The 144,179-nt window shown below is 41.3% G+C and overlaps 1 protein-coding gene across 1 annotated transcript; it reads right to left on the bottom strand.

Moving 5' to 3' along the window:
- Window positions 1-34,622: 34,622 nt before the first annotated feature.
- LOC126232565 (broad-complex core protein isoforms 1/2/3/4/5-like) lies at window positions 34,623-123,490 on the bottom strand. The gene is made up of 6 exons (XM_049942804.1): window positions 123,367-123,490; window positions 101,273-101,477; window positions 69,893-70,108; window positions 47,410-47,586; window positions 39,419-39,506; window positions 34,623-35,049 (listed from the first exon to the last, which is right to left on the bottom strand). The coding sequence occupies exons 2-6, from the start codon at window positions 101,444-101,446 to the stop codon at window positions 34,700-34,702; spliced, it is 1,005 nt and encodes a 334-aa protein (XP_049798761.1). The 5' UTR covers window positions 101,447-101,477; window positions 123,367-123,490; the 3' UTR covers window positions 34,623-34,699.
- Window positions 123,491-144,179: the final 20,689 nt, after the last annotated feature.

Below are 144,179 nucleotides of genomic sequence, written 5' to 3'. Positions count from 1 at the left end.
AAGATATTGTAGACACAATTAAAAATAAATGCCTAACATGGTATGGACATCTTAGAAGAGTGCCAGAGGAAAGAAGGCCCTCAAAAATATGGCACTGTAGAACTCTATGGTACAGAAAATGAGGAAGACTTTGGCTACATTGGAGTGATGGAGTGAGGTGTGTGATGCAGGAGAGGGCCACGCTGGGAGAGAACTTGAAGGACACAAGGAGATGGAAACTTGGATGTGAGAGAGATGACATGGTGTAGAAACTCAGAGAAAGAAGATTAGACTGTTCATAAGTAAGAAATTGTGGCCAGAGTCCACATCTGCCCCTGAAAATGTCTTACAGTTTAAAATCTGGTTCTGAAACCTCCATCTTACCATTACATAATCAGTGTGAAGCCTTCCAATGTCTCCAGGTCCTTCCATGTATACTACCTGCTTTCAAGATTCTTAAACCAAGTTTCAGCAATGATTAAATAATGTTTTATCAAACTTCTACCAGGCGGCTACCTCTTTCTTACCCCAGTTCAATCCTTCTACTATTTTTCCCACTCTGCTCTTCCTATTGCTGAATTCCCATCACCTATCACAATTACAGTTTCCTCTCCCTTAAATGTGTGGATAATTCTTTTTGTCTCATCATACATTTTTTCAATCTCATCACCACCTGTGGAGCTAACTGCATATAAACATGTACTACTATGATGGGGGTTGGCTTTGCGTCTATCTTGGTTATGATAATGCATTTACTGTGCTGCTCATACTAACTTACCCACATTCCTATTTTCTTATTCATTATTATACCTAATCCTGTATTACCTCCATTTGATTTTGTATTTGTAAACCTGTACAAGCATGACTGGAAGTTCTGTTCATCCTGCCACTGAACTTCACTATTTCCCACTATAATCTATCCATTTCCCTTTTTAAATTTTCTAACCTACCAACCCAATAAAGGGATCTAACATTCTGCACTTCAGTCCATAGAATGTCTGTTTTGTTTTCCTGTCGACAACGTCCTCCTGAGTAGTCCCTGATCCGAGATCCAAACAGGGCACCATCTAGATTATCTTACCCAACAAGATGCCATCATACAGTAGAGCTGTATGTCCTCGGAAAAAGTAAAACCTGTAGTTTCCCCTTGCTTTCAGCCATTCGCAATATCAGCAATGCAAGCCCATGGTGGCTGATGTTACAAGGCCAGATCAGTCAATCAGGCAAACTGTTGCCCCTGCAACTACTGAAAATGCTGCTGCCCTGCTTCAGGAACCATACCGTCTGGTCTCTCCACAGCTAGCCCTCCACTGCGGTTGCATCTACATCCACAGCGACAACTATGCTCTGCAAACCGCTATGAGGTGTATGGCAAATGGTACGTCCCACTGTAACAGTTATTAGGGTTTCTTCCTAGACTATCGTGTGGAGCACAAGAAGAATGATTGTTTGAATGCCTCTGTGCATGCAGTAATGATTCTAATCTTATCCTCACAATCCCTATGTGACTGATACGAAGGTGGTTGTAATATATTCCTAAAATAATCACTTAAAGCGAGTTCTTGAAACTTTGTTAACAGACTTTCTCAGGACAGTTTATGTCTATCTTCAAGAATCTTCCAATTCAGTTCCTTCAGTACCTCTGTGACACTCTCCCACAGATTAAACAAATCTGTGACCATTTGTGCTGCCCTAAGAAGTATACACTCAAATTCCCTCTTAATCCTATTTGCTGCAGGTCCCACACAGCTGAGTAATATTCTAGAACTGGTTGAACACGTGATTTGCAACCAATTTCCTTTGTAGAGTGATTGCACTTCCCCAGTATTCTGCCAATAAATCATGAACCATGGACCTAGCCGTTGGTGGGGAGGCTTGCGTGCCTCAGCAATACAGATGGCCGTACCGTAGGTGCAACCACAACAGAGGGGTATCTGTTGAGAGGCCAGACAAACATGTGGTTCCTGAATAGGGGCAGCAGCCTTTTCAGTAGTTGCAGGGGCAACAGTCTGGATGATTGACTGATCTGGCCTTGGAACACTAACCTTGCTGTGCTGGTACTGCGAACGGCTGAAAGCAAGGGGAAACGACAGCCGTAATTTTTCCCGAGGACATGCAGCTTTACTGTATGGTTAAATGATGATGGCGTCCTCTTGGGTAAAATATTCTGGAGGTAAAATAGTCCCCCATTCGATCTCTGGGTGGGGACTACTCAAGAGGATGTCATTATCAGGAGAAACAAAACTGGCGTTCTACGGATTGGAGCGTGGAATGTCACATCCCTTAATCGGGCAGGTAGGTTAGAAAATTTAAAAAGGGAAATGGATAGGTTAAAGTTATATATAGTGGGAATTAGTGAAGTAGCAACAAGACTTTTGGTCAGGTGAATACAGGGTTATAAATACAAAATCAAATAGGGGTAATGCAGGAGTAGGTTTAATAATGAATAAAAAAATAGGAGTACGGGTAAGATACTACAAACAGCATAGTGAACGCATTATTGTGGCCAAGATAGACACGAAGCCCACGCCTACTACAGTAGTACAAGTTTATATGCCAACTAGCTCTGCAGATGACGAAGAAATTGACGAAATGTATGAGGAGATAAAAGAAATTATTCAGGTAATGAAGGGAGACGAAAATTTAATAGTCATGGGTAACTGGAATTCAAGAGTAGGAAAAGGGAGAGAAGGAAACATAGTAGGTGAATATGGATTGGGGGTAAGAAATGAAAGAATTTTGCACAGAGCATAACTTAATCATAGCTAACACTTTGTTCAAGAACCATGAAAGAAGGTTGTATACGAGGAAGAAGCCTGGAAATACTAGAAGGTATTACATAGATTACATAATGGTAAGGCAGAGATTTAGGAACCAGGTTTTAAACTGTAAGACATTTCCAGGGGCAGATGTGGACTCTGACCACAATCTATTGGTTATGAACTGTAGATTAAAACTGAAGAAACAGCAAAAAGGTGGGAATTTAAGGAGATGGGACCTGGATAAACTGACTAAACCAGAAGTTGTACAGAGTTTCAGGGAGAGCATAAGGGAACAATTGACAGGAATGGGGGAAAGAAATGCAGTAGAAGAAGAATTGGTAGCTCTGTGGGATGAAGTAGTGAGGGCAGCACAGGATCAAGTAGGTAAAAAGATGAGGGCTAATAGAAATCCTTGGGTAACAGAAGAAATACTGAATTTAATGGATGAAAGGAGAAAATATAAAAATGCAGTAAATGAAGCAGGCAAAAAGGAATACAAACGTCTCAAATATGAGATCGGCAGGAAGTGCAACATGGCTAAGAAGGGATGGCTAGAGGACAAATGTAAGGATGTAGAGGCTTATCTCACTAGGGGTAAGACAGATACTGCCTACAGGAAAAGTAAAGAGACCTTTGGAGAAAAGAGAACCACTTGTATGAATATCAAGAGCTCAGATGGAAACCCAGTTCTAAGCAAAGAAGGGAGAGCAGAAAGGTGGAAGGAGTATATAGAAGGTCTATACAAGGGCGATGTACTGGAGGACAATATTATGGAAGTGGAAGAGGATATAGATGAAGATAAAATGGGAGATACGAAACTGTGTGAAGAGTTTGACAGAGTACTGAAAGACCTGAGTCAAAACAAAGCCCTGGGATTAGACAACATTCCATTAGAACTACTGACGGCCTTGGAAGAGCCAGTCCTAACAAAATTCTACCATCTCATGAGCAAGATGTATAAGACAGGCGAAATACCCTCAGACTTCAAGAAGAATATAATAATTCCAATCCCAAAGAAAGCAGGTGTTAACAGATGTGAAAATTACTGAACTATCAGTTTAATAAGTCACAGTTGCAAAATACTAACGCGAATTCTTAACAGATGAATGGAAAAACTGGTAGAAGCCTACCTCGGGGAAGATCAGTTTGGATTCTGTAGAAATTTTGGAACACGTGAGGCAATACTGACCTTACAACTTATTTTAGAAGATAGATTAAGGAAAGGCAAACCTACGTTTCTAGCATTTGTAGACTTAGAGAAAGCCTTTGACAATGTTGACTGGAATACTCTCTTTCAAATTCTAAAGGTGGCAGGGGCAAAATACAGGAAGCGAAAGGCTATTTACAATTTGTACAGAAACCAGATGGCAGTTATAAGAGTCAAGGGGCATGAAAGGGAAGCAGTAGTTGGGAAGGGAGTGAGACCAGGTTGTAGCCTCTCCTCGATGTTATTCAATCTGTATATTGATCAAGCAGTAAAGGAAACAAAAGAAAAATTCAGCGTAGGTATTAAAATCCATGGAGAAGAAATAAAAACTTTGAGGTTCGATGATGACATTGTAATTCTGTCAGAGACAGCAAAGGACTTGGAAGAGCAGTTGAACGGAATGGACAGTGTCTTGAAAGGAGGATATAAGATGAACATCAACAAAAGCAAAACGAGGATAATGGAATGTAGACAAATTAAGTCGGGTGATGCGGAGGGAATTAGATTAGGAAATGAGACACTTAAAGTAGTAAAGGAGTTTTGCTATTTGGGGAGCAAAATAACTGATGATGATCGAAGTAGAGAGGATATAAAATGTAGACTGGCAATGGCAAGGAAAGTGTGTTTGAAGAAGAGAAATTTGTTAACATCGAGTATAGATGTAAGTGTCAGGAAGTCGTTTCTGAAAGTATTTGCATGGAGTGTAGCCATGTATGGAAGTGAAACATGGACGATAAATAGTTTGGACAAGAAGAGAATAGAAGCTTTCGAAATGGGGTGCTACAGAAGAATGTTGAAGATTAGATGGGTAGATCACATAACTACTGAGGAGGTATTGAATAGAATTGGGGAGAAGACGAGTTTGTGGTACAACTTGACATGAAGAAGGGACCGGTTGGTAGGACCTGTTCTAAGGCATGAAGGGATCACAAATTTAGCATTGGAGGGCAGTGTGGAGGGTAAAAATCGTAGAGGGAGACCAAGAGATGAATACACTAAGCAGATTCAGAAAGATGTAGGTTGCGGTAGGTACTGGGAGATGAAGCTTGCACAGGATAGAGTAGCACGGAGAGCTGCATCAAACCAGTCTCAGGACTGAAGACCACAACAACAACAACAACAACAAATCAAAGTATACCACCTGCTTTACCCATGACTGAACTTACGTGATCATTATGTTATGTTATGCCAATGTGTATTGTTGAGGCACGCAAAGCCACATTGCCTTATCAATGTCTATGTTAATGAGCAGAATTTAAGAGTGGGAGTAAAGGTAACAATCCCACCAAATAGTAAAGGTAAGGTCGATGACAGGCATACAATCGACTGGGGGAGGGGGCAGGTTAAATAACACACACACACACACATTTGTATACATGGATGTAAAAATAAGTGGAGATGGCACTACAGACATACGCTGTACACTATTTTCAAGCTGGAGCTGCCATATTAGCTGTCCCAAAATTTTAACACACTATTGTTTACATGGAGATTGCTTGCAATTGTTTTTTATTAATTTCTGTCATGTGCATGCTAAAGTTATTTCAAATAGGAAACATTACAGAGCATATGCTAATAACATTGTGTGAAAAAGGCATTTTAAGATTATTTTTGGTCTTAAATCTATATTTGATCCAATAACATGACACATTTGCCCTCATAAATGTAACTTTCTTTTTGTTTATACACATCAAATAACCAAGAAGAGAAGCACCTGATGTGAAGAGGATAATTTTGTAATCCATTTAAAGCATCTTTTACTCTATAGCTGATGAAGCTATAACTACGAAAACATTGCTTGTTTGCTTACCGTTAGTGATTCTTATTGATTGCATTTTCAGCTTTCAAGTCATGTGCACATGTTCAATCTTCACATTTGCAAAAAACTTACCTATGTTAACTTTGTCAGTCCATAAATGTGTGCAATGAGGACAGAAATAAGCGGGGCATACTATCTTGACCGGTGAATGTCAACAAAGTGAAAGATTCTTGAAATCTCAAAGGAATAGAATTTCATGGAGGTTTCATTAAACTGTCACTGCTTCTGTATCATTGTAGTTTGTACATCATCTCACTTTGAAATCTTACGTACAAATGTTATTCAGTATGTGACAAATAATAGCAAGAACAATAAATTAATTTTTGAAAGCATGTTCCATTTATTGCAATACAATGAGTGTCACCATTAGGCAGTTCAGATGATATAAAAGAGCATTTAAACTAATACCTCCTATATGTTAGTGCAAAAGACTGCATTGTAAATAAAGGAATTGTCCGACAGAACAGACACCACTCAAATGTATATGTATATAATAGGATGTTCTTTCACACTAAATTATTGTTATCTTTTTAACTGTAGCCTGTTTGCTACATTTCCCTGAATTTTTCTTGCCCAGACCTCTCTGTGCCTTTTTTCAGGAATAATCTGCATGATTTTATTTTTGAATTTCATTTTGAGATTTTCAAAGTGTATATAAACCTATACCAAGCTTTGTAATAAACCAATAATAATACTAGGATACCACGCAGCTACTGCTTTCATTTATTCATCCATTCTTCATGCAGGAAATAAAATTTGTTACATCTGCTTGTCAGATACAGCATTGAACATAAATGTGCATAGTAATAAATGTTATGTATATATGATGGGTACACGGGAATAACAATCAAGGTCCATGAAAATTTAAAACTTAATTCATACTCCCATCTTGTAGAGGAACTGAAGTATATAATGTGGTGTTAGTTTGTTCTTTGCAAAAACAACCAAGGTGCTTAAAATCTGTTTTAAAATTTTGATGTGCTTGAGAAAAACTATCATGGGCCTCTCAGTTCTGAGGAAGAATAATCAAGAACCATTTTCTACTTAGAGCTTTTTATTCTTCTCATTTTATGTTTTGTTTGAACTGTTACATTGTTTACTGATAAAGCAAAGACTGATGTAAAACAGCACCACATTACTCATCCAAAGCAGGCTGGAAAAAAAAAAAAAGAAAAAGATTTTCTTGGTAAGTTTAGCAGAAACACATTTGTTACTCTTACCGAGATTGTACATGAAGTTATTTCTTAAGTGAAATGAAAGCATCAGAAATTTGGAAAATGAAGATGAACTTTCCAGTCCTGTGCAGCATACAAGTACATGGAAAAGAAAAGTTTTGAGGCATATTTTTGATTCTCCAAAAAGATTATGGACAATGAGTCACATTACAGGTGACAACTGTAAGTGCTTATGACAGATATTTTCAGAATGTCCCATTTATAGAAAAGAATAGATTAATGAAGGCATTTGATCTAATGGCTTCATATGATACACAACTCAGGTGACTGGACTTAGTAATGTAAATCCTGTTATGCGAAGAAGACCAAACAAATGACCAGATGAAGCTTCATGTCTGTAAGGTGCATATTAACAGAGATGAACAAATATAGAATGTTCAGGTATGTCGACCAGCATTATTGCCATTGCATGGCGTCAACAGCAGGCATCTTATGACTCTTAAAAAGGCATCGGCTACTACAGGAAAAAGCACATTTGGAGATCAAAGGAGAACATAACATCAGACTATACAAACTTAAGGAGAAAATACATCTAAAGTGAATCAACATATACAGTCACTGAGAGGTTGAAAAATCACACTATAGCATTCAACTAATGAAGCGTATTACTGCAGGCAGCTATCGTCTTATTCATTCAATACTCTGTGATTCCTGTCCTGGACAGAATAAGAAAACCTGAAGGTAATGTTTTGGGGTAACTAAGATGGCAGATATAGGCTTAAAGTTTTTGATGCAATGAGAACTCCCCATATTTTTACCTCCATGCATGTACAGCTACAGTGTGCTGACTGCTGTCATTACTTTCATCTTTCCTGGATTTACTCTCAATCCTTATTCTGTGTTCAGTACATTGCTCATTCCATTAAGTACTTCCATTAATTCTTCCTTGACCTCATTCAGGATAGCAATACCATCAGTGAGTCTCACCATTGTTATTCCTTCACCTTGAATTTTAATCCCACTCCTAAACCTACATTTTATTTCCATCATAGCTTCTTCAATGCGGAGACTCAATAGTAGGGGAGAAAGGCTGTATCCCTGTCTTACATTCTTTTTAATGCGAAAACTACATTCTTAGTCTTCCATTCTTATTGTTACCTCTTGGTTCTTGTCCATATTATGTATTACCAATCTCTCTTTCTAACTTACACCTATTTTTCTGAGAATTCTGAACATCTTGCACAGTTTTTAACAGCTGAATGCTTTTTCTAGGTCGACAAATCCTATGAAAATTTCTTGATTTTTCATAAGTCTTGTTTCCATTATCAAACGCAAGATCAGAACTGTCTGTCTGAGAATTTCGAACATCTTACACCATTTTCCATTGCTGAATGCTTTTTCTGGGCTGACAAATCCAAAATTTCTTGATTTTTCTAAGTCTTACTTATATTATAAGTTCAATGCCTGAATTGCCTCTTTCCTTTTTCTAAAGCTAGAATGACAGTTCTGCAAGAGAACCACAAATTTGTTTTCATTTCTTCTGTATATTACTCTTGTCAGCAACTTAGATGCAAGGGCTGTTATGCTGACTGTGCAGTAATTACTACACTTAACTGCACTTCCTATCTTCTGAATTGTGCGAATGATATTTTTCTGAAAATCTGATTGTATGTTTCTATTTTCGCAGATACTACACACGAAACTCAATAGTTGTACAGTTGCCATTTCCCCCAATTACTTTAGAAATTCTGGAGGAATGTTGTCTATTTCTTCTGTCTTATTTGATTGCAAGTCTTTCAACACTCTTTTAAAATCCAACTGTAATACTGAATCCCCCTTTTGTCTTCCAAATCGACTTCCCTTTCTTCTACCATGGCAGCAGACAGTTCCTCCCCCTCATAGAGGCATTTGTACCTTTCCACGTGTCCAACCTCTCCTGTATGTTTAACTGGACAATTCCTCGTCTGCTCTTAATGTTGAGACCACTGCTTGTAATTTCACTGAATGCTGTTTTGACTTTTCTATATGCTGAATCTGGTGTTCTGATGACCATTCCTTCATATTTTCTTGCAATCATTTCACCTTAGCTTTCTGTTTATTTCATTCATAAATGACTTACATTGCTGTGTTACTGTCTTTTTCTGAGATTCTGTGTACTTATTTCTTTCATCAATTGATTGAAGTATTTCTTGTTTTATCCAGGTTTTCTTCACAGTTACCTTCTTTGTACCTGTTTTTGTCTATCTAACTTTAGAGATCACCATTCCTCTTCAACTGAATTTCCTATGCTGTATTTGTTATTGCTGTATTTACTGTCTTAGAGAACTTAAATGCCCATCATCATACCATACTACTTCAATATCCCACTTCTTTCTGTGTTGATTCTTCCAGACAATTCTTCAAAGCTTTTGCCTGCTTTTCACCATTACTAAATTGTGGTCTGTGGCTATATCTGCTCATAGGTTCACCTTCAATATAGTACCCGATTTCGGAATCTCTGTCTCACTATGATATACGAGGGCATTTCAATAGATAATGCAGCACTTTTTCTCTGAAAGCAAGTTAGTTTTATTCAGTATCTCAATACAACATATTATTCTTCTCTTTTGGCTACAAAACCCTCTTTTTCAACATAATCTCTGTTCAATGCAACAGCCTTACACCATCTTGCTGGGAGGGCCTGTATGTCCGCATGGTACCACCCTAATGGTCTTGCTCCATCAATAACCTCCCCATCATCCATGTACTGCTTTATGTGGATCACACTCTTCATTGGACCAAACAGATGGAAGTCGAAAGGTGCTAGATCTGAGCTATATGGAAGATGAAGAACAGTCCAATGAGGTTTTGTAAGCTCCTCTCAGATGTTTACTCTTGTGTGGGGCTTCGCGTTGTCGTGGAGGTGGAGAAGTTCATTTGTATTTTGTGGCAATGAACACACTAAGCCGTCTCTTCAAGTTCCTGGTGGTAGCACAATACGCTTCAGAGTTGATCATTGCACCATGAGGGAGAACATCACTCAGAATAGCCCCCTACGAATCCAAAAAGACCATCACTATGCCTTTACTGGCTGAGCATGCGGCTATTAACTTCGGAGGAGAGGTGGAGTGCCATTTTGTTTCGGGTTTGAAGTGATGAACCCCTGGTGCATCGCCTGTGATTGTCATGATTAGCCTCATACCATGCAAGCAATTCCACACAGTTGATCCTTTGTTACTCTGTATGGCCTTATTTTAGGCAGTGAGAAACTTATGTGGGCACACGTCTTTGAGTACTGCAACTGGTGGACAAGTGTGGTTGCACTACTGATGGAAATATCCAATTGGGCAGTGAGGTGTTTGATTGTAATTCATAGACCACCTTGAATGAGAATGTCCGCATGTTCCAACATTGCTGGAGTCACAGCTTTGTGCGGCCAACCGGCAAGCAGAAGATGGAACAGGTCTGCGCAATCTTGTTGCAATGATGATGTACAACTTGGCTAACTGTGCTTTTGTTCATGGCCAGGTCGTCATAAAAATTCAGCAAGTGCCTCTGAATATCTGCAGTGCACTGATTTTCCACCAAAAGAAACTCAATGCCAGCTCTCTGCTTGGAATGCACCTCCATTACAGACGCCATCCTGAAGGCTGCATATAATGTCGCCACCTATTGGAGCTTCATGAAACTATGAGGACTGGAGTGGAAATATTCCACAATGTCCCACAACAAATTCCGCATTTTTTCAACTGAAACTGGCTGAGTAAAAAAGAAGTGTTGCTTGAATTATTGAATGTCTTTTGTAATTCGGCTAGTATCTTCCTGTGCCTCCAGACTTTTTCCAAGTATACCATCTCTTGTTGTGATTTTTGAACAATGTATTCATTATTACCAGCTGAAGTTTACTGCAAAACTCTAATAATCTTACTCCTCTCTCATTTCTACTACTGAGCCTATATTCTCCCATAACATCTGTTACAATTCCTCCCCTGAAACATTTCCCATGATTATTAGATTACCACCAGCCCTTACTTGTGTTAACTGTTTAGTGCCTGTATCCTCTCTACCTCTTCATCTTCTGTTTGTGGTGTCAGCATGTATATCTGAATTGTTGTCTTGGCATTGGTTTGCTGTTCATTCTGATTAGAATAATCCTGTCACTGAATTGTTCAAAGTAACATACTCTCTGACCCACCTTTCTATTCATAACAAATCCTACTCCTGTTATACCATTTTCTATAGCTGTTATCCTTACTTCCTTTTCATTTCCCTTCACTGACCCAATCCCCCACCCCTCTACTATGTATTTAGACTAAGCCTTTTCATTTCTGTTTCCTACCACGTTCAGACTTTTGACATTCCATGCTCTGACTCATGAATGTTACCCTTTCATCGATTATTCAATGTTTTTCTTGTGGTAATTTTCCACATGGAAGTTGCTTCCTGGAGATTTGAATGGAATCTAATCTGGAATCTTTTGCCAATGGAGAGATAATGATGACACTTTTTCACTTACAGGCCATATGTCCTGTAGATACACATTGTCTTTAGTTCAGTGGTTTCCACTGTCCTCTGTATCCACATGCTGTTGATCATTGCTGATAATTCTGCCTTTCAGGGGTAGTTTCCCACCCCAAGGACAACAGGGTGCCCTGAACTTTTTTTTTTTTGCTTCTTTGCCCTCTGTGACAGGCCATCGAAACAGCAAGGATGACTCATCGTGCTACAACTCTTTGGCTACTATTGCTGATGATTTTTATTAAAAATGTAAGCAATGGCTGGGACTGAACCCAAGACTCAGGCTGTTTTAAATACTAGTCAAAGATGCTACCCCTAAACCAAGGCATCCCAAACAATGCATTGAACAATAAAGAATGGATGTTAGCTGATGTCATAACACCCTTTTACAGCGTAAAGCTCATGAAAATAGACATTTGAAATAATAACTGGACTGAACAATAATAATTTGCCTACAGCAAATATTTTGATTCATGTTAAAAAAATTAACTGAGTGCATTTAATTAAACCCAGCTTATAGTTCATACTAAAAGAACTTGTGATTAACTTGTTGATTTTTCCATTTCAAATAAACTTCAAATTTGATACTTCATCTAGTGAACTACAGGCCTTCATTATTGATTTCCATCCTATCCTGTCCTCTCTTGACCAATGGGATGATTTTTTACTCACAGTCACTTCATACAAATGTTTGAGAAGTACTGAACTTAACCCAGGATATTGAAATACAATCTGATGATAAGGAACTGTTTGCCACAACCTATCCTCTCTTTACTAATCAAATTGTGGCAGTGAGAAGTTCTTACATTACCAGGATATGGAGAGACTCTCACTAGGTTATTAGACTGGCATAAATCACTAACATTTGACTATGTAGGTGGGTTGTAATTAGGTTATAAATTGCTACATAAACAGTAGATACCTGTGTATCAATAAATTTCTTCTGTGTAACTTGCAATACACTTACAAGACATTATTTTCTTTAAACTACTACATAAATATCTTAGGGCTATTGATGTAACTATAAACGTAATTCCTATTTTAAATCAGGTGCATATATGAAAGGGCAACGGCCTTGCCCCAGTGGATACACCGATACTGTCCCACCTAACAGTGTAAACTAGAGGAAGAGATCAAACCAGAATACACAATGTGCCTGTGTCATCACAAGTGCATCACATACAGAAACATGAACTCAAAATCAATGCATTGATGCTTAATATAAACTGTTATGCCTGTCCTGCAATGTCTACCCCCCCAAAAAAACATGACAAATGGCCATGTAAAAGGGTTTAAGGAACAACAGTAAGAGAAAAACGAAAAAGGAAAAAATATAAAAACAAAAACCTATAAAATGACAGTAATATTAACCAACACTAGGAATAAAATAGGTTAATAGAATAAAATGTCGTTTTTTTAATGTATCATTGTTAATAATTTAAATAAATATATATGGTTACAAAAAAAAAAAAAAAAAAACTTTCCCGTGAGATCACCGAAGTTACGCACTCTCGGGCATGGTCGGCACTTGGATGGGTGACCATCCAGGTCGCCATGTGCTGTTGCTATTTTTCGGGGTGCACTCAGCCTCGTGATGCTAATTGAGGAGCTACTCGACCGAATAGTAGTGGCTTCGCTCACAAATACCATCATAACGACCGGGAGAGCAGTGTGCTGACCGCACGCCCCTCCTATCCGCATCCTCCTCTGAGGGTGACACGGTGGTCGGATGGTCCCGATGGGCCACTTGTGTCCTGTAGATGGAGTTTTTTTTTTTTTTTTTTTACATATATGAAAAGTGTATCATCAGAATAACAATGTTAAACAAGTAAGATAGATTCAAGTCAGATTTGGAGCTACGTGGTACTTTAAAAGCTGCCCCAAATTTAGTGCAAACACTCAGTGCATATGTACGGCACATCTGTAATCACAGTAGCCATTTTATTTTCAATACTCATGACAGTATGTAGTGCAAGTTAGTCATTCACTTACCCTATCTGCATACACTGAATCTTAAGAATGGTGTTGGATAAGTTTTTCTGGTATAAGACGTGTGGCTGGCTTTTATTCCATATTGTTGTGGCAAGTATGAGAACATAGTCCTAACATTCAATATAATGTTTTTGGGCTTCTAGCTCTATCAGTGATTAAATTGCCACTATCTTTTGATCAGGTACTACTCAAGTAAGACATCACTGGTGCCAACAGTTTCGCCATATTTCAGTGTATGTTGAATCCACATTCGCTGTGACCACTTCAACCAAGAGAACACTATATCTCCTGTGGTGCTAAGTTATAGAGCACCATATCTATCACAGATGTTGTCCATAATTTTTTATGCTATCCCAAAACCCATTAGTTCAAGCTGAGACAGTTGTCATCACATAGCAGATTTTTCAAGGTAGTGCACCTCCTGCACTCTTTTCTGCATTATTTCACAGTATTCAATGTTTTTCCAACACTGCAGGCAGCCTGAACCTCTCATCTTTAACTACCAGGCAGTTAGTGGAGTTTTGACAGATTCATTTAATTTTCTCTCTCTTCAGTAGGTGGTTTATCTTATCCAACACAAAATGGTGCACACACTTTTTCTGCTCATCATCAGTATCTTGCCCTGCTTCTTGTTGGTACTGCATTTTATGATGTTACTGGTAGCAGTTTGTGTGTGTAATGGAATGCCAGCTGCCCAGTCATTGTCACTTGACAAGCCTGCCAGCTTGAGAAAATTTTATTGAATGTTGTCACTATAAGAGTTTGTGTTCTTATATTACATACTTCTGTGGGGAGGATATGTGCCATAGCATACATTCCGTACATGAGAAAACTGCATATCAAGAAGTGGTATGCTGTTATGATGTGGAAAGAATTTCACAGTTTGCTATAATATCCCATTACATCAATACTGCTGCCCCCAGAAAGACTTTTTGTCAAACCAGCTTCACTTATTCGATGTAAATGGATGAGTTCTTATGGCACACCATCTGCAGAAGTAAGGACATTCATGGCCTTGAACTGGGATCAGGTAGGCATGGCCACAATTTCCCAGCAAACATAATTACAGAAACAAATTGTGGGAATGGGGAGTTTAGATAACTTCCACAACAGGAACACGGTGCTTACCATCTTTCAAACACACTGTCATCAACTTCTTCTTCCTCTTCTTCTTCTTCGGCACTACAGCCCTTGGCCTCCTCAACAATCTTCCTCCATATCTCTCTGTTCTCACCTGTTTTCTTCCATCCACGGATCCCCATCTTGGCAAGGTCAGCCAACACATTGTCCATCCATCTAGCTCTTGGTCTGCTCTTCCTTCTGGTGGAATACAGCCTGGCATTCATGATTCGTTTGGGCGTCCTGTCTTCCGTCATCCTCTCCACATGTCTTAACCAACGTATTCTTTGCGATTTGATAAATTTCACTATATCTTTCCCTTGTATAAGCTCCTGTAATTCATCATTGTTTCTCAATCTCCATCCTTCTGCCTCTCTCCAGGCCCATGGATTTTTCGTAAGATTTTCCTTTCAAATGCCCTTAGGCTGTTACTGTCTGCTTCTGTCAGTGACCATGTTTCTGATTCATATGTGGTAACAGGTCGCACAAGGGAATAGCATACTCTCTATTTAGTTGTTCTTGTAATTAGATAGTTCTTGAATATCTTTAGGTTTGCATAATAGGCTTTGTTCTCTGCTTGTATCCTTTCTTTCATACATTTTCTCATGCTATTATTATTGGTTAGTAGGACACCTACATAATGGAACCATCTAACAGCTTTGAACATTTATCAGAGATCTTCAGGTCCTGTGGTGTTCTTCTAGCTTCAGAATTGGACATAACCATATATTTTGTCTTGCTGTCATTTACAGTAAGTCCAATTCTTTTTCCTTTTGCTTCCATTTGTACATATATTTCTTTAAGCGATGTTACATCCCTTGCCACGATCGCAATATCATCTACATATGTGCATATCTGGCTGGACTTCATCATTATTGCTCCTCTTTTATCTACTTTTTGTATGATACTATTCAGTGCTAAGTTAAACAGGACTGCAGAGAGGCCATCACCTTGTTGCACTTCATCCTTAAAGTCGAACTACCTGGTCATTCTGTTATTAACTTTTACTTTTGCTTTTGTATCCTTCATTCTTAGCTCGATTAACCTTCTCAGTTTGTCACAGGTGCCCAATTCTTTCAGCTCTTAATACAATGCTGGTCTATTAATACTATCAAAAGCTTGTTTAAAGTCAATGAACAGGAAGTGGAGATCTATATCATATTCATAAAAATTTTCCATTACTTGTCTAACAACAAACAACTGGTCAGATATACCTTTGTTTGGTTGGAATCCACATTGGTATTCTCCGAGTATCTTTTTAGCGCACTTCTTTATTCTTTCGTTCAGCACTCCAGAGAAAATCTTATATACTGTATTCAGTGGGGTTCTGCCTCTATAGTTTTCACAACTAAGCTTTTCTCCTTTCTTATATATTTGGCATATTATTCCAGTATGCCACTCCTCCAGCAGGCTTTCATTTACCCATATTTTCTTTATTAGTTTAAATATTTCATGTCTTAGAGGTTGCCCCCTTGATTTTATTAGTTCTGACACAATCCTATCTTTACTGGGTACACGGTTTAGTTTATTTGTCACTGTTTCCACTTCCAGCATTATTGGGTTTTATGCTCATACCTTTCAATTTCTCTTGCCACTGTGCTCTCTTCCTGTTCCTGTGTACCTCTTGGGGCCTGATCTGAGTTTTTGTTGAGCATATCTTCAAAGTATTCTGCTCACCTCTGCAACATTTCTTGTTCACCTCTTATTATCTCATCGTTTTTGTTTTTGCATGCATTTTGTTTGGGTTGAAAATTTTTTCTCATTTTTCCTATGGCATGATAGATTTTCTTTGCTTCATTCTGTTTCTTTAATTCTTCTACCTCTTTAAACTTTGATTGCAGCCATTCCTTTTTCTTTTTCTTGCATATTCTTTGGGCATTGGATCTTAATTCTTTGTACACCTCCTTGTTTCTATCTGTAACATTCTCAGTCTTGCTGCATTTTTAAGTTCTATTACTACCCTGCATTCGTCATCAAACCACACATTTCGTGCATTTCTTCTCTTCCAGACTACGTCTTCTGCTGCCTCTTTCAGCGCTTTCTGGATCTTAGTCCATCTCTCTTGGATTCCCATAATTTCTTTGCTGAGTGTCAGTGTATCTAACTTTTGCTTGGTATGCTTTCACAACTTCTGGGTCATTCAGTTTTTCTATGTCCCAGTTTGTATTTTTCTCCATTCCAGGTTTAGGTGTTACAGATAGTTTCCCTCTCACTACAGCTTTTACAGCATAGTGGTCTGGGTCACAGTTAGGGCCCCTACAGCTCCTCACATCGATAATTTATGTGGCATGTCATGCCTTTACTAATACATAGTCTATCTGATTGACTATTCCACTTACATTTGATTTCGATGTTCCGAGATGTATCCTTTAATGTGGGGAACATGTGCTCCTGATGATTAGATTATTTCTAGCAGCAAACTGACATAACATTTCTCCATTCTCGTTACTTTCTTCATGTAATGTGTATCTCACAGATACTCTTCCATATTCGCTTCGCCCAACCTGTGGATTAAAATCTCCCATAATTAAAAACAGATCATACTTTTGTACTTTACTGCATGCCTTTTCTAGATCTTCATAAAACTTTTCCTTGGTTTTTCTTCTGCTTCCTCTGTTGGTGTTTATACTGTTATAATCATTATATTTCTGTATTTCCCTTTCACTCTCAGTCTGCTAAGCCTTTCATTTATGGATTCAAATTCCAAAACACTTTTACCAACCTCCTTTGTTACTATGAATCCTGTTCCAGCTTGTCCTCTTCTTGTGTCTTGTCCACTATACAGCAGAGAATACTGGGACATATCAATCTCTCCTTGTCTTTTCCATCTTATTTCTTGTAGCTCTACAATGTTGTACTTGAACTTCATGATTCATCAGCTATTTCTTTCGTTTTTCCAGCTTTCAACATTGTTCATACATTCCATGTTACTATTGCCAAATCTTTTGCCCTTTTTCTTTGCCGAGGTCATGTTTTTTGTGTCTCGTCCATCATCCAAGGCTCTTGTTGAGGTTCCGTGATATGTCATTTTTACAGGTCGGGGCTATCGGTTCCAAGCCCAACTGCCATCTTCAAGGACCTGGATTTCTTTAGGGATTACTCCCCTAGGGAGGTTGGCTTACCTACAATTACAGAGCCCTGCTCTATGTTGCGGGACACACTTTGTCTGGCTCCTCAGTTGAAACCAGTCCGGCTTGGGTGACCCTGCCAGTAGCTACGCTACTGCCGGCGAGGCTCTCAATTTCACTGAGGCATGCAAACCCTCCCGCCTAGCACTGAAGGTGTCCCCTGGGAGGGCTATCATCCACTTGACTTCAATATAAATATGGGTGCCATGTCGGCACTTATGACTTGACAGTGCACAATCACCACTGGATATCACTGTATGTGAAATGATAAGTGGCAATGAACAAAGCAAAATGCAAAGTGAGATGGCAAATGAAATATGTCTCGAAATGAGCTGTCCCAATGACAACTATGATATGAGAAAGGTCCATGCACTACTGGACAAGGACACCCACTGGAAGAAAGTGTGGGCTTCTACCTCCATCAATGATTAAACTGTCTACCAACAGATTATAATCTACCTGACATCCACAAGTACTCGACACCCTTCCGTCTTATTGTGGCTACTATCAGTTTGCTCAGGCGCAAACTGGCACAGTACTTGGCCCCTCTTCTCACACTTCATGTCTGTGTTCGTCATATTAAGAATTCAGAAAAATTAAGCGTCTTCAGCTGAATGAGAGTAAGATGTCAACTCTGATGTGGTGCTGTTTACCTCATATTATAATTCTTGTTTGTTATGATACACTGACAACATGTTTGTCATGTGACCCTGTGACCATAATTAACTTTAAAACTTCCTGGAACATCTCAACAACCACCTCTATTTGGCTATGGAGGTAGAAACGATGACAAATCCCTCATGAGCAGAGCCACTAATGCAAGATGTTCAGAAAGAATGGCTACAACCGTCACCAAATAAATAAACTGATATCAAATAGAAAATACAATAACAATGAAGAGGAGGATAAGAAGACAGATGAGAGGCATTTCTTTCATTCTGTGTCTGTGTCAGGTATGACTGGCTTCTGATAAGAGACAACATGGGAACAGTCTTCTGGACTGCCCTTAAAATGCGGACACTTCTGAAACCAGAACAAGAGCGGTTGGGCTAAGAATACTTGAAGTTCACAAAATACTCTGTGTGTGTAGATAATCTTACACCAGCCAAATAGGGCACATTATGGAACAACACAGAGGAGCACCAGCAGCACTTCGGAAAATGTTCACTGGAAGAAGTTTGGTAACTGTTTTGTTACTGGCTGGTAAATACACAGGTGCCAAAAGTCATGGGATACCTCCTAATATTGTGTTGAAGCTCCTTTTACTTGGCATAGTGCAGCAACTGGACTTGGCATGGACTCAACAAGTCATTGTAAGTCCCCTGCAGAAGTATTGGCCATGGTGCTTCTACAAGTGTCCATAATTGCAAAACTGTGGCCAGAGCATGATTTTATGCACAAATTACCTCTCAATTATGTTCCATTAATGTTTGATGGGATTCATGTTGGGTGAACTGGGAGGCCACACCATTCACTTGAACTGTTCAAAATGTTCTTCAAACCAATTGTGAACGATTGTGGCTCAGTGACATGGTACATAGTCATCCATAAAAATTCCATCATTGTCTGGGAACATGACATCCTTGAATGGCTGCAAATGGTCTACAAGTAGCTGAACATCCAGCGGGCCCAGTCCATTTGATGTAAACACAGCCCACACCATTATGGGGCCACCATCAGCTTGCATAGTGCCTTGTTGACAACTTTGGTATATGGCTTTGTGGGCTCTGTGCCATGCTAGAACCCTACCATCAGCTTCTACTGGCTGAAATCAAGTCTCATCTGACCAGACCACAGTTTTCCAGTTGTCTAGGGTCCATCCAATACTGCCACGGGCCCAGGAGAGGTGCTGCAGGTGATTTTGTGCTGTTGGCAATGGCATTTGTGTTAGTCATCTGAAGCCAAATTTTGCCACACTGTCCTGAAGGATACATTCACTGTACATCCCATAGTGATTTCTGCAATTATTTTATGCAACATTGCTTGTCTGTTAACACTGACAACGCAAATGCCGCTGCTTTGTCCGTAGTGAGAAGTATTGCCTGAAATGTGGTATTTTTGGTACACTCTTGACCCCGTGGACCTCGGAATATTGAAGTCCCTAATGACTTCTGAAATGGAATATCCCATGCATCTAACTCCAACTGCCATTGCACATTCAAAGTCTGTTAATTACCATCGTGTGGAGATAATCACATCGGAAACCTTTTCATGCAAATCACGAGTAAAAATGGCAGCTCTGTCAGTGCATTGCCTTTTATTTCTTGTGTATGTGATACTACCACACATCTGTAGTTGGACATATCACTATTGCAATAACTTTTGTCACCTGAGTGTAAGTGCATAGCCCAGAAATCTGACGAGTGCAATGAGCACAGCTTTAGTTACATACGTAATGGAGCAACAGACCTGTTCAAACTGTTTGGCACCAGTCTGCTGTGTTTGTGGGTATTTTACTGTTAAAATTTATTTTTACATCTTGCTATTAATTAATACAAACACCTTGTAATACATCCAGTGCAATTGAAACATTTTGACTGAATTTCCTGTGTGACAGGCTCTACTGGGTCACCAGCTGGACAAACACAAGAAATATTTTGTCATGAATGTTCTTGATAATATGTTTTACCTGACATTGACTCTTGATAATTTTTACAGCTCTTTTTACAAATGTCAAATCATCTATCATCACTGACTTGACATGAAGTGTGACAGCACAGCACCTTTTTACAATTGCTTGTAACTAATTAAATAGTCTTCTTTATTACAAGTGACCATGTGTTACGGTAGACTAACAGTGTGCAATGGGAAACTTCAGGAAGTGTAGAAGACATGAAGTATTTTTGTTTTTGAAACAACTAGCAACAAGAAAAATAAGACTGCATACAGAAACACAATATTTTTATATTTTCTTGTATTTCTTTAGGATATACAAATGTCGTATACTAGCAGTTCAGTTCCTTAAAAACACAGTGTTTCTGGATCTGATACACGAAGTCAGTCCAAACACAAAAATAAATACAACACAACTACAAAAAGAAAATATTTTACTAATCATATCTACAGTTTAGAAACTTGAGTCTCACTTCTATCAACACTGACATTATGTAGCAGCATTGAATTATTATTCTTAGGTATAAAATTTAACATTACAAATGAATGATACAACTATACATAAATCATCTTCCTTACATTTCAAATATTTCAAGCTGAGGCTTTTACTTTAGCTACATGTATTTTCATGTACTTATAGTATGTGATGGGTCAGTTTGCTGATAGAATAAAAAAAACTGAGGCAGGAATCCTGTTTCATTTCCTTATTAAAGTGAGGAAGAGGACTAAGTTGTTATCAACTTAAATTGTTTAAACTGTAATTGTAGTTATGGAATATTTGTGACACAAGGATACATCCACAACTACATCACAAGAAATAAATGACATTCTTCCTTCCTACTGTAGGTTTTGATCAAGGCATGACGACTCAACTTCTTTAACATTTAACCATTTTTAACTCATAAGCTCAAGTTGACAGCTGGATCAGTATTATTAATGTAATACATTTATACTATTTAATCACTTAAATACTGGTAGCTTTTGTACTACTCCTTAAGGAAATAATAAAATAGTGCCACGAGCAATGTTGTGTAACATTCAGGATCACCACCTTTAGAAGGTGAAAATTAGAAATTTTATTCTCTCTTTTTTCGGCTTGGTATAAAATACATATTGTCTGTGAGTTCATCTACTCTGTAATCGAAAATACATAATTTGCTTCACTGGAAATAACTATAAAAAGCACACAAATGTAAAAACAAACATGCGAATTCTTTGAAATCTTCATTTTGTACACACAAACATTTACTTCAAAATGCAACCACACAGTCATTCCAGAATGTATCAGGTACTTTGTTGGTTTATGTCAATAAACTGTCAGCAGTATTAATTTTTTGGTGTACACATCATACAACACTCTATGCAAATACTGAGCAGTATTTTAACATATGCGACACTGGGAAACACTCTTTCACTCACTCTTCCATTATTACTTAAGACTATCACACAAACTTAGTATCAAATACAAACATAGTATAAAAGTAAGTGCACATCAAACACTATGAATGAGAAAACAACTTATTCAAAGTCAAACTATAGTATGTAAAATAAAAAGTAATGTAAAAGGAAAATGTTTAGGTGTATGCATACTACAGAATCATAAGAATAAGGAAATGTGATGTACAACTTTAAGCAGGCTACTAGAGAGAACATAAATGTAACGCCAATGCACCACGAAGAATTTAACTAAAGCGGACTAGGAAAATTAAGTTCAGAGCTCATCTACAGCTTCAGCAAACATTTGTAATTTCACGGTGAACCCACACTTTTGTTGCATTATATATGGAGGCTTTTGTTCTTGTTCATTCATGTAAGGTGGTCATGTTTATCAATAACTTAAAAGGGATTTGACAAGAAAAAAGTGTTTTAAATTTTTCCAATATGTTGGACCATGACAAGAACTCCACTGTATGTAACTGCTGGTGTGAGTTTACACTCATTAACTACAGAAGTCAAGTAAAAAAAGCAAACGTTTCAACAAATGAGTCTCAATTCATCAAGACATTGGGGAAAAATCACAAATAAATAATGAACCAGGAGGAGGAGGAGGAGGAGGAGGAGGAAAAACTGCAATGTTGGATTGCCATTACGCACAGTAATCTGGAAATTTATGCACAATCAAAAGGAATTTTCTGATAATATGAAAATAAATCAGACTGTAATTACACTACAAATTAGCACATCATAAAAGATCAACAGGAAAATATACTGATTCCACTGAAGTTCAGCTGAGATGATGCTGAATTTCAGGGACATTACAAAGTTTTCACATAACTGCTTTTATTATTATTATTATTATTATTGCAGATGGGAAGCAAGGGGGTCTTCTTCCTTGACAACAATAAACTGTATAATCTTGCACTCTGAAATTTGGTAACAAAATATGTCCACTGGCAAATATTATTCACCTTTTAACACTTTCACTGAAGAAGAGCTATTACCCAATTTCAGCACAACTGGCTGTCCAGCATCTGATTTTTCACTAAAGATGGGATGGTGACTTTCCATTGTACTTTGAGTAATGCTGACAATACACTATATTTAATTCTTCACAAGAAAGGAAAACATTCCTGTTAATTTATGACAAGAATTTGCTCACTTGCAAGACATTAATGAATTTCACAGTAGCGCATATGAAGTCGTGTGGACCTATTTGTTTTTTCACATAAACTTCAAACAACAAAAAGTCCCACAGACACAACAAAACATGTGCCAGAAGGCGAGATTCTGTAACTATTACTCTATAGTTTACTGTTCATAAAAATAATTCCTTATTGATGGAAATGTGTTCTGATATTAGACATAGAAGAGTTATTTCACAATATTTCATTCATTTTTTTACAAATTATACATACATACTTTTCACTGGAAAAATATGTTTAGCAACAGTAAAAATGAACTCAGGAGTATCAAGGAGTACACGTGTAAGAGTTGTCATTCCACTTTTTGTAATAATTTGAATAGTTAATGTTTTTATATTGATTCCTGAGAATAAAGGAATTACACAGTTTTAAAACTCAACTGCAAGGTTTTTTGTGTCACACATTCATCTACAAAACTACTGTACACTTTTTCTCTGTACACAGAATACTCAAGACCCCATATTAACAATACTTTTAGTTACTTCTTTTGTAGGAGCAATGTTTATGAACATAGAGCCACATCTTGGTACTGTGAGCACAGAAACTATCATTTAATGCATATTATACTAACAAAGATACCTCACTGTTGAAACCCTATCTTCAAACATTCTGTCTCTAGAGACTCTCACTTGGTAGAAAATGATAATTTGAGTATTAGATATGAATCAGTCTTTGTAACTGCACTGCAAGAGAATGATTGCATGACATGATTGTATACTGCAGCATGGTGTACTTTTGTGTCTGTGAATTTTAATAACAGCTCTGGCATATCACTTTCCTCACACTGAAAAATGCAAGAGTGCATCTGATAGGAGTATAATCTTCTGCTACACTTCACATAGTGGAATCAACTTATATTTTTAAATATTCAAGCTCCCACACTTGAAGAAACACTCAACTTTGAATTTCATACAGTATATCAACTATGAATGATTATTCTGTTCTGATAACACCTGGATAGTGCAGTAATTCATTTCTACAATGCACATGTTTCCTAGCAACAAAATACCAAAATTTATGGTTTATTAATTCTTCACTTTTAATATGGATTTCTGAATATGTGCACTGTATTCTTATAACATTGGCTACCACTGCATCAATAGTGAATATTTATTACTGATGGAACTGCTTTAACAACTGTTGGAAACTACAGTATTATTTTGTTCAAAATACTGACCCCTTGAAAAAAATTGACACCCTAGTGTCTAAGAATTTATTTTTGTGTAACATTCCAATAGAAAAAATGCGAAATATTTGAAAATTTTACCAGTGTATCATCTACAGACACTTAACCCGGTAAGAACCCAGTTTCTCCAGCCATTCATTATCACATAATATCCTTAATATTCTTGCTATTTTTGGCACAATGAGAATCCCTATCTAATATATCTGTAGAATATCGCTTATCCAAAGACATCGACCTGTTTATGCATGAATGAACACTAAATAGCAAACTAAGTATGCAGTGTAAAATTCCACAATCTCAAAGGAGCTATGCACACTATTTCTTCAAATCCATTCATTGCTCCTCACTTTATGGACATTGTATTATCTTTTTGCTGTATGGCATTATAATAATGGCATGTTTTCTGAATGAGTGATTGACACTTTTACCCATTGTTGTTTGTCCCAATTACCACTGATGTCTCGAAGGACTAGACAACTGCGTATAAGATACATCAATGGACGTGTTACACTGCCATATTCTTTACAAAAGACATAAAATTAAATGGAACAGTTTTAGAAACTTAAATGTCAAAGCAATAACATTCAGTATCATTAACAGCTGCCACTAAGAAAAAGGGGGCAACTTAAAACACAACCTGCAATCACATATGCTTGACAAATCCTATTCCACACAATAATTTCTGTATGAGTGATAATATATGGTGTGTGTGTGGTCACAATTATTATTCCTGGAACAAGCAAATAAATAAAACAGTAAAAGTCTCTCTTTTAGTGGTTCATTATACAAAAAACCTGAATTGTAACTTATGGTGATTGCTGTTTACTTCTCTGAGCATTAACAACTTTTCTGATGGTAATTCAGAAGTGGCCGTCTCATGTTTGTATAATCTTTTTCTGTGCACATTAACTTTCCAGTAAACAGCCTCAGAAATTCTGACAATGCTAACTTCCTGAATCTAGGTTTTTTACATTATTAATAACGACATGCAACCACAGGTGTACTGACTAGCACATAACTTTTTCTTAACTGGACACCACACTTGATATTCTGAATTTACAACTTTTAATAGTGAAGGGTCAAAATGTACTCTTTGCTCCATTACCCTTTCTTAGTATTTGATGTCATGTCCAAAATATTAATTAATCCAAAATCAGGACTCTTCCAAATATATCAAGCTTTTGAAGTCCAGAAACTGGGATTGAATAACTTCTGTTCATTTAATTATTCATTTTTCAGTATGAGACACAATTTTCTAAAGCAATAAAATCAATGGCTGTCAACTTGCATCACCAACATCAAATCACATTAAAACACACACTTTGCTTGCTGGATGTGCCTTATCAAACAAAACAGTTTATGAGTACTAACTTAGAAATCCTGCGCAAAGAGCAGAAAAGCTGTGCATGTGTCATTTCTGTCAGGACTAGTACTATTTAACATCTTTTTTAATGGGACAATCTCTGCAACTGAATAAAAAGATATTTAAGACTGCCATGTGTGTTTTATTTCTTTCATTTCTGGTAAAATAGCAGAAAAAACACTATCACAGTCATATCGGTGACTGGTGAAGTGCAAAGTTTGGAAAACTGCATCTAAGCACTTTAACAACAGCTCGACTGTGTAAACCAACAAAAATATTTCCACCAAAGCCTACACGGAAGAAACAATTACAGTAAGACAGGAGTAGAATAAAGAACATTAATGAACGACAGCAACATTAATGAACAGTAAAAAAATAAAATGTAAGAAGTGGCAATGGCAGAAATGCCAAAGTAAAAATTGTTTGAAGTTATTTTATCGCATTTCTAGTGCCAAGTATTTTACTCAGCCTCTGAGAATGTCGACATACAGAAGGAAAAAAATCACAAACTATGTTAGTGTGATTTGAAGCAGATAATAAAAATAATGTTAAAATGTTATTTATAACATGAGCCAAACTTTATTGGAAATGATTTGATGCATTTAGTGCATAAATAATTGTCATATTCTCTGTTTAAAATATCTGTAAGGCTTATGTGAGGAGCCTTTCACAGTGTATGTAACTACAGCTGGAAATATCAAGCCAACTAAAGACACTAGAACTGGTCACTGCCACCAGTAATGGTCACGGATTGGGTAGAAGGATACATCTCTATGTTTTGTGGATACGAATTATTCAGTATACATTTGAGTAGGCAACCAATAAAATTTAGCACTGCTGTTAGTATCCACTGACTTGAGGCATTATGTAATATCACAAAGTTGGGATAAGTAACATTGTTCTCATTAATTTTAATATTTTTACACACATGTCCAAACCAGCACATAAAGTTATGAGAAAGCCAAATGACTGTAACAAGTGACTGTAAATCAAATGTTTCATGAAACAACAGAACCATTCAACTGCCCATTTTCAATCTTTTTGTTCAATTATATTTCTAATCATTTTATTGTCTGCAATCTACATTTGACAACCACTTTCAGTAACTTGTTAAAGGTTCATGTTCCCAGCTATGTTAATTCTATTTTCCTAATAAGAAGTGAATGTTTCATTGAAAAATATTAAACACAAGATACAAATTCTAATAAATATTTGATCAGTAGCTATGATATGAACTGTTTCAATATATTTTATCCAAATAATCTTTTTATAGGTATTGACAAGAATGATAACAATATGAATTGAGCAGGAGAACTCTGGAAAATATGAAAAAACAGAGCTGTTAATTTTCAGACTTTTCAAACTAAAACAGGAAATTATAACTTTTAAGTAACGTAACCGGACAGATAAAAAAATCTGCTCACCAAGTGGCATCAGGAGAAAACACATGTAAAAGTTAAGAAAATGTGCAAGCTTTCAGAGCCACTGGCTCCTTCTGGCACAAAGGTTGAAGGGGAAGGAAGAGGGATGAAGGAAAAGGATTGGTGAGGTTTAGGAAATGGCTAGAGTTGCGTAAATGTCATCTAGAACCCTGTGTCAAGGAGGCTAACCAGACGGGATGAGAAGGAAAGACAGACTGTGGGGGCTGCACCAGTTGAGACCTGAAAACTTGAGATCTTAAAGGTGGAAGACAGGGTAATAAGCAAGACAGAGATTACTGACAAAACATTGGGCAAGATGTAACAAGTGTGGAAAGCTAAGTGCATTATATGTGGGAGAGGTAGGGGATGGGAAAAACAGACAAGCCAGAAAATAATACATACAGAAAACTGAAGGGGATTTTCTTCATTCTCTTTTAGTTTTCTATATGTTTTGTTTACTGACCTGTATGTTTTTCCTGCTTCCATATGTATAATACACTTAGCTCTCAACTCTTGTTAATGCTTGCCTGATGTTTTTTCAGTAATCTCTGTATTGCTTATTACCCTGTCTTCCACCTTTAAGATTTCAAGTTTTCAAATCTCATCTGGTGCAGTCCCCAACAATTAGTCTATCCTACGGACCTGCCTGTAAGTCTCCCTTGACCCATGGCTCTGGGTGACTTTCCCATAATTCTCCCCATTTCCTAAACCTCACCAGCCTTGTTTCTACATCCCTCTTCCTTTCTCTTCAACTCTTCTGCCAGAAGGAGCCAGTGGCTCCGAAAGCTTGCACATTTCCTGAAATTTTATTTGTGTTTCCTTGTGCTACCACTTGGTGAGTAGATTTTTTTTATCAATCTAATTGTATTATATTTTAAGAAACTGATTATTTTTGTTGATAAATTATAGCTTGTGTTATTTTTGGAACTGTTTAAGTTCAAGCTTTTTAAGATTCAAACAGAAGCATTAGATCCACTGTCAGCCATCTCCAGAAACCATGCAGCCCAATCAGCAATGTTAAATTTGCAACATTAGAGAAGCTCATGTGGGCTTTTAAAGCTAAGTTCTAGTAACACTCAGAGAACATTTCTACGGGAACTGTTAGGAGTAATGTGCTATAATGACAGCTGAGGTGGCTTTAGAAATTTTGTACAGTGTTATTTAAACCAAGCTCCATACTTATGTAAACCTATTGGGAAGCCCACCAGACTGATGTGTTCTGTCACTTCCTAAATGGAGTCAGAGTATGATGGATTGGAAGAACTGGTAAGAAGAACAACAATTACCTAATTAAATGTAATGTCTAAATAAATAACAGGGTAATGTCTAAATAAATAACAAGAAAACTGTTACATCAAAGTGACAAAAATAGGTTAATGTTTAAAGAATTACTAATAGTTTGAATAGTGATGATGATGGTACATGTGCATTCTTAAAGCAAAGAAGAAAGGACTATGAGAAATAAAGTATCAACATTACTAGTTAAAGTAGCAAACTTTAAAGGGGATTAGGTTTTTTTAGTCAATACTGACAGAGAGGCAAGCATAACATCATGGATTGCTGGGAACAAATTAAATCCTGGTGGAATTTTATGCCACTATGCCACACCGTGTTAACAATCCTGACACAGTAACAAGGATGGCGGGAACAGATGGCCAAATGGTCAAAATGCCAGTTATCTTGCATTGGAGATAACCACTGTGAAGTTTGTTTGCGAAACATTAGTTCAAAGACTGCTTTGATTCAGGGGCATATTTATTTCAAAATGTATACATTAATGAGAATAAAACAAATTTTAGTAGTTTAGTTGTTCTTGTTCCAAAACATAGATTCAGTGCTGTGTAGTCAGTACTGCAACTGTATCTGCAGAGGCTGAATTGATAAGAAAAATTGCTGTGTGTGACAGCAAATTCATAAAAAAGATTAAAGAAGCATAAACATTTTGCAACACAGCAGATCAACTTGACAATGAAGTGAATGCTTTGTTCCTGCTCAAAGATTTAGCAGCAAGAATAAATTGGAAAGTGATTTAACAAGTGATTTAATATAACATGAATCTAATTTTTAGAATATTGCGGTGATAACTGAGAAAGAAACCTGTGATGTTCATCAAATTCTCCATGGACAAGATTCAAATCAATGAAAGTGAAGATGTGTGTAAAATATCTATAAATGACATACTGATAAATGACATAATTAAGATGGTAGACAGAGAAGACGAGAAAAGCTGACACTAGGATCATCACTTGAAACAACAGATTTCTTGCAAAAGGGAGTTACTGAGGATAAAGGTATAAATGAATTTTACATTAATCTAGAAACCAGGAATATAGAGAAAGATTCTTCACAAGTAATACATTGTGACTGGATCCAAACTCTTGATGGTTTAGGCCAACTGTCACACAAGGTAGTGGTTCATACCATTAAATTTTTTCATGAGATGGCTGATCAAGATGATCAGTACACTCAAGACTTCTGAAGCCTGTTCTGTTGTTGCAAACAGAATATGAAAGTGCACTCAAAAAAGTTCTTGAAAAAATGAATTTCTAATTTGTGGCATACAAAAGGACTAAAATGGTATATTCACGAACATAAAGATAGTAGTACAACAGTTAAGTGGGCTAGTGGGTATATTTAACCATTAGGTTAGAAGAAAGCAGGTGCCTACATTTGGGGGTAAGGGGTGGGGAGGGGGTTGGGGGGGGGGGTGAGGGGGAAGAAAAGAAGAAAAAGGAGACTAATATATACTACATACGAAATAAGTGCAACCCTGATTGAGATTCACATAGCGGTTGTAAAGATAATTTTGTGAAATAATGATACGATGAAAAACCAGAGAAGAAGAAGTAGTGCAGTAGTCACTAATATACGGAATTTTATTACTATAAGAAGAAGAGAGAAGGAGTGAAACCAAACATAATTAATTAAAACATGAGAATTATTTGTGATGACTGGCACTACAGAGTCAATGAGGTACTCTAAGCTACTGTGTAATTGTCACTTTTAAATTGCAGAAAGCGCAGAATGAAGGAAATAATACAGTGCCTAAGGACTGCGAGTAATGGAAGAAAATGCGCTTTCAAGGAAAGCAGCACTAAGTAATATTTGGTAAAGTAGAGTTGATGTACAAGGCATGTGCCACTGAAATTTACAGTCCGATTTGATGGATTAGAATGGTTTAGGGTTGATCCTCCACTCTTATATATGTTTCTGTTACTGTCACAGTCTGTTTAAAATCTAGATAAACAGACAGCTGAGTACGGGTTTTCAGGCTGGCAACAAATGTGTCAAAAATTCACGCAAGATTTGAATTCTGCGCTGCTTTGCCAATGGCTGAGGGGCATAATGGGTAGGGTTATTAAACATTGTGCTGTACCAAAAGAGCAATGTGTTTTCAGTGTTGAGCAATATTTTAAAAATAATGAAGGTCTGGCAGCTATGATTCAAAATTTTCATACAAAGTATGATCACAATAGTGATTGAACTTCATCAACCGTGAAGATATTAATTAAAAAACTTAGGGAGTCTGGATCAATTAGTGACCTTAAACACTCTGGCAATCCTTCAAACAGATGTTCATGAAAGTGTGGCTGTGAGTCCAGGATGATCAATCAGGCACCTTGGTTAAGACTTGGACATTTTGAGAAACTCTACAGCATGTTATCTTGAAAGATTTGCATCTAGTGTAGTGTAACATGGGTTATCTGTGAGAATGACCTTTGTTCCACTGAGGATGCTCATGCTGGTGAAAGATTATAAACATTTTATGCAGTGGAAAAAATCCACTGTGCATACCCCGATCTGTGCAGATGGTGTGTATGCAATGACATAACACAGCAGAGGAAAGGCACAGCATGGTGAGTGCAGTCGCACTTGCTGGACATGGATGTTTAGGCCTTGATTAGCCCCAGGGTGTCATGAACACCTCAGAGAAAAAGGACACACTACAATGTAAACACCCAAGACGAATCAAGACTGTAAATCTCAGACCTTTAAGTGAGTTTGACGCAATCAGATGTATTGATCGATGTGTGATTTACCAATATTTGGATCTTTCTTTGTAACTGATGTAATTAGTTGATACAATTCAGAAGATTATTGTTGAAGACATGTTCATCACATAGTGGGAGTAGTGAGACACACTTACAGTATCATCCTGCCTGGATACGAAGTCAAGAACAATAAGCTCATGCATGGCCATGGTATGGACTGTCTGGATACCAAGAACAAAAACGCAAAGGTGACCGACCATATTGGAAGAACAATCAAAGGTAACGTAGACCAAATCACACTGATAGATCTGCCACGTGGTGTCACTTACTCATGGTGTCACAGGCTAGTTACCACGCCCCCCCCCCCCCTCCCCCCCGCCCCACACACACATACTGGAGGTATTACGCACTACATGGTTACAAAGTTCAACTGGCTCATGAACTGAAGCCTACTGACCACGCACAGCAAACAGAATTTACTGAACTGATTACTTTACAAAAATAGGTGGATGCTGATTTTCTGAACAATATCATCTTCAGCGATGAGGCTCATTTTCATCTTAATGGTTTTCTTAATCAACAAAATTGTCATATTGGGGTTCAGAAAATCCACGAGTAACTGTTGAGTAACAAGTGCATCCACAATGTGTCACTGTTTGGTGTGGATTTTGGGCTTGCGGCCTCATCAGACCCTACTTCTCTGAAAATGCAGCCGGTTGTGCAACAGCATGAAGCTTGTTACTATGGCAAGATAATTCAGTTTTTTATGCCTAAACTGCAAGATGGATGTGGATGATGCGTCATTTCAACAAGACAGAGCCACATGCCATACAGCCTGAGAAACAATTCATTTATTCCACGAGTCATTTCCTGATCATATAATTTCCCCGTTTTGGTGATCAGAATTGGCTGCCCAGATCAAGTGATTTAACACCTTTTGATTTTTTTCTCTGGAGTGTTTTGAAGTCTGAAGTTTTATGCCAACAAGCCCATGAGTTCTATGACTTGAAGGAGGAAATCGAGAGCTGTATCAACTAAATTCAACCACATTTATTCTGAAAGGCCATGGAAAATTTCACCAAAAATGTACGTGCCAGCAGTGCCTTGGAGACTGTTTACCTAATATGCTACCCAATTCATAACCCTATAATGTATATTTTACTAATCAATAAAAAATTACTATTTTTAATAATAAATCTGTGTTCTCTATCAAAATACTTCTTGCATGAAGTCTGTGACACCCATTGGATACCAACTAACCATGATATGAAACATATGTGCTCTGCAAAGTAGCTCAACTTAAAACCAGCATTGACAAGAGCTGGACAAATGACACAGAATAAACACTGAAAGAAGTGGATGGCAAGCTTTTATTGAAATAATTGCCTTAACTGTACTGTTTCTTATGAGGAAGTGATAAACCTTCAAGGTATAGCAATAAAGAATACAGTGATAAATTATACAAAGTAAACAATCAGAATTCATTAAAGGAAATGTCTCAATTTAGAGCATGTACTTCAAATTACATTACAAATTGGCATTAAATAATAATATAATTATTATATCCTGTAGGTCTGTACTAGAAAATGTAGTTTAGTAGTAGTGGTGGTGGTGGCAGTGATAGTGGTGAATAAGCAATTTTTCAGTGACTCCTGATTGCAGAAGTCAGTCCCACTGAAGTATCACATTTGTAATTAGATTTGTGAATACTAAAAATTTCAGTCAATCAGTTAAGGATTTTTTTTTCTCTAGTTTTATCTGCTTTCACAAAATAGGGTGAAAAGTATCCTACACATGATTTCTTGCTAGATTGTCAATTAGATATTCAGGATATGCATGGACAGGAATACGAAGAGGGACATTCCAAGACCATATTTAATATGATATTTGGTATCAACACCAATACCTAAAATTGTCCTGATACCCTGATGTTGGGGCAAAAGTATAAATACTGACAGAATCACAAGGTATAGGTTTCTCACGCACTTTTAAGTGTTTCTTGAACAGAAAAGGATTTAATTAGAATAGAAGACAAAATATGGAAATTAAGCTGTATTTTTTTGAATCAGCTTGAGTATACAACCAATATTTGAACCACTTTTCCAAAGCAGTGTGTACACATTTGATATTACTGGTATATGATGCAGAAATGTGATAAATTTATTATACACAACATGTGGTATAAGCCTACTATTGCATTACACAGATACGGCACACATTTCAATCATCAAACTAATAGTGAAAGATTCTCTCCAAAATCTTATGGTACTTCTGATTTTGATATTCTAATATTTTTTACAATAGTATGAAATTATCAAATACTTGGTATTGATACCAATAGGCACTGAAACAAAAGTTGCATTATATCAGGTACTATTAAAATGGCTCAAAGCAAATCATTATTAATGATAACATGCCATGAAGATATTCTTTCTGTGCTTCATACATGAGTCATGCAAAGGGAAACACTTCATTGGAGTTTACAGAGTATGGATTTGGAGTAAATGCAGATGTAACATCAGTGTGTTCCTAAGTATGAATGGCTTATAGACAAAAATTGGAAACACAAATCCCACTTCTTTTTCCATACATACCATTCATTTAAATCTAAGTGAATGGTGTGGTCAATGGTATATTTAAAAGAGTCAACTACTTCATATTATAAAAGACTTCTGAAGTTTTTCAGAATCTTCAAAAATATGTTACCAATTGACTTTAAATCTTTTAAGTACCAGTGATTATAAACAATGTGATCTCTGAGATTGAGTGAAGTTGTGAATAGTTTAAATGACATAATAGACAAAAATTTTGGACAACAAAAACAAAACAAAGAGCTCAATGTTAATTGTAACAAACAGTATCTTTTAAGATCATTTGCTCTATCATTATATGGAATGATATCCTTTAGACACTGATGATTTAAGTAAAAAGGATGTAATGTCACAAGTAATAAGTAAATGAATGTCTAAGTTCTGAGTGTGTGTGTTTGTTAAAATTCTGACTGCAGTCAGTTCTGAACAGGCATTTTATAAATATAGCAGTGATACTGATAGCTTTGAATTCTTCAATGAGCTGATGACAGAGATGAGTAACTGAAAATGGACTAGACCTATTGAAATAAATTTCCTTACATGCTTACTGAACTGAGATTCCTCCAGATGGTTTTGTGCTGTTAAGCACTAAATGAGAACTAGAGAACAGTCAAGAAAGGACATTCCTCATTATTTAACTGGCTTGATTTCTGGTCCAACCTGGGTTCATTAACAATGTATTTGCATAAATAAAATAAAGTTAAATTTCCTTTAACGTCACTGATGACTGTAGTTGCTATTCCTATCAATAGCATTTCTAACCATTGAGTAATACCTCAGAAACTAGCACACATTCTGTTTTGTCTGCGTGCTTCACACACACACACACACACACACACACACACACTTTACAGTAGTTAATAGTGAAATCACTGATTTTAAGCAATTATGTTACACATAAGTATACCCACAGTTCCATCAATAATGTGGCTCTTGTCCAAACTATAATTTTTTTTATAAAATGTAAAAGATTATGGCAGTTTTCATTTACCTTAATTACTATTAACTTTAATCTGGTAACTGCTAAAACATGCACAAAATTATTTAAGCAGTATAACCATTTCTAAAACTAGTATGGGTACCATAAGAATATCTTTCTCTGTTGCTCTCATGGAAGTCTCATAATTTTAGGCTGCAATGTCTGGAATACAGTCAATGTGCTCTACTTCCTCGATATGTGAGTGACACAAATGGCCTATGAGCAACATCCCTTCTATGACATACCATTCTGACCTCCCAGTTCGCGTACCATCCACATGTTTTTGGACAGTTTCTTTTTCTCTCTTTGCTGAACGACTTCTGGGTGTGTGTCTCTTCGTCTTCTGTTTTGAAACCAATAGTCAACATTCTGTCGACAAGGAACTGCTTCACTGGGGTTCATAGAAGCTAGAAAGTTTGCATATTCTATCATAGTTTGACCACTGGGATAGCGTTCTGCATTATACCACTCTTCAAGTTTCCGTAATTGATCAGGATTCCACATAACACGGTGACGAAATGGACGACCAGTGAGACTAAAGGAAGCACTTGGAGTCTGAAGTAATGGTGAACTCTGACTGTTGCCTGAAAAGTTAAAATTTGCATACAGATAAACTGTTACAAAAAATGCACTGACTCCATTAGAAATTAAAGCATTTTGAAAATAATAATAATACTTTATTCATCATCGAATGATTAATTACATACGTACAAAACAGCAAAGGCTGAGCACATGCCCACCCACCCACACACACACACACACACACACACACACACACACACACACACACACACAATATTTCTGCACTACACTGTGGTGGCCATACACACAATGCTGGGATTGCAGTTTGGCTAGTATGTTGGGGTGAGAGGTTGTGTCAGGTGGATAGAAGTGGGAAGTAGGTGGAGAGAGAGAGAGAGAGAGATTTACTGGACTGATAAGATTCCACATAAAAGGTCTGCTACTATTAATATATTGTTTTGAAAACACCTCTTGTTCTGCCTGTCGCTATGATACTCAACTAATTCCTAGAAAGGGTTTTGTTGAAGCAATAGTTTAAACTGAAACTTAAATCTTCACTGTCGGAAATCAACTATACCTGGCATGCAATGACTGATTTTAGTACCGCACACTGTGGACTCTCTTCATGCAGCGCTGTTCTGCAGCTGCTGCTGTATTTTTTTCTTTATTTCTAGTATTGTACTGATGCAAATCAGAACAGACATTAGGGTATAGTCTTAGCAAGCAATATATCTTTTAGAATATACATGTTCATTATGGTCAGCATTCCAGTTTTTGGAAATACGTCACAGTATGATTTCTTATATTTAGCTTCACATCAGTTTGTGGATCCAACTATTTCTCCCACTCTTCCTTTACCTAGGGACTAGTCCACACAGCTCTCCACCTTACACAGACACAATCCCACATAATTATATTTACTATTCCAGAAACACCTTTTCATGATTTTCAGTTTTTATTAATACTACAGTCAACAGTGCCATCAGTTAAAGAGTTTAAAAAAATACTGGAATTGTAAAACCGGTCAACCATTAGACCATGTAGACATGTTAAAAGTAGACAACATAAATGAAATGGAGTGACAACTACTTTTATGAGATAAGTATTAAACTTAAATAAAGAATTAGTGAATAACAAAGACCCCACTAAAAACCAACACTTGATGAAAAAAAAAGCCATTACACATACTCTGCACAATGAAATAAGTTTAACATAAAAGTTCTACGACTACAGACAGAGACAGTTCTAATGGAGTGACAAGTTTAGTTTCACTTATGCTACCCACCAATATTTTATTATATGCATTTCCTGGTATCTATTAAACAATGAAATTCAATAAAAACTTAATGTATTAGTATCAGGTCATGCAAAAAGTGATTCACTTAGACATGTGAATGCAGTGTGTCTCACTTCTGCTGCAAATTTAATTTTTATTTACTTGTGTAGTCTATGTGTAGTGTAACCATGGACACACTATCAATTGTTAGTTTATTGCACTGTTGCCAAGATATACAACTATTAAAAATTGTTTCCTTCTGCAACTGAGCTACATTTCATTTGATCACTGCAAAACGTACTAGTCATTTAGTGGTCAAACTTAATTGGCTGGAGCTGAATTAAGTTATTACTTTCTACGAAAAACTGAAAGAACAGCATCATAAAAGCCCTAACTTACAACACCACAGAAGTTCATGCCTTTTGCCAACATAGGTATTTTTAGTAAAATTTCTTGCAAACACCACCAATAAAAATCGTTCTGACACCAAGATTCTTTCTGATTGTGCTCATTAACAGTTCAATTTTCTTGCAGACTTATTACTTGCTAGTCTTCAGCATTAGTTTTCTTGACAGTTTTTGTTTATGTCTGTTCTGATTATTTTTCTTTATATTTTGACTATTCTGTTTTTTTTTTTTCAGTATTAATTTTTTTCAGAATGGTTTCACTGGCACATGTAGTTTTTGGCTGTGTAACAGTTTTAATTTTGTGGCTATTTCAGATTCTGTTGTTATTTTATGTACTCTTGGTAATATGCTTTGTCAGTTTGATTATTCTATTGTGCCATGTAGGTATTTTGTTGAGGTCACATTCAAATTTTTCAAAGATTTTGACTTCCTCTTCTACTGTGATTTTGTTTACTAGTGGTAGGTTGACAGTTAACATAATTCCTGTTTTCGTAAGAACATTCTGAGGCCTATTTTCTATAGTGAACAAACATCTTCTCAGGTTTCCTGAATTGTTGGACAGGAGAGCAAGGTCATCAGTGAATTTTGGGAAGTTTATAAATATATGTTAACTTTGGTTGTTTCAATTTTGATGATCTTTGGGATAACATTGTAGAAGTCTCTCACAATCCAGTCCAGTGTGCAGTTTAACACCAGTGGTGCAAACAGTGTCTGTCAAAAGCTGTTTTTAGGACAAATGACTAACAATTCTACTCTGAATTTTATTTTAGCTTTCTTGTTGTTCAGGTGTGTTCCATCAGTTTAACTAATTATTTTGGTCAAGTGCAAAATTTCTGAAGATTTTTCAATACTGAAGGTCTATGAATAGCCATATGACTTTTCAAAATCTACAAAGGTTAGTACAAATGACCTGTATTGTTTCCTATAATATTCCATGACTAATTTTAAAATGAAAATTTACAAGGTTTATTACAAGCAACTTGTTTTGTGTCCTATAATATTTCCAGGCTAATTTTAAAATTACAGCTGGCCGCGGTGGCCGAGCGGTTCTAGGCTCTTCAGTCCGGAACCACGCGGCTGCTACGGTCGCAGGTTCGAATCCTGCTTCGGGCATGGATGTGTGTGATGTTCTTAGGTTAGTTAGGTTTACTTAGTTCTAAGTCTAGGGGGACTGATGATCTCAGATGTTAAGTCCCATAATGCTTAGAGCCATTTGATTTTGATTTGATTTTAAAATTACACTTTGCTTTGCATAGTTTTTCTACAGTCTGAAGCTTCCCTGTCTCCCAGTACATTTATTAACTTATGAAATTTGATATAAATAATTCAGCCGAGTATAAGAGTAACAAAGATATTCACAAGTACAACACTAGAAGGAAAAATGATCTACATAACTCTTTAATGAAGGTAGCTTTGGGACAGAAAGGGACAAAATATGCAGGAGTGTTTTCAAATGAAGATTAAAGATGTTGCTCCATAACAGCTCTTTCTATGCCACAGAGGAATTATTGAATAGAAATAATAAGTCAATTACACAGAAAAACCTGCAAATGACCAATGACCAGCAGTAGTCTTATACACATTTTTTCATGATATATACAGCGACTATGATCTATTGAACACCGAACTAAATAAAAAAATTTTGTTCTACGTGTTGTGTAATCCTACCATACAGAATTCTGAGGAAAAGTTTGTAAATATGACCCAAGAACAAATAACCACGAAATAATTACAATAGTTATGATAAAAATTCTTTTACTGTTGGCATACTATACATAGTGCTGATTTATTTGATAATTAAAAAACTTATGTCTCATGCCACGAATTCACATTGGACACCTGCCTTTTGTGGACAGTGACCTCCAAATTCCATTATCCATGCGTGCCACATGGTTGATAGAAATGAAGAGAATGCACTGGCAAGTTGTACTTTGGAAACAAAGGCCACTGACGGTTCTCAATGGGAACGTGCGAGTACCTCTCTTAGGGTTCCTTTCTTCTAATGTTAAAAAGACAACATAAGAGGAGGGAAAGGATCAAACAGAAAGGTGTAGATAGAAGGTGGAGGAAGAAATCATTTACAACCTAAATATCAGAGATGAATAGGATACAAAAGAGGAATTTGAAGAAAAATAAAATTCTGTTAGTGGAAGGTTAAAGATAATTCTCCATAAATATCATTAAATAACTGGATCATCCACATTGAAGACCTGATCTCTAGGTAATTATGTAAAAAGAGAGTATTTCCCCCATTTGTTTTTGAAGAAGACTAATCCTCCTATAATTTAGCGGGAAGTTACATGGTCTTATCTACTGTGCGCACACAATTTTGCCAGCCAGAACACAGCCAGCCCATTCCTTCCATTACTGCTATCAAAGTTTCTTTAAATTGTTGTTGACTGGACACTACTTGACTTAATGAGGAGACATGTTGCTACTAAGAACAATCTGACTGGAGCATATGTAAGATTTGCAAATACATAATGCTGAACCATATGAACCAAAGTCACTAGAAAACACACTCACAAAAAGCCAATACAAAATTTCAACAACCATATTTCAGTGAGGAATATTTTGCAACGCTTGTGAAATGATTGTAGAGTAATCATGAAGTACAGATTAATTAAAAATATATCACAGTATGTAAGAAGACATTTATTACATGACCATTACATGTTCGGCTGTCAACCATTATTTACCACACATTTTACAGTGATGTGGAAAGCACTAGTGCAGATTATATCATACCTTGATTGTACAGGAAACAACCAGGAGAGTTCAACTTGCTCTGAGGTAAAGATGTTATGAGCTCGCCAATTCCTTTTAGAGAATTCATCTAAAAATGTGAGAGGAAGATAAAAATTATTGTCAAGTTAGACATAATACACAGGAACAAACACATGTTAAAACATTGTAAGTAATACACTATGTGATCAAAAGTATCCAGACACCGCCCAAAAACATATGTTTTTCATATTACATGCATTGCGCTGCCACCTACTCCATATCAGCGACCTCAATAATCATTAGACATCTTGAGAGAGCAGAATAGAGTGCTCCATGGAACTCACGACTTTGAACATGGTCAGGTGATTGGGTGTCACTTGTGTCTTACGTCTGTACACGAGATTTACACACTCCTAAACATTCCTAGGCCCACTGTACAACACAAAAGTGTACAGGCCGACCTCGTCTGTTGACTGACAGAGACTGCTGACAGTTGAAGACGGTCGTAAAGTGTAATAGGCAGACATCTATCCAGAACATCACACATAAATTTCAAACTGCTTCATGATCCACTGCAAGTACTATGACAAAGAAAACTCAGATTTCATGGTCGAGCAGCTGCTCATAAGCCACACATCATGCCGGTAAATGCCAAATGACGCCTCGATTGTTGTAAGGAGTGTAAACATTGGATGACTGAACAGGTGTTGGTTGGTTGGTTTAAAAGGGGAGGGAACAAACTGTGAGGTCATCGGTTCCTTATTCCCAGTAGAACAATTATCCAATTATCCAAGGGAAAGAAGAAAAGACGTACGGCACAATAATAGGAGAAAGGAAGAACCAGAAGAATGACAGAAGGACAACACACACTACCATGTACAAAACAGAACAAGAAAACCACAGAGAGATGCAAGAAATAGGAAGAAGAGATTAAAAACAAGAAAGCAGATGACCATGGCTGGCTGACCATGAGAATAAAAAAGGAGCACCCAGCCACTCTGCAACACACTAAAATCTCCACCCTAAAAGCCTTAGGGTGGAGGACTCAGAGGAACAAAGGACATGTGCTAAAACTTAGATCAAATGATAGAACCCACCCTCACAAATAAAACGTAAAACTAAAGCTGCTGTTGAGGCATTGTCACCCAACACCGAAGCTAGGGTGCTGGGAAAGTTAAAAGTCCGCTGCAGAGTGGCCAAAAGTGGGCAGTCCAGCAAGCGGTGGACAACAGTCATTTGGGAGCCACAGCGACACTGAGGTGGGTCCTCGCGACGGAGGAGGTAACCATGTGTGAGCCACGTACGGCCAATGCGGAGCCGACAAAGGACAACTGATTCCCTGCGAGAAGCCCACAGGGAAGACTTTCACACATTCGCAGTCTCCTTAATGACATGCAGTTATGCCACTCTGTCTCCCAAAGCCAAAAAACCTTGCGGCGTAAGGCAGAACGCACGTCAGTTTCAGAGATGCTCATCTCCAGGAGCAGTTTCCGCATAGCCTGTTTGGCCAGCCTGTCAGCAAATTCGTTGCCTGGGATTCCGATGTGTCCTGGGGTTCACACACAAACACCACTGAATGACTGAACCGTTCCAGGGCAGAGACAGACTCCTGCATGATCACTACCAAAGGATGGTGAGAGTAGCACTGGTCGATAGGTTGTAAGTTGCTCAGGGAGTCAGAACAGAGGGGAAACGACTCACCAAAACAGGAATGGATGTACTGTAGTGCACAAGATATTGCCACAAGCTCTGCAGTGAATACACTGCAGCCAGCGGGCAAGGAATGCAGGTCAATATGGCCTCTGCGGACATAGGCGAAGACAACATTACCATCAGCCATCGAGTCTTCAGAGTAAACAACTTCATAGATCTGGAACACATCAAGAATCAAGAGGAAGTGACAGCGGAGAGCAGCAGGGTTATTGGAGTCCTTAGGGCCATGCAAAAGGTCCAGACGAAGCTTCAGCCGAGGTGTACACCATGGAGGTGTATGTGAATGGATCTCAAGTAGAGGTGTTAAAGGGAAGGACTCCAGTTCGGAGAGAAGGGACTCCATGCGAACTGCAATCGAGAGCCCTGACCTGAGCCGCCAATGCGGGAGATGAACTGCTGCGGGTGGGAAAAGGAGATGGTAATTCAGAAGCTCAGGAGAACTATGAATGTGTGCAACATAACTGGTGAGTAATAGTGCATGTCGGATCCGCAATGGAGGAACTCCAGCCACCACCACGACACTGGTCACCGGACTCGTTCTAAAAGCTCCCGTCGCTATGTAAACACCACAGTGGTGCACTGGGTCGAGTAAACGCAACTCTGAGGGCACTGCCAAACTGTAAACCAGACTCCCATAGTCAAGGAGAGATTGAACAAGGGTTCTGTACAGCTGCAGCAGTGTAGAGCGATCTGCACACCATTTGGTGTTGCTCAGGCAGCGGAGAGCATTCATGTGCTACCACCACTCCCGCCTAAGCTAATGAAGGTGAGGTATCCAAGTCAATCGGGCATCAAAAACCAGCCCTGAGAATCGATATGTCTCCACTACAGTGAGTGGATTGACATTAAAATAAAGTTCAGGTTACGGATGAATGGTACAACGCTGACAGAAATGCAAGACACACGACCTTGCAGCTGAAAACTGGAAGCCGTGGGCTAGGGCCCATGACTACACCTTGTGAATGGATCCCTGTAGGCACCTCTCAGCAACTCCAGTACTGGAGGAACAATTTGAAATGCAGAAGTCATCTGCATTCAAATAAGGGGAGACTGACGGCTCTACAGCTGCTGTTACACCATTAATGGCCACTAAAAATAGAGACACTCAATACAGAGCCCTGCGGGACTCTATTCTCCTGGATATGGGGGGAACTACGGGAGGCACCAACTTGGACATGGAAAGTATGGAGCGACAGTAAGTTTTGGATAAAAATCAGGAGTGGGCCCAGGAGACCCCACTCATACAATGTGGCAAGGATATGATGTACCAGGTCATGTTGTATGCTTTATGTAAGTCCAAAAAGACCGCAACCAGATGTTGGCGCCTGGGAAAGGCTGTTCGGATGGCAGACTTGGGGGACACAAGATTATCAGTGGCAGAGCGAACCTGGTAGAAGCCGCCCTGACATAGAGCCAGTAGGCCACCTAACTCCAGTACCCAATCCAACCGCCGACACACCATATGTTTCAGCAGTTTACAGAGAATGCCGGTAAGGCTGATTGGCCAATAGTTATCCACATCAAGCGGATTTTTACCAAGTTTTAGCACCGGAATGGTGGTGCTCTCCGGCCACTGCGATGGAAAGATGCCGTCGCACCAGATCTGGTTGAAAATGATGAGGAGATATCGCTTGTAGTCAGATGACAGGTGTTTAATCATCTGACTGTGGATCCGATCCGGCCCAGGAGCTGTGTCAGGGCAATGTAAATGGGGCGTTACACGGTTCACTGTGACGTGTAGTGAACGAGAGGACTTTCCTTTCCATCCGCTGTTTGAGGGTGCGAAAGGCTGGGGGGTAGTTCTCCGACACAGAGGCAAGAGCATAGTGCTCAGCAAACGTGTTTGCATCGTTAGAGAATGTGCCACTGATGTTAATGCCAGGGGCACCTGTTGGGGTCTTGTACCCAAAAAGACGTCTGATCTTCCTCCAGACGTGGGAAGGTGACATATGACACTCAATGGTCGCCACATACCTCTCCCAACACTCCTGTTTCCATCGTTTTATAAGCAGGTGAATGCGAACACAGAGACGCTTACAGGCTATTAGGTGCTCTAGAGAAGGGTGCCGCTTATGTCACTGTAGAGCTCGCCGATGCTCTTTCATTGCCTCAGCGACTTCCGGCGACCGCCAAGGGACTATCTTTCTCCGGGGGCACCCTAGAGAAAGAGGGATTGCGTTTTCCAGCGCAGAAAGTATCATTGTAGTGACCTGCTCAATCACAACATAGATGGCACCAAGTGAGGGACATTCAATAGTGACAGCATAGTTGAAGGCTGTCCAGTCTGCCTTGTTTCAAGGCCATCTGGGTAGGCGTCCATGGACATGACGTCGGGGCAGTGACAGGAAGATGGGGAAGTGGTCACCACCACACAGACCGTCATGTGCTCTCCAGTGGATAGACTGGAGAAGTCCTGGGCTGCAAATTGATAAATCAATGGCCAAGTGACTACCATGAGCTATACTGAAATGTGTGGCGACCCCAGCATTTAAGAGGCAGAGGTTGAGTTGGGACAGTAAATTTTCAACATCTCTGCCATGGCCAGTAAGCATCATGCTACCCCACAAAGGGTTATGGGCGTTAAACTCTCCCAAAAGTAGGAAAGGTTGAGGGAGTTGATCAATCAGTGCAGCCAATATGTTCAGGGGTACCACACCATCTGAAGGAAGATATAAGTTGCAGACAGTTATTTCCTGTGTCATTCTTATCCTGGCAGCCACAGCTTCAAGAGGAGTTTGAAAGGCCACAGGTTCATTACATACTGAGTTCAGGACATAAACGCAAACTTCACCTGACACTCTTTTATATTCACTAAGGTTCTTGTAATATCCCCTATAGCCATGAAGGGCAGAGGTCCGCATTGCCGGGAACCATGTTTCCTGGAGGGCAAAGCAGATGTGAAGCCTAACAGTTGCCATAGCTCAGCCAGGCGGTGGAAAAAACTGCTGCAATTCCACTGGAGAATGATGTGATCATGACACTGGGAATGCATGAAACAATGAGGCAGTCTACACCTCAGGGTCACCTGCTGCCACTGACTTATTTCCTGAACAGGCTATATCCATTGCGTCTGAGGGTCTGGCAAGATCTAGGTCCTCAGTGGATGCCAGAATCTTCACCTCATCCTCAGACGCAGAGCTTGTAGGCAGTGATGGTGTGGGTGCCACCGCAATTCCCTTGGTCTTGGGGGGTCCTCTTTCTAGATTTCTCTCGCTGATCCTTGGGTTTCTCTGGCTGGGAGGGCTTCACTGATTCAGTTTCCAAGTCTGAGGATGATCGTGAAACCCTACAAACAGCTTCTTTTGGGCACTTCAGCCACTGATGGGTGTCATCTTTCCCACTAGCATAAAGCTGGGAGGAGAGTGACCCAAGGGACTCCTTCCTAGGGAGAGGAACCGAAGAAAAATTATGCTTCTCCGGCTGAGAATTGGGGACAGGTGTCCCAGATGGTTGGGGGGACAGTGCTCATGAGGTAGGTGGTGTGAGAGCAACTGGGAGGGACGTGCCCTCACTATCAAGGGGGCAGGTGTAGTCTTCCGGCTCTGAGAGCACTGGTGGCAACTGATATTCCTTGGACCCCGATGGGTGCGTCGGATGAAATGTACTCCTCATTGCTCTAAGTCAGCGTGTAGCTCATCATCAGACTGCAAAAGAAAGTCCCTGTGGAATATAATACCCTGGACCATCTTTAAGCTCTTATGAGGTGTGTGATGGTAACGGAAACAACCCCCAGCTTGTCACAAGTGAATAATGCCCGTGACTGCATTGTGGACAAGCCCTCCACCTCCCCAAACTTGTCCTCTAAATTCTCTACAAAAAACTGAGGCTTCATTGATACAAAGGAGTCCCCATCAGCTCTCAGGCGAATAAAGTTCGCTGCCATCCTTAGCCTGGCATTCCTCCCATGGTGTGGCCAGAGGAAGGGATCGATTTGGGATCATACTTCCTTGCATTGCACTGAGACTTGGAATGCTTAGAGACTGCTGGTGGTTGATCACCAGCAAGTGATGACGTAACAATTTTCATCGCGCGTCATCCCCCCTGACGCCACCCAATCCGACCAGGGGCCTTCCCCACAGGCACCACCCAGCTGCAGCAAAGGCCACCTGGCATGATGGCCATTGCCGGGAGTCCTGATGACCTGGGTGACAGGCATCTAGTCCTTGGCATATGCGGGGAGTTGAAGGCACAGGCATCAGCAGAGCGATCCATGTGTAGTCAGGGAGCTACAACCAACAGCATACATGACGGCCCCACCACAACGGTCTGGCTACAGTGTTGGATATGAGGTGCATAGAATTCCCTGCTCATCGTCAGTGCAGAAAACGACACTGCATAGTGGGTGGAGGAAAAAACACCCAGGAAGGTGTCCTCGCTCAAGAGATGGAGGATGAGCGGGACTGCAATGCCACGACGAGAAAGTGGGCTAAAGATCTCAATGCACGATGGACACGATGAACCATGTAAAGCGCCCTTTCCCAATTGGCTTGCTTTTTGGGAAAAATTTGAAAAATGGAGGTCAAACCTTACAGGGGACCATCACATAAAGGCCGAAAGGTGTGAGACTCCTTCTAGTCACCTCTTACGACAGGCAGGAATACCTCGGGCCTATTCTAGCCCCCAGGTCTGCAGGGGGCGATTGAACAGTGGAAAAACATTGTGTTGAGTGACGAATCATGGTACACAATGTGGCGATCCGATGGAAGGGTGTGGGTATGGCGAATGCCCGGTGAACGTCATCTGCCAGCTTGTGTTCTGCCAACAGTAAAATTCAGAAGCAGTGGTGTTATGGTGTGGTTGTGTTTTTCATGGAGAGGGCTTGCATCCCTTGTTGTTCTGCATGACACTATCACAGCACAGGCCTACATGGATGTTTTAAGCACCTTCTTGCTTCCCAATGTTGAAGAGTAATTTGGGGATAGTGACTGCATTTTTCAACACGATCGAGCACCTGTTCATAATGCACAGCCTGTAGCGGAGTGGTTACATGACAATAACATCCCTGTAGTGGACTGGCCTGCACAGAGTCCTGACCGGAATCCTAGAGAACATCTTTGGGATGTTTTGAAATGCCGACTTCATGCCAGGCCTCAACAACCGACATTGATACCTCTTCTCAGTGCAGCACTCCATGAGGAATAGGCTGCTATTCCCCAAGAAACCTTCCAGCACCTGACTGAACGTATGCTTGCAAGATTGGAAGCTGTCATCAAGGCTAAGGGTTGGGCCAACACCATATTGAATTCCAGCATTACCGATGGAGGGTGCCACGAACTTTTAAGTCATTTTCAGCCAGGTGTCCGGAACTTTTGATCACACAGTGTATCTTGTAAAAATGTCATTTCCACGATGAAATCTGAGAGGAAGCTGAATGTAATACAGATAGTAATGTCCTGATACAACAATTGTGAAGGTCACCTCTTTTAAGTTTACAAAGCACCACAAGCTGGCATTATTAAGACATGACAATAACAGTCTTTTACAATTTGTCATTTGTTAGTGTTAAAATAATGGATGCTTAGAATCTGACCAAGTAGTTTGTTTGCAGTGAGCATTTAAAAAAACAGTGGGGTGAAAAAATGGAAACTTCACTTTAAAGTTTTCACTGGAGCCTTATAACAGTTCACATAAAGGCCTAAGTCAACACCAATGCCTTTATTCATTTCGTTCAACCTGTGGTAACAAACCAACACCCTTAAAAATAAAATAAAAAAGGCAATTTACAATTGGTTTGCAGGATTTCACCATTGTTCTGTTTCCATCAGCAAAGAATTTTGTGAAGTTCAAGCTTCGTCAAGTGAGTTGACTAACTCACCTCCTGCATGAGTGTAACTATCTCATTAATTTTTAAGTAATTTAGTTAATTTGGAGAATGACTAAAGCACAAGGCCAACAGAAAAATGGAAAAGACTGCTTAGAGAATTTACTGAAATTTGTTTTCTAATGTAAGATTTTTAAGAGCATGCAAATAAAAAGTGTTAACATAAATTGAAATCAGTGTTTTAATTTCCTTCTTCTAAAATCTACAGAAATACTCCCTTCTGAAAATATGTGGTTAATAATGCAGTCTGCACGTACTGCTGTAGCAAAATATATTTTCTACAAATAAAAATTATTTCCTACACTAATAATTTAGATTTTATTGAAAGTTGTATTTTACCTAGTTTTACAATTAACTGTAAAATTGCATGTTAGTTTACACTTGACAGTACACATTAAAAGGGCTAAAACACTGTCTTTGAAAACTGTTATTTCTAAATATGTTAGCATTCTAAAAGATCTTAACATTTAATACTTACAATGTTACTTATTTCTTGCTGTTTTTGTGATTCTGGCTGTGGCTGGGGACTTGCACGCTCTGTTTTTATTTTCTTGGGAGCAGAAGCACCTTCTTTTTGTGTTTCTGTATTAGATTCAGAATCTGCATTCTCATTGGTACTTGTATCCTCTGGTGATATTGGTGCATCATCTGTATCCTTGTAAATAATGAGGAAAACAAATTTTATTAGAACTTTTCAGAAATTAATCTTCTAGACACTGACTCTCAATGTTATTTTAAACATGCGTATACAATCCACTATCAGCAATGAATCTGATTACGTTTTTTAATGGCAAAAGCTACATATGAATGAAAATTATCAAATGAAAATAATGGAAACATCTGCTGTTACGAATCGTACATACATGATGACTGCTCAGGATATAAGTGGACAATAGAATGAACAATAGATAATTTTCATTTGGGAAGAGAGAGAGAGAGAGGAGAAATAATGTTTGGATAGGGATTAATGGACTAAAAATCAAAGTCAAATCCCTCTTTCAAGAGGTAGTTCATCTGGAGTTCGTGACAGCCGCCTGAAATTTTATCAGATCACGAAAGTAGGTAAGAGTGATAAAACCTAGGTATTAGAAGCAATATTGACGCCAGACTGAGAAATAGCTTATGAAGAAGTGTTAGTATATGGATCAGGCTAGTAAGTGGGTCAGAGCAGATGAGGGATTTTACAGGGCTCATTTGTAGCAGAAGAAACCCCACCCGCTAACCTGATAAAGGGTTAAGACAGTTACGGGGTAAAGGATGCCTTCTAGCTAAGAGATTCACAACAGTGAAAGTGAGAAAGCTAAAAATGTAATGGGCATCAGCTGGACCAACAGTAATAAAACATTTTGAGAGAAAATAGGTGAACAGGTGGGTGGGGCTCTGCATCCGACAGGGACCGTATTTCCACACCCATCCCACCTTGGATCTGTTTTAGTCAATGGAGCTATCCCTAAAATGGAAAATAGACTGTGGCAGAAAAAGGGGCTATCCACATCTAAATGCAATTAAAACAAAGAAAAGGGGATGACTGGGACAGTTGGAATTGAAGGTAGGGATAAGATCTCCCAGACCAGGCATGTGGTAAGACACATCCCAATCCAAACGCCAAACCACCCAAGTCATGCCCCAAAAGTAGCTGAAAATCTTATACATGAAAATAAAATATACTTCCACTGAGAATCAGTTCAACCATGTATGAGTCATCTGCTGATACTAGAGACAAAGAATCCTGTAGACCATGTTCAGCATGGAGAGCCAGGAGGAGACAGCATTATGCCAGGATGTGAGCTGCATTGTAAAGTTCTGCAACCAAAACATGAGAGCTGCTTGTTGCATAAGATAAAACTGTGGGCTAAACTGGTATGATCGATGTGGAAGTGACACAGGATGGTGGATTCCTTCCGGGAGTAACTGTAGGAAAAGACCACGTGCCAGTATCCCCTTGATAATGCACAGATTATCAGAGAGGGTAGTCGCCCACCATACTTTGTTCCATCTCTGAATGAGGAAAGGTCTTATTTGCATCCATTTGGGACCTCATAGCAAATTTTGAGTGAGTAATCGTTTCTCTAGCCAGATTCATCAGTTCTAACACCTGGAATACCCATACAACTTGTGACCCAGAAAAGACAACAGAGCAGGCTGTATAAATAACGTCAGAGAGAAAGGCCATGAACAGCAGATATCACAGGGTGGCAACAGTAACACTGATCAGTAGCATGGAGACTGCTTACATAGGTCACTACAAATTTAAAATGGTTCAAATGGCTCTGAGCACTATGGGACTTAACATCAGAGGTCATCAGTCCCTTAGAACTACTTAAACCTAACTAACCTAAGGACATCACACACATCCATATCTGAGGCAGGATTCGAACCTGTGACCGTAGCAGTCACACGGTTCCGGAGTGGAGCGCCTAGAACCGCTCAGCCACCGTGGCCAGCTTACAAATTAAAACATGGTCGAGGGGCATCTATCTTATTAGCAAAACTCTTAATTTTGTAAAACAATAAATGTTCCCAGAAACAAATATTGATTCTGACTGGCGGAGATGTAGAAGCATATCCAATCATATCCGTGGCTCTAGAGCTGCCAGTGAAAATGATGGTAGCCACCTGATACTCCCAACAAACAGATGTCCAAGGTTAAGAGGCAACAAAATTCAGGATCTTGATGAATGACACACACACACACACAGCTGGTGTATGCTTGTGTGTGTGTGTGTGTGTGTGTGTGTGTGTGTGTGTGTGTGTGTTTCATCAACTTGATGAAGGCTACAGAACACTGTGGATTCGAAATGTTACAACCATGAAATAGATTGGTCCTACTTCGTGGTTTGATTATAAGAAAGGTGGGGTTTTTACTGGAAAACATGTGGAGCACATTTTGATGAGATTCAGGGGAGATCCTGCCTGGCAAAGGGAGTCAAGGCACATTTCAAGTAATTCTGTCTGAAGGTGAACAGCAGGGAGTCGACGTCCCAGGTATGCAAAAAGAATTGACAAGTTTGATTATTAGCAAATTGGTGGATAGTGACTACATAAGTGAGGAAGAGTTGGTGTCATTGAAACTGAGCAGAGAAAATCTCCCACTTCAGGACTAGAGTGGAGCAAGAGTTCAGTCTTACTCCATGATGACAGACTGGGTTCAAGAATTTCAGAGCTGAAGATGCCACTAAGCACCTGGCAACCACACAGTCCCTTAGGATAAGACTACGGTGCAATGAATATGGAGGAAAGCAGTGTGATCTGCACCCCAAGAGGTGTGGGCAAGAAAGCAGAAACATTAAGCTTTCACATGCTGCTAGTCTTTAGTTCACAAAGACGGGGCATCTATGTCAGCTTTTTATAAAAGAGAACTTCCAAAAACTGGGACTGCGACAATGTCCAAGTGCTGGGTACCCAAGTGGAGTTCTGGGTCAGAACAGAATACAGTACAATGACAGGAATGCATGGCTCGTGTTTCTCGCAGGACAGAAATGGTTGGTTGGTTGGTTGGCTGGATGATAAAAGGGACCAAACTACTAGGTCATCAGCCCCTTTTTCTCGAACAGACAGGTGTATATGACTGTAGATCACAGAGCCTACTGCGCAAAACTCAGGGGAAGAAAACCCCAAGGTCTACCAACGATCAATGAAGCAGAGATAAGGGACAAAAACAAGAAAGGAAGACAGAGGAAGAAAGGCAGGCAAGGTGCCCCATCTAGGGAGCAGCCAGAAGCCCATGAAAGCAGAATGCAATGAGTGGACATACATCCCCAGCCCTGACCAATTACCAGATGTACCCCACTCAGAAATTGCCTACGAAAGACTAGCAACACGGGCAGTGCAAGAAAAGCACACAGAGACAAAAGATGAACAAGTTTAACATTGCATGCGAGAGGGGGGAAGAAGAGCAGGTCGGGTGAGGATGGGCTGGACCATCAAGCCCAGACAGTCACAGCCTGGTCTGAGCAGTGGAGGCAACACAACGTTCTGCCAACCCCTCAATGGGCCGATAAGGTTAAGTGGCCCCCATTAAAGAGTGTGGCAAAAGCCCCCTTAACGAATAAAATGCAAAACTAAGTCAGTTGCTGATGCATCGTCTCTTAACACCAGGGATAGCGAGTCAGGGAGATTAAAGTGTCTGCCACAGGGCGGCTAGGTTGGGACAGCCCAGCAAAATGTCAAACTGGAACCACAACAACAGTGGGGTGGTTCCTCGCAATGGAGAAGATGACCATGAGTCAACCAGGTACAGCCGATGCTGAACTGGCAAAGGACAATGCAGTCATTGCCAGAGGCCTGCATGGACGACCTCCACAGACTAGTAGCCTCTTTTATCACCTGTACTTTGCTTGACAGTAAGCCATTCCATTGTCCAGATTCCTGAAACTTGATGTTGCAATACCAACTGGAGGTCTGTATCCGGAATACCAATGTGAAGAGATGGTTTACTGGTAGCCAGTTTGGGCAGGCTATCAGCGAGTTCATTCCCCAGCACCCCGACATGGCCTGAGGTCCAGATGATCACAGAGCATCCACACTGTTCAAGGGGAAAGAGGAAATCCTGGATAGCAATGACCAAGGGATGGTGAGGATAACTGGTCAAGACCTTGCAAACTGCTTAAGGAGTCATTGCAGATGAGGAAGGATCCACCGGCGCAGGAACGGATATGCTCAAGAGCATGAGAGGTGGCTACGAACTCCGCAGTGTATACATTACAGCCATCTGACAAGGAATGCAGTTCAGTACGTCCCATGTGAGTGTAAGCAAAGTGCATATGACAAGCAACCATTGAACCATCAGTATAGACTACTTCTGAACCCTGGGGTCTGTGGCTGAGGGATGCACCACAGAGGTGTATGTGTGTGGATCTAGAGGAGAGGTGGAAACAACTGGAGGTCAGAGAGGACGAACTGGGTGCGGATTGCGATCATAATCCCTAATCCAGGCCACTGTTGTGGGAGATGGATTTCCTTGTTTGGAAAGATAAGATGGTAGTTTGGGTGTTTAGGGGAGTTGCGAATGTGAATAGCATAACTGACAAGCTGTTGTTGGCACCTGATGTGCAATGGAAAGACCCCAGCGTCAACAAGTAAGCTGTTCACAGGGCTAATTCGAAAGGCTCCCATTGCAAGTCGAGCCCCAAAGTGGTGTATCGGATCCAGTATCTGCAATGCTAAGGGTAATTCTGAACCATATGCCAGACTCCCATAATCATGACAGGACTGTATCAGCAATTTTTGTAAAGCTGCAGAAGGGTAGTATGATCTACACCCCCGCTGGTGTTACTCAGGCAGCAAAGTGTATTAAGGTGCAGCCAGCACTTTCACTTAAGCTGGTGAAGATGAGGAATCCACATCAACAGAGAATCGAAGACCAGTCATAAAAAACGATAAGGGTAAGTCTCCACCACATTGAGTTGTTGGATGTTGAGGTAAAGTTCTGGTTGTGGGTGAATGGTATGATGTTGAAGGAAGTGCGTCATGCAAGTCGTGGTGGCTGAAAACTGAAAGCCATTGGTGAGGACCCATGCCTTCACCTTTCACATGGTGCCTTGCAGTCAATGTTCAGTGACATGCACACTAGAGGGTCAACAGTAGAGGCAAAAGTCATCAGCCTACAAGGAGGGTGATACCGAGGATCCCACAGCTACTGCCAGACCAATGATGGCTACTCAGAGAGGGATACTCAGCAGAGCCCTGTGGAACTTCATACCCTTGAACTCAACCTGCAATATACAGTATGACAGGAAGTTGTGGATAAAAATCAGGAGCAGAGCCCGGAGACCCCACTTGTGTAAGGTAGCAAGGATGTGATGTCGCCACATGCTGTTGTAAGCCTTTTGCAGGTCGAAGAAGACGGCTACAAGGTGGTGCCGTTGGCCAAAAGCTGTTTGGATGGCAGACTCCAGGTAAATAAAATCATCAGTAATGGCTAGGACATGATGCTGGCAGTCCACTGGTAGTGGCTTGATCATTTGATTGTGGATGCAGTCCAGCCCTGGGGCTGCATCAGGGCAACGGCTAGGACACCGACGAATTTCCAAATGCTGAATGGAGCACTGTATGGCTGCAGGTGGTGTGTAGTAAAAGATAACTGCTTTCGCTCCACCCATTGTTTCTCTGCAGGGTGCTTGCCCAGTTTCAGCACTGGGACAATGATGCTTTCTCACCACTGTGGTGGGAACTCACCCTTGCTCCCAATGCAGTTAAAGATGGCAAGGATATGATGCTGACACTCCACTGGTAGATGCTTGGTCATTTGGTTGTGGATGTGTCCGGCCCTGAGGCTGCACCAGGGCAGTGGGCTAAGATACTGATGAATTTCCACTCGCAGAATGGAGTGTTATATGACTCCAGGTGGTAAAGATAATTGTTCTCACTCCACCCACTGTTTTAGAACATGAAAGGCAGGTTGATAATTCTCAGATGCTGAGGCTCAAGTATAATGCAGAGCAAAATGCTCAGCAATGGTGTCTGGGTCAGTGTATACAGTGCCATTCAAGGTAATACCTGGTACACCTGCACGTGTCTGGTATCCATAGAGATGTCTGATCTTGCCCCAAATCTGAGAAAGAGAGGAACATAGTCCGATGGCTGAAATGTACTGTTACCTGCATTTCTGCTTCCATTGTTTTAGGAGATGGCGGACCCTGGCGTGGAGCCACTTAAAGGAAATGAGGTGCTCCATCAACGGGTGCTACTTATGGCATTGGAGAGTCCGCCTACGATCTCTAATGGCCTCTGTGATTTCTGATGACCATCAAGGTACTGTCTTCTGTTGGGGAGGGCACAAGGGACAGGGGATCACTGAATCAGCTACCAAAATAATGGCTGCAGTTGTATACTGGACCACCTCATTGAAATCTCAATGTGTTGCGAGAGCCAAGGGTGACAGCAGAGGCAAAAGCACCGCAGTGAACACTATTGAGAGCCCATCTGGGCAGGCATTCAGGGGAGTGATGATGAGGGAGGGAAGCAGTGACTACCACACAGGCCATCATGGATTCTCCAGTGGATGAATGGGATAAGGCAAGTGCTGCAAATGGAAAGGGAAATGGCTGAGAAAGTTCTGTGTGCCACACTGAAATGTCTGGGGGCACCAGTATTCAAGAGGCAAAGGTCAAGTTGTGCCAGTAAGTTTTCAAGGTCTTTACCGTAGCCAGTGGTCATGGTTCCATGCCACAAAGGGTTATAGGTGCTGAAATCACCCAAGATTATAAAAGGTGGGGGGAGCTGTGAAACCAATGCAAACAGCATGTTCTGAGATATGGCACCACTGGGAGGGAGATTAACACTGCGGATGGTAATATCCTGAAACACCCTTACTCGAACTGCCACAGCCTCCAAAGCTGTCTTAAAAGGCACGTTTGCTATATAGAGTGTCCAGAAAATATGTACAAACTCCGCCTGACACCCTGTCATGTCCAGTATGATTCTTATAATATCCCTGGTATCCACAAAGTGCTGGGGTCCATGGGAAACGAGGTCTCCTGAAGGGCAATGAAAAACACTTAAAAGATGTTGTAGCTCAGCCAGGTGATGGAAAAAAACTGCTACAAATCCACTGAAGAATAATGTTGTTGATGTACTGTGATGCCATGAAGGGACCAAGGAGGTAGGTTATGCTCTAAGATCAGCTGCTGCCACTGGTTAAGGGTTTATAGTATCCATATACATAGGTTCTCAGTTCTATTGTGTGGTGCGAACCAGGGCCTCAGGGGCTGCCAGAATCTGCATCTCAGCCAGGGGAATGGAACAGGCACGACCTGGTGGCGTGGGAGCCACTGGAATGTCCTCCTTCTTGGAGGATTTTCTTTTCTTGTCTCAAAGTCCTGCGACTAGCAGCCTGTGGCTCCTTCAGCCACTGGCTGGTGTCTGGATGAAGACTGATGGAATCCTTGGAAGGAAGTGATCCGAGGGTACCCTTTCCGGCAAGAGAAGCCAGAGGAAGGTGATTCATCTCTGGCTGGGAGGTGGACACCAATGTCCCTGGTGAGTAGAAAGCCACTGATCCCAAAGTAAGTGCGAGGGAAGCAACAAGAGGGGAGCCCCCAGCCATCAGAGGGGCAGGAATTGTTTGAGCTGCCCTGAGAACCCACCGGAGGAGGAGTAACAGGCGGGAGTACCATCGCCAAAGGGGGTGTAGTCGTGGCTCTAGCATATGACACTGTTGTACATGCTGGGTGCAACCGGTCATACTACTTCTTGGCTACTTGGTAAGTTAATTGGTCCAGAATCTTGTCTTCTTGTGTCTTCTTCTCTCTCTCCAGAAAACAGTACACAGGTGAGCAGGAAGAATGCATTGCAAAGACATGTTCCCAAATTTCAAGCACTTGAAGCACCGCATGGGAGGCAGAACATATGGTCTCACATCACACTGGTTTCACATTGCATCGGTATACCATCATATCGACCTTCCAGGCAATGCATCACTCCCAAAGGCCAGAATGAAGACACTGGTAGCAAACCTATTGTTCTTTGGCCCCCTATGTACACGACAGACGAAGTATACAAAACTTGTCATCAGATTGTAAGAGCAGATCTCTGTGGAAAATGATGGCTTGAACCATATTAAGACTTTTTTGGGGAGTGACAGTCACCAGTATGTCACCCAGCTTGTTACAAGTGAGCAGTGAGCAGTGCCCGTGACTGGGCAGAGGATGTTGTTTTGATCAAAATTGACCCACTCTTCACTTTGGAGATAGCTGCAACTTTCCCAAACTTGTCCTCTATAGTTTCTACAAAGAACAAAGGCTTTGTGATGAAGAAGGAATCTCCATCAGTCCCTGCGCAAACTAAGTATTGGGGTAAGTATTTCTCTGCCGGCTGCTTAGGCCTACGTTCCTTCCATGGCATAGTCAGGTAAGGGCACACTTTAGGGTCATATCTCTCTGCACTGAAAGAGGATGTCCTTTCACAGAGACTGCTGGGGCCGTATGGCCATCAGCGGGAGATAACTTCATCCACTTCATTTGCGGCTCATCCACCATGGTGTCACCCACTCCCAACAGGGAGTCTCCCCATAGGCGCCACCCAGTCTCACCAACAGCCACCTGGCCAGTAATCCACTGCTTGGAGTCCCCATGCTCCAGTCACTATAGGCACAGACTAATTGACATAAATGGGGAGTTTTCAGTCCAGGCACCAACAATGCGACTGCGATGGCTAACATACTAAGTTTTGGGTGTATTACCTTATTAAAGTGAAGGGTCCAAAGATAGAAAGGCACATAGGTGTAGCACACACTGTATTGGGCGACCTTGCCTGCACGACATGCACTTTTGGAGAATTTTGAAAATTGGTGGCAGGTCAAACCAACAATGAGGACTAGGTGTTTATTTAATGAAAAGTTGTAGCAAATGCCGGAAATGGAAAGTTGAGTCCCAATCACAAACCAGGTCCACATAGGGTCTGTATCAAGAAAACCATCCAATGGAGAGGTAAAGGGGAAAGGGATAGTGGAAGTATAAGCTTGCACCACACAAAGGAAGTAATGCTACAGAGGCTGGGGCCCCGTGTTAGCTAACCATGTGCTCACAGAAGAGTTGTGAGTTCCCTGGGGATGGGGGAGGGGGGACAGACAGAAATGGAAGCCACAGGAAAGGGTCTAGGCAGAGGTACTTTGCATGGTACCTGGGAGCTGGCACTCCGACGAAGTTACAGATTGGGAGATGTACCAAAAGCTGAGGTCATTGACTTACAGTGCAGGGCTGATAAGAGATCCAATGGAGGTCACTATCACAGAGCCTGAAAACACAAAACACTGACAGCAGGCAGTGGTGTTGCCAGCTTTCACTGTGAAGCTCAAACGGTTGAGCCCAAAACAAGTCATCTACACATCTATGACATAGTCATATAAAAAAATCAGGTTATACGACTGGTTGAGGCAGATGAACAAAGAGGCTGTGCCAAGCCAACTGCAACTGTCAGGGATCTTCTTTCGCAGAGGTAAGTAAAATGTGATGGTGCCAAGAGGCATCATTTGCTTTATCCAGGTTTAATAAAAAGACTGCAATGAGGTGTGGGAGTTTAGAAAAAAGTCTGCTGGAATACTATTTCTAACCTAATATGAGGGTCAGTTGTGGATCACCACTAATGGAACTCACACTAATATGGGGACAAAAGACCCTATGATTCGAGAACCCAGCATAATTGTCAGGATACCATCTTTTCAACCAGTTTGCAGAGCTTGTTGGTGAGTCTAGTCTGTTTGTACCTGTCAATGGGTGGTCAGTTTTTGCCTGGCTTAAAGATAGGGATGACGATACTGTTGCTGTCACGCCTGTGAAAGTAAATACTTTCTAGCCAAATACAGCTGAAATCACTGAGTAGATGGAGTCTTTGGGTCACATTCAGATGTTGAACCACCTGATTTCGAATCAAACCAGGCACAGGCGCTGTACTGTGTGATGAGGTAAGAGCCTGAAGCAACTTTGAGTCAGTGAAATGCTCACTATATAATGCCGTGTGGCAGGAAGGGGGTTGGGGAGAATGAAGGATTGTCATTTATGCATTCTGAAGGTCGTCTGGTATGAAAAGAATGCTGATGCTGTCGCCAAGTAAATTGCAAGATGTTCAGGAAGGAGCCCGATGTGTTCGTACAAATACCACCCTGAAGGGAGACTCAAAACAGTTGTCGATCCTGGTGGCGCAGTAAACTATGAGCTTTGTCCATATCTGGCATGAAGAACCATACATTCCCAGGAGGAGATGTAGCACTCAAAGCATCCCTTCCTGCTGTATTTTTATGATAGTGAGTCTCTTAAAATTGAGACGGGTGATCTGAAGCAAGCCACCTTAGTCAGTGCAGGGACTTTGATAATCCTGAGTAGCTGTTGCAAGCCACCTTAGTCAGTGCAGGGACTTTGATAATCCTGAGTAGCTGTTGCAATGTCTTTAGTCCACCATGGCACCTGCTGGCAGCAGAGAGGGGGGGGGGGGGGAGGGGGGCGGGGGTCCTGCAGAAAAGGGGAATAGCAGTTCCAGCAGTGTGGGTGATCGCGTCTGAGATGTCGTCCGTAACTTCATCAATGCAATGACAGCTGCCACCCATTCCATTCCAAGAAGTCCCTTCTGTACAGCATAGCCATTCATGGTCATTGCATCTGCAGTGGCGAGCAGTCCCTCTCAAAATATACCGAGGGTCTCACTGAAGCCTTCACTGACCATAATTATCCTCCCATCCTTGTACAAAAACAAATCTCCCGTGCCTTATCTTTCCAGTCTCCCACACCTCCCAAAGTCCCACAGCCCGACCATAGAGGAGTGTTCCCCTCGTAACTCAGTACTATCCGGGACTGGAGCAACTGAATTACATTCTCCGCCAAGGTTTCGATTACCTCCCGTCATGCCCTGAAATGAGAAATGTCGCCGGCCAGAGCGGCCGAGCGGTTCTAGGCGCTACAGTCTGGAACCGCGCGACTGCTACGGTCGCAGGTTCGAATCCTGCCTCGGGCATGGATGTGTGTGATGTCCTTAGGTTAGTTAGGTTTAAGTAGTTCTAAGTTATAGGGGACTGATGACCAATGCAGTTAAGTCCCATAGTGCTCAGAGCCATTTTTTTGAGAAATGTCCTGCCCACTATCCTTCCCACCCCTCCTACCGTGGTAATCTGCCGTCCACTGAACCTACACAATATACTCGTCCATCCTTACACAACCCCCAATCCCTTACCTCATGGCTCATACCACTGTAATAGACCTAGATGCAAGACCCGTCCCATACATCCTCCTACCACCAACTACTCCAGTCTGGTCACTAATATCACCTATCCCACCAAAGGCAGCGCTACCTGTGAAACCAGTCATATGATTTACAGGCTAAGCTGCAACCTCTGTGCTTCATTCCATGTAGGCATGACAACCAACAAGCTGTCTGTCCACATGAATGCCCACCAACAAAATGTGGCCAAGAAACAAGTGGACCACCCTGTTGCTGAACATGCTGCCGAACATGATATCCCTCATTTTCATCACTGCTTCACAGCCTGTGCCATATGGATCCTTCCCACCAACACCAGCTTTTCTGAATTGCACATGTGGGAACTTTCCCTGCAATACATCCTACGTTCCCATAATCATCCTGGCCTCAACCTTCGTTAGTCACTGGCCTCACCCATCCAGCCCCCTCCCTGTTCCCATTCCAGCACTACACAGCCGTCATTTCACCGCCACACCCAGTCTTTTAATTTCTTTTATTTCTCTCCTTTCCGCTACTACCCCCTCCCCCCTCCGCACCTTCTCTCCTGCCCTCCATCTAAACTGCAACACTTGACTGTCTGCCACTCCCACCATACTATCCCTCCCCCTCCCCCTCCCCACCCCAGCCTCCTCCTTACCCCCACCAGTCGCCACTCCCATCATGCACTGGTGCTGCTGTTCGCAGTGTGGTCTCAGCTCTCTGAGACTGCAGATGTGTGTGCAAGTTGCGTTTATGTGTGTGTGTGTGTGTGTGTGTGTGTGTGTGTGTGTGTGTGTGTGTGTGTTTACTGCTGACAAAGGCCTTAATGGCTGAAAGCTTTAATTGTGTGAATCTTTTTATTGTGCCTATCGCGACTCTTCCTTCTTTGGTGTGGGCACACTCTATTTGGTGTATGCATAAAAACTGACACTTGCACTTAGGTTGACAACCACGCACTAACACAACACAAGCTCTAATGTTCTGTTGACTTAAAGTGTGAGTGTGGATCTGGGTTATATCGGCTTATTCCTCCACATCACCTTCCACTTCTTTACGAGGTGACTTACTTGGAATTTGCAGCCACTCTTCTCTACTGAATAGCCAGCTGCTGGAAACCCTCTTGACTTCTTCTCCATCGAATAACGCTAGGTACAGGAATTTTTAGACTCTTTCTACTTATGAAATAAGTAGACATACAAACTTCACTTTTCGTCAACTAATGATGTATTTGACCTACATACACAATAAAAATCTCACTTTCCACATGAATATGTAACTCCCTGCAAGTCTCTCGTACAGTCTGACATTAGAAACAATTTGAGTTACAGTTAAAAGAAAGTTGGCTTCGATACCATGACCTTTCTTAACATGAATCATAAAATGAGTCTTGCCTCTAACGAGGTTGCGTCAAGAGTCTACAAGAGTACTTTTTCAATTGTTCTTGTTTTAATAACAATAGTCAATAACACAATAAGCACAGAGCTGCTTATAAACTCCATGGTTCTTCCTCACAAACTCCCTAAAACATCTATGGCTTGCCCGACAGGTACCTGTCGGTGCCATCCGGCCGCCACATCTACTTTCTTCTCCCGACTGATTTTAAACCTGCACACACTAAAATGTGATGCATAGTAGGTAGGATTCTACCATCCAACACTCATATCCAGAATATCGTGTGTTCAAGATGGTAGAAGCCTGAGTGGTTCTACAATTTACACAGATATTCTCAAATCACTACAACGCCAGATAATGGCTGTGGTCGCTACAACAGCCCCCTTGGTGGGAGTGAAGAACCATCTTGAAAGTGTGCAGGGAAGTGCACATGACAGTCAGATCTCATGATGCGGTGTGGTACAGAAGCTGCTGGTGAAGGTGGTGCAGCTGTCAGGGTCACTTCTGGGGCATAGGTGGGCACTGGACGAGCTGGAGGAGGAGGCGGTGGTTATCAGTCCACGGGTGGTGGTGGCTCATGGAAAATGTAGGCTGTTTTCACTCTGTCTACGGTGACTGTGTTACGTTTTCCATTGAAGAGAATGTCCCTGGTGCGGTCTCCCCTGCTGACAATCTGATGTTGACCATTGTAGGGCGGCTGGAGAGCCTGTCTGATGCTGTCCACTATATCACATGTGAGCGTAGCCTGAGGTCCTTGTGTGCGAACAGCTCTATGTGCTCTCTGAGATACCCAATGAGCACAGATGGGTCGATCTCTTGTCACGGGGTGGCTTCTAGGAAATTGTGGGGTGGTCTCAGTGTTTCCCCATATACTAGCTTTGCCTAGGAATCACCCAGGCCTGGTCTGTAGGTGTTGTGAAGCCCGAAGAGGACAACTGGCAGAGCCTCGTCTACAAAGTCACATGGCACATAAGGGCCACTTTTAGGATGCAGTGCCATTGATCTACCACTCTGTTGTTGGCTGGGTGGTAGCTGGTCGTCCGATGATGGCTCGTGCTACAAAGTGCTGCCAGTTTTGTGAACAATTTAACCTAAATTGTCTGTCTCCATTGGTTATGACAGAGAGGGCAGCCAAATCATGATATTCAGTGCGTTATGAAGGCCTGCGCCAAGGTTTCAGCTGAGATATTTTCAATCAGAATTGCCTCAGGAAAACGGTGATGCTGTTGACAATAAGGGCATGTAACACTTGCTGTTTAGCGGCAGCAGCAGTCCAGCAACATCAGCATGGACATATCAAAAGTGTTATGTCAGGGAAATTACATACTGGTGCATGAACATGCCTGCTAACCTTGCTGTGTTGGTTCCATAGACAGCACTTCACCTACTCTCTGCAGCCCTTCTTCACCCTGAGCACATGAGGCGAACTAGAAATAGATGTAGCGTAGACCTTGTACCTGGGTGGTTCAGGTTGTGCAGGGATTTGAACACTTACTGACGAAAGTTTGGAGGCAGGTATGGATGTGGCTTGGCTGTGGACACGTCACAATACAGTTGTTCACTGGGCCAGGAATATCCACAAGTTGTAGTTGTTAAGATGACCGTGTGTCTTTTAACAGGTCTTGAAGCTCTTGATCTAACCTCTGCACTTCTGCTGTACAGTCCATTGTAGAGATCCTTCTGACACGAGAGAGGCAGTTTGCCATGATGTTATCCAAACGAGAGATGTGCTGGACATCTGTGGTGATTTGGGCTATGTACAACAGCTGAATGTGTTGTCTCCGTGAGCAGCTCATGTTATTATGCCAGAAGGAAAATGCCAATGGCTTATGTTCAGTCAATGTTGTGAAGGCACGAGCTTCAATGTGATGGCAGAAACACTCGATCGCTTCATACATCACCAGTAATTCCATGTTGTGCACACTCCACTTCTGAGAGGCAGTCAGCTTTTTAGAAAAGAAAGCTAGCAGCTGCCATGTCTTGTCCACCAGGCCCACCAGCGTGGCTGTCAGTAGCTCTTGAACTTCAGCTGCATGGGGAAGGTACCGTCAATAAAAGTTCAGCATGCGTAAACAGTGCCTTAATGTTTTTATGGGGCCATCCAGGACAGCTAGCAGATTGCCTCAACCTTTGTGGGCAATGGTAGCAAGTCGGGGGAGGGGGGGGGGGGTAATGCAGTGGCCTAGAAAGTGTACCTGTAGCTGTCCACAGACATGCTTTGCCACATTCAATATGATTCCATGTCCACTCAGTAGTTGGAAAATCTGGACAAGATACTGGCAGTGATGTTCTGGTGATGTGGAGAACACTAAGAGGTCATCCAAGTATGCAAAGCGAAACAGCAGACGGAGAAGCACTGAATTGATGAACTTCTGCCATGTCTGCACCGCGTTCCTCAGGACAAAAGTCATGAACTTGCTCTCAAATAAACCAAATGGTGTGATAATGGCTGTCTTCGGGATGTCCTTAGTTTGCCACCAGTATCTGTGTGTAGACCTTGGTGCCAACTAGTATACTGTATACACAAGAGCCACTCAACACACAGTGGTAGTTGTGAACCAGACATACCGGGTATCTGTCAGGAATCATCCAGGTGTTACAAACTCTCTTGTCTCCACAAAACCACCATGCACCATACTTCTTAGGTACGAGGTGCAGAGGCGAAGACCAGGGGCTATCAGATGGATGCATAATGTCCTCTTTAATCATGTAATTGAACTCGGCCTTTGCTATCTTCAATTAGTCTGACGCTAGTCTTCAGTGTTGGCAGGTAAGTGGCCCTTCAGTTGACTTGATTTGATAGACAATGTTGTGTCAGACATCCTTCGGTATGCCTGGTGGCTTTGTTAATGCCAGAATGTCTTTCAGTAGTGTGGTATATTTGTTGTCAGCAGCGGTTATCAGCTGGGCAGATTGGATGGATGTCTGGTGCCGGAAGCCTGTGGCCATCAGCCCGATGGCCTGGTCTACAAGGCAGGCATTGGACATGTCTGGCAAAAGGTTACAGTAAACCAAGAAATCTGCACATATAATTGGTTCACCCATTTCCGCCACAGTGAAATTCCATGGGAAGGCATGTCGGAGGCTGAAATCCAGCTCTATTCTGTGCAGGCTGTACATGGAGATAGGTGAATAACTCGCAGCCGCCAGGCAGAATGTTGTATGTGTTCGGCACCAATGTAGCAGTGTGCATAGATAGTTACATAAATGGGAGCCAGTGCACATCAGGTGCTTACAGCCTGTGCACTGACTGCTGAAGAATTGGCGCTGTGATGTTGGCTGCAAATTATATGAAGAGCCTATGATCAATTGCCACCAGCATTTGGGTACATGTACAGCTTGGTGCTGCATTGCGCACATTCCCTGAAGTGCCAATGGTAGCAGCAGATGTCTTCTGTGCATCAGATGTCAGTGCGGGTGAGAGAGATGCAGCTCTGCTGTGAGAGCACCTATTATTCCTTTGCCGGCTGCGATCTCCACCAACACCGCAACATGCTACCAGCTGACTAATCCATCGTGTCAGCTAATCGACTTTCACTAGTAATGCCTTGTACTAGGCATGTGCTACTGTGGTGGTAGTACTCGTGCACAGCCCAGTTTATACTGTGATGGGTGCAGATGATACAGCGTCCAGTACTTTCTCGGCCAGTTCTGCCACAGCATCTACTGACATCTCTGACTGCATTGTAATAATTACTTTGATACAGGGAGGCAAGCAACTGCTCCAGATCATATGCAACAGCTGATGAGGTACAGTACCTGCGTCAATTCTGCTTCTAAAATACCGCAGGTACTGGGACGGTCTTCAGTCACCAATATGCTCTTGGGTCAGTACCTGTCAAACGTGCTCCATTTGAGATGCAAAAACATGGAAGAACAGTTCTGACTTCAAGTGGTTGTATGCATTCCCTTCAGGTGGTGCGACAATGATGTCCTTAACTTCTGCCACGTATTGCTGTTCCAATTGGCTGACCACCAATGTGAATTTAGAAGCACCTGCAGTCACACCAGAATAGAAAAAATTTGCCTCTACCTGGGCAAACCACAAGGCTGGGTTGTGCGCACAGAATGGTGGTAGCCTAACGGCTGGTCTGGGCATGGTTGGGTTCACAGTCTCTGGACTTTCATCCATTGTGTTGTTTACTTGTGTTACGTACACACAGGCGATTATCAGTTTGGCTCTTATTTATGAGCCTCTACTATGCCTGCTACAGGAATAACACATACCAGAATATCTTCAATACAACAGTGGAAATTTGACGTAGAACGTTAAATACAGAGCTCACATTGATGAATGCTAAATACTGGGCTCGCAAGACTAGGAACACAAGAACAGATCAGTTGCACTTAGTGAGCTCGTTGTTTGCTTGCATTACTAGATACATTGTAGATAGGAACCCATATAAAGAACAAAAAGAAGGCATAGAATAACCAACATACAAAAAGTAACAAAACAAGGAATAAAAGTTCTGCACATCATGAGAGCAAAACACAGCATCTCTAGTGGAATGCGTAGAACTATTTTGTGCATGTGTGAAAATTGACACTGACACTCGGGGTGACACTCTCACAGTAACACAACTCACGCCAGATGATGGTTGTGATACTACAATTGTACATACCCTATATGCTTTGCATCTCAGTGAGTGAATACGTGAGACAAGAGTGACAAGGGACCTCTGGTCGGAAAGTAAACTTTCCAGTACAAAGCAAAGTATTTGATAATGTGTAAAATATCTATTTTTGTGTTCTTGTACAGTATAGCAATTTACTTCATTTTGTACACATAGGTATATATCTGAAAGTTGTCTAAATCCCACAGGAGTCAATAAAATCATTAAAAGCAACTGAAGTTAGTCTTCTGAAAATTTCTCTCTTGTTGTTACTTGGAAATAACATTGGCCCGACAAGAGGTCCCCTTCCTCCTAAATCTCGCAGCTACATATGCAGTTCACATCTGGAACTGTGATGGCTTTAGAGCAACAAGACGCTAATACAGAAACTATTAAAAAAACGAGATCCGGTCTGCAATTTGTTGCAAAATCAAGAGAGGTTTATTAGTGGATTATCAAAAATACTAAGGAAAATTTTGAAGATCGTGATAAAATTTGTTCACAACAGTTTTCACATGGACCAGCAAGTTCACATCATATAAAGTAACTCATTGCAGCATGGGCATATTTATTTCTTGGTTGCATTCAGAACTGGAATATTCTAGGTCATGTGTGAGACTGTGAACAAATGATTTAACTGTCTACTCCCAGAAAGTGATCTAGTGTCATTACTAGTCTTTTCCACAATTATCTGGAAAACCACTGTCATGGAGAAGACACAATGTTCATTCACTCTGACAACTCTGTACGACAGAACAAGAACAATACCTTACTAGGATATATCACTTACAGAATCTGTAATAATAATATATACAAGAGAGAGGGAGGGAGGGAGAGAGGGAGAGCGAGAGAACTGTTTTGTTATTCATGCCAATACGGTACATTAAATTTGCAAGTGACTGGTCATTTGGACTTTAAACACAAAATTTAGGGTCACTTACCTCTCTTCCAAACAGGAATTGAGAAGTCTGTACATAACAAATGTTCACTCTGCTGTTGCTACTGCATATGAAATTGGTGAAGTAGTTGGGAAAACATATGATTGACTAAATTTCTTGACAAATAGTAGTGCTAACAGAGTATCTCATGTAACTAAATGAAACTACTTGGAGTTCAATTTATGAAGGTAACATACACTGCAAAATGAACACTGATGGAAATGAATTTGTGCACCTCATCTTTCCTGAAGATAATCTGTTGCATTTTTTGGAGCAGTAATTCGAACAGAGATGACAAGAAAATGCTTTTATCTTTTTAAAAACAGCTGAACCCCTATTACAGTGATGAATACAAAGACAATCTGTATCCTGAAGTAGAGTCAGAACCTGAACCAGAACCTCAAGTCAGTGACAATGGGGATCATGAGGAACAAACTGACCCGCTAGATATTCTAGAACCGAAGAGGAGCAGAAAAAACGAGGGAAAAATGCTGTCTGTAAAAATCTAAGATCTTGAACCCCCTCTGATAATTTTTTTTGAAGTAGAAAACAAATCCTTTCACCAGTATAAATACACTCCTGGAAATTGAAATAAGAACACCGTGAATTCATTGTCCCAGGAAGGGGAAACTTTATTGACACATTCCTGGGGTCAGATACATCACATGATCACACTGACAGAACCACAGGCACATAGACACAGGCAACAGAGCATGCACAATGTCGGCACTAGTACAGTGTATATCCACCTTTCACAGCAATGCAGGCTGCTATTCTCCCATGGAGACGATCGTAGAGATGCTAGATGTAGTCCTGTGGAACGGCTTGCCATGCCATTTCCACCTGGCGCCTCAGTTGGACCAGCGTTCGTGCTGGACGTGCAGACCGCGTGAGACGACGCTTCATCCAGTCCCAAACATGCTTAATGGGGGACAGATCCGGAGATCTTGCTGGCCAGGGTAGTTGACTTACACCTTCTAGAGCACGTTGGGTGGCACGGGATACATGCGGACGTGCATTGTCCTGTTGGAACAGCAAGTTCCCTTGCCGGTCTAGGAATGGTAGAATGATGGGTTCGATGACGGTTTGGATGTACCGTGCACTATTCAGTGTCCCCTCGACGATCACCAGTGGTGTACGGCCAGTGTAGGAGATCGCTCCCCACACCATGATGCCGGGTGTTGGCCCTGTGTGCCTCGGTCGTATGCAGTCCTGATTGTGGCGCTCACCTGCACGGCGCCAAACACGCATACGACCATCATTGGCACCAAGGCAGAAGCGACTCTCATCGCTGAAGACGACACGTCTCCATTCGTTCCTCCATTCACGCCTGCCGCGACATCACTGGAGGCGGGCTGCACGATGTTGGGGCGTGAGCGGAAGACGGCCTAACGGTGTGCGGGACCGTAGCCCAGCTTCATGGAGACGGTTGCGAATGGTCCTCGCCGATACCCCAGGAGCAACAGTGTCCCTAATTTGCTGGGAAGTGGCGGTGCGGTCCCCTACGGCACTGCGTAGGATCCTACGGTCTTGGCGTGCATCCGTGCGTCGCTGCGGTCCGGTCCCAGGTCGACGGGCACATGCACCTTCCGCCGACCACTGGCAACAACATCGATGTACTGTGGAGACCTCACGCCCCACGTGTTGAGCAATTCGGCGGTACGTCCACCCGGCCTCCCGCATGCCCACTATACGCCCTCGCTCAAAGTCCGTCAACTGCACATACGGTTCACGTCCACGTTGTCGCGGCATGCTACCAGTGTTAAAGACTGCGATGGAGCTCCGTATGCCACGGCAAACTGGCTGACACTGATGGCGGCGGTGCACAAATGCTGTGCAGCTAGCGCCATTCGACGGCCAACACCGCGGTTCCTGGTGTGTCCGCTGTGCCGTGCGTGTGATCATTGCTTGTACAGCCCTCTCGCAGTGTCCGGAGCAAGTATGGTGGGTCTGACACACCGGTGTCAATGTGTTCTTTTTTCCATTTCCAGGAGTGTATGAGATCTCAGGGTTCTGTTTTTGGGGGTTTTGTGAATTCCAAATTTTATGTGGTTCTAGGTCCATTAATGAAACCAAAATTAAAATTTGGTCTAAAAGATGCCATAAAATAGAATATCAATACTTTGCCAAAAAAGGTGTGCAGGGTTTATCAATTTTTCTTACTTTGGGGGCCAATTTATTTGGTTTTAAATTTTTGTATACTGTAATGTGCTACAGATCTGAAGCAGTTAACTATTTAATGTGTAATGTTGACTTAAAGAAGTCTGTACCATTTGAAAGAACATTTCAGCATAATATGTAGGCAGAATTTGTTTCATAAATATGTTGAATTAAACAATGGTAATAAAGTGGAATTTTAAAACTATCATATCAAAACATCTATTTTCCAGACCAAATATTCAACCTGTCATAATTCACTCCAATTTAGTGACAATTTTTTCTCTCTTTTACTTATTGCTCAGAATTTAATGATGAACATAGAAATTGCAATAGCTCAAAACCCAAAATTTTCGGTAAGAGGTACCTTTCCACTTTTCGTCTCACATCATGCCATTTCATTCCTTTAACAAAGGAGAATTATCATAAAAGAAGTCCAGCTAATCTTTCTAACAATGGTAGTGAAGCTATGTGATGAGAACACATGATAAGGCGTGATTTTAAATGGAGAATTACCCAAGGAATAACTAATGACACTGACAAATTTGACACTGATATCTCCAGCTTAATTCACAGACACTTGTAACCATTTCACACCACAGAATTAGACAATGATGTATCCGCAAGAGCAGGTTAACAGCAGGAACAAAACTTTTGTTTGATATGACAAACAACATAGAAATGAAAAAAGTTTGTAAACGTTAAACCTGTTTGTGTGTGTGTTGCTGTCACTTGGTGAGTGGATTTTTTAATCTATCCATTTACCAGGTGTACCAGTATGAAATGAGCATTAAGATACAAATGTGTCGATAGGGAACATTTGTTGTGAACGAGCCTTAATTTTTTTTTTGTTTGGTTGGTATGACATCTGTCAAAGATATTTAGTATACATCAAGTCATGGAACAAACAATATCATATGTTTTCATCGTGTTAACAATGTAGAATTTTGTCAAGGAAGGTGATGACTTGCAGAAAGCATTAATTTTTTGTTTTCATTTGAAAAAAAGTGCTGCAGAGTCGCATAGAATGCTTGTCGAAGCATATGGTGATCATGCTATATCAGAAGCAACATACAAAAGATGGTTTCAACGGTTCAGAAATAATGATTTTGATGTAAAAAATGAAGAATGTGGAAGACCACCAAAAAAGTTCGAAGACACCGAATTGCAAGCAATATTGGATGAAGATGATACTTTGAGTCAGAAGCAAATGGCAGCATTGCTAAATGTTGCAAAACAAACAATTTCTGACCGTTTGAAAGCTATGGGAAAGATCCAAAAGTGTGGAAAATGGGTGCCACATGAATTGAATGAAAGACAGATGGAAAAGCAAAAAACCATTTGTCAAATTTTGCTGCAAAGACATGAAAGAAAATCAATTTTGCATCGAATTGTTACTGGCGATGAAAAATGGATTTATTTTAAGAATCCTAAACGGGAAAAATCATGGGTTAATCCAGGAGTAACATCAAAATCGACTGCAAAACCAGATCGATTCGGCAAGAAGACAATGCTCTGTGTCTGGTGGGATCAGAAAGATGTGGTGTATCATGAGCTTCTAAAACCTGGTGAAACTGTGAGTACTAATTGCTACAGACAACAAATGATCAATTTGAACTAAGCATTGATTGAAAAAAGATCAGAATGGGCCAGAAGACATGGCAAAGTAATTTTTTTACATGACAATGCACCTGCACGCAAAGCAAAACTGGTTCAGGATACAATCAAAACACTTGGCTGGGAGCTGCTACCCCACCTGCCGTATTCACCAGACTTGGCCCTTCCGACTACCATTTATTTTCATCAATGGGACACGCATTGGCTGAGGAACACTTCGATTCCTACGAAGAAGTCGAAAATTAGGTGTCTGATTAGTCTGCTTCAAAAGACGAACATTTCTATTGGCATGGTGTCCACAAATTGCCAGAAAGGTGGTCAAAATGTATAGAAAGCAATGCTCAGTACTTTGAATAAAATGTTTTTACTTTTCAATTAAAAATTAGTGTTTCATTTTTACTCACTAAAAAAAAAAAAAAAACCACGCTCATTTCATACCGGTACACCTGGTACATTATAAACAATATACAAAGCTCTTTCTTCTCCTCAATTTTTTATCAACTGTAAGAATTGTTCATTTTTGTGGCACCACCATATATTGACTTGCTATGTTTCTTGTTCAAATTTATTTCCTTACCTGTGAGGACAGTGCAGGTTCAGGTGATGCAGGGGTACTACATGTCAGACCTTGAATTTTAAGGGTTTCTGCTATCCTCAAAAATCCTTGCATTGCTTCTGTGTTTATGGTAACTTCACCATGATACATAAAATGAATTAACGCTTCAAGATCATCATATCTCACATTTGTAAGTATAATTATTGGGTGTGGATGCTTGTTTTCTTCAAATAGATCCTGAAAAAATGAAATATTAAAAATGACAATATTATGAAAAGGATAGATTGCTATTCATCATATGGTGGAGATGCTGAGTCGCAGACAGGCACAACAAAAAGACTGCTATAACTAAGCTTTCGGCCAGAAGGACTGCTTCTGAATAAGACACGATATATACACACATTCACACAAACACACACACATGACGAGCGTCTCTGACTGCCGAGGCTAGACGGTGAGCAACAGTACATGATGGGAGAAGCAATCTGGGGATCTGGGGGGGGGGGGGGGGCGGTGAGGTACACACTGAGGTGGGGAGCGGAAGAGATAGCAGGGTAAGGGTGGGGGATGGTAAAGTGCTGCTTGTGGGAGCATAACAGATGAGGTAGAAAGAGGGTAGGGGAGGTAGGTGCAGTCAGGAGGTTAGATGGAGGGCGGGGGAGGGGCAGAAAAGGAAAGCAGTAAAATGAATTTGAGTGTGTTGGTGGAATAGAAGGATGTGTAGTACTGGGGTGGGAACAGGGAAGGAGATAGGTGGCTGGAGGACAGTGGCTATGGTTTGAGGCAGGGGAGGTTAGTGAAACATAGAATATACTCTGTGTGTGTGTGTGGGGGGGGGGGGGGGGGCACCACACCTGCACAATTCAGAAAAGCTAGTGTTAATAGGAAGGATACAGATGGCTCAGGCTATGACGTGTGGTCATTGAAGCGAAGAACTTTGTGTTGGGCAGTGTTCTCAGCAACTTGGTGGTCCAGCTGGTTCTTGGCACAGCTTGTCAGTGGCCATTCATGTGAATATACAACTGGTTGTTGTCATGCCCACACAGAACACAGCACAGTGGTTGCAACTTGGCTTGTAAACCACATGACTGCTTTCACAGGTAGCCTTGCCTTTGATGGGATAGGTTTTGCTTGTGGCTGGACTGAAGTATGTGGTTGTGTGGTGGAGGTTGCATGGGACAGGTCTTGCATCTAGGTCTGTTACAGGGGTATGAGCCATGATCCATGAGGCAAGGGTTTGGGAGCAGGGGTTGAGTAGGGATGCGTAAGGATATTGTGTAGGTTCATTGGGTGGCAGAATACTACTGTGGGAAGGTTGGGAAGGATAGTGGGTAGGACATTTCTTATTTCAGGGCATGACAAGAGGTAGTCTAAATTCCATCCTGGACTTCCCATTGTTTGAAAAAATTGAAATGAATAGATAACATTTCCAACAGGTATGAATTAATAATGTCTTGAATGCAGAATATTCCACAGTCTTCACAATGACGCAACAGAGCTGCATTCCTAACTTTAATGGTCATCGAATCTTTGACAATGACTGAGGGCATAGACAACCATAATATGTATTTAATGGACAGGAAGCTAACAGCTGGGAGGGAGAGGAAGCAATGGAATGGGATTGTAATGTGGCACCAGCATGCCTTCCACATTACATGTAGGACACATTGTTTTTGAGGATGAAGGGTTTATTATGAAGTCTTCTGTCGCATATGCTTCCATATGCTGCTCTAGGCAAAATTTCTGAATGTTTATGTTCTTAAATTTATGACAATTCTCGAAGAATATGGCACCTTCTTCTTCTCCATCTATGCTTTACAAAATTGAGATGTTAACCTAAATTCTACAAAACACTTAACACATCTGTACCAGAGGTTACATGATTTCCAGAGAGGCAGGTTACATCAACTAGATTTGATGACTACAGCAATGCAGGTAAGAAATTCATTAATTTAATATTTTGATACAATGACAGCCGGCCTTTCACATTTCTTTGATAATAAAGGGTGAAGGGTAGAACTAAATTTCTACCGATTGCTGAAAAATTTTAACCAACAGCTCTTTGCACAGGTGCAGTATGCCAGGATTATATTTATTTTCTCTCTCCATCTGAAGATTCACTTCAATCTTAACTTCTCTTAAAATTTTATTTCCTTCTGTCCTTCTTATCCTGCACTTTTAATAACTGGTATTTTCTTGACAGTGCCTCCATCCTTAAGTTATCTGCTATTGGCTCAACTTATTCACTTTTTCCTTTCTTGCTGATGTGAAGGTAATGCGCAGCAATATGCCATCTACTGATGCAATCAACAGGAATCATACTAAAATGTGATCCTGCACATGACATAAGCAGCCATTCTAACACCACATTAAATCTCCTGACAGAGTGCAAATGAGGTTGGTCATGGTGTCTCAGAACAGACACAAACACAACATTAGTATGTCTCGATACTGATGCAGTCTTTACCAGGTCACACACTAGATTATTCTCCGGATCTCTGCCAGTATTATTGTCTGGCCCACCCACTGTAATCACAGTGTCATCATTGATGAAGTCTTTAAAACATGATCCTAAATCCTCTGTCACTTGACCAAGACCAGCACTAGGTTTAAAACAATTTGTGACCTGGTATTCTGATCCTTGTTCATCCTCAAAAAGTTGGTCCCCATCTCTAGAGATGAGAACTAACTAAACAGAAATTTCTCTTTATTGACTTCCCTTCATTCTTACTTTTCAATTCATTACTGAAAGTCTGTTGTGTTCTGCCTACAGCTACACCTCCCTGAGACTCAGTTTCTAACTGAAGCAACAGGTCAAACGTATGTTTCACATTCACCAAAATGTGATTAGATGAAGTTCTAAACCAGTTTCTTCTGTTACCTGTTGTATCTCTTTAACTCGTCCAGATCTTTCCAAGCCTTGTATAATTCTGCCTGAAAAGCAATTATTTTCCCTTAATGTTTCACTATGTTTCTATCCCTACTACCCAGCCTACACAACCACTCGAGAGTTATTTACTTCCCCAATTCCCAAGCCACTACTGTGACTCCAGCAGAAAAACTATAGCATCCATCACACCTTACCACATAACTAACAATTCTATGGCAAATTATTAACTTCTCATGGATGGGCTTCATAGTCATGTAGTACTTCTTTTAACACTATAATCACATTGACTGCAGAAATTATTTTTACTATTGCAACTTTGGTCTTAAGGCCATTATCAAGTGGTGCACTACAAAAAGACTGTGGTTTGACACACGTGCAACTCCAGAAATCCTCCAACATGTACATATCATTGTCATATCTGAGCCGTTTTTACTTTTAACATCCTTCACATGTGTTCCAATAAACCACTGTCTACAGGGGAAATGAGGCATTTCAGGCAGGCAAACTTTCTTAAATTACAAAAGCCAAATGAATTCCACAAGGAGAAAAGGGCTGACAACCAATATGATCTTTTAAGATTTCATCTGAAGAGAAAAACCAGGTAAGATGAAGAGTAAAAATAAAGCAGGCATTAAAAAGCAATAAAATACCTTGATGTGGGGGAAGTACAGCCTTGAAAACAAATACAGGCCACCCAAAGGGAAATCTTGTGATGAGAGGTCAGCTTCCGCATCCAACCAGAAACCCCTCCTTTTCTCTGTAGAAGACTGACTGAATGCTTATGTCACTGAATGGTAAAAGTAAGTGATGAGACCACAGTGATAAACTTCAAATGATGGTACATAAATTGATCTCGGGAATAAAACTTGAAACCAGATCTACCACTTGGGTGCAGTCATCTAACAACATACATAATACGCTAAAAGTCCACAAGCTTTAGTATTTACTACAGAGCAATGAAGTTGGGGCACTAACAGGATATGGGCAACTTAAAGGGGGGAGGAGGGGGGGCGGACTGACCACACACATGATGACAATTGGCTGTGTCTTGTCACCTAAGAGAGGTGACCATGAGTCAGGCAAGAACAGTTAATACTGAGTCGACAGAGGGTGATAGATCATCTTTGGGATTGGCAAAACGAAGACACCACATAGCCTTTAAACTTTTTATTGCTTGTACTTTTTCTTAGCAGAGATTACATGCTATTTACTATTCAAAGCCTCAAAAAGCTGATGATGCAAGATCTCAGCATCCCATCTACAAGGTTTCTGTCTTGACAGCCTCCTTTGTTAACTGACCAGCAAGCTCATTCACCAGAATCCCAATATGTATTGGGGTCCAAATAAGTACAACTGATGTCTTGGAACCATGGAGATCAGAAGGAAAACAATGACAATATTACAAAAGGGATGGTTGCTACTCAAATATAGTGAAGATGCTGAATCGCATATGGGCACAACAAAAAGATTGTCAAACATAGCTTTCAGTCAAACAGACCTCAGTCGGAATTAAGACAACACACACACACACACACACACACACACACACACACACACACACACACACACACACACAATCACAGTCTCTGGCTGCCTAGCCCATAGTCTGGCCTAGGCAGCCAGAGACTGTGAGCATGTGTGTATGAGTTGTGTCTGCATGAATGAGTGAGTGTGTGTGCGCGAGTGTACGTGTTTTTTTTTTTTATTATTTTTTTTATTTTGTTGAAAGCTTTGTTTGACAGTTCAACATCTCCACTATATGGTGAATAACAACTAGAGCTTTGTAAAGGGCGTAAAGCAGTCTGCAACTCAGGAGATGTTACTGAGGAAGCAGAGAGTGTTTAGCTTCGACTGACACTCCTTTTTGAACTGACAAATGTGCTGGCCATGTCACCGAGGCATCACAAAAAGTCCCAATAAATCAGACAACTCTACCAAACTTCTACATCAGCAGAATCCCATAACACATGTTTTGACAATGGGAAATTGGAAGCCATGGGGGAAGGCTCTAGACTGCAAGATTCTTATGGCACTCTGTGGCTAGGTTTCCGCAATACTCATGGTTAAGGAAGAGCAGTAAGCATGAGGGTGATTTACATATGAAGAGTAATTGCACCAGTGTACTTGCAAGCAGTTCCGAATGGTATGGTGGAGTGGAGGATTGGAGGTTGGCGTTTTAGGGAGGGAGAACCAGCTAGGTTTGCTGCTCTACCCTTTTATGGCCTCAGTACTGCCATGAGTGAACAAGATGTTCCTTCATTTGTTGTGCAACATAAAATCATAAAGTTTTTAACCTATGAGCATAAGCCCAGAGGTGTTAACTTGCTTGAAGGCACAGTTTGGGAAGGTTACACTGTCCCAGAACTGAGTGTTTACTTGGGCCAGACAATTTAAAGGTGACTGAGAAAGTGTAGAAAATGAGGGTCATACTCAACGCCTAATGTCAAGTTTCACAGATGACAACACCTGTGCAGTCCGAGAGCTTACTGAAGGTGATCGAAAGTGTGCTGTAAAAGAAATCACAGCAGAAATATCATCATTGGGAGCATTCATACCATTATCAGTGGATAGGTTGGCTTTTGAAAAATTAGTGCTTGATGGGTTCCGAAGTTAACAGAATAACAAAAAAAGGTGAGGTTGGAAATCTGTGAGAGACTTCTGAATCGATTAAGGCAAGAAGAGGAAGATTTTATGGAGTGAATAATCCCATATGATGTGACCTGAGTCCATCATTACGCTACATAACCCAAAATGTCAAGGAGTGGAGAAGAATGGATAAAGCCTATCCAGTGAAGACCAAACTCACATCTGGATAAATTCATGCAACTATGTTTTTAGACTACAAAGGAGAGTTACTCGTTGACTTTCTTCATGATCGACATACGGTGCATGCAGGTTACAATTGCCAGTTGCAAATGTCAGCAAAAGCTGCCTACCAAAACAAAATCAAGGAATGCACACAAGAGATGCCATGCTTCTCCATGACAACGCTAAGCCTCACACCACGAATTGGACAAGGGACAAATTGGAGGACATGCACTGGGAAACACTTCACCACTTTAAAGTCCAAATTTGTCCCCCCCCCCCCCCCACCCACTACCCCTCCCCTCTGCTCCAACCATTATTTTTTGTTTATGTACATAAAAAAATCACTTGGAGGGGAATGATTCACAAACAATGAAGACGTCAAGAAGCATGTGCGCAATTTGTTGATGATGTGCCCTCGAATTTTTTACAAACACAGAATGTTCAGGCTTTCAAATCGCTGGAAAAAGTGTGTGGAGTGTGCAGCAGGATATGTAGCTAAAGGTCTCAGGTGTGTAAATGATTAATCAATAAATCTATACAATGCAATTACTGTTCATATTTGACTCACCCTTGTATAAGAGTCACAAATGAATGTGGACAGTGTGATGACATTCCCTAGCTTCCAAATGCTGGTTGGCTGATTTGAGGGGGGGGGGGGGTGGAGAGGGGGGGGGGGTGCGTAGTTGGGGTGGTGGTTTAGTTAAATAGACGAACCAATGAGGTCATCAGTACCTTGATCCAAGAGTGGGGCATCTGGAAGCAGAGATGTTCATTGAGAATGTTTTCTGATTTAGTTGGGAGATTCATAACAGTAAGACCGAGAAGGCTTAAAATGCAATGGACATCGTCAGTAATAAAAGATTAAAGAGACAGAGAATTCAGCAGATGGGTGTGCCTGCACGGCTCTGAAACTGACAAGAAATGTCCCACCAATAGCTGCCCGAAGTCAAGAGCACGCACCATTCAACAAAGTGCAACACTCAAAATAGAAAATTGGGCCAAGCAGAAAGGAAGCAACCCAAATCAAAGCAATTAAAACAGACTGAAAGAGGGGTGAAAGAGTAGCCTGGTCAATGAGGTGGGATTGGGGATTCTGAAGATCTTGTACACAGCGAACGACGCCCCATCTCCAACCACCCTGGCCGTGCACCAGAGGTAGATTAAAACAAGCACTTTTATCCAGAATGCTGTCGGTGTAAAAGATACTAGCACCCTGGAGCTCTTGAAGAATTGGACATAACAGATACTGAAAGGGCATGGGGGCAACTTAGACTTTAGGACCTTTGCAGAAGTCAGTCTAACCTGTGGCCTGGGACAATCCAAGTGGGGGGAGCACAAGAAAATGTGGGGTGCACAATCTACATCTATACTCTGCAAAGCACTGTGAGGTGCATGGAAGAGGGTACATCGAACTGTACCACTTATTATGTTTTCTTCCTGTTTCATTCATGTAGATGCTTCTGCAAATGCTGTAATTATTCTAATCTTATCCTCACAATGCCTATGTGAGCCCCGGCCGTAGTATATTCCTACAGTAATGTTTTAAAGCTGGTTCTTGGAACTTTGTTAATAGACTCGCTAGAGAAAGAGTATGTCTATTTTCAAAAGTTTTCCAAAACAGTTCCTTCAGTATCTCTCTTACACACTGCCATGGCTTAAACAAATCTGTGACCATTTGTGCTGACCTTTTCTGTATACATTCAATATCCCCTGTTAGTCCTGTGTGGTATGGGCCCCACACACTTGAGCAATATTCTACAACCAGTTGCACGTGTGATTTGTAAGCAATCTCCTTTGTAGACTGATAGCACTTCCCAGTATTCTGCTAATAAACCACAGTTGACCACCTGCTTTACTGACAACTGAACCTATGTAATCATTCCATTTCACATCCCTACAAATGTTACGCCCAGGTGCTTGTATGGGTTGGCCGGTTCCAACAGCGACTCACTGACATTATAGTCACAGGATACTACGTTTTTTTCATTTTGTAAAGTGCACAGTTTTACATTTCTGAACATTTACGGCAACTTGCCAATCTTTACAACACATTGAAATCTTAGCAAGAGCTGACTAAAAAATTATGCAGCTTCTTGTAGACAGTACTTCACAGTAGGTAACTGCAAAATCTGCAGAAAGTCGGAGGTTACTATTAATATTGTCTGCAAGGTCATTAATATACAAGACTCTTCCATGGGGTACACTCGAAGTTAATTCTATATTTGATGATGACTCTCCATCCAAGATAATGTGTTGTGTCCTCCCTACCTGAAATTCCTCAATCCACTCACATATTTCACTTGATACCCCATATGATCAAAATTTTCATAATAAGCATAGGTGTGGTATTGAGTCAAATGCTTTTTGGAAATCAAGAACTACTACATCTGACTGCCTTGATCCCGAGCTTTCAGTATGTCATGCAAGAAAAAGGTGAGTTGGGTTTCACATGATCGATGTTTTCGGAATCCATGCTGGTTGACATTGAAGTGGTTTTTTGTTCAAGATACCTCATTATGTTTGAGCTCAGAATATGTTCTAAGATTCTACAACTAATTGATGTCAAATACACCGGCCAGTTTGAAACTGGACACTGGCCAGTAGTTTTATGGATTACTTCTTGCAGAAGGGTGTGACCTGTGCTTTTTTTTGAAGAACTGGGCATGATTCTTTTTTCGAGGGATCTACAATAGATTATAGTTAGAAGAGGGGCTAAATCAGTCGCAAATTCAGTATAGAATCTGACAGGAATTCCACCGGGGCCTGAAGCTTTATTCAATTTTAATGATTTCAGCTGTTTCTCAACACCACTGACACTAATACTGATTTTACTCACCTTTTCAGTGGTACGAGGATTAAATTAGGGCAATTCTGCTGGGTTTTCCTTTGAAAAGGGACATTTGAAAATGGAGTTAAGAATTTCAGCTTTTGCTTTGCTACCCTCAATTTCAGTTCCTGTCTCATTCGCTATGGACTGGATACTAACTTTGGTGCCACCATCAACCTTTACATATGACTAGAACTTCTTTGGGTTTCGTGAAATATCATTTGACAATATTCTGCTAAGGTATTCACTGAAGGCATCATGCATTGCTCTCTTGACAGCCAAATGTGTTGCATTCAGCCTCTATCTATCTATGGTCCTATGCTTTTACACATATTACGCAGTAGTCTTTGCTTCTTTATTAGTTTCTTTACAGTGGCTGTACACCATGGAGGTTTCCTGCCATTCTGAACTTTTCTACTGGGTACATATCTATTCAGTGCTTGGTCAACTATTCTTTCAAACTTGAGCCATAGTTCCTCTCCACACTCCTGCCTGGTGCTGAAAGTTTTAAAGTTCTTCATTGAGATGTGACAGTGCTCATTATTTATCTAGTTTTCTGAACATATATATTTTTCTGCCTGTTTTATTTGTCCTTTGTACTTTTGTAATCATTGCTGCCACAACTGCATCATGGTCACTGGTACCAGTTTTGATGTGGACATCCTCAAAGAGGTCATGTCTATTTGTTGCCATTACATCCAATATATTTCTTATCATACTGGGGTTCCTAACTAACTATTCTAGTTAGTTTTCAGAGAAGGCACGTAGCAATGTTCCACTGAAGGTCTTACCACACCCCTACCACTAACAAAACTGTAATTTTCCCAATTAATTGATAGATAATTAAAAAGTCTCCACTGATGATTACAGTATGATTTGGGAACTTGTGTACGAGTGAACTGAGGTTTTCTCTGAAGTTTTTGGTTACATCAGGAGATGAGTCTGGTGGGCGACAGAAGGACGTAATTATCATCAGCCTACTAGGGAATGGGAGATGGAGACTTTGGCAGAGGGAAGCAAGGCGCATTCCAACTGGTAGTCTGACCCAAGGAAGATTATCAGGATGACAACACTCCTTGTGTGTATGAAGACGGGGATGAATGGGATGATCAGGGAATTGTCGACTGATAATCACATAGGAGACCAATAGCTGGTACCATTGAATCTGAAGGGGGAAGATCCACACTTCAGTAGCGAGACTGTCCGCGGAATTAGTCTGAAAGGTATGAATGGCCAGACGCACACCACGATGGTGGATTGGATCTAACAGTTTTTTAAAGCTGAAGGAGGTGCCGAGCCATAAACTTCCAACCATAGTCTTGTCAAGATGAAACCAGGTTCCCAGGTTCCGGCAAATACGGATAACAGCACCACAATCTTCAGCCAAAGATAAAGATGCATGGGCAAGGAAGCAGAGAGCGTTAAGCTTGACATGAATATGTGGCAGTGAAATGGGACTGTGCTAAGAAAGTCCAGGTGCTGGGTATCTAAATAGAATTCCAGGTCAGCACGGATGGTGGTACAATGGCAAAGATGCATGACCCGCATTTTTGTAGGAGAGAATTTGAAACCATGGGAGAGAGCCCATGCAGAGGTCCACTGGATGGCTCCTTGGAACTTGTGTTCAACAGAGCATATCAAGGGAAGCTGTATCAAATGTAAAAGCTGTCAACGTACAACGCTTCATCCAACAGATGACACAAACCTATTAATGGCAGTAAGGAAAAGGTTGACACTCAACACAGAGTCCTGTGGGGTGCAATTCTCTTGGACCCATGGGGAGTCGAGCGAAGAACTGTCTACCTTGGGAAACTGGTGTGATAAAAACTGATGAATAAAGATTAGCAGGGGGCCACAAAAGCCCTAGTCACAGAGGGCGAATAAAATGAAAACGCCAAGTGGTGGTGTACACCTTATGTAGGTTAAAGAAGACTGTGACAGGGTGTTGGCATTAAGAAAAAGCCTATTGAATTGCTATTTTAATTGAAGCAGATGGTCAGATGCAGTTCGTCCTCCAGGAAACTACACTGATAAGGGGACAACGGGCCCCCGAGTTTCAACTACCCAGCAATCCTTTTAAGCAGCTTACAGAGTACTTTGGTCAGGCTAATTTTCTGGCAACTGTTGAGTGATGCTGGGTTCTTGCCTGGCTTAAGGATTACTATCTCGCCATTGCGAGGGTAAGGTACCTTGGAACCAAAGGCAGTTGAGGAGCCTGAGGAGATGTTGCCTTTGACGAACATTCAGGTGTTGGATCATCTGACTGTGAACTGAATCATGGACTGAAGTAGTTTCAGTCAGTGAAGCATTCATTATAGGATTCAGCCTGATGAGGAGTGAAACATAAGCGGGTGTTTTCAACTTGTTGCTTCAGCAGTAGAAAGGTCATTGGAAAGGAAGAGCACACTGATGCTGTTGCAAAGTGGTCTGCAAGAACAGATGAATTGGAACGAATACCACGCTGTAGGACAAAACCTGGGACAGCTGTTGAGCACTGGTGGCCTGTAAGACCTAGGGGCTTGGCCCACACCTGAGATGAGGAGGCATATGTCTCCAGAGAGGAGACATTGCACTCCCAGCATTCCTTCTTATTGCTTTTAATTAAATACAAGCCTAAGCACAATGTCACTTAAAAGTGATATGATTGGTCTGCGAAGGAAGTCCTTTGAACTGTTGCATGACTAATCAGCGATCCTGAATAGCTATTGCAATGTCTTTGGTGCACCATGTCACCAGATGTACTCCCCCACAGAGGATTGTGTACACTGACATCCCAAGCAGGAGAAAAGGGGGAAAGTTGTTGGATTAATGACGTCAATTTACAAATCCACTGAATGATCACTTTACTAGTGGCCATGCAGGTGACCTTCCCTGGATAATCCACACTTCTGTAAAATTTGGAAAAGGAGTTTCAAGTCAAACCCAACAAGGGTACCATACAGTTAAGAATGAAAAGTTGTAGAAGTGAAGAAAACAAGTGTGCAAAACCACAAACCAGATCCAAACACAACTGCTACCAAGAAAACCATCCAACAGAAAGGCATGGGGGAAAAAACAATAGTAAAAGGATAGACTGGCAGCACCAAAAGGGAAGTAGCGCTGCAAGGAATGGGGCCTCACAAGGGAGATACAAGCCCCCCTTGAGGGGGGTGAACCTGTTGATTGTTGTCAGAAAAAGAATAACACTCAGTGTTGGTGCATGGGGGACTATTTTACAGTGTACGGAAGGTACTTGTAATATGTCAACTCTAACACAAAACAACTAGTGAACAGCTAGTGACACACACACAACACACACACCAAGAGAGAGAGAGAGAGAGAGAGAGAGAGAGAGAGAGAGAGAGAGGGAGAGAGAGGGGGGGGCCTCTAAAACCCCCACTTGTCGTACAGCTTGTACAGTATGGTAAGGCTGTGGTACTGCCATGTGGTGTCATTGACTTCTCTTAAGTCAAAGAAGACATCAATGAGATGTTGGCAACTGGAAAAAGCCAAACTTATAGGGCTCCAGGTGAATTAAGTGGTCAGTTGGGGGACAGGTCCTCCAAAACTTGCAGTGACAGTTGGACAAGATACCAACACAGCTACTAGTTCACTATTTTTCGAATAACTTACAAAGAACATTTATGAGGCTTATGGTCTACATCTGTCAATCTTACATGGCTTTTTACCTGGTTTCAGGACAGACAATAGTGCTTTCCCTTTCCTGGGTTGGGAACTCACCCTCACAGTAGAAGCAATTCAAGATCACAAGAATGTGATTGTTGTGACTCGCCGATCTTTCAAAGTGCCGCCGCGCAGTTACGCGCGTCCTCTACATGCGGCGATGTCTGCCAGCCATGCAGCAGCAGCCCCACCTAAGCAGCCAGCCAGCCAGCGGCCACTAGACTTGGACTCAGTTATGATTTGACTGTTAAAGTGTACACACGTCTTACTCTGTTTACTTGATCTGTGACTTTCATGTATTGCGTCTTCCTTGAAATATATTTGTTCAACTTGAAGTTAATACAATTGGTGACGAGGTAGTGATTTTTCTTTTCCATCGTTGACCCACATGTTTCCATGGCTACTTTAGAGCAACTATTGCAAGGTCTCATAGAACAGCAAATGCTTCTCACAAATGCGATTCGAGATTTCGTCGTGGCATCAAATGCGGGGCGTCTCTCGTCATTGTCTCTACCTCCTTTTCCTCCTTACGACGAGACGGCGGTAGACTGGTCTCATTACGAAAAACGTCTTCGACAGCACTTCTTAGCATTTCATGTTGTGGATGAACAAACATGTAAGTCTCTGTTCCTTTCATGGATTTCACCTCAAATGTATCGGTTGTTGTCGCAATTGGCTCCTTTGAAAGATCCTGCATCTTTGTCCTTTGCTGAAATGTGCTCACTTCTGTCTATCTATTTTCAAAAGCAAACGCATTTGGTAGCCTCTCGTGTTGCCTTTTATCGTTGTCAAAAACAACCAAAGCAATCCTATTGCACTTGGGCTGCTTAACTTCACGGCCTCAGTAGAAAGTGTCAATTTGTTACTGAAGCTCACAAAGAATCCTACGCCGATTCCATGGTAAGGGATGCTATTATCTGATTGGCGCCTGACAAAGAAGTTAGGCAACGTGCCCTTCAGTTGGCAAATCCGACTCTAGATGAAGTCCTATCCATCGCTCAGTCTTTTGAAATTTCTTGCGCCACTGGGGCACAAATAGAGGCATGGGGCGACGTCGGGGAAATACAACCTCTGTGCGATGTTGACGAAGCGTGTGGCGTGTCCCCACCGGCCGACGTGGCCGCAGTACGCTCCCAAGTGCAGCCTCGGCCTAACCGTAAACAAACCTCTAAGAAACTGCAGCAAAACCCACAGCAACTTCCTTCATGTCCGTGGTGTTTTACGAAACATTCACGAGAAGATTGTCCACAACGTTGGGCCATGTGTCACAAATGCAAAAAAAAAAAAAAAAAAAAAAAAAAAGGTCATGTGTCATCTGTTTGCAAATCCGACCGCATACATGATGTTCATGAACATGATGCTGATTCTGATTCTGTGTTGTCTGTCAATTGTAGTTCTTTCCTTTCAGGGAAGTTATTCCTCACTGTCCAAATACTTGGTCGAGATGTTCGCATGCGGGTGGTTCTGCTGCCACTATCATCAATTCTCAGACGTATCTTCAGTTGGGTTCTCCACTCCTGTCACTTGTCACTAGGCAATTACGGACTTACAATAAACAGAAGATTTCTCTCTTGGGACAATTTGATGCTGAGGTATCTTACAAATCTGTCGTTCGCACTGTTCCCATATTTGTGGTCGACCATAGTAACGCGGAGAATCTTTTTGGTTTTGATGCCTTTCGCGTTTTTGGGTTCTCCATAGATGATTCTGTCAATATCGTCTCTGATGCTATTCCTTATGCTCAATTGGATTCCTTGTCGACGACATTTTCGTCCCTTTTTTCTCCTGGGTTAGGCCGTGCAAACGACTTTGAAGCTCATATCACGCTCAAACCCACTGCTCGGCCTAAGTTTTGTCGGACTCGGCCCATTCCTGTGGCCCTTCGTGATCAGGTCAAACGGGAGCTGGATTGTCTCACTGCTTCAGGGGTCTTGCTTCCTGTCACTTCCAGTGAATGGTCCTCTCCTGTCGTTGTCATTGCTAAGCCAAATGGTGATATTCGTCTCTGTGGCGATTTCAAAGCCACTGTAAATGCTCAATGCCTTATCGACACTTACCCTATGCCTTGACCTGAAGAATTGTTCACTAAACTTGCTGGAGGCCAGTATTTTTCTAAACTTGACCTGTCAGAAACTTATCATCAACTTCCTCTTGAAGCTGCTTCCCGGCAGTTTCTGGTCCTTGGCATGCCTTTCGGCCTCTATCAATACCAACGATTGCCATTCGGGGTTGCCAGTGCCCCTGCTCTATTTCAGCGATTCTTGGAACAATTATTGCTCACTGTTCCTGGGTGTATAAATTACATGGACGACATTGTTGTCACTGGCTCCACCACTGACGAACATCTTCAAAATCTCCGCACACTTTTTCATGTCTTACAGACTGCCAGTCTTAAGTGTAATATTCAGAAATCACAATTTTTTCAGGCATCTATCACGTACTTGGGGTTTCAACTCTCTCGGGATGGTATTCGTCTGCTTCAGCAAACTGTCGCTGCAATTGATGCCATTCCTCGCCCTACATCTGAAGGAACTGTGGGCCTTCTTGGGGAACATAGCACACTATCACAAGTTTTTACCATCTGCTGCTTCAGTGGCTCAGCCGTTGCATCGCCTGTTGCATAAAAACGTGCCTTTTCACTGGTCCGCGTCATGCGATGCGGCTTTCCAGAAATTGAAGACTATGCTGAAACAGGCCCTGTGCCTGGCTACTTATCGACCTGGCCAACATCTTGTTCTTGCCACGGACGCCTCTCAATATCGGGTTGGTGCAGTCCTTGCGCACCATTTTTCTGACGGTTCTGAACAGCCCATTGCTTATGCCTCCAAAACGCTCACGGGTGCCCAACAAAAGTATTCCCAAATTGAAAAAGAAGCTTTGGCCATTATTTATGCTCTTCATAAGTTTGGTGTTTTTCTCTATGGATCCCAATTTCATCTTGTTATGGATCACAAACCACTTGTTTCCTTGTTTCATCCATCAACGTCACTTCCCGACAAGGCTGCACACCGCCTCCAGCATTGGGCTCTTTACTTGTCTTGTTTCAATTATGAGATTCATTTCCGGCCGACGGCTCAACATGCGAATGCTGATGCACTGTCTCGCCTTCCCATGGGTCCTGGTCTGGCATTCGATAGGGACGAACTTTTGTGTTTCCACCTGGATGTTGCCGAGCAGCGGGTTGTGGACAGGTTCCCCATCACCAGGGACCGGCTGGCGGCTGCTATGGGTTCTGACCCTACCCTCTCCCGGGATTTATGCTGTATTCAGGAGGGTTGGCCAGATCGTCCGTCCACTAAGACTTTGGATCCGTTGCGGAACTACTACACTTTGTGTTACCGCCTCACGGCTAGGGATGGTGTTATCCTCCTTTCCACTGAAAATGGTTCGCTGCGTGTTGTGGTACCTGTGTCTTTGCGTGCTTTGGTCTTGTGCCTCCTTCACCAAGGGCACTGGGGTGTCTCTCGCACAAAATCTCTGGCGCGCCGTCATGTGTACTGACCCGGCATCGACTCTGAAATCGCACACATGGTCGCTGCCTGCGGCCCTTGTGCGTAACAGCCCGCCACCCCGAAGTCATCTTTGTCACCGTGGCCTTCACCTGAGAAGTCCTGGGAGCATATTCATGCTGACTTCACGGGACCTTTTTTAGGTACTTATTGGTTTCTCATTATTGACGCCTACTCTAACTTTCCTTTCATTGTCCGTTGCACGTTGCCTACCACCGCAGCAACCACCAACGCTCTAGCTCGCATTTCCTCTTTGGAAGGCCTTCCATCTACTCTTGTTACTGATAATAGTCTGCAATTTGCCTCTTCCGATTTTGCTGATTTTTGTGTCCGTCATGGCATCATGCATGTCACGGCCCCTCTGTTCCATCCACAGTCAAATGGTGAGGCTGAATGACTGGTTCGCACATTTAAGGCTCAGATGAGGAAACTCCTGACTTCTTCTGCTGCTGATGATGCGCTTCTCCAATTTTTTGGCTTCTTACCGTTTAACCTCCATGGGCGACCATAGCCCGGCTGAGCTCTTACATGGCCGACAGCCCCGCACGCTACTTCATTTTCTGTGGCCTTCCACCTCATGGCCGCGGGTGCCTTCGCTTGGCCGGTTCACCGCCGATGACCTTGTATGGGTACAGGGATATGGCAGGCGGCCAAAATGGAGTCCTGGCCGCATCTTACAACACCGTGGCCGACGCCTGTATGAAATCCAGACGGACACGGGTGTTGCAGTGCGTCATTCAGACAAGCTTTCGCCTTGTGTGCCTTCAATGCCTGTTCCGGATGCCGCTACACCACCTTCGGCTCTACCTGACGCTCGGGATACTGGAATCTCTCATTACTCACAACGCAGTCCTCTCACGATCATATCGGTGCCAGCACAAGAACTGACGCCACCAGGAGACGTGCCCATGCAGGAACCAGATGACCATCATCTGTCGGAGCAACTCTACTCGCCTCCTTCTCCTACGGACGTGGACACATTGCCCATGTCTCCTGTTGTAACAACCGGACTTGCCACAACGGGCAGATTGGTGCACGGGGCCCCAGCAGATTCGACCCCCACGTCTCCTGTCATCTCGACCCGTTATCATCGGGGACACTTTCGTCCGTACGGGAAGCCTCCTCCTCGAGACTTTACGGCCAGTCAAACAACACTTATGGACGTTAGCAATCTACAGGCCACCTCCATCAAGACCTGTGCAAAAATTTCAAAGGGGGGAAAAGTGTTGTGACTCGCTTATCTTTCAAAGTGCCGCCGCGCAGTTTGCGCGTCCTCTACATGCAGCGCTGTCTGCCAGCCATGCAGCAGCAGCGCCACCTAAGCGGCCAGCCAGCCAGCGGCCGCTAGACTTTTTGACTCAGTTATGATTTGACTGTTAAAGTGTACACACATCTTACTCTGTTTACTTGATCTGTGACTTCCATGTATTGCGTCTTCCTTGAAATATATCTGTTCAACTTGAAGTTATTACAGTGATGTTGCTCTTCAACAAACATAGCTCAAGATCGGTGTTTCATTACTGTGTCTCAGTCTGATGTTCTAACATCACTCCACAATGGTTTGAGGGCCTGGAATTACCCAGTAGGAGAGAACAAGAAAGCTGACAGGTCAATTTATTTTTTGTTTTATGGGCATTAGTCTGTGGCCTACGGCACATTTCTCTGCCTAACATTCCATATTCCAATGCTGGAGGCATCATCAGCAGTTACAATCTCAAATATACTTGGTAAGCTGACTTGTTTATATGTAGACTTGTTTATATGTATCCCCCCCCCAACAGGCAGTTCGTGAGATCAGATGATTGCTCAAGACTGCAGAACCGCACCAACATGTTATGGAGATGGTAATGTGGCAGAGTTGGTGCTTTTTGCTTTGTTTAGCACTAAGGCCACTAACTTGTCTAATTTCAATCTTTCTTCTTTTCTGTTAAAGTTGTTTTTGTGCTTTTGAACATCTATGGCCTCTCTGTACATCATGGCATAATAATTTGATCTTGGTAACACTGTGGTACTGGAGAAATGAATTTGGTGGTTCCCTGGTTCCTGTGCATGATCTGCTACTGTTGATTTATCAATGTGCTTATCAGGCAATTGCTCTTGTGCTGCTTCCTGCAATTTCTGTATACACTTGACAGCATGTGTAAGGGATTTTATGTATTCCAGCCATGGCAAGTGTTCAAATATTTATCCACCTTTCTTGTTGGTTTGGGCACTGTATGAATACCATGTCTTCTGAATACTCTGCTGAAATGAACTGTGAATGTTTTTATGAACGAGAGAAAAACTCTATGTTCAGTTGGTTCTTCTTCACTAGAAGCTCCAGACTTTTTTGAGTTTAGTGCACTATTTTTATCTCTTTGTTTTGGAAAGCCATTTTTTGCGAAAGCAGTTCTTAAGTGATGGAGCTCATCCTACAAGATCCTACAGATCATTTTAGCATGGTACAAAAATGTTCGTATCAGTTCCCTTTTCTACTTAGGAAGGTGAGTGGAAGTTATGTGAAATTATCTACCCATGAAAATGGGCTTTCCATACTCCATAGACTTCATGCCATAAAGCTCTGTTGGGTTTTCAAAGTAACTGTAAACTAAAAATGAAATCTGACTTTTTTCTGTTTTTCCACAGTCAACTTGACATTAGAATTAATATCACCCAGGAAATTTTGTACATCTGCAACTTACTTTTCTCCATGAGGTCATATAACAAAAGTATCATTAATATACCAAAACCAACATAAGGGTTTCTTCTTCACTGTCTGAAAGGTTGCTTCATCAAATTTTTCCATATAAAATTTGCAACAACTGCACTGAGTGCGATCACCATAGCCAAGCCAATCAGTTTGCACACTGAGCCGGCCGCTGTGGCTGAGCGGTTCTAGGCACTTCAGCCTGGAACCGTGTGACTGCTACGGTCACAGGTTTGAATCCTGCCTCGGGCATGGATGTGTGTGATGTCCTTAGGTTAGTTAGTTTTAAGTAGTTCTAAGTTCTAGGGGTCTGATGACCTCGGAAATTAAGTTCCATAGTGCTGAGAGCCATTTGAACCATTTTTTTGCATACTGAATTTGTTTTCCCACTGAAAGTAATGTGATGAGAGATAAAGTTTAAAGAGATCCTTTGTGAAGATACTTCTCAACCGTGACATCACCTCATTAAGAGGAACTGTGGTGAATAGGGATAAAACATCAAAACTTACCATATCACTTGGGCACATTAAAAATTTTAATTTTTCACAAAATGACCATAACCTTTAATATAAGTGTCTGTTTTTCATACGAATGGCTGTAGGTAAGAGCAGTGTTTGGCAATACCATAGGATGGACAATCAATAGTGCTAACATTTGATCTAAACAGCGTACAGGTTTGAATTTCTGGTGAAGCATACAATCTCAGTGGTAACGCTGCTGGTCTGATGAGTTCCTCTTTGTCAATGACAGAAATCAAAGAGGCTTTTATTAGCTTATTCGTTACCCTTAGACAGAAGTTGTGGGATCTTTCTTGAGCTCTAATCTTCCTAGTTCTAATGAACCAAATTTTATTGTGGTAGTCTTTTTTTTTCATTTCCACTGTAGCACTGCCATTCTCTGCTGGAAGAATAGAATGTCTTTCCCAAAATTTAAATTTTGGAAAGTTTTCATCTCGACTTTTGTTAAGTTACTGCTAGGTGTTTACTCTTAAGCATTATCTTTGCTGGTTCCATGTGTAATCCATCTGCAACTGGTTTAAGTGAAAAACAAATTCCAGATTCAATATCAACATCTTATGTTGATATTCCAGCCAACATGGGTAGAGTGACAGTAGCAGTTTATGCACGAGAGCCCAGAAACCACCAAATTATTCCCTCCAATATTACGGTTTTATCAAGATCCAACGATTACTATGCTAGGATGTAAACAGAGGCCATAGAAATTCAAAAGAGCAAAAACAATTTTAGCTGAAAGAAGAAGAATTCAAATCAGACAAGTTGTGAGCCTTAGTGCTAAATAAAGCAAACAGTACCAACCTTTTCACACTAGAAGTTCCATAACACACATCAGTGCAACTCTACGATCTTAGGCTGCAGTCTAGCAACGTCACAAACGGACTGGATACTTGTAAACAGATCGGTTCATTAAGCTTGTTTGAAAGTTTAACTCCTTTCTGTGTCATTATCATAACTACTGACCTTGAAAAGTGGCTTTCAGTAATCACATGGCAAACATGGAAGGGGGGGGGGGGGGGGGAGGAGAGAGGGATGTCCAAGGGGGCTCCCACACAAAATTTTAAAAATTGGAAGTGTGATTTAAGTCTTTAAACTCTACATTTCAGACACTTTGTGTCACTTGGTTTGGAAGCAGTTGTCAGAATTTTTCTTAGTAAGACGTGGTAGAAAAATAATTCCTACTCATGAAGGAAACATTACAATCTATAAAACATTAAATTTAATTGGAGAGGTAAAAAAATCTACTCACCATGCGGTGACAGAACACACCCATAAAAGAAAGTTGTAATTAGGCAAGCTTTTGGAGGCAGTGGCTCCTTCTTCAGGTAGAAGGGTTGAAGGGGAAGGAAGATGGATGAAGGAAAAGGACTGGAGAGGTATAGGCAAAGGGGTAGATTTCGGGAAAGTCATCCAGAACCATGGGTCAGGGGAGACTTAACAGATGGGATGAGAAGAAAAGACTGATTGTTGGGGACTGCATCGGATGAGATTTGAAAACCTAAGAGCTTAATGGTGGAAGACAGGGTAATATGTAGGACAGAGATTGCTGCTTAAATATTGCACATGAGTTAATAAGATTGAAAAGCTAAGTTCATTGTATGTAACAGAGGTGGGAGGGAGCAGTGAAAAATAGACAGGTCACCCAGAACTGCGGGTCAGGGGACACTTACTGCACAGGATAAGAAGGAAAAACTGATTTTTGTGGACTGCCAACGATCAATCTTTCCTTCTCATCCTGTGTGGTAAGTCTCTGCTGACTGGCAGTTCAGGATGACTTTCCTGAAATATACCCACTTTCCTAGACCTCTTCAGTCCTTTTCCTTCATCCCTCTTCCTTCACCTACAAACTTTCTGCCTGAAGAAGGAGCCACTGGCTCCAAAACGTTGCCTAATTACAACCGTCTTTTATGGGTGTTTTCTGCCGCTGCTTGGTGAGTAGATTTTTTATGTATCCTACTAAATTAAATGTTTTATAGATTGTAATGATTTCCTTCATGAGTACGAAGTAAATCTGTCTATTGTGCCAACAATCACTCTTTCCTTCTCATCCTGTGCGGTAAGTCCCCCCTTCCCGTGGTTCTGGGTGACTTTCCTTAAATCTATGCCTTCCACTAGACCTCTACAGTCCTTTTCCTTCAACCATCTTCCTTCTCCTTCATCCCTTCTGCCTGAAGAAGGAGCCACTGGCTCTGAAAGTTTGCCCAATTACAACCTTCTTTTATGTGTGTGGTCTGCTGCCACCTGGTGAGTAGATTTTCTATCTAACCAATTAAATTATTTTGTCAAAAATTTTCATTGTTATATAAAACATTTTAGTAGCACATGGTAAGAAAAATGTAAACAGCACATTTTCCGTATTTTTAAAACATCAGATTGTAAAATGTCTGTTTGCATAATTTTTTAGTAACTTAACATAAAGCCATAATCAAGGTGATAAATCCGTAACAATTACAGACAATCCATTATAGATGGCAACCATGCATTATAGCCTCTTCCAGTATTGGAAGACAAATCAGTATGCCAATAAATATCCCATGGATCATGATCTAATGCCTATAAATAAAAAATAACCAAGGATGCAAGTACTGGCCATAAAAGCCTGCACTGTAAGATCAGTTTAATTAGCTGTCACTGTTAGCTCCCTATCAGTAAAGGGATATTACAGGGTAAAATCCACAGTTGCCCAGTGTTACTCACCCTCTAATGCTATAGTGGGTGGTACTTGTTCACTACAAACGTCTACGTACCAGTGTACATACAGCAGCTGAAACTCTTTTGGAACCAACTCTGTTTTTGAAGCAGGCAAAGCAGGGGTATGTTTCCTGAAAAGCAACACATATCACATTTGACTTTTTCTTGTCTCCTTTCTTCTTTTATTTTCCTTCTGGTTGGGAGGATGAGCAGACCATTCTGTTGCCACAGATTGTGTCTCCTTCATCCACTGGCTGGCAGCAGGCTGCAAGAAAGAGCCAGCCTAACAAGTGGGTCTAGAGGAAGGTAGCTCTTTTCTGGGGCATGAGTAGGAATATTTTATGGCTGCATGTGAAGAACTCAGGTCCCCACTGCAGATGTAGTGGAAACAAGGTGATCAGGTGATCCTATTCCCCTCACAAACAGATTTATTCGAACTGCCATCAGGGCCTGGAATTGTGGGAGTCTTCCTTCACCCTTACTGTAAACAGGAACTTAGTTGTCATGTACATTTTCACTCAATTAGAACTGGATGAAGGCATTCAAATTTCTTCTTCAATTCAAAGCAAAAAAGATGGTCAAAGATTTCATACTGTTTTGCCTTTCTTTCTTTCCTTCCTTCCTCAAAATGGAGTATCTCTTAACACTGAGGGGACTATTGCCCTCTGCACTCTTCTCATACAGTAGCTGCCCACACACAACCCTCAGCTGGGGTCATTTGTGCCCAAAAACAACCATTTAAAACACTTAACTGCAGGTTGGGGGTGGAAGGGAAGGTGGGAGTTACAGCTTTTTATTACAGCAACTCACTATTACTTTTTCCTTTTCAGGTTATACACTCCCCTGGAAAGCCAAAATAAAAGCATCAGTATACACTCTTATCTTTTTGGCCTCGACTGGATACGGGATGTAAAATGGACATCCCTGTAACTCCTGGTTTGCACACAGTTGTTTGTTTGTGAAGTCGCGATACAAAATTACACCCTGGACCATGTACAGGTACAAGTTAGGCAATCTAATAGAATTAGGGTAAAACCATTTCACCTTCTACTAATTAATGTTATTTCAAATTTATACTCAAATATGTTTGACAAAAGAATCACTTTTGTGATCAAGAAGGACTCACCATCAGGTAGGGAACAAAGTAGCTGGTTACAGGAACATTTCTCACAATCTTTTTGAGTCTACTTTCTTCGTATCATGTAGCCAGTGAAGGGAAATTATTGGTATCATACCTTTCTGCGTGGAATCAGTATACTGTCTTGAATGAGACTACTGGTGTCTTGGGACCATTAGCATGAGAATGTCTGAGACTCTTCAGCAAAGATCATCCACGAAGATGTCGCACACACTGATCTTGGGCTGTCCTCTTTTGCACAATTGGACTGCAGAAACTGCTGCCCAGAGTCCTCAAGCATGGCATTTGACAGGCTGATACTCCACATGAATGGGGCTTTTTCAAATCTTGCATCAACAGTGCATTTCCTGCACTGTAAGGGGGCTATGATAATGCAGGGTAAAGACCTATTCCTTAGTGATCATAAAACTTGTTATACTCTGCCTGAATTTTAAAGTATATTATGGCAAACAGATGTCAGGGCGCTATCTAAACTATAACAAGCCTGATAAAATTGTACAAAGATTAGTAAGATCAATTAAAAATGGTCTCACCTGTCATTAAAAGAAAAAATGCTATGGTTTTTCTACTTGAAACACACACACCTGGACTTAATTTTAGCTGGAACAGAATTCCGGCACCTCCCAGGGATTTTTTTTTTTAACTCAGGTAGTAAGAACCAGAGAATTAAAACAGTACATATGTGTGTGTGTGTGTGTGTGTGCGCGCGCATGCATCTGTGTGTTCCAGCATCTAAAAGTTTAGAAAGCACTGACGCACACCACCACCAAACAATGAACAATGCCTACTTGAACTTTTCTACAATTGTCTCTATATTGCTGGGATAAATTCAAACATAATTTTCAAATTCAACAATCCTAAAGTCTAATGATAATGAAAGAAGAAGATTTTCTTATGTACAGCTATTGGTGTGATGGAAGAACACTGTTGGCAACAAGGAGTGTTACTGTAAATTTTTCCTAATTGTATTCCTGGCATCTTCACCAGGCATATACAGGGTGTTACAAAAAGGTACGGCCAAACTTTCAGGAAACATTCCTCACACACAAAGAAAGAAAATGTGTTATGTGGACATGTGTCCGGAAACGCTTACATTCCATGTTAGAGCTCATTTTATTACTTCTCTTCAAATCACATTAATCATGGAATGGAAACACACAGCAACAGAACGTACCAGCGTGATTTCAAACACTTTGTTACAGGAAATGTTCAAAATGTCCTCCGTAGCGGTCGCGCGGTTCCAGACTGAAGCGCCTAGAACCGCTCGGCCACCCCGGCCGGCGCATGGAATCCCTGATGCGCTGATGCAGCCCTGGAGAATGGTGTATTGCATCACAGCCGTCCACAATACGAGCACGAAGAGTCTCTACATTTGGTACCGGTGTTGCATAGACAAGAGCTTTCAAATGCCCCCATAAATGAAAGTCAAGAGGGTTGAAGTCAGGAGAGCGTGGAGGCCATGGAATTGGTCCGCCTCTACCAATCCATCGCTCACCGAATCTGTTGTTGAGAAGCGTACAAACACTTCGACTGAAATGTGCAGGAGCTCCATCGTGCATGAACCACATGTTGTGTTGTACTTGTAAAGGCACATGTTCTAGCAGCACAGGTAGAGTATCCCGTATGAAATCATGATAACGTGCTCCATTGAGCGTAGGTGGACGAAACTAAAATGAGCTCTAACATGGAAATTAAGCATTTCCGGACACATGTCCACATAACATCTTTTCTTTATTTGTGTGTAAGGAATGTTTCCTGAAAGTTTGGCCGTACCTTTTTGTAACAACCTGTATATGAACAGGAGCAGGCCTAAGAACAAGGAATAACCTATAACTGGATGCATATGTGGTCCAGTTACATTAATGTCACCAGTGCCTATGTTTGACAGCAGTCTGCAATAACCACTGGCAGATGTGGCAACACTAGCAGTGGAGGGTATACAAAGCATGCTGAGGGGATGAGGAAAACCATGCAGTCTTTCTTGAAACACAGAAACAGAGCAATTTTGTCTGATGTCTAAAAGCACATGATCATTGGCTTTCAGGCCAAGGGTGGAAGCATTTCTGAAACAACTAAGTTCATAAAGTCTTCGTGTGCTACGGTGTTTGAAGTATATCATGTATGACAAAATGGTGCTATCCAAAACCTACGTGAGGCAACTGTGGGGCACTATGGGCCCATAGATGACAGGGGTGAATGATGCTTTGGCCATGGAGATGTGTGTAGGCAAATAGACATGCAATTTTTGAGCAACTGACCATACAGATGAACCAAGGTTTTACCAACAATGTCTCCTTAATGACCGTTCAGCGAATGTTGCAAATGGGCCTCTGTAGCAAGCGACTGGTTCATGCACCCATACTGACTGCTGCTCATTGACAACAAAGGCTGAATTTGCATGCCAATGCCACAACTGGATATCCACTGAGTGGCCACAGGTGGCCTTTTCAGATGAACTTCATTTTATGCTGCAGCAGAGTGATGGCCGTTGGATCATTGAAAGGGTCCAGGGCAGAGGATGGAGCTGTATGGTCTGGGTTATGTTTTCATGGCATTCCCTGAGTATCTCATCATTCTGGAAGGCACAGTGTATCAATGCAAGTATGCATCTATCCTTGGGGACATGTCCAACTCTACATGCAGTTTAATTTAATTGGATGGATAAAAAAATCTACTCACCAAGTAATGCCAGAACACACACATAAAAGAATATTATAATTAGGGCGTCTTTCAGAGCCAGTGGCTTCTTCTTCAGGTAGAAGCATTGAAGGGGAAGGTAGAAGGGTGAAGGAAAAGAACTGGAGAGGTCTAGGAAAAGAGGTAGATTTCGGGAAAGTCATCCAGAACCATGGGTCAGGAGAGACTTACCGGATGGGATGAGAAGAAAAGACTGATTGTTGGGGACTGCATCGGATGAGATTTGAAAACCTGAGAGCTTAATGGTGGAAGACAAGGTAATATGTAGGACAGAGATTACTGCTTAAATATTGCGCATGAGTTAATAAGATTGAAAAGCTAAGTTCATTGTACGTAACAGAGGTGGGAGGGGGCAGTGAAAAATAGACAGGTAAGACAATGGAAGATGTAGAAAACTAAAACGGAGTGAAGGAAACAGTAGTTTTCTGTGAAGAAATGCTGAGATGGACAAAATTAACATAAATTAAGGCCAGGTGGGTGGCAAGAACCAAGGACATGTTGTAGTGCTAGTTCCCACTTGTGGAGTTCTGAGAAACTGGTATCTGGGGGAAGAATCCAGATGGCGTGTGTGGTAAACTCTTTTCACAACTTTCCCAATCGATTTTTTTCCCCAATCCTTTCTTTCATATCATATAGTCGCCCATTCATTACCTGTTATCAACCATTGTCTGTTCGCATGATTTTCGCATGAATTTTCTGATTTTTCCTTCCTTTTCTTTAGTTTTTCTATCTTTTAACCAGCCTCTGCCCATCTTTTTTGCGATTTCCATGATTTTTAATACTCCAAACTGTCCTATCTTGCCATGATAAATCCCATCTCATAATACATCCATTCTTTTTGAAAACGTGCTTCTGTACTGTCAAAACTAAGGTCCCACATCCTGGTTCTTGAAACCTGCTTGTCCTTTGGAGTTCCTCCCAAAGGCATAACACTGAAAGCCCCTGTTTCTGGATGTAATACTACTATATGCCAGGCTTTTCTACAGTTCCAAGTACAGCAAACTCTTGCTCTTACCTGGCTAATCTGTGACCTACATGCGTACTCATCCAATTTTCAGTCCATCAGACTTCTCTCTTTCTACAAAATCCTGCAGTTATCCTTGGATGGTATCATCCACCTAGCCAACTTCAAACTGCAACAACGTTCCAGACTTCACCTTAACAAGCTATCCCACCTTCTCCTAAACTACCTCAACAGTGATGTTTCCCTTTCTGTCTATCGGCAACTCCCTAACCAGCCACATCATCAACCACCACTCCTCTCCAACTAACTGAGCTTGGCCAACCTCATCAACATTCCACAGCTTTTACCACTACCTCCCAGAACAAGAATAACTCATAATCACAAGAACCAATCACAACAGAACATGTCCTCAACCTCTCGTCTAAAGCACTCTCCCCTCCTAAATTATCTGTATTATCTAAGGATCTCACTTTCAGCCCTATCCTGCATCTGATCAGGCTGCTTTGGTGAAGGACCTCCTTTCCTTCACACGTAATATCAACTGGAAATATCACTTTTGAACCCAATTCCAAAACCTTTTCAACAGCAAACCTGACATTGAACAATGCCTTGAACAATTCTGTCCATGATCTCAACTTGATCCACCACCACTTCCTCAAAATCATCCCTTGCAAGCCTTCCAAGATATCCTCACATTCAGCATTGCTTCACAACCCTTCCTCAGGTCCCTACAACAAGACCCTAAACAGTCCTCTGCAGAATTCCAGGCTCTACATTCTCTAAAAGCTGATGACTCCATCATTATCCTCCCAGCAGACAAAGGATCTACCACTGTGGTAATTGACTGAGAGGAGTATTTTATTGAAAGTCTATACCAGCTGCTTGACTACTCTGTATACATCAAGATCCCATCCCCATAGTTCAAACTGACCTGAAAACCCACCTTAAAACCTCAGGCCCCTCACAAGGGCTTACACCTCAATCAATAAAACTTCTCACTCCACCCAAACATGCACACCAACCTTTTATCTTCTTCCTAAGATCCACAAACCCAATCATCCTGGCTATCCTTTAGTTTTTGGCTTCAAAACAACCACCGAATGTATATCTGCCTAAGTTGATCAGCACCTGCAACCCAAATACAAAGACTTCCATCTTATATCAAAGATACCAATCTGTGCCTGCCCCACTCCCACCACACATCTTCCTTGTCACCACTGATGCCACCTCCCCCTATACCAACATCCCCCATGAATGTGGTCTGTCTACTGCTGAACATTTCCTCAGTCAGCGTCCACCTGATTCCAAACTTATGGCAAACTTCAGTCACCTTAATCAACTCTATTCTTACAAACATCTACTTTACCTTCGAGGGGCAGGCATAAAAACAAATCAGGAGTATGGTCATGGGAAACAGCATGGCTCATTCCTTTGCAAGCTTTTCATGGGTCACTTGGAAGGGCCTTTCCTGGGATCCGTAAGTCTTCAGCCTCCTGGCTTGGTTTAAATACATTGATGATATATTAACCATATGGACTCATGGTGAGGCTGACCTGTTAAAATTCGTGGAATCTCTGAATACTTTCTCCCAATTAAATTTCACATGGTTCTATTCCGAATCCTGTGCCATTTTCCTTGATGTTGATCTCATCCTTACCAAAGGCCAGCTACACAATTCTGTCCACATTAAACCTACTAACAAATAACAGTACTTCCATTTTGACAGTTGCCTTCCTTTCCGTGTCAAGCATTCCCTCCCATACAGTATCGGTGTTTGAGGAAAAAATATTTGTTCAGATTCAGACTCTCTACAGCAATACACAACCATTCTCACCTCAGCCTTCACTGGATGTAATTACCCCACCAGACTAGTTCAAAAAAAGATTTCCCGGATCATCACATCCAATCCTGGTACTGCTGATCCCTCCAAAAAACAACTTCAGATCACGCCACTGGTGTGGTCTGAAATGTATTAATCAACTACTTTGACAAGGCCATGACTTCCTAAATCATGCCCTGAGGTGGGATCATTCTGTCTGGTCACCACACCTAGAACAGCATTTCGTTCCCCTCCCAGTCTCTTCTGCACCCATCTCCTTACTCTATGGCTCCTACCCCTGAGACCTTCCCCACTGGAAGACTTGCCCTACACACCTCCTACTACCCCCTATTCCAGCCCAGTAACTAGCAAAACATGTATTATCCAAGGGAGAGCCACCTGCGAAATGTTGTTGTTGTTGTGGTCTTCAGTCCTGAGACTGGTTTTATGCAGCTCTCCATGCTACTCTATCCTGTGCAAGCCTCTTCATCTCCCAGTACCTACTGCAACCTACATCCTTCTGAATCTGCTTAGTGTATTCATCTCTCAGTCTCCCTCTACGATTTTTACCCTCCACGCTGCCCTCCAGTACTAAATTGGTGATCCCTTGATGCCTCAAAACATGTCCTACCAACCGATCCATTCTTCTAGTCAAGTTGTGCCACAAACTCCTCTTCTCCCCAGTTCTATTCAATACCTCCTCATTAGTTATGTGATCTACCCACCTTATCTTCAGCATTCTTCTGTAGCACCACATTTCGAAAGCTTCTATTCTCTTCTTGTCCAAACTGGTTATCGTCCATTTTCACTTCCATACATGGCTACGCTCCATACAAATACTTTCAGAAACGACTTCCAGACACTTAAATCAATACTGGATGTTAACAAATTTCTCTTCTTCAGAAAATCTTTCCTTGCCATTGCCAGTCTACATTTTATATCCTCTCTAATTCGACCATAATCAGTTATTTTTCTCCCTAAATAGCAAAACTCCTTTACTACTTTAAGTGTCTCATTTCCTAATCTAGTTCCCGCAGCATCACCCGACTTAATTCGACTACATTCCATTATCCTCATTTTGCTTTTGTTGATGTTCATCTTATACCCTCATTTCAAGACACTGTCCATTCCGTTCAACTGCTCTTCCAAGTCCTTTGCTGTCTCTGACAGAATTACAATGTCATCGGCAAACCTCAAAGTTTTTATTTCTTCTCCATGGATTTTAATACCTACTCTGAACTTTTCTTTCTTTTCCTTTACTGCTTGCTCAATATACAGATTGAATAGCAACGGGGAGAGGCTACAACCCTGTCTCACTCCCTTCCCAACCACTGCTTCCCTTTCATGTCCCTCGACTCTTATAACTGCCATCTGCTTTCTGTACAAATTGTAAATAGCCTTTCGCTCCCTGTATTTTACCCCTGCCACCTTTAGAATTTGAAAGAGAGTATTCCAGTCAAAATTGTCAAAAGCTTTCTCTAAGTCTACAAATATTAGAAATGTAGGTTTGCCTTTCCTTAATCTTTCTTCTAAGATAAGTCGTAGGGTCAGTATTGCCTCACGTGTTCCATATACCAGCTGTTACGTAAACACTGTTCAGTCTTTTATATCAGCATGACTACCACCAAATTATCAATTAGGATGAATGGGCATAGGCAGAGGATGTATACTGGCAACATGCAATCTCCTGTTGCAGAGCATGCTCTACAACATGACAATCATGATCTCAGTGTCTGTTTCACCACACGCACCATCTGAAGTCTTCCAACAGACACCAGTTTCTCAGAACTCCGCATGTGGCAACTAGCGCTACAACATGTCCTTGGTTCTCGCCACCCACCTGGCCTTAATTTACATTAATTTTGTCTGTGTCAACATTTGCTCACAGTGACTACTGTTTTCTTCACTCTGTTTTAGTTTTTACATCTTTCATTGTCTTACCTGTCTATTTTTCACCGCAGCCTCCCACCTCTGTTACGTACAATGCACTTAGCTTTTCACTCTTATTAACTCATCTCTGTCCTGCATATTATTCTTTCTTCCACCTTTAAGCTCTCATTTTTTCAAATCTCATCCAATGCAGTCTCCAGCAATCAGTCTTTCCTTCTCATCCCATCTGGTAAGTCTCCCATGACCCAGGGTTCTGGGTGACTTTCCTGAAATCTACCCCTTTTCCTAGACCTCTCCAGTTGTTTGGTTTCACCTCCTTCCTTCCCCTTCAACCCATATCCTAAAGAAGGAGTCACTGGCTCCGAAAGCTTGCTGAATTATAATTTTCTTTTGTGTGTGTGTTCTGCTGCTGCTTTGTGAGTAAATTTTTTATCCATCCAATTAAATTATATTGTCAAAATTGATTGTTTCCATTGTTATATTTTTACAGGCAGTTTGTTTTTCCTCAGCATGGTGGCATCTACCAGAGTAACAATGCTACATGTTACACAGCTTGCAGTGTATGTGCATGGTTTGAAGAACACCAGGATGAGTTTACTGTACTCCCCTGGTCATTGACTCCCCAGACGTAAACCCAATCAAGAATCTGTGGGACAACCTTGATCAGGTTGTTTACATCATGGATCCTCAATCGTGAAACCTAGTGACACTAGTCATGGCACTGGAGTCAGCATGGCTACACATCCCTGTTGGTACCTTCCAGAACTTAATTGACTTATTCTGCACGTCCACCCTGCAAAAGGTGATTATTGAGTGCTTTGAGAGGTGGTCACATTACTTTGAGTAGACTGTGTCTGTGCAGGCTTAAAGACAAACAAAAATAGTGAGTATTAAATGCAATAAAAATGTGTAAGCACACAATTTCATTGACAAATGTATTTAAAGTGAAAACTGACTAACTTATTTATTATTTGTCTCAAAAGACTAACATTACATTCTTGTTATGTTCTCATTCATTACATTACACACATTTTGACCAACATTATAAATTTCTCAGTCAAGATGGCTAAATACTTAATACTACTAATCCTAGTCTGGAAGCTGCAAGGCAGCCACTTATAGGAATTTGAATGCCGCATCTGCCAAATTAATAATAATAATAATAACATGATTAAACCAAAAATATCTTTCTTTGGATATTAATAGGCTCATATTTTAAAATTAAGAAATTTAAAATCACTATAAATTGTAATTACTGGAAATAAGCAGATGTAGCAAATTACCTATTAAAATGAATGACTTACCTGAAAATAGTTCGAGCATGCAGACAAAATAGCTCTATGGGCACGGATTGACTGGCCTTCACAAGAAAGAGTAACATCAACGAATAATTCTCGGTCCAGAAGTGTGCGCAGAGCTTCAGTCAGTTTCTGATGATAACTGCTCCAACGTAGGCAGAACTCTTGGCTATCTGCCATTGTCAGACACCTTTGAGCAGTTTGTCAAATGCTGTAAGTAAAGAATGGAGCAACCTGTTATAATATTCTGACAAAACCACAGAACGTACTCAAAAAAGCAGATATGAAGAGCACAATGTACTGAGATGACAGCTCTCATTTGCAACTTTGCAGGATGCAATGGGCGAGAGAGAGAGGACAGAATGTAAGATTTGTGTTTGTTCACAACTCAAGATGGTGATTCAAGAAAATACTTGTAATTCAACCATTTCAAAACTAATGACTTGCAGTTAATAATCTCATGTGTAAATGTAGTATGACCATTAAATTTATCATATCTAGATGGCTGAGGTGGCGTTATCACTTATGGAACACAAGACTGTATTGAAATCTTGCCAGAAGAATGAGGACATTAGTGAGGTACAACTGCAGTGGCAGAAAGGGTTTGAAACACAGCCAAAAACAGATCACCCAATTACTTGTGTTTGTGATAAGTTTGAAGCTGACAGAACTATTACAGATGTACAGAAAGCAATATCCGGTTGACCGTAAACAGTTTCAAGTCCAGTCCACTGATGCCATACTTCATCCTCTCAGAGGACCAGGGAGTGCATGAAAGTGAGATAAAACGGTCAAGTGTAAGACACCTTCATAGGACTGAAAAGTGGAGAATGCACATTCTAAGCCTGCTACATAAAGTGTATGAGGATAAGTCGGATTAAATACTGAGAGTAGTTTGAGCTCACGGTTTGCTATGTGTGGAATTTGCGAGGATTTGTGTGTGATCTGATGACACACAATTTAAACTCAATGGTACTGGTAAGGTGAGCTGCCACAATTCTGTCTATTGAGCTCATGAATATCCTGAAGTTCATGCGCACAAGGCAGTGAATCTATTTGGAAATACTGTGTGTGTTGTCTGTAATTGAAAGGTTTGATTGGTCCTTTCTTCTTTGAGAGTACTGTAACTAGTCAGGCATACCTACTTCAGACAATGTTTCTGCTAGCTATAGAAACCTTTTATGGACATAAAATGCTTTATACTCAACAAAATGAAGTCTCAAGTACACACCACTGAATTGTCAGTTTGTACCTGGATGACACTCTACCAGGATGACGTGTAAGTCGAAGAGGTTCTATTGAATACTCATCTCACTGTTCCAATTTGACATTTATGGGCATCTTCATGTGGGTGCCATCAAAGATTTTGTGTATTGACGAAACCATCTACAATCAGCAAACTATGTGAAAAAATCTGAGTATCATGTGCTGCCATTAAGCCAGATACAGTCACAGCCATAATAACTTGGTCTGCAGTTTGGCATTTTTTAGAAGACGCTTTTAGTGTCAAAAATATTAACTGCAAGGCAACTTTTTACAAATATATATCAAAGAGTGATTTCATTTTTTTGACCTCCCTGAAGCTATAAAAATGCAAAACCACATTGCCTCCTTGTTTCCTGCTGCCCCTCTGCCACATCCACAACCATTTTACTCAACTTACAAATGAAATCTGAATATCAGTTCTTCAGTAATGGCAAGACGACACTCCAGCATTTCAGCGATAAAACTCACTGTATACACTTTTGAAATATGTACTTGACCTCTTCCCAAAAATAACAGGCAGGCTATAAATGAATAAAGACCTGCCTCATTACTAGCAAACAAAGTGCATTCAGTTCCAAACATGGGACATAAGTGCTCCCCCCTTTAAATGAATGTCACCAATTGGTACTAAGTACATGTATTGGACAAAAATATGGAAACATCACAAGAAATGCATGCCTGAATGTAAATACAGATGCTAGGGAAGCCTGCGGGTTGCGCTGCTGTATCTGACCGTGAACGGAACACGTGCAAGGTCCTCTACATGTTGCAAGTGTCAGTTGTGGTCAGAGTAATGTTTTGCGTCGTTGTGAACAGAGCTGTGCCTCGCACCACATTTACCCGCCTGCAACCAACCAGACCATTCTGTTCCATTGCGTGCATAATGGATAGTTGAGATACACTGCACCGGGAACAGAGTGTACAGCTCACAATGTGCCATTGAGGCCGTGGCTTGTTTGGGTACCCGACCGAGCATGGACCCGACAGGGCTTGGTGCAATAGGGAAACAGGCAGCACCTGGAAGGTACGAATGACTGACCAAACACAAGCAGATTTGCTGTCTGCTTTCCAAATCACTAGGAACAGAGCATTCTTGATCCTTTGTAAGGAAAAGTAACTCATAATATAAAGTAACAGTTGTAACACAGCAATGCGTAATACTATCATGAACATAGTACAAGCAACTTTTTATTAGTTTATACACTCCATTCTTTTCTTCTTTTGTTTTTTTCTATAGCCTACACCTTTGTAAGCCCTTTTATGAAACTTGATCTCAAATTTTGTAGCTAAGTTTTTATTAAATTTAGGTCCACAGTTGGAACGTTGTCCAGAAATGTTTCATCCCACATTTTATATTCTTCTTTTTGTAATGTTCCTGGGTTGTTCTCCACAAAGTCTTTTACAGTACACTTTTATAAGATTTTTTTTATCTGATCAGTGGTCCATTCCTTCACCATACTGTAAGTAACTAGAACTGGCCGTCATGTGAAAAATGCAGGAAAACTCATGGATCTCAAGAACGTGTCTCCATTAATTCATGGGCTGAGACTGCAGATGTTACAGAATCCGTCAGAAATATCCGTGGCCCATCCTAACATCCGCTTATTATTAATATGTCAGACATAAATATCGAACAGCAAAGGTCCTTCCAATGGCAAGGATTTGAAAAATTGTAGAAGAGGAAACAGAAGTTTCCCTGTAGTTGGAGGAGGGAAGCGACACTCATCTGAAGAAATCAGGAGAAAGCATTGTATTGCAAAATTTTACACAGGTTGCAGATACTGATTTTTGGTAAAATGCCTGCCAAACAGCCAGTCTGAAGCCAGATTTTTCCTTGGAAAGGTTTATCTGCAAGAAAAAGATAAACTTCATACAAAATGAGAACAGTTCTGTCACAATATAACCATCCAACTTCCATGTGTGTCAAAAAAAAACTTTTTAAGTATTTGCCATTTATTCACACAGTATTACAAAAATTCGATAATTAGTAGGGCATCCTTTAATAAAATTATAACAACAAAAATAATCAATTTTTGACAATATAATGTAATGGGACAGATAAAAAATCCACTCACCAAGCGGAACACACACATAAAAGGAGGTTATAATTAGGCAAGCTTTCGGAGCCAGTGGCTTGCTCTTCAGGCAGAAGAGTTGAAGGGGAAGGAAGAGGGGTGAAGGAAAAAGACTGGAAAGGTCTAGGAAAAGGGGAAGATTTCAGAAAAGTCACCCAGAACCACAGATCACGCGAGACTTACCGGACAGAATGAGAAGGAAAAACTGATTGTTGGGGACTGCAACGAACGAGATTTGTAAATCTGAGAGCTTAAAGGTGGAAGACAGAATAGTATGCAAGACAGAGATTACTGCTAAAACACTGTGTACGAGTTAATAAGAGTGAAAAGCCAAGTGCACTGTATGTAACAGAGGTGGGAGGGGGACAGCGAAAAATAGACAGGTAAGAAAATGAACTTTCATATTTTTCATTAATGAAAGTTCATTTTCTTACCTTCATCAACATGCCAAAATGACCATATCATTCCCAAAGTGAACACTATGGTGATGGTATGAAACATCCTCGGTGGCAAAAGGCAATGATTAATATTGCTTCAGGTACTGAGTACAGCCAGCATGCCCCTATGTTCTGGAAAAATTTAGTTTCAGCTCTAGTGACCTCCCTGAGGCTTTTGGTGGCAGACTTCTTGGAGCAAAACAGAGTATGCTTGTGTGACTCAGGTACAGTGTGTATTCATTCTGTGGAGCAAACAGTGACTTGCCCACTTCCGCACAGTAGTAGTTCTGCAGACGTGAGTAGAGCATCGAACTTTCTATCGGGTGATATTAGAAGTAGTTCATGTACCAGTAAACACACAAATTTCTGTAGGGTTTCCAGGCTACTGGTCAGGCATGGATGGTGGAAGTACCCAAATCAACATTCTTTACAGGTTAACGGTGTCTTCACTCTTACCCTCAACCTGGTTCCTGCTTGCATACTGGCTGTGCTGGTCATATGGTGGTAGAATGGTAAGGATTCCTCCTCCACTGGTCCTAATAGTTCTAATGGACCCAGTAACTTTGCTTTAATTCTGCATAGCCCTTCCAGAAACTGTTCCTTGCATGTTAGAAAAACGTCCCCAAATGCATCATCTTTACAGCTCTACAAAACATGTGTTACATCTTCAACCCAAATAGACAGACTGCAGATGATGGCAGGTGATCCCCGGCATGTGCTGATGCAAACATTCCTTGTGGATCAAAATGTTGGTGTGACTACCACAGCATGATGGCGGATGACTGCTGGATACAAAACTGCATCACATGTATACTCACTCGTTCTCACTTACTACCAACTTATTTCCTGTTTGCTTATTTACTTCTATATCAACTACATATAAAACAAAACATTTGATGTTTTCATTTTAATTAGACACACAAATGTTCTACTAATAAATCTATACACAAATGTTCCCCGTGAACTTTCCTCATAGGAACAGCACAAATATAAGCATAACCATAATACCTAATAACTAATAAGTACATACAAACATTCAGCTCGTATGACCACCTCATGATCTTAAGGTGTAGGGATGTGCCGGAACAACATTAAGTACACTCTGTGTCACTGGCTTATTTCTACCTTACTTTCTTCCATTTCTCAACCAAACCTCCTTCCCCCTTCAGAAGAAGCTGCTAGCAATTGAAGCAATGCTTCTGGTTCACCTTGAAACAGGTGAACAGAATACATTTCTTTACACAGCATTCAACACATTGTTTTCTCTGTGGCCACTAGTAATTTTCCTCAATGCAATGTTACATGGCTTGTTGTCCGCTATGCCCAGCTAAAGTGGAATCAAGGGCTCACCTCAATACTTCGGGCCTAAACTGGCTGGCAAAGGGTCTGTCATCAGAGCTGACAAGTGCTTGTTTTGGATACCACTGACAATCAAGTTCGGAAGCCTGAGCCCTGCACCACTGTTCTGTGTCTATTCCAACGCATTTTACAGTGTGTGCTTTGTGACTTAAGCCATGAGCATTACCATGAGGCTGGAGTACCTCAAAATCAAATTCACTATATCTTAAGACCAAGTAGGTTAGGCTACTGGTTGGATCCTTTAATTCCAGAAGCCTTTTTAGTATGGTGTGATCCATTATGATCTTAAAATGACTCCCATACAAATAATAAAGAAAATATGTGATGCCAAAATTAGCACCAGCATTTCTTTTTCTGTAGTTTAATAGCTTTTTTGCTTCAATGGGTTGCCTGGAAGCAAAAGGAGGCGGGGCTGTTTCCCATCCACCTTGACTCGGAACACAGCTGACGGCACAGTTGCTCGATCACAACTGTTTTTGATAGTCTCGAAAAATGACGGATGTTTGGTTCAAGGGAGAGGTAATGGACCAAACAATGAGGTCATCAGTCCCTCAACTCACAAGTAGTGCATCTGGAAGCAGAGACGTCCACTGGTAATGTTTTCTGATCTAATCAGGAGATTCATAATAGTAAAAGTGAGAAGGCTAAAAGGTAATGGGCATCTTTCATACCGTTAATAATAAAACCAAGATGTAGGAAATAGTGAAGTCAGCAGGTGGGTGTCCCTGGGGCTCAACCACAGCTTTCCACCTCTTATCCATTATAGTCCAGAGTGCCCACTATTCAACAAGTGTTAACACCATCTTGGGTTCAGAAGCATTGGAGAGTGGCTGGCTGATGAAATATAATAATACTGTACAAACAGCTGTTATTTTGATATTGTTTTATTAGGCAACCAGTTTTGAAGTTCCCATCATGTCATCTTCAGCCCTGTCGCATGAATGACACCAAGTACCACTAACAAGTACCACTCATGCATGTATAAGACAAGGCACCACACATGATTATTTGTGCCTTATCTTATTCATGCACAAGTGGTACTTGGTGCCATTCATGCAACAGGCCTGAAGATGACTTGATTGGAACATCACAACTGATTGCCTAATAAAACAATATCGAAATAACAGCTGATGGTATAATATTATTACACTATTCAATAAAGTATGACAACCAGAATAGCAAATTGGGTGCAGCAGAAAGGAGGTAAACTGAATATAAAAGCGATTAAAACAGACTAAAAGAGGGATGGAAAAGTAGCCTAGTCAAGGAGGTAGGGTCAGGGATGCCCTGGCCCTCACATACAGCGGGAGATACCCCATCCCCAAGCATCCTGCAGCTGCTCTTAAGGCGCGCGCGCGCGCACACACACACACACACACACACACACACACACAAATAAAAAACTATGTCTTAGGCTGGTGTGGCCAATGTGGATTTCTTCTGGGAGAAGCAGAAGGAAGTACACTATGCTGCAGTTGTCTCTTCATTGTGCAGAGTGTATTAGATGGGGCAGTAGCTGACCAGAGGTTGTTCCATTTTCAAGCGTACAGAGATCTTGCGTGCCCCCACGAATCCGCACCTGCGTTGGAAAGTGAGTAAATGCTCCTCTAGCTGAACGGTTGGTCAGTTCATTCCCCAAGTACCCACATGACTTGAGACTCAGAGAAAGACAACTGAGCAGGCAGCACAATGAGGCCAACGAGAAGGCCACAAATAGCGGAGACCAAATGGTAGCAAGAACAGCATTGGTCAATAGCCAGGAGACTGCATACTGAGTCAGTACATACATTAAAAAAATGATCAAGGGAGGCCCATTTAGTAAAATGGAGTGCTCTTATATTGGCTGTCAGCCGTGTCATAAACACACTACATGCTCCCGGCAGTGAATGGCTTTTTGTACTGGCAGGAGATGTAAAAGCATGTCCCATCTGATTCACAGTTTTAGAGCCACTGGTGTAAAAGATGGTAGCACTCTGGACCTCTTGAAGACCTAGACGTAACCAACGCCAAAAGGGGATGGTGGTGACAGAGACTTCAGGTCCTCTGAAAAAATCTGTCCTAATCCATGCCCTGGACACCATCCAAGGGGGAGCGCACAAGAAAAAACAGGGAGCATAGTCCAGGGAGGGGCGATGGAGATCTTGGTAGAGGGAAGTGAGGCTCATTCCAACTGGTAATTCCACCCTGGGGTGGAGATCATGAGGATGACGCACCTTGTACGTAAAAGGAGTAAGATACATGAGAAGATGAGGATATTGTCTAATGGTGATTGCATGTAAGACCAAGAGTTGGTACCATCAAACCTGAAGAGGGCAGGTCTCTGCTTCAGCAAGGAGATTATGGGACTAGTCCGAAAGACATGTATAGCCAGACTCGTGCTACAATGGTAGACTGGGTATAACAGTTTCAAAGTTGAAGGAACCACCGAGCCATAAACTTGGCAACCACAGTCCAGGTGGGACGAAGCCACGGCCCAGCAAATATGAATAACAGCAGTGCAATCTGCAGTCCAAGATGTGTGGGCAAGGAAGCAAAGAGTGTTAAGCTTCCACATGCAGCTAGTCTTCAGGTGATAAATATGGGGCAGGCAGATCAGATTTTTATTAAACAGTAGGCCGAATAAATGGGTCTGTGCTGAAACTTCCAAGTGCTGCGTACTTAAGTAGAATTCCAGGTCAGGATGAACCATAGTACAATGGCAGAAATACATGACCTGAGAAATGGAAACCATGGGAAAAAGCACATGCAGAGGCCCACTGGATGGCACCTTGGCACTTGCCTTCAATAGAAGATGCCAAGTGGGAGCAGTACCAAATGCAAAAATTGTCGACATACAATGCTTGGTCCAACAGATGTCACTAACAAATTAATGGCGGCAAGGAAAAGAGTGACGCTTAACACAGAGCCCTGTGGGATGCAATTCTTTTGGACCCATGAGGAGCTGAGTGAAGTGCCAAACCAACCTCAAACAACCGGTGAGATAAAAACTGATGGAAAAAAAATCAGTAGGGGGCCTCGAAAGCCCCAGTTGCAGACGGCGAGTAGAATGATGATGCCAATCAGTGTTGTATGCCTTATGGAGGGGGGAAAAAAAAAAAAAAAAAAAAAAAAAAAAAAAAAAAAAAACCACGCGATAAGGTGTAGGCATTTAGAAAAAGCCTGTTGAATTGCTGTTCCAACCTAAAGAGACGGTCAGTTGTGGATCATCCCTCCTGAAAACCACATTGATAGGTGGACAAAAGGTCTCGAGATTCCATAACACAGAAATACTTTCAGCAGCTCATAGAGTACATTAGTCAGGCTAATTGGTCAGCAACTGTCGATAGATACTGAGTTCTTGCCTGGCACCTTGGAACCAAAGGCAGTTGAAGAGCTTAAGGAAATGTTGCCTTTGGCTAACATTCAGGTTTTGGATCACCTAATTGTGAACTGCATCATGACCTGGGGCTGTTTTGCGGGATGGGGCAAGAGACTGGAGTAGTTCCCACTCGTGAACACCTCATTATAGGATTCAGACTGGTGGGGCGTGAAACATGAGTGTATGTATTCAACTTGTTACTTCTGCGGTAGAAAGATCACGGGATAGGAAGAGCACGCCAATGCTGTCTGAAAGTTGGTCACACGGTGTTCTGCAAGAACTGATGAACTGGTACAAAAACCACCCTGTAGAACTAGACCGGGAATAGCTGGATTGTTGGCTGCCCATAAGGAAATGCTGCATAGCCCACACTTAAGATGAAGAGGCATATGTCCCCAGGGAGGAGACAGCGCTCCCAGCCTTCCTACTTACTGCATTTGATTAGATAGCGAGCCTTAGCACAAATTTGCTTATAAGTGATATGGTTGGTCTGCAAAGGTTGTCGTTTGAATTGCTGCAGTGCTAGTCAGCTATCCTGAATAGCTACTGAAATGTGTTTGGTTCACCTTGCAGGACCTGATCAATACAATCCAACAGAGAGGTGGTAAATGTAACAGTAGAGGCACACAAAGACCAGTTGGCTCTGTGAAGTGCACAATGCGGTAGTCTGTCTGGAAATGGCAAGGAAATAACAAGATCACTGGAACGTCGTCACGGTCACAAAGGTCACCATGTAGTGACCAATGTGGCAAGGCCAAAAAATTAGGGAGGACACGGTTAGATCAATAGCTGAAAAGGTACAGTAGGTGGGACAAATAGATCGGAGGACCATCATTGACAAGACACAGGTCATCATCTGTCAGAAGCTGGTCAGTCACAAGCCCCTACCAGGCGAAGGGTACTCCCCCATAAAGGGGTCATGTGCATTGAAGTCCCCCAACAAGGGGAAAATTGTTGGATTAATGTGGTCCATTCAACATAATTAAGTGGCCTGCCTGGAGGTAGGTAAACGCTGCAAATAGTAATCACAGACATTGTTTGCACCTGCAGTGCTACTGCCTCCAACGAGGTGCAAAGGGGATTCAATTCATTGATGACTTCTATACGAACCAATGTACAGACCCCTGCAGATGCCCTCTCATTACCAGCACAGTTCTGACAGAACACAAATAACCACAGAGTGTTAGAGAATAGTTGTTCATAAAATGAGTTCCTTGGAGAACAATGCCAACAACTAAAGGAGAGGAAATAAGGTGGTGTAGTTCTGGAAGGTGGTAGTAGCACCCACTACAATTCCACTGAATGACCAGGTGACTGGTGGCCAGGTTAGGCATGAAGCAACCTGGAGGACTGGTAACACCAGATTAACTGCCTGTCACCGGTGGGGATGGAACTACATTTACAAATATCGACTCAGAATCCGACCGCATGGCAGGATTTGGTGAATCCGGGGAGGGGAGGGGGGAGACTTCCCAGAGGAGCCTTGTCTCTATTTTTCTTATTCTTCATTTCCTCTGTAGCCTTTGCTGTGTGTGGGTCATTAAAGGAGCTATCTGCAATGATCACAGGGACATATGGTGAGCAGACAGCCTTGGGACTCGCAGGTCATGGCTTCTTCGGCCACTGTTTGGAGTCAGGCCTTTAGTCTGAGGGTTGCCTGGGAGACGGATCCCAAGAGGGAGCCCTGTCACTGATAGAAGCTGAAGAACAGGAATGCTTCTCCAGTGGGGTGTGGGAAATGGTGATGATGTTAACATAATGGATCATGTTTCTTCTGTGCCTCAGTGTAGGACAGGCAGTCAACAGATTTGTATTCCTGGATCTTCAGTTCTTTATTGAAAACCGGGTACACTGGCAGGCCTGGGGTGTGATGTTCCACGAAAATGGATATTCACAAGGACTACCTTGTTGGAATGATTGTTCACAGCTGCTGCTTTTTGCGTCTACCTTGCAGTGGGATGACACAGGCCCAAAGCATTAACATTTGAAGCATCTCATAGGTGGTGGGCCATACTGTTTCAAATCGCACCTGTACAACATTACCTTAACCTTCTCCAGGAGGGCATTTCCTCCAAAGGCTAACAAAGGCACCTGTATGAGTACAATTATCCTTGGGCCCTTTTCGTAGATATCCAATAAAATGTATGCCTTGCAGCAAGGTTAGTTCAGAGATTCTCACCTGCTTTGAGCATAACATCTCTGTGGAAGATAATTCCTTGGATCATCTTGAAAGTTTTGTGAGAGGTCAAGGTCACAAATATGTCACCTAGATGATCTGAAGATTGGGCAGCAGGGGAAGTTTTAATCAGTAACGAACCATTTCGCATTTTACCCAGACTAAGCTTTCCAAACTTGTTTTCAATAAAAAATAATAGTTTCATTGGAGTAAAGGTATCTCTATCATTCCAAGATTAGACCAAATATTGGGTAAAGTGTTTCACTCCCAGATGTCTGGCTCATCCACCTTCCCGTGGTGTAGCCAGGGAAGGAAACATCGCGGGATCATATCTCTCTGCATTTTAATAATCTATCCCACGCGAAGAGACTGCTAGGATCTTGCGGCCAGTAACAGAAGAAAGTTTAACTCACTTCATGTGTGAATCTTCCACCATGGTACCACTCAGTCTGAACGGTGCCCCCCTGCCGTAGCAGTGGTCATCTGGCCAGTAAACTGTTTCCTGGAGCTCCAGTACCCCAGCCATGACGGGCACATACTGCTTGATTTGCATGGGGTGTTTCCAGCTTAGGTACCACCAGTGGTCCAGGGGCTACCACCGTGCAGGTATTTGACGACTCTCCCTCCCCCACAACGGAATGGCTTCTGTACTGGGCTTTGGGGTAGTACTTTTACAAGAAAAGAAAAAGTGCAATGAGTGAAAGGCATAAAAAGTGGAACATAAGCTAGGTGGCCTTCCCTTCATGATCCCCATTTCTGTAAAATTAGGAACAGAAGTATCAAGTCAAATCGAAAACAAATGAAAAGTTCTATAATGCTGGAAGGGAAGAAAACAAGTGTCTAATATCACAGACCAGATTCAATCACAATTGGCACCGAAAAGACCACCCAAAGGATAGGCAGAGAGGAAAAAAAATAGTAGAAGGACAGTCTTGCCACACAGGAAGAGAAGTAATGCTGCAAGGGCTGGGGACCCGTGGTGGCCAAGCAGGTATTCACAAAAGACATGTGAGCCCGCTGGAAGGTGTAAGAATGGAAACTTTACCGATGATCACTAATTCCTTTAATGGTTGAAATGCTTCCTGACACCGCAGAGTCCAGTTAAATTATACTCCTTTTTTTTAAGGGGTCTAGCTACCTTTTCGAAGTTTCAAACATATTTTCTACAGGGATTCGTGATCTCGAATAGAACTGTAATTTTATAAAAGAATAGATTGTCATTCACCAAATAGCAGAAATGTTGAGTCGTTGACAGGCACTATAAAATAACTGCTACACAAATAAGCTTTTGACCTAAAGCCTGCTTCTGAATCAGTACACACAAACACACACACGCTCAAGCAAATGCAACACTCACACACATGTCCATTGCCTCTGGCTGCCAAGGCCGGGTCTAATTCGAAAGAAGGGTTTTTGGCCAAAAGCTTACTTGTTTAACACTCTTTTTGTAGTGCCTGCCTGTGACTCAACATTTCCACAATATGGTGTGTAGTAAACTATCCTTTCATAAATTATCATTATTCCAGCCTGGATTTTCCATTGCAAGATGTAATTGTACTTCGGAAAATTTGTTATGGCCTGCACAAGTCTTGGGTCAGTACGTACCCCTTCGTGGGCAATAACAAGACCCGAATAGCATTCCTCCTGCAACATGAAGTGACATTTCTCTAAGCTGAGGGCCAGCTGTGCTGCTTACAATTGTTCAAATATCTCCCGCAGTCGCAACAAGTACTCTTGGTGCCCTCAGAGTGTACTATTACGTCATCTAGGTAAACTAGGCACTGCTTTGATCAGAGGCCCCATACAGCCCTGTCTAACAATTGCTGGAAAGTCACCAGAGCATTTTTCAAATCCACACCTGACAATACTGTAAGTGTCCAAATGGGATCACAAATGCTGTTTTGGGATAATCTTCTGGTGCTACTTCTAACTAGTGACAGTTATTGCATAAATTTAATGTTATGAAGTAATGGCATTGCCCTAGATTATCTAATGTCTCAGTGATAATGGGCATGGGGTAGGCATCAGTGACTGTTTGTTGATCTAGAAATCTGTAATCACTTCAGAATCTGTAATTTTTTTTCCATCCAAGAACTTCTTGGGTACAATTACTAACAGTGCTGACTAGGGACTAGTACTTTCTTCCGTAATTCCATCCCAAAACTGTTAGTCAATGAACTTCTCCATCACCAGTGGTAAATAGTGGGGACAGGCTATGGTTTCCTGATACAGGAGGTTCATTTCCATGGGAATGGTATGTCATCAGAGGTTTAGCTGCCAGTAGTCCAGGTGGGTTAAATTATTTATTCTTTTATGGAGGGCATCAGATGCAACACTTTTCCCCTTAGTGCAGTTAAATCGACAGACTATCAATGAGCATTTATTTATATAGGGTGAAGTAACCACATTTTGGCATAGTTCAACTTTGACACCAAATTGCCAACTTGTCATTGAAGATATGATTTTGAAATTTCTCGTGCTTAAAGTTTGACTTATTGACTTCTAAACAATATACATTTTGTTTTTGAAAGAAAAAATTATATGGTCAAATAATTGTTTTCAAAATTTTGTGTTGTGAGGTTACACTTACCCCATGGTTTGGGGCAAGTGTAACCCCGCATTGTTGTACCCATACAGAGCATTGTAAAAGAGACTTGGAGTAAGTGACCTGATTACCCAATTTTTACTGAATTTGAGGATTTTTAAATTATTAAAGTATCTTAAATTTTACTCAAGATATGAACTTTTTTGCACATGCCTCTTTGTATATTATGAAATACACAGAAAATGTTAGCTAAGCTAAAAAATAAGTGTTAGCCTAAACCATAAAACACTGAAACAGAACGCATCATAGATGATTTATTTTTGTTTTAGGCCAGTAATTTATTAGTTTAAATTCTACAAAAGTAATATTTTTTCTTTAGTAGGCAATTTAACAAAAATAATAAAATATCTAGTCTCAAGAGAAAAGAAAAGATCACTTTATAAGTCACTTTCTATTATTTTTTATGGTAATTGAACTAAAGTTGTTTGCAATTTGTGTTTAATGCTAAACTGCCCTAATTCAACTTATTATATTCACACTTAGGCCCTAACTATTATTTAGTCACTGAATGTTGTATGAATCAAATGTAACACCAAATGTCAGGTCTCCCTTGTGACCCAAAGTTGGCTCAGGCAGCACTGAAATGACATCTGAGGAGTGAACTTGCGTCTCATCTCTTCTATCAGGCCAATAGAATGTGGTGCCATGCTTTGTCTTATTTTTGCATCTGAGGAAAATCACTTCGGGATCTCCTGAATCAATAATTTTGGTAACTTGGCCAATAAAATGAACTTTCTTACATTTTGTTGCAAAAGCTACCAGAACATAGTTTCCAACTGTAATTTTATTGTTGGCTTCAAAAAAGTTTGCCTCTTTCTTCTTCTTCTTCACAGCTTATCATTTCTTTCCTGAGATCATCCAGTGTTATCATCTTCATCACTACATATTAAAGATAGGCCTCCTTCAGTTTCACTTTCTTCACTTGTTGATTGAACTTCCAGTCTTTTTTCTTGTTACCCACATGAGCAATCAGGGATTTTTTTTTCCACAACATTCTGAGATGCCATTTCAGATAAAGTAACAGCACTTTGTTTGGAAGATTTACTTTTCATTACCAAGCCCTTTTTATGCCGATAATGCGTTTTTGTTTTGCTTTCTTCTTATTATTCTTGTTTCCTTTAAAATCTTTTTCTTTATAGATGGCATCTTGAAAAGTGATAACTTCAGCTCCTGGTGCACTTCTTTTCTTCTTTGTTTTACCTGTGGGACTACACTGTTGGACTGTTTCCAATAATAACCTTTCAAATGACAAATCAGAAGTTCCAGAACATAATTAAACATTGGTTAGCCTGGGAATGGTTGAGAAAGAAATCTGGTACTGGGAGAACTACAGGGCTCAGTAGATGTAGGCCTATAAAATTCTGGAGGTTGTTCAGCAAAATCTGAGTACTTTCTGTTAGAGACGTAGTTTGCACACAGTCTATGGCTGCATTATCGTGAGCTGGCAACGGATTTGTTTCTGCCAAAGATTTGGTATGAGCTACATATCTTTTATATGCCTCCGGATCATATTTAGTTTTATCAATTAGGCCTACTTCTCTACTGTAAGGGAATATTCCTGCTTTTTGAAAACCACTTATCAACAATTCAGGTGGTGTTTCATTCCATACAGCAGTGAGGAGATTGGAAAAGTCACGTTTGCTAATTTTTACCCCTTGATGATGTCTCTGGTGATGAGTTAACTTTTGGTCCCAAGTAGATTTCACACACAGGAAGGCCAGTTTAGTTGATCTAGTGTGATGGCAAAAACAGGGTTACGGCTTAAATAAATAAATAAATAAATATGTTCCGGTAAGTTTGTTTGGGGCAAGTGTAACCCCCCTGGTTACACTTGCCCCAGCCGATTGGTTACACTTGCCCCACATGGGAAAAAGTTGGGGTAAGTGTAACCATGCCTGGCATATCAAGAGCTTTATCAGTAGAGTAAAACGAATCTCATATTTGAAATTATCATGCAAAAGTTAGTTTGTAACCAAAAAATTGTGCAGTTATCTTTAAAACTGCAAAAATGACAGACCACCAAATTCTGAGCATGTCACTCTCTCGCAGAGTGAAAATGTAGACGTCAATACAAGTCCAAAAATTAATTACCAATTTATGTCAGATTTGACAACTTATGGTTAAATATAACAAAGAAAGGAGTAAATTAACATGCGTGATAGGTCAGAGATAAAATTACAGATTCTTTAAGGCACTATAAGCCGTGGTTACACTAACCCCATGGTTACACTTACCCCACTTCACCCTATTTATTCTTTTATGGAGTGCAATCCCCCCCCCCCCCCCCCAACACACACACACACACACACACACACATTACATATGTGTGAAGTAACTGTGCTTCCGCATACTACATTATTGAGCATACTGAGTTCAGTAGTTTTAGGAATAATCCCAATATGAGGTAATGATTTTTAAATTTGTCATCAAAAGATTGTTTGGACTAGATTTTTAATCAGAATACCACGAGGTTCCAAAGAACTAGGGATACAACGAGATACAACACCTCAAAGAACATGCAACTGCTGCACTGATAATCAGAAACTAACTTCGTAATTATTTTGCAACAAGTGGCTGAATAAATTCAAGCTAGCTTATTTACAAATGTTATTTCAACTTTATTAGTTTAACTTAACTGAAAACTGGACAACATGTAATGCTAGTATGTCCAAGTCTAGTTGAATGACTTCTGCAGAAATTTTTTTTTGTGCCAAGAACCAAATGAGCTAATCCTATACATTTGTATAGCCAATGGCCAAGAATCAATGGCTGTGTGCAAATATTTCATTCTTCTGGGGAAGGAAAGATCGAGAATTGTGTTAAAACACAGGCTAAGGAATTATGTGCATTCTGTAGATTCCATCATATAAAAGATTTTTAGGCATGTGGAACAAATTGAGGCAAATATAAACCAAGGAAAAGTAACTCTTCGAACTTTTATCCATACGCTGGATTAACAATACTCCAAAACTAGACTACTTAACACTACATGTGCTTAAACACTAAAATACAACCTAACTAAATTACCAGGAAAGCAGGTACGCCAGTGAGGAAACCTGGTGCTCTGTAAACCATCAGCAGCACTAGCTCATGTTTTCCCCAAACCACTATTGTGGCCCATCATTCAAAGAGTTGTTCAACACAATATTTGTTAACTCTACGGGCCCAGGAACTAGCTTTTCCCCCGTTATGTTGCCACCCTCCATTTTCTGTTTATGTCTCTGCTGTAGTGTGGTAATGTGTACTCATCAATATTAATCTGTTCAGTGTCAGTGATTGCCATGTTCCTCTGAACTGATGTTTCTGATGTTTTGATGCAATATACTTAATGAATTCTTACGTATCCTAAAGAGTTAAGCGGGACGTGAGGGCAAAAAGGGGCTACTGCATCTAAAAGTAATTAGAAACAGTAAAGTAGGAATGACTTGGCCAGCGGTAGTGGACATATGGTCGAGGGCCTACAGGTCCAGCATGTGGTGGGAGGCACCTCAATCTGCCACCGCTCAGAAAGCAGTTTAAAATAAATGCAATAAGATTAAAAACCACTTTCTCATAGGAAACTAAGAACAATTTCAACTGACTGTATGTCATCCGCCAACATTAGAGGCAAGGAATGTGGAGGACCATGCTTGGCATTGGAATGGAGAACCGGAATAGACACATTCCATCAAGATGTTAGACACTGTCTGTTCGCCCACAACCACAACATGAGGGTGACTCATTACATTAGATAGAACTGTGCATTAGTCTGGTATGACTAAAGCAGAAGGTAATAAAGCAATGGATTATTTCTAGGAAGAACAGAGGGAGGAACATCATGTAGCTCCTTGACATGGAGGAGTTTACTACAGGGGGCAACTGCCCATCAGGTGATGTTCTACCTATGAGTAAATAGACGCCTTATAACTGGAGCCACAAATGTGTGTATGGGATTGTCAAAGTGAATGTTAGACAAGTAATTGCTTCTCTAGTCAAATAGCCTGCCTGTTAATTCCCCAGGATACCCTCACGACTTGCAACACAGGGAAAGACAACTCACCAGGTAGTTAAGATCAGAGGCAAGATTATGAATAGCAGATATCACAGGGTAATAAGCATAACATCAATCAATGGCCTGGAGACTACTCATTGAGTTACTGCAAATTATAATGCAGTTCAGGAAGGTCCGTTTGATAAAATTTAGCACTCTATTGATGACTGTATCAAAAATCTGGCAACCACAGTATAGCTGGATGATACCAGGGTCTGGTAAATACATAGTATAGAAGTGTGATCTGCATCTCAAGTAGTGTGGGTGAGGAAGCAGTAAATGTTTAGCTTTTGCATGCAAATGATTTTGCACTGATGAATATGGGACAGGCATGTCATGAGGAGTGCTGTTATGAAAAGGAAGTGGCAGTATTACCAGAAAGTGATCACTGTTACAGAGATCATCATATGATGACCACTATAGTGAATATGAGACAGAGGGAAGAGACTGTAAGGTCAGTAATCAGAAACATTCCATGGGCTGTACAAAAGTGGGTACAGGTACTGTCATTGAGAAGATTGAAAGGGCTCTCTCAGATGAAGGGATACCCCCACACAGGGAGTAGAGTTGGGAGAAAAAGTGGGGTGGGGGGCTGGGAGTTGTTGAATTAAGATGGTCTTGTCAAGGTAGGTAGGTGTCCAGCCTGGAGTAAATAGATGTTGCAAATGGTCATCTCTGGGATGGTGCACACACTTACTGCTATCTACTCCAGTGTGGTATAGAAGGAAATCCACTCACTGGCGACATCTGTGCAGACCAAGGCACACACCTGTCCAGATGCTCTATCAGGCCAATACGGTTTGTACAGAGAGATGGTAACCTCTGAAGGCTGGAAAACACTCATTAGTGAAACATGTTTCTTGGAGGGGAACACTGATCGCTGAACTGAACGAAAAGCAATAAGTGGCACATACTTTTTAGTGGGACTTTTGAGAAAGTCGAGAAACAAAGCACCTTTCAAGTCAGAAACAGCTATTTTGAACGTTTTCCCTGCTGACAAATAAGTTCTTGTTTTAACTGCACAGTACTTCCATTTCCTCCAACATTATATACTGCAGCTTTTGAACTGCTGTGTTGTGGCGCGTGAAGGCTTAATCACTGATGACAACATTCTACAGAAGCAGTACACCTTCCACTCCATGTGGTATTAGAAGTCTCTCACAAACAATATATAAAATTTTTTCACAAGTTATGATCCTGGAAGACACTAAATGACTGTAGCTGCTTATGAATCAGACCCTTTGCAGGTTCCCTCACAAGCAACAAACTATCGTAAAACAAAAAGTTTTGTTAATATCTTATGGGTCAACAGAAGCGTCTGATTCCACCTGTCTGCTTTGACCCATGACATAATGGTGTTGTTGAGCGTGACATCACTATGACATGGAGTTTTTGAGTGGTTGTGTTTGTAGATGTCATGGTGTTGTATGTGATGATGCCCTCTAGTGGTAGATGTGGACATGCCGAGTTTAACGTGTGGTATTGAGTTCGGATAACTTGTGCAGTAACATGGGCTGTGGAATGTTTTCAGTGAGTTTTTAAGGTTTTTTTTTCCCCACATGTGTTTGGCGTATTTGTTAGGTCTGATTAGCTTGGTGTAGGTTGTGCAGAAAGAAGTCTAATTTTTTTAAGGCTTTTTTGTTAGCTATGGATATGACAAGTTCACGAGCGTATCATTACATTCCGAGATGGGTGATAATATGATGTCTGACATACAGTTTCTGCAGATGTTCGGTCTTATTGCTGAATATATTAGGTGTCACGTTTGTGGCAACAACTTCAGGTTGATGAGAGTTCTGGCAGCTCGAACCACGGACATGTATATGTGGTGTTGTTGGCACGAGTGTGTGTGTGTGTGTGTGTGTGTGTGTGTGTGTGTGTGGACAACCAGGGTAGTATTGCCAGAGACTTTTGTTGGTAAGTAATTTTTGGTTCAGTTTTATTCTAGAGTAAATGTGATGTTCTGTATATTGTATATTTATGGTATGTCAGTTGCATTTTAACTGATGTAGTGAATATGGGGTATTTGGGTTTTTGAGTTGTAGGGGTTTTGGTTCCACGTTTTGGAGTTGCAGGTGCTGGTTTTTTGGTATAGATAGCTGTAGTTGAGCTATATAGGTTAACAGGAATATCTGACTCCATTTTTTGGAGTTGTAGATGGTGTTGTTTTGGTTTTGATATCTGTGGTTGAGCTATATAGGTCTAGGGAAATGCCCTATTCCACTTTTTGGAGTTATAGGTGTTAGTTTTCTGGTATCGACAGCTGCAGTTCAGCTACACAGCTCCAGGGAAATGTCTGATCCTTGTGTGTTTTTAATGTATCCGAACACTGTAATTTAAATTTTTTCTTTTACATTATTTGTTTTGGGATGGTGTGGTGTTTTTTTACTGTTGTATATTTAGCTTGTCCCCATCCTATACCCCCAATTTTCTGCAGTTGTCCTGTTAATTTCATTTTATTTTTGGAGTGAGACATTTTTGTGTCATTTTTATTTTATGTTAGGGTTTGTTGACCTGTGTATGTATGACACCATTGTTGTTATTTTGTATGTGTTGGAAGGAGCCGTTTCCACCATGTTGTTGATGCCATGGGTCAAAGCAGATGGGTGGAATCAGACGTTTCTGTAATGTCATATGTGGCTTACTTCAGAACCTATTGCCAATGTCTGCACTAAGCTACATCTTCCAAAATCTGATTTGTTGTCTGTGTAAAGGCTCACAACCTGTGTTAAAATACTATAAACAACATACAGAAAAACATATCACACTAATCTGGAGATATTTGACATTGTTTCTCTGTCTTTGTGAGAATTGTGTTGATTTCTAAATTGGCAAATTACTTACCTTGCGCCAAGACAAGTGCAACTGGAGATCTAACAAAAAAATGGCCTCTATTATGAAAAAGCGCAGCAATAAAAAAATGGTTTTCAGAATTCAATATGACACCTTTCATAAGATATTGTGTGAAGAGGATACACTATACCCTAGTAACTACCACTTTCAAAATTCAAGTACTTCATTAGTGAGCTGTTTGTACTGATCAAAAAGGAGAAGAATTTTCTACTCAGAAGACCTAGGATAAATTTTAGGTAAGAGTAATAGTATTAACAAATTGGCTGCTATGTGGCCACCTGCAACCACTGCAAAATCACATGCCTGACATCATGGGCCGGCGGCAGTCACAGCAGAGCTAACACCATGTACCTAACCTGGTGGTTAAACATCCCATCACTAAGTGTGCAGCAGTCAATGTGTTAATGGATACTGTATCTATTCAGTAGTGTATATACAGAGTGCACACATTTTCTTGGCACCTCAGCTCTCCAATTCTCTTTTGGGAAGGAATGTAAAAATTCAGTGCATATCATCATTGTTAATCCTAACAATCAAACATCACTATCTGCATCACCACTGTGTAGCAATTATTGGTTAACGTCATGCTTCATTTCACTGCACTTTATTTGCAGACACTCTCCCTCTCTCTCTCGCTCTCTGGAAGTGCTTTCACCTTCTATTATCTACACCTACCCCCCCAAAATTAACAAAAAAATACAGATACAGTAAAAGACCTGAGATACTGTAGGTAAAACTGTATACACATTGATTTACTCAACTCTTTTTCAATTGCATCAACAGTGATGTATCCATATATCCTTGTTCTATTTCAATAATCAGTTGTTACTTAGGTAGTAGCTTTGAATGGAACATCTAAAAAGTAATCAGTTTTGATCCTAAAATAATTACTGTGTAATGGAAACAATCTTAACACATGCAGATTGTCTATCGTATTGACTCAAATGAACTTGTTGTTTCTTTACTTGTAAATATCTAGTATTTTACAATAGGGCTACCAAACAATACTCCAATATAAAAAATGAATTTGTCACATCTTCCCAAAGTGTAGGAAAAACTGATTCAAAATGTGCATTATTAAATCATACATTATTAACTGGTATCGTCAAAATAAAATTCTTGAACCACTTAAGATGCTCAAACATATCCATATTTGCCGGTCATATAGATAAGCAACAATACTCCAAAAAATAGCTTTTGATGTGTGCATTAGTCAGAGAGACGATGGGTGAAAACTTTAATTCTTCTTGTTGGTTTCAAACGGTAAATACACGCGACGGAACAAGATGAAAGAGAATCAAAGCTTAGTAGACTACTTAATAAGTTATTACTAGTTTGAAATCTCAGCTGGAACTAACACTGTGTGCAAAATTACAGATATACCAGCCTCTTCATTCATATATTAAATTAACCTGACCCAGATTTTTCGAACACAATCACGTAGCTTGCATTTCTATTTTTGATCAACGAAAGTGGTCTTTCTGCTAAAAGCGAATAATATGTAGGATAAAATTCGACAGCGAATATGCAGAATTACACTGTTTGCCGGTGCAGTCAACTTCTACAGCGCACTGTGCATATTTTTTTAACAAGTAAAAATCATTTAATCCGTTCTTCCTCCGATTAATGACAAATCCTTAACGATAATGCCTTCACACTAACTGTTAAATAGGACAAGAAAGCTACAAACTGCTAGTACCTCAAAATATCGATAGCTACAGGGCTTAGCGAAATCAACATTTGCTGTTAAGGGTGTGTCTACCTAGATATCAACAGCAGTAATATGAAGCTGTTTTGAGACAAAAGAATGGGTAGTAAACAGCGACATACACATACACAATCAAATGGGTCCACAGGAGAATTCTGATGCCTCGCCGTATATCAGATTTTTTTACGTTTAACTGAATATAACAGCATCCAAATTGTTACTGGCGTACAAACCTCTTGTGCAGAATTAATTCCGATCGCTGGCACTAAGAGACGACGCAATATACAATGTTTTTTTCCGGGACGCTGCGTCTGATAATTTAAATTTGACACTTAAAACAATGAATGCCGAAGAAATTAATGCAAAATTAGGAAAGATCTTTGCAGAACATAACAAGCAAGGCAGCCAACTGCTAAATCTTAAACAGGATGTCAGCCTTTAGAGCGGGAAATTTCGTTCGTAAAAATTTAGTTCAAGATCTTTTTATACGTGATCACTTTAAGCAAGTCTTTATAATAGATGAATAACTGTAGTAAAGGTACAGACGTGAAATTAGCAGTACCACGTAAAAAGGAACAGCTGTTTCACGTAGCCCCCCGCCCCCCTTCCTCACCGCTCCACCCGCGCTCTCGCTCTTTCTCTGGTATAATATTCCATCAAAAGCACTGAGACACTTGTTAGTGGACATTAATATAAGGTATGTCCACCCTTAGCATTTATGACGGCTTGAACTCTGCTCGGGAAACTTGCAATAAGATGTCTGGATGTCTACATGGCAAGACATTCTTCCTCAAGAGTCGAAGCCAGAGAAGATTCTAACTCAGGTATGTAACTGTCGACACGCTTTTGCCTTACAGATGCTGCTTTACGACTGGGTGCATTGTCGTCCTGATACAATCATCGTCTCCGAACTGCTTCTCAACTGTACGCAGTACACAATACCGTACTGCAAAATTTTTTCACATCTTTCCCCATTTAGCGTTTCTTAAGAGCAATAAGGGGACCACGTGCTAAGCACGAAAGACACCTCCATACTGTAACACACTGTCGGCACTACACATGATGGCAGGTAACGTTCTCCATGCATTCAACAAACCCAAACACTTCCAGAGGTTATAGCGTAATTCATCGCTCCAAATCACTTATTTCGAGTCATTCACGGTGCAGGGGCGTTGCTCCTTATACCACAGCAAGTGTCACTTAGTACTGACAATAGAAATACGTGGCTTATTAGGAACTGCTCGATCATTGTGTTCCATTCTTCTTAATTCTACACACACAGCCATTGTGCTAGCTGGACTACTGGTAGCGCTTTGGAACTCATGGATGATTCATTCATCCTGCTGATTTCAGGTGATTTTTTACAACGACCCCCGCAACGGACGACGGTGTCTGTCCATCTCTACATGAGGTCTGTCTGGTCTAAGTTTATCTGTAGTTGTTCCTACGCTTTTCCACCTCACAATTACATGCCTTGGGCAGCTGTAGAATGGTTGAAATGTCCCCGATGGATCTGTTACTCAGGTGACATCCAATGACTAGTCCATGTTCGACGTCACTGAGCTCTCCTGATCGACCCACTCTGCTGTTACTGTTGCTCTACTGACAACACAACATCTCAGTGTCTGTCTTTTGTCTCATAGAAGCACCACAGTGTTATTATGCCCATCTGCAATCCAGCATTGCTTTAATGATTAATGAAAATAGCGTATTCATAAATCTGAATGATTGTATACATGTATAATTGTTGTCTGTAATCTGTTATGGCCTAAGTTGTTGTTGCCTATGTATGTTATAGCCTAAATTGTGAGTTTGGATATAGGTCTCTTATCTGAAGTGTCGGAGTAATATGTAGCTAACTGATGAATGAGATGGTGGGACGACGTGGAAGCCTTCCCATAGAGGTTTTCAGACTTTTTCTTTATGTGTGTGAAGATGAATGGTTCTCCTAATAGGTACTGAACGTGTGCATTTGGCTTGTATCGGTCGGCATCTGTCATTATAGGACGTACTTTGCCTTGGAAAGACTGCAGTCTGCTTAGATATATACTTGCTACCACCGACCATACCTCTGATCCCTGCAGGACTGTGTGTGGCATGACACTCCTTTACAACCTTAGCTTTGTATCGGTTGATAACCCCTCAACTTTTAGCAGCGGATACAGATGGTAGAAAGCAGCACAACCCTTGCTTCTCGCCCTATTAATCTGTCCTACGGACGTCAGGCGCCTGTCGATCTGTAAGTTCAGATACTCGTACATCACTGAGTCGCTCCATTCCAACAGTCTGCAAGCAACAAAGATTTGTCTATCAGTGGGAGCTATCTTATTCGAGAATATGACTAAGATACTCTTTTAAGGGTTTATCTTTTTCCAAATAGTGCACTAGTGGGTAATAACGTCAAGATGTTGCTTCAGGTTTCAGGCTATGAAGTTTACATTGCTGCTGCTGCTTTTGTACAATACACAGAGAGCAATTTCACAAACTGGAAATTTACAAACATCGTTGGTATAGAGTGTGTATAGAATGGGACCCAGAACTGATTCTGCAGGACCCTGGTGACAGCATTCCTGATCGTACTGACGTGTTTGCCACATCTAGCAGAGTACTGCGTCCTGGCAAGAAATGAATCTGTCAAACTGATCATGTGTCCTGGAATGTCTAACTGGGACAATTTGTAAATTAAACTATCATGTCAGACTGGACAGAAGCCAAACTGTTCAGGGATGATTACTTTATAGTCTGAGAAGTTCGGTGAGAGTTCTGTGGAAAAAAATGGCTCTGAGCACTATGGGACTTAACATCTTAGGTCATCAGTCCCCTAGAACTTAGAACTACTTAAACCTAACTAACCTAAGGACATGACACGACACCCAGCCATCACGAGGCAGAGAAAATCCCTGACCCCGCCGGGAATCGAACCCGAGTTCTGTGGAAAAGACATTCCAGTGCTTTCGCTAGAAAGCACAGGGGTCAAACGGGTTTGTAGCTTGGGGGAAGAGAGAGGTTCTTATTAAGTCTCTGGTAACCCATCGAGGACAGTGGGGCAACAGCAAGACATGAAGTACTTGAATAGTGAGAATTGAATCCAACAGCTGTATTGTAATTCAGACATCGTTCATTCACAACATACTACAGTTTCTACGCAAAAAAGTGTCTTATTCGGGCCCCAGGAGAAATCTGCCATCAACATACGAACCACAATGAGAAAGACCAACAGACTTGTCAAATGGAAACAGTGTATATTATTAAACACGTTACAGCAGCATTCGCAACCAACAAAGTCGGGTGCAATGGTGGAGAAATCAACTGGATTCCGTAACTTCCAGTTATAATGGTCAGACCATTGGTGGGCTTGTTACTGGAAGTTACTGAATCCAGTTGATTTTGGCCCTGCTGCATTCAACTTTGTTAGTTGTACATGCTGGTGTAACTTGATTAATAAGTTGTACTGTTTCGATTTGAAGGCTCCATTAGTCCTTGTCATTGTGGTTCATGCGTTGATGGCAGATTACACTTGGGGCCTGAAAATGAAGTCGTTTTGCGTCGAAACTTGTAGCACGTGTTGGATAAACGATATTTGAATTACAATACAACTGTTGGTTTTAATTTTCATTATTCAATGTTATTATTAAGTTTAGGTGAGTTATAATCTGAGCAGTTTTACAGAAGGTTGGACAGTAGGTTAAGGAGAAGCGCTGGTTGTGGATTGTGGTGATGTAGGTGATAATGGAAGGAGGTAGGTGTTTTAGGTAGAATTCATGGACTTTGTCAGGACTGGGGGATTTGTTGTTCCCTAGACGTCTGATGTAGGCACACATGAGGCGATTGGAAAGCAGTGTGAACTCTGTGCCTAATCTCTCGCAGCTGAGCCACTTGTCCTACTGTTTTCCTCCCCTACCTTTCATTCTCGTTATCTATAATGAACTGAGTTTGGAACTGTGAATGTAATGATATCATCAAAGATTTTGCGTTATATCCTCTTCAACATAAACTAGTCCATTTTCTCCTCAGAGTGTCCTTTATACCCTGGGTTTAGCATTCTGTGCTTTCATGATCTTCCATATATTGTTCAGGGTTTTGTTCTGCATCTCTGAGTCTTTCTCTCCAGCAGATGCCTCTGTGCTCTCGTAGTTATCCTTCACCTGGCTTTCGAGCCACCTAAGTAAACAACGATCGGAAGGATCTTATTAATGCTGCCAATCCCTCCTCACATGCCACTTAGTGACAACCAGGTTCCAGATGTCTGTCGAACACAGGTCTGGATAATAGTTGTAAAATACTCAACTATTGTTCATCCCATATTTGATGTATGTTCTCTAGGTGATGCCCTACCAGAGTGTTACATTGCTCCCAGTTAGTGATATATGTTGTATTTGACATCCCTCTGTCTGGATCTTCGACACTGGCACATTCCAAGACAACATGGCTGTGGTTTGAGTCCAACTAATAATGAGCTGTGGCTGCAATTCACAGCAGGCCCTTGGACAGGAAGGTATCTAGGATATCTAACTGGGGTTTGTAGGGGATGTGAGCAGGCTCCTCAGAAGTGATCACTGCTGACAAAACTCCTCAACTTCCTCCCACTGACGTTTATGGAGTTGCAATCCCAGTAGCTATGTTTGGTATTCAAGTCCCTCAGCACTGTTACAAGCTCGAAATTGCCTGTCAGTGCCTGAAGGGCTTGTGCTCTGATATAGCTGCAGAGGGAGTTTCATGGTGAAACTATGGCGAGTACATGGTTACCTGTTTTTCCCTTGACCATAATCAAATTTGATATATCAATTGTTTGATGGCTAATTCTCTGACTTACAACGACATCCCACCGCCACAACGGAGACGATCGAGCCTGTCTGCCCTTTGGACAGAGTAGTTGCACACCTCAAATGGATTGGTCAGTGATAGAAGCATCTTCTTTATGCAACCGACATCTATAGCTTGCTGATCTATACTGAGTGAAATTGTATTTTCTAATCAGAAATGTCATTGACATTTCAATTTAAAGTGCAGGGGTTTCCGTTTGTAAGGGGCATCAAGGTGTGACATGGAAACTTCTGTAATTATCATCCCCTTTGGTGAATTTATCAGACTCTGCTCAGACTGCTGTCACGGTCTCCCTAATTTTCTTGACAATATTGGCCAGTCTAAAATCAGCGAACAGTGTCCTGATTTCTTTGAGTTCGCGCATCATCCTAGCATGCTCGCTCCCTGTGAGCTGTGTCTCCTGAGATGTTGACAGCGTGGGCTGTGGAGCGGCCAAAGAAGTTCAAATTTACAGAAATATCCTAACGCTGTCAATGGGGAGCCAGAGACTTATGCACTCCGCCGTATTGTGGAGATCAAAACATTGTGAGTAGCGTAAGTATATTGCTGTCTCATTTGTCGACATAATAACGTAAATTTACCAAAAATTAGTTACTTGTGTCGCCTACAGGTGCACAAACGGAAGCAGAAAGTTAGCTGTTACTTTCTGGCTAGCTAAATTTATACTTTTAGCTTACATGTGGCCAGTTTGCTTCGTTGTTCACACTCACTGGCTTCAAACTTTTGTTTATAATATGTAGGTTCATAAAGAACACAGCAAGGAAAAGCTTGTGGACCAAGCCATTGCATCGAAAAGATAGGCAATAAACGAAAATAGCACAGTGTGTTCTGAGTGTTTGTGCAAATTTAACATTAATCGGCCTTCGACATGAAGTGTTCACATCACAGTTGGCGCAGTGCTTAGCATTTTCCCGTACATGTAGAATGTAAGTTGCGCTAATGATTGTAATGTTTCAGTGTATCATAACTAATTTGATGTTAGACTTGTTTTCCTCTTCTGTTGGCAGCTGAAGTCACAGCAGCTGTCCATGGGTAGTATATTTTAATCCAGAGTTTACGTTTGAGATAATTCAGGGAGTGGATATTGTGATTAGGTAACAAGTCATTCATATTAAAATTTTCATCATACGAATTTCTCTTTTGTATTATATCACACTCTGTGCTAATCATTATGTTGGGAGACCTTTTTTTTCATTTTGGGAACTGCTGCTCTGGAAAGTAATAACAATTTCTGTGTACCAAAAACTTGAAATGTAATGCTAATATTTTATGCATGTGTTTGTTTTCTAGTATTGCCAAAATACGTTCCCTTCAATTCAGTCATACTGCCTGGTGATAATGCTCTTCACATCAAGGGAAAATGGAGCACTGTGTATGAAGTAAGCAGTCAGTAGAGGAAGAAAATTGTGGTTCTTCAGCAGAGAAACTGTCACCTTAGACTGTGGAATAGTAATCTGTTTGATGTGATAAAAGCCCTACAGAAGAAGGACTACCTAACCGAAGAGATTATTTTGAGAGGAACCCACATGCCTTGCTCATACTGTGGCATCAAGCAGTCAGGCCTGCAAGATGAGTGGTCTGCGAAGCGAATGGATTCATTCTTATTTATCAAGTAACATGAACTCTCGTACTCACAATTAAGTTACAAATTATCCTCCTGTATGAATAATACGCAACGGAAATGCACATCTGACTATCAGTAATTTACAGAACTCTGACTGTTCACTATGCACTGGCAATACCACATTTTCTTTTTTTTTTTGTTTAACGGCTTTTATCAAGACGTGGCCATCGCACTGAATATGAGTGGCGCACACATTATAAATTCTGGATATCATGACAACATACAATTCGAAGGAAAAGGCCACCAATCTTTTTCTTTTCACTATCTTATTTATTCCGATAAATTCTATAAGCTAAACACACAAATTCTATAACCTACAACAATAACACATGAGAAATTCCGGCCAGTGGGCATGGCTTTACACTGGTGATTCTCTATCTTATGGTCTCGTAATTATTTAACGCTGCAGTGCACTTATTGGATAGGATGGTGGATCTCTTGCTATATCTCACACTTCGACTCTTACAACCATCATCACGAAACTTTCCTCCAGACCGAGCGGTACAAAAGGAACACGCATAACCCACTACCTCTGAAACTACCTTGCTACTCTCCCATGCAAACCACACATACTTAAATTACATGACATACACCACACTACAACATGAAATACAACACAGGGAATAGTCACAACATTATCACTTTCAGCTTTTCCACTTCAATTAATATTTATCCCAGTTTCACACGACACTGCCCCACTTCGTAATTCTACTTTCCTACTATGAACTCTGGAGATATATGCTCGTCTTCCTGTGCAATGCAAGCCAAGTGGCGTTGCTGGATAGACGGCTGACTCACCTTGCTTCTCTCTCAGAGTATTATAGTTTGAATTAAGCATCACATGTAAACATATCACGTAAAGTAATATTAAGAACATATGCATCACACACGCAAGTCCTCAACTGATACCATGGACGAGTACTTCTCTTTATCCTTTGTCTCATACACAGATTGAGACTCACACAGTACTCAGCACGTGGAAGTAGCTATGTTTGGTATTCAAGTCCCTCAGCACTGTTACAAGCTCGAAATTGCCTGTCAGTGCCTGAAGGGCTTGTGCTCTGATATAGCTGCAGAGGGAGTTTCATGGTGAAACTATGGCGAGTACATGGTTACCTGTTTTTCCCTTGACCATAATCAAATTTGATATATCAATTGTTTGATGGCTAATTCTCTGACTTACAACGACATCCCACCGCCACAACGGAGACGATCGAGCCTGTCTGCCCTTTGGACAGAGTAGTTGCACACCTCAAATGGATTGGTCAGTGATAGAAGCATCTTCTTTATGCAACCGACATCTATAGCTTGCTGATCTATACTGAGTGAAATTGTATTTTCTAATCAGAAATGTCATTGACATTTCAATTTAAAGTGCAGGGGTTTCCGTTTGTAAGGGGCATCAAGGTGTGACATGGAAACTTCTGTAATTATCATCCCCTTTGGTGAATTTATCAGACTCTGCTCAGACTGCTGTCACGGTCTCCCTAATTTTCTTGACAATATTGGCCAGTCTAAAATCAGCGAACAGTGTCCTGATTTCTTTGAGTTCGCGCATCATCCTAGCATGCTCGCTCCCTGTGAGCTGTGTCTCCTGAGATGTTGACAGCGTGGGCTGTGGAGCGGCCAAAGAAGTTCAAATTTACAGAAATATCCTAACGCTGTCAATGGGGAGCCAGAGACTTATGCACTCCGCCGTATTGTGGAGATCAAAACATTGTGAGTAGCGTAAGTATATTGCTGTCTCATTTGTCGACATAATAACGTAAATTTACCAAAAATTAGTTACTTGTGTCGCCTACAGGTGCACAAACGGAAGCAGAAAGTTAGCTGTTACTTTCTGGCTAGCTAAATTTATACTTTTAGCTTACATGTGGCCAGTTTGCTTCGTTGTTCACACTCACTGGCTTCAAACTTTTGTTTATAATATGTAGGTTCATAAAGAACACAGCAAGGAAAAGCTTGTGGACCAAGCCATTGCATCGAAAAGATAGGCAATAAACGAAAATAGCACAGTGTGTTCTGAGTGTTTGTGCAAATTTAACATTAATCGGCCTTCGACATGAAGTGTTCACATCACAGTTGGCGCAGTGCTTAGCATTTTCCCGTACATGTAGAATGTAAGTTGCGCTAATGATTGTAATGTTTCAGTGTATCATAACTAATTTGATGTTAGACTTGTTTTCCTCTTCTGTTGGCAGCTGAAGTCACAGCAGCTGTCCATGGGTAGTATATTTTAATCCAGAGTTTACGTTTGAGATAATTCAGGGAGTGGATATTGTGATTAGGTAACAAGTCATTCATATTAAAATTTTCATCATACGAATTTCTCTTTTGTATTATATCACACTCTGTGCTAATCATTATGTTGGGAGACCTTTTTTTTCATTTTGGGAACTGCTGCTCTGGAAAGTAATAACAATTTCTGTGTACCAAAAACTTGAAATGTAATGCTAATATTTTATGCATGTGTTTGTTTTCTAGTATTGCCAAAATACGTTCCCTTCAATTCAGTCATACTGCCTGGTGATAATGCTCTTCACATCAAGGGAAAATGGAGCACTGTGTATGAAGTAAGCAGTCAGTAGAGGAAGAAAATTGTGGTTCTTCAGCAGAGAAACTGTCACCTTAGACTGTGGAATAGTAATCTGTTTGATGTGATAAAAGCCCTACAGAAGAAGGACTACCTAACCGAAGAGATTATTTTGAGAGGAACCCACATGCCTTGCTCATACTGTGGCATCAAGCAGTCAGGCCTGCAAGATGAGTGGTCTGCGAAGCGAATGGATTCATTCTTATTTATCAAGTAACATGAACTCTCGTACTCACAATTAAGTTACAAATTATCCTCCTGTATGAATAATACGCAACGGAAATGCACATCTGACTATCAGTAATTTACAGAACTCTGACTGTTCACTATGCACTGGCAATACCACATTTTCTTTTTTTTTTTGTTTAACGGCTTTTATCAAGACGTGGCCATCGCACTGAATATGAGTGGCGCACACATTATAAATTCTGGATATCATGACAACATACAATTCGAAGGAAAAGGCCACCAATCTTTTTCTTTTCACTATCTTATTTATTCCGATAAATTCTATAAGCTAAACACACAAATTCTATAACCTACAACAATAACACATGAGAAATTCCGGCCAGTGGGCATGGCTTTACACTGGTGATTCTCTATCTTATGGTCTCGTAATTATTTAACGCTGCAGTGCACTTATTGGATAGGATGGTGGATCTCTTGCTATATCTCACACTTCGACTCTTACAACCATCATCACGAAACTTTCCTCCAGACCGAGCGGTACAAAAGGAACACGCATAACCCACTACCTCTGAAACTACCTTGCTACTCTCCCATGCAAACCACACATACTTAAATTACATGACATACACCACACTACAACATGAAATACAACACAGGGAATAGTCACAACATTATCACTTTCAGCTTTTCCACTTCAATTAATATTTATCCCAGTTTCACACGACACTGCCCCACTTCGTAATTCTACTTTCCTACTATGAACTCTGGAGATATATGCTCGTCTTCCTGTGCAATGCAAGCCAAGTGGCGTTGCTGGATAGACGGCTGACTCACCTTGCTTCTCTCTCAGAGTATTATAGTTTGAATTAAGCATCACATGTAAACATATCACGTAAAGTAATATTAAGAACATATGCATCACACACGCAAGTCCTCAACTGATACCATGGACGAGTACTTCTCTTTATCCTTTGTCTCATACACAGATTGAGACTCACACAGTACTCAGCACGTGGAAGTACTCGTCTCTAATTTCAAGTCCTGCACATGCCATTTCTTAAATATTTCAACTTATAGTACACACGCTAGTAATTCAGCTTAACATAAGCACATAGAAGTATTTTAACTTATTGCTACATGGGGTTTCATTGTGACCGTTGGTCACTTCCGAAGATTACTACGATCCCATTAATATTACCTGCCTGACATTTAATTCTCCCCACAAAAGTTCCTGAAATAGAGAAATTATTATTTCAAACTACTCTTAAATATTCCACATGCATACCATGTCTCCACTCTTTTGTCTTTACGGAGTACACCTAAGACAGGTCTTAACAGCACAAGATCCAGCGGCAGAGTGCTGAAACATGGCCGTTCTTCAGGTTCTCTCGCACCTCTGCCGAAGCGGGGGAGCACCTTGCTACCATATTGGTCAGCCACATTTCAGGCGCTCAAAGCTCCGGTAAATTTCATCTCTTTGGTCCCACCAAAAGTGGCCAAAGGACCGTCTCAAAGATGATCATACACTCCTGGAAATTGAAATAAGAACACCGTGAATTCATTGTCCCAGGAAGGGGAAACTTTATTGACACATTCCTGGGGTCAGATACATCACATGATCACACTGACAGAACCACAGGCACATAGACACAGGCAACAGAGCATGCACAATGTCGGCACTAGTACAGTGTATAGCCACCTTTTGCAGCAATGCAGGCTGCTATTCTCCCATGGAGACGATCGTAGAAATGCTGGATGTAGTCCTGTGGAACCCGCTTGCCATGCCATTTCCACCTGGCGCCTCAGTTGCACCAGCGTTCGTGCTGGACGTGCAGACCGCGTGAGACGACGCTTCATCCAGTCCCAAACATGCTCAATGGGGGACAGATCCGGAGATCTTGCTGGCCAGGGTAGTTGACTTACACCTTCTAGAGCACGTTGGGTGGCACGGGATACATGCGGACGTGCTTTGTCCTGTTGGAACAGCAAGTTCCCTTGCCGGTCTAGGAATGGTAGAACGATGGGTTCGATGACGATTTGGATGTACCGTGCACTATTCAGTGTCCCCTCGACGATCACCAGTGGTGTACGGCCAGTGTAGGAGATCGCTCTCCACACCATGATGCCGGGTGTTGGCCCTGTTTGCCTCGGTCGTATGCAGTCCTGATTGTGGCGCTCACCTGCACGGCGCCAAACACGCATACGACCATCATTGGCACCAAGGCAGAAGCGACTCTCATCGCTGAAGACGACACGTCTCCATTCGTCCCTCCATTCACGCCTGTCGCGACACCACTGGAGGCGGGCTGCACGATGTTGGGGCGTGAGCGGAAGATGGCCTAACGGTGTGCGGGACCGTAGCCCAGCTTCATGGAGACGGTTGCGAATGGTCCTCGCCGATACCCCAGGAGCAACAGTGTCCCTAATTTGCTGGGAAGTGGCGGTGCGGTCCCCTACGGCACTGCGTAGGATCCTACGGTCTTGGCGTGCATCCGTGCGTCGCTGCGGTCCGGTCCCAGGTCGACGGGCACGTGCACCTTCCGCCGACCACTGGCGACAACATCGATGTACTGTGGAGACCTCACGCCCCACGTGTTGAGCAATTCGGCGGTACGTCCACCCGGCCTCCCGCATGCCCACTTTACGCCCTCGCTCAAAGTCCGTCAACTGCACATACGGTTCACGTCCACGCTGTCGCGGCATGCTACCAGTGTTAAAGACTGCGATGGAGCTCCGTATGCCACGGCAAACTGGCTGACACTGACGGCGGCGGTGCACAAATGCTGCGCAGCTAGCGCCGTTCGACGGCCAACACCGCGGTTCCTGGTGTGTCCGCTGTGCCGTGCGTGTGATCATTGCTTGTACAGCCCTCTCGCAGTGTCCGGAGCAAGTATGGTGGGTCTGACACACCGGTGTCAATGTGTTCTTTTTTTCCATTTCCAGGAGTGTATATTCACATTCACTATCTGCGGTTAGCAGACGACCATACATTCATTCATTTCACAGATCTCACCAAACTGGATGTAGGGATTTATTTTGTGGGAGTGCACATGTGACCAATTAAATAAATAAATTGTCATTCTTTCCCACACTGGTATCCGGCTTCGCTGTATTAATTGAAATTGAGTTATTATTAGAAAAAAAATGTGTTGTTCTGACAAAAATAATGAAGTATGTTGTACCTATTTTTAATGTCGGGCGGTACTGTACCCTTTCAATTTCAGTGCTTAAGAATGTGTCAGATGTAAATGAGGAGTTGTCATTTTAGTTCACCAAGACAACATGTTCTGTATTACCTCTGAAATATGGCTCAGCTTTGTGATCTTACACGTCACCACTTCTATTCTACAAGAGCATTGCAAATAACCTAAATTGGAACGATCACGTAGATAATGTTGTAGGTAGAGCAAACCAAAGACTGTGAGTCATTGCCGGCCACGGTGGCCGAGCGGTTCTAGGCGCTCCAGTCCGGAACCGCGCTGCTGCTACGGTCGCAGGTTCGAATCCTGCCTCGGGCATGGATGTGTGTGATGTCCTTAGGTTTAAGTAGTTCTAAGTCTAGGGGACTGATGACCTAAGATGTTGAGTCCCATAGTGCTCAGAGCCATTTGAACCATTTTGTGAGTCATTGGCAGAACACTTAGAAGGTGCAACAGGTCTACTAAAGAGACTGCTTACACCACACTTGTCTGCCTATTCTGGAATACTGCTGTGTGTTGTGGGATCCGCATCTGGTGGGACTGACGGATGACATCGAAAAAGGACAAAGAAGGGCAGCTCGTTTTGTATTATCGCCAAATAGGGGAGATAGTGCCACAGACATGATACATGAATTGGAGTGGCAATCGTTAAAACGAAGGCGTTTTTCGTTGCGACAGGATCTTCTCATGAAATTTCAGTCACCAGTTTTCTCCTCCAATTGCGAAAACATTCTGTTGACACCCACTTACATAGGGAGAAATGATCGTCACGATAAAATAAGAGAAATCAGGGCTCGCACAGAAAAATTTAAGTGCTCGTTTTTCCCGCGCGCCGTTCGAGAGTGGAACGGTAGAGAGAGAGCTTGAAGGTGGTTCATTGAACCCTCTGCCAGGCACTTTATTGTGAATTGCAGAGTAATCACGTAGATGTAGATGTGATTATGTCAAGGCTATAAATAAGAGGCATCAAAGTGCAGTGAAGTACCTGGTTTCACAAGTGATGCAATATGTATGCTCCCAGAATTCCATTTATTTAATTCTTAGTGCAGTAGTGGGTGTAAACAAGACTTTATTTCTGAATTTGAGTGGCCACATGTGTGTAGTTTCAAGACTTACATAACATAGTCGAAAATGGCATTTCCAAAGAAGTGACAACCATGTCAAAATCATGAAATGAACAGTTACAGCACATAGAGAAAACTAACAGTTTATTCCTTCTGCTGTCCCTTGGGAGGAGGCGCCCTATCAGGATATAGGAAATCTTTTTCTATTTATGAAAATGTACTCCAACCATCAAGAATACAACAATTGATACAATAACTGTACAAGGTAACAAAAAATTAATACTTCCTGAAATCTTTTCTAAAACAAAAAAATATTTGAAATCACTGAACAGTGAAACCCAACAGTACTACCTACAGCACGTATTACAAAGTTGTATGCCATGTTGGTACATAAAAAATCATTAAATGTGAACAGCAACATTAGTATTAAAAGAAATAAAAACAACAGGAGATTAAAAATCTACATTTCCCACAATTTACAAGCATAAAAACCTTTACCACATCAAACTTTACAAATTATGCGAAGATAAAACAACTTTTTCTAAGATGTCCCACGTAAAAACAGACATTAAGACACAAAGTTGTCTTTTATAAAGCATCAAACATTTACTTGCCATCCTGAGGAATATGTAGCATAACCATACTCATGGGCATGTGGGATGGAAGTGTGGTTGCAAGGGGAAGGGGGGAGAGGAGAGGGGGGAGGATGGAGGACTGGAAAATGGGGGGGAGGGCGGAGGAGCACGAATATGAAGGTGTCAAGAAAGGGGAGGTCAAGTGGACAGCATGGCAAGACTGTAGGTACATTACCAGTAGTAATAAAAGAAAATTACTGAAATTGGACCATGTGACCTCCCCTCTCTTTCTTTATTTCTCTTGCTCCGTTGTCGTCGTTTTCATCTTTTCTCCTCGGCTGTACAAACCCTCTTCCTTCTTCCTTCGTCGTACCGCGGCTATACCTTACGGTTTTCGACAAAAGGGAGGGAGAAGGGGGCACATAGGTGGTTGATCACGATGACGTAGCGCTATGTGTGAGTGTCACCCTTATCTCCGTTTTGGGAAGATTGATGACTGAAGCTGAAACATTTCTCTAAAAAGGTAAGTGCTCTCTTTTTCAAAAGGTGAAAATTGTAGTGTAGACTATAATGTTCATCGATCCACTAAATTGAAGGAACACGACACAGCTTATAAAGTTCCAACCTTGGATGAAGTTTATTGATCCCAAGGAGTAAAACTCATCCGTTCCAAATGTCATTCACAACGAGAGTAGCTAGTTTTCTGGTGTGCGTGTGGTGGTCACCAATGATTGAAAAGATCGTTCCGGTAATTCCATTACAATCTGTTTATTGGTTGCTAACCAACGTATCAATCAATCGACTATTCCGTGATTAATATATGTCGTATTCAAACACTAAATATATGTCGTATTCAAACAGTAAATCAAACCCCATTTACTGTAAACACCAAGAACGATTACTATAACCTCCAATAATTCTTTAATAATTATTACCAAGTTAATGTCAAGAAATTACGGGGACTATCATTTAATCTTTCACGCGACTATAATGCGCGATAGCCTACCGCGTATCTCAAACTTCGCGCCGTTATTTCAAAGTCCGCGCGCAATCTGTTTATAACAAAGTCTGGCCGTGGCTCTCTAGAATGTTTCCCAGACCAGCACCGGATTATGGATTATCAGTTTTAGGTCAATTCTTTAAAATTAAAGTGGACCTGCACTCGATTACAACTTGTCCGCGCACATGAGCAACTCAGAAGTTATTATCTTTTTCAAAGAAAAAAAAATCACGCATAACGCAGCATTGTATTCTGCTATGTCAAAAAAAGCCTGATTACCTATTGATTCTTATACAGTGTCTATCGCTCAACAAAGATTGCACTACAAAAAAAATCTCGACTTGAGATGACGTCACGTGTTACTACCTGTTTTGACTCTCCTACTATCACGTGACACAAAGTATATCTGACTTTAATGGACATTCCAACAAGATTATTGCTTAAAGATTTCGTGGGCTACTCGGACGATTACCTATGTAATGCTAGAGCCAGAAACATCTATTCGCCATTTGTTTATAAAATCAAATACATAAGAACTACCATATTCATCAGAGGAACCATGTGTTACTCAGCAGTAATCGTGCAGATAATATTTGCTAACAAAAATGAATGCAAACAATTAATTATTTAGTGGTGAAGACCACATAATCAACAAGTAAACCGAGCTTCAGAATCTGCTGTACACAACATTCCATATATGCAGCGGAAAGGAACAACAGGCACAGAACCTTATTATCCAACCACCAGCAGTCTATAGGCATCACAGACAATAGTGCATACTGAAATCAAGAGTTGTATGCCTCGGTATATCAGCAATGGAACATAATGACGATGCAATAACCGAACCACGTACTGTAAAATATGGAATGTATTTTTTATGAGATGAGAAAGGGAGGTGAAAGGGGCGAGGGGGTGGGGGTAGCACAAGTTACAGGCGGCAGCCAGATAGATAAAAACGCTGGAAACTGAACTCAGTACATAAAGATGAACCCAGGGACCAAAATGTCACTAAGAGAATATTAGAAAATGAGTGGAAGGGGGGGGGCGGAAAGGGGGAAGGAAAGGGGGTAGAGGAAATGGGCGGCAGCCGAAGCCCCAGTGTTCACGCTCCAGGGGTTGGTGGAAGTAACAATAGGGTTGGTGGTAGGAGGAGAGACTATAAACTATACATCAGTTTGGAACAGAGCAAAAAACCGACTAAACCGAAAATCGACTTGTCCCTTCAACACTTTATCTAGCTCCTTTATTTTGCTCTTAAAAATCTTGAGTTCCTCCAAAACATCCAACTGCTTACCTTTCGATGCGTGATGCAAAACCTTAAGTGTGTTGTCTACAGTACCAACCTGATGACCTTCATTTCTTAAATGCTGTCCAAACGTGGTCCTATTAGAAGGACCTGCATGTTCTTTAAAATGGGTGAAAAAACTTCTACCCGTTTGTCCAATATAAAATGATTCAGGGGATCTGCATTGCAACTTACATACGACGGATGAATTATATTTTCTACGGTTTTGACCCTCTCTCAGCTTGCTGAGCCTAAGTTTCAATTTATACGTTAGTTGCCCCTTCGTACGGAATCCTATCCTAAGTCTTTTTGGGAAGGAGTAGGCCAACCTTTCGGAGACTGGTCCCCTATATTGCAACATTAGGTACTTATATCATTTGTCCATGGTGTTTTCATCTGCCCATGCTTCCTGTGCAAACAAGAAACCAGCGATTGCTTATAGCCATTAGACACCACAACCTGCTTCAAAACGTTTAACTCTTTATTAACTTCGTCCTCATCTACAGGTAAATTGAACAGTCGTGCTGCCATAGTACGAAAGTAGTCTACCTTGTGTCTAATGGGATGATTGGAATCATTGCATATTATGGCATCAGACTGCGTTGGCTTCCGAAAAATTGAGAAGCCAATGCTCTGATCACTTCTCATAACAAGCAAATCCAGAAAACGCAATTCCTATCCACTTCAACTTCCAACGTGTACCTAATCTTCGGATGCTGCTCATTGAATAAATTAAAAATGGGCACAACCTAGTCGTAAGTGCCTTCACACTCATGAAAACATCATCAACATATCTTTTATAAAAAAAAAACATTGCAGCAGGGAGATTCTGATTCAGTTTAAAGATTCTACTCTCCAAATTATTAATAAAAATGTCAGCCAATAGGCCTGCAAGGCAATTGCCATAGCAAGGCCATCTGGCTGTTGGTAGATCTTATTATCAAAACCAAAGTAATTATATGACATACAGAACCGGAAGAAACTCAATTAGCTCCCTACTGCTCATAGTGACATTATGCGAAATGTTATTTTTGATTAGGGTAACGGTTCCCTCGATTGGGATATTGGTGTACAAATTCGGAATATCGAAAGAAGCCATTACCATACCATCTGAAATTTTAAGTTTCAGGCATCCAGCCGCAAAAACTGTACTATTTGGTCCACTATAATTACTGTGAAACATATACGTTCTATTCAATTTCCGAAAAAGAAATTTGTCATGAGGGGTAAGTGGAGAACCTCTGACATTAATTATGACACGTACACTTTTTTCAGTTTAATATCCGAAGATGGTACTCCAGGCGGGTGTAAAATGAATGTGTGCAACAGAGAATAATAAACGCTAAAATGAAGATTTGGCCCTGTCTGACATGAAGCAGATCTTAGGATCTCTTAATTCTATAAATTACCTGTATAATCTAAACATAAATGATTGATGAAGGCAACTAATTCTACTAAATGATAATCGTTGTTCCTGCTTATATATTTATTGTAGATTAAAAAAAACCTTTATATTACAAAGTTTACATTTCCTAAGTAAGATTACTAATCAATTGCCCAACTCTGCCCCTTATTATGACAGCACAGTCTAATATCAATAACACGAAATGACTGACATCATCTACGTATCAAACACTAGAAGACACTACTTTAAAAGATGATCTACGGTGGTGTGGAACCTCAGTGGAAATAAACTAACTTGATCACAACTGTTTAGCTTTTATAGCCCTAATAAGCCGAAGCAATTTGCGATATCACCGTACGTACTGCGTCCGGTGCGTCGAAGTGATGGTTTTCGTACTCATCTGCGATGATGGAAGAACTCCAGCACAAATAAACTCTTTAAAACACTAGGACGGCAGAAGGCGGTCCTCTGACTAATATACTCTCTGTGTTCTACAGATGAGAAATGCAAACTCCTAGCCACAAGGACGGCGTTCAGATAACGTCTCAACATAAGTATAGGCAGAGGAAGTGCTCTGAATTCCTGAACGCTGCGTACTCAACGACGACTTCCAACCCGGAGGTGAAGTCCAGGATCGTATAGGTTCGCAACAGTACAGTGCCTAACTGTTCTAACTATAAACTCTCCTGAGAGCAAAGACAGTAAGTCCGTCCGTATCAACAAAGCTGATATCGAGCAACCGTCACACACGGGAGCTCACAACGGAAGACCTCGTCGCTCCACTGCTGGCCTCCCAGCAAGACTCAGCTCCCCACCAACGTAATTCCGCAAACGAATCATATTCGTGAAACCATGGAATATTCTCCCTCTTGTGTAGACATGTGGAGCTGGCCACCTATTGAACTCCCGTTTCTCTGAATGAAGACAAATCATACTTGGTCGACACACCTGTGTCACCGCAAACCCTATTAGCAAGTTACTCATTTATGATCCTATTGCTAAACATGTAAAATATACATTCATTATTAAAAAAATTTTGCTGACTTTCTCTCCAAACATGTTCCCCATTAATTGGTTAACGATTTTTTATCTGTTCACACATCTTTACAACATTTTGCAGTACCACACGTCTCGCAATTTCACTTTATTCCTTCATGGACAGATAGCACATCTTAGACTCTAAACACCTTCTAAAGTTGTACGCTCAGCTTGCTGTGCACATAGTTATAACCTAAATCAAGAAACATGCCCTAATTTTCTTACTCACGACGTCCTGCCCTTTTATGTACTGTAGTACCTCTTTTAACATGATAATATTATAGAAAATTTGATAAATCTACAGATATCTTTAGTGTAATACTTAACTTAATTGCTAACTATATACGCCTACAATACTATACTGTCGCCATACCAACTCACTTTAATTCTTCCTCCTTATTCTACGCTATTTTTCCATGCTCTCCCAGGGTTGGGTGGTCTAATTTCAACTGATTGTTCCCGATTCCTGTTCCTATTCGTTCCACCCCACCCTTGGTCCGACCGTTGACGAGTTTCTCTACTGTCGCCCCATGATGCGCCATTATTTTGTGGCTCTCATCTCCGGTCATTTTATTGCGTATATTCTCGTCCATAGTTCCCTGCTGTCCAATATTCCCACTACGATCTCTCTGGTCCATGTTTTGGTGAGGCGGACGATTTACATTGTTTTGCCAATTATGACCTCTATTATTCTCGCTGTTGTTCTCCTTTCTTTCACCTTGCACGTCTCTCTGCCTACGTTTTTCTCGCGCCTGCTGCTCGTTGAAAGCGAACTTCAACTCTCTTAGGAGACCTTTGGACCCTTCTACATCACTTCCACATCGGCCGACGAGCGTTTGCTGGTAGGAAATTGGCAACTTCAGGTAACATAATCTTACGATCACAGCCGGTGTGCTTGGATCGTCCAAATACTGATTTTACTTGGGCAAGTTTTCGAAAAAGTTCACAGGACTATGGAATCCTGAACTCTCCAAGTCTCTGCTCAGCATTATTTCCTACTTGATCCTGTCCTGTGTCTCCTGGGACCAGTATTGTATTTGTTTAAAAATGCGTCACGAAACTCTTTGTATGGCGTGCACGTTTTTGCAATGTTCCGGATGCATTCGGCCGTTGTTCCCTAGATATGTGAGCATACGAAGTCCAGTTTGTACATCAGAGGCCAGTGAGGAGGTAATGATAAATTAAATTTACCAATAAAGGTTTTCGGGTGTAAAACATTACCCTCGTATTTGTAATGCTGAAACTTTCGCAGAGAGATAAAATGCTTAAAATCGAAAATTTCATTAGAGTTTCTTCCCGTTCGGTCTATCACATTCTCACTTGGCGCTAACGTTTCCGGTCTACCATTACTTTGGGCATCCTCTCTTCTACTCCCTGTTACGTTTTCCTTACTGAAAAAATGTTCCGTGGTGCGCATTATCGGATAACAATTATGCATATGAAATATTTCATTGCTGTTCTCCGTATTCGCAGTTTGCGATCCAGTCGTGCCCTGTGTAGACGCGGGGAACATATCTCTAGCGATATTTCGTTGCTCTGTAGATACACTTATAGTCTGTAGTTGACCAGTAACTCTTACATTCGAGCACATTCTAATATCGTCTAGGCTTGGACACGATCGTGTAGAGTTTGAGCTGGCTCTTTCGGTTTCTGTTGTTTCCAAATCGCTACTACTTCTTTTCTGAGAGGTGATTTTTGCCTTTGTTGCAACCTGACTTCCTGAGATAATTGCTTAATTTCGCTCTCTATGTTCTGTTTAAATTGGAAGAAATCCACGGTCAATGCCTAAATTTGGTGCAATTTCCGTCTTTCGCAGCTGCGTTATTTCCACTTGTTTGACGCGCCTCTGCAACTTCGTTAATGCACATCTACCTATCTTTGTCGTATTTTCTGTTTTGTCTAATGTTTCAATAGCAATCCGCTTTGCACCCCTCGCTAGTACTCGTGCCTCGTTCGCGGTTCTTCTGGCCTCCGCAATCTCTAATTCTAGTTTTGTTCGGAGCGTCACTACCTCATTTTTCACTTCCCTCGTCTCATGTTTTATTGACTGAATTTTACTCCCCATTTCAGAGCGTACTTCATAATTTCCGTTTTTTACTTGCTCTCCCAATTCAGACCTGACCTTCTGCACTTCAGCACTAATGTTTTGAATTTTATTTGCCATTTCACTTCCCATTGCTTTTAGGTATGTAAGAATGTCCAACACACGTGTGTTATCTAAATCTTCTCTCCTATTGTGACTTTCCATT

Source organism: Schistocerca nitens, unplaced genomic scaffold (assembly GCF_023898315.1).
Source record: "Schistocerca nitens isolate TAMUIC-IGC-003100 unplaced genomic scaffold, iqSchNite1.1 HiC_scaffold_532, whole genome shotgun sequence".
Taxonomy (NCBI): Eukaryota; Metazoa; Arthropoda; class Insecta; order Orthoptera; family Acrididae; genus Schistocerca; species Schistocerca nitens.
This window is presented reverse-complemented; position numbering and strand designations above follow the sequence as displayed.

Bases quoted from the DNA above. Each gene is read 5' to 3' on its own strand.
- LOC126232565 (XM_049942804.1), bottom strand. From the start codon at position 101,446: ATGGCAGATAGCCAAGAGTTCTGCCTACGTTGGAGCAGTTATCATCAG. The intron at 47,587-69,892 runs GTAAGGAAATAA...ATTATTTACAAG, and splicing joins AACCTGCACTGTCCTCACAG to GATACAGATGATGCACCAAT. The intron at 39,507-47,409 runs GTAAGTATTAAA...TCACATTTTTAG, and splicing joins AGCAAGAAATAAGTAACATT to ATGAATTCTCTAAAAGGAAT.